This window comes from Falco peregrinus, chromosome 7 (assembly GCF_023634155.1).
Source record: "Falco peregrinus isolate bFalPer1 chromosome 7, bFalPer1.pri, whole genome shotgun sequence".
NCBI classification, from domain to species: domain Eukaryota; kingdom Metazoa; phylum Chordata; class Aves; order Falconiformes; family Falconidae; genus Falco; species Falco peregrinus.
In genome coordinates, this window is record NC_073727.1 from 69,671,880 (window position 1) to 69,816,058 (window position 144,179).

The following is a 144,179-nucleotide window of genomic DNA, read 5'->3' on the forward strand; positions in this document are numbered from 1 at the left end:
GACCTTTACTGGATTACTATATTGCAAAACCTTCACAAATATTTTAGGGTGGTTCAGGAGCATCTGGATCATTAATTATGAATTAGCTGATACATCAACATTGTGAAAACAGTCTAGGCCCAGATCCGGAGCTAACACAGACCCATACATTTCCATTGCAATCACACTCCCTGAGCAAGTTAGCATTGCAATATTTCCCTAAGTAGTAATATATACTATGCAGTGTATTTCAGAAATTACAGTGTGGGTATTACAGACAAAACTGCCATGCAAAGAATCATTATTGTTAATCCTTAATAATGTATTATATGCACAAGGGTCCAATTATACATCATAAAGAATTTTTTATTTCAAAAGTCTTTCTTAATGTGCACTATTTTCATCCCATATGTAACATTATGAAAGTTTCCAATTAAATAAAATTATGTGTAAGGAAAATCTCATTTTTATACAAAACCTAAACTTATAATAGCAAGATAATAACACAGACTGAGAAAGGCTATTATTTTTGTGGCTTGTAAATATAAAGGTATGCAAGGAAACTTTTTCCCCACAGGACTGATGACCTTTGCATGTATTATTAAGAGAAAAAGAATTCCTCAATAGAAATTCAGCAGTCAGGCTAAGGTCCTGGGGATGTATTTGAATCGTGGTAAACATTTGCTGATATAGTTATGTCTATCACATTGTTACCCAAAATAATGATGCTCCATTTTGATTTCTAAGTTAAATCATAGTGCGCTAGAAATGCATGGAACTGCTGCAGTTTACTGAATCTTGCTATGAAAGATTAGAATCATTCTGCATAAGCCTCAGGAGACTTGAGGTAGTCTGTGAAGTTTTCACTAGGCATTTTTTCATGATTTTTTCATGCTATTAACTGATAAAATAGATGTACCAGCAGACTTCTAGTTATGTTAGAACCTCCCAAATCCAGCAAGATATGAGGGAGAACAGTTGTATACTTATTTCCTTGGCACAGAAGTTTCCTGAAGGTTCAGTTTTCTCATTTAAATCAGCTTCTAGTAAAGAAGAATACTTCCATAATGAGTGTTTTATACTTTCAACACATGGTGGCTATGCTAATCCTGCCAATACCACTGACAGTGAGAATAGTGAGTATCATTCATCAAATCTCAGATGCTGGAAAGAGTAGATTTTTTTCTCACATTCAGCAGAACTTAATATTTTTTTTCTAGAAAAGCTTTTTGCCATTAATACAGAGTTTACATATACTACAGCTGTTTTAAGCCACTGAAACTATTAATTATACATATATTCATTACTGTGTGGTGATCAGCATGGCTTTACTGGGTCAGCACACCAAACTGCAATATGTATTAGTTTGTTTTTAAGAGAGATTGGAATGGAGATTTTATAGTTAGAGATACTAATTATAATATAATTTATCAGTGTTTACATCAACTGTTGACATTTTAGTCAAGATTTATTAATTGGGCTCAGCAGCAGAGCATCATATTCAGCTTACTGTTGACTCCTACAATTTATTAAAAAATGATCTAGCTTTACCTTATGTATCAGAACCAGTTTGCAGAGAGCTTTTCTGCTGCAAAGGTATCTGTATTAAATTAGTAAAGCAGATTAAAAGAGAAGGAAACATTTAAAATACCATTAAAACCGAGCAGTAAATCTTTCACTTTAAAAAAGAGAGGAGGAGGATATCTCATTTCTCATCAAAGGTAGGCAACTAATTAGTCTCACTCCAATTAATGCTTAGGTTATACAGAAGATGAATGATTCTGTCTAGATTTTTATCCTTTGAATGCAAGGCAAAAAGGAAATGGAAAGTTTTCATTTTTCATGTTTGTGTTGGTACCTTAAAGTGTGAATGTATGGGTTACGGACAGGCAGTGGTGTATTATTTTGGCTGCAGAGCTAAGTGCATGCTATTTAGTCACTTTTATTTCCACTTTTTACAGCTGATAAAGAACAGATCCTGGCCATGCTGAAAGCATGTTGACCATCTATACAGTCTACAGATGGCTTTTGGAAGTGTATCCAAACTGGTGAGTTCAGTGCAGAGAACATAATGATAAAAGTGACACATAAAACTTAGGCTCAAGGTAAGATGCAGAGTCTGAGCCCAAGATGAGCTTCCAAAAAAACTACTAGTCAATCTCAGTTTCCTACAACCAGTCCCATAAGACTGTTCACTCCCCTAGCTCCTGCTTGTTCCACTTCTTTTAAGTCTGCTGTTTGAATCCCCACTCCAATGCACAAGCAGACCCTGGCATAGGCTCAAACTAGGGAAGACTTTGGAACTCCAACCTGCTTCCTCAAATAGAAATTGCTTCCATGTGCTCTGCAGAAACTGCTTGCCTCCAGGCTAGCATAATACAAGTTTGCCTGGAGTTGTATGAAAGCAGACCCAGTGGGAAGCAGGTTGAACAAAATTGTTTGCTGAAGACAGCATGTGGTATGATGGAGGAGGAGGGCAACAGGTCAAGCTCAGGAGCCCAGAAACATGGGCCTTTGAGCAATTTCTTGGATTGCTCATGCCTATAGCTGGGCTTACCAATGGCTGGAAGGATGCCAGAAACACAGTTGTGCAGAAAAGTTGTAGCTTGTGCTGTTTTTACACAGACCAATTATTAGTCTCCCCAGTTTGGGAAAAAATTTACTCCCCTTTTAATCCCTCCAGCCCCTCATTTGAGAAATGGTGATTTAGAAAAAAAAGATTGCCAAGTTGAGTGTTAATTTACCTTAGAAAAAGTGAAATATTATTTCCTTGAACAGGGGCATATTTTAAGCTCTGTGATCTTTATTGTGGGTTAGAAATTCTCTGGGGGGCAGAGAAGCTTTTTCCAGAAATAAGGGGCAGATCTCTGACAAGAGGGATGCACAGCCAAGTTCTCTAAGTAAACGTATGCTGATCTTAGCATGCTGCCCTCTCACATTTTCTGTTGCTTTCTATGAGCTCTCTACCTTTGTCTTTTGCTGTGTTAATCTAGCATCCTTCATGTCACTTTTCTCTCCCTTAAATAAAAAAGGAGAGATGGGGCTGTTTTCCAAGGAACTGGGTAGAAGTCAAATTCTTATACACAGATGCCATAGAAGGCGAAGAGATGCAAGCAAATGTAAGTTTCTTAGTGTCACCAAACAGGTCCACTGCAGACTGCTACAAGCACTGGGCCACCTGCCTCAGTGGTTTGCTCAATTTCTGCTGTTCAGAAGTGTTTCCTGGCACAGGTCACAGCAGCACATATTGCAGCCCTTCACTGACTGCTACAGTGCTGGCCTACGAGCAGACGGAGAGGATTGCTGAAATGTGGACTTACCACAGCTGGACTTCTTTCCTGTTCTGCCTGTTTCCCTCTTCCATATGTACATGGTGTGCAGAGGTAGTATAGAGGTAGGCTGTTTCTTAAACATAGCTGCTTTTTGAGCCAGCAAAACTGCTGTTAGGTAGTATTGCTGACTAGTCACCCCCTGTTCAGTGTCATCTTTTCAAAATCTAACCTGTCTCTAAGTCTCCTTTGTAGCATGAATTAGGCCTATGATGCTTAACTGTGCACAGCAAAGGAGGCAAAAGTAATTCACTCATCCTGAAAAATAAAAACCAGCATAACTTGAACAGGATGCAATTGAACAACATTACTTCTGTAAGCATTTTCTGGCCCTAGCTTGTAAATTAAATAAATTTCTGATAAAGAAATACATGGAAATCCTACAACATTAGTTGTTCATATACCTTGCTAGAGAATTATTTTTCTGTAACAAAGCATATTTTCTGCTCTGTTGAACTACATCCATCTTAACAGGATCTGCCTCTTTTGGATTTATACATTTACTTGAGTAGGTGATCTGCCTGCCTGAAAGTGGGAGTTTCTTGAATTATGAAAACAGGAATATCTCTCATCCACAAACCACTCTCCACAGTTTTTATGACACTATTCAAATGTTAATAGAAGAGTTACTGATTTTAAAACATAATGATCAGTAACTATTCAGATATTTGCTTCCTCTGTAGTTTATGAACTGACAATAAATATTACAGTTCTTTGGTGATTCACTTGAATCTGTGAAGATATTTCAGTGAGCTGGACATGAAACCACTGTCCTTTCCTTTTTTTCTAGTATTTCCAAAGTACCTCTGCTTTTGCAAACTGCATCTTGAATGGCACCAACTGTGAGCAGTTTGTTTCTCTTTGATGAGGCACTTGCTTTCTTGGACTGAAAGTGAGCTTCAGGAGCCAGATCCTCAGCTGGTGTGAATATATGAATAGTGCTGAAGTAAATACATTTCCATTTAAGCTGCCTGCTGATGTTCCCTTTCATTACCTTAGAGTGATGTGTGTCATCCCACTCATATAAACCTAGCAAGGCTGATGTTATTCAAGATGCTATTTGCAAGGCAGAAAAGCTTTGCTCACTGTAAGGGTAAAGGGGCAGTGGTTCTCTATCCAATTCATTCTCTCCACCACTGAAAAGCTGTTTACAGGCTATTGGCTTAAGCAAATCACCACAACATATTTACTTCCAAAGCAGAAGGCAATAAGCAGTTGCTCAAGGGTACATCAGTAAATTAAAGACAATGGAGTTATGGTCATTTACTCTGGTGGAAGGTCTGCCCTAGTTTTTAAAAGTATATTTTTATTATCTGACCAAGGCTTCATTTTTCATACATTGTTTTCTATTACAAATAACTTATTTTCCTAGTGCCCATCAAATAAGTTCAGGCATCATCATGTACCATATGTAACACTATGCAATAATTCCATAATGTTGAATCTAGAGACTGGGGAGTAGAAACAGCATGGCATAATGAGTTGGAAGGAGGGGGGTGGGGGGAAGAAAGAGAGGTCATTGAATAACATGTAGCAGAAAGATACTGAAAGAAGCTTCAAGGGATCTCTTTAAGAAAAACAAAAACAGTAGAAGACAATCAGAAACAGTGAAAGATGAGGAAAGGATGGATAGAAGAAAGGTGTTTACATTTGTTTGGCACTAACTGTAGGAAAGAAAACACTGTTTTTTTTTTTAGGGTCAGTGATGTCAACAATTCTAATTGAGCAAATCAACATATTTTAAGAAAAAATTTGTAGATCTTCTGTATGTATTCCATTTAATTACTAGTGGCTGTGGTGGGTTGACCTTGGCTGGATGCCAGGTGCTCACCAAGCTGCTCTATCACTCCCCTACTCAGCAGAATGGGTCAGGGGAGGGGAGCAAAGAAAATAAGATGAAAAAGCCTTGTGGGTCAAAATAAAGGCAGTTTAAAGAAGCAATAGCAAGATCACATATGCAGAAGCAAAGGAGAGCAAAAGGTGTTATTCTCTACTTCCCATCAGCACTTGATGTTTGGCCACTTCCCGGGAAGCAGGGCTTCAGTACGCATAGTGGTTGCTTCAGAAGACAAACATAGTAAATAACAAATGCTCCCACTTCCTCGTCCTTTCTCTTAGCTTTTATATCTGAGAAGACATCCTATGGTATGGACTGTCTTGTTGGTCAGTTGGGATCAGCTGTCCTGGCTATGTCCCCTCCCAAGATCTTGCCCACCCCCAGCCCACCGGTGAGGGGGATGAGATGCCGGAGAGACAGCCCTGGTGCTGTGCGAGCGCTGCTGGGCAGCAGCCAGAACACTGGTGTGTTATCACCCCCTTTCCAGCTACCGATGCAAAGCACAGCACTGTGAGGGCTGCTGTGGGGCTCAGCCAGACTCAACACAGTGATGTTTTTGATTAATAACTAGTCATATTACAAACATTATTTTGTTGTGATGTGATATTTCATAAACTCTTTGCATTGCTTTTAAAGCTGCCAAATGGCTTGCACATTTAAAAATGCTAATTTCTTTACTTTGACTATAGTGGGTACTTCAGGGGACTATCACCTCAAGTGTAGAGGTCTGAGCTTCAGGCTTCAGATTGAGTTGATCATCACTTCTTCTTTGGAGAAAGACTGGAAGAAGGTGATTTGCATCCTCGACAGTAGTGTAGAAGTCAGTGTCTAAGGCTAGATGAGAGGAACGCCATGTGAAGGTCCCCCACTACCTTTGAGAGTTTTGGATCTCTTGAATAATATCTCCTATAGGTCTTTTGAGTACAGATTTGTTACATATACATTAGGCACGCATATGTATCAAAAATCATTGAAGAAACCTGTACTTAACGTTTGGACTGAGCACTGGCACAGGTTGCCCGGAGAGGTTGTGGAGTCTTCTACCTTGCAAATATGCAAAAGTCATCTGGACATGGCCCTGGGCAACTGGCTCTGGGTGATTCTGCTTAGACATTAGGTGACCTCCTAAGGCCCCTTCCAACCTCAAACATTCTGTGTACATTAATTAGAAATTCAGTGATCAGGAATTAACAAATGTGTGACACTATTCTACTGGACAAAACAACACCATTTCAGTATCTTCTTGTTGCTAAGGATGTAGGAATGTTTGAAACACTGAAGTGACAACAGTCATGACATGCATTGCTATCACAGCTATAAAAATAAGTACATAAAACTATGTATATTTTCTTGAATGTCCTGGCTGTAGGACAAATTAAAAGAATATCCTATATTATAAAAAAGCCTTCGGTTACAGCTAGTGATAGTATATAAATGTGGTAAAAATAAAACTGGCTTTTCCCCTTTTTTTCTTTTCAGTCTTTGAATCATGTAGGTAATAACACATTTAAAAGGTTTAATGGAATTTACTGTAAGTTACACACAGACTTTTTTACTCCTAAAGGATAATTATAATTATTTGAATTCTTCTTCTCATTAAAGATGTCTAAAATGAAGTTAAAGAAAGCATGTGAACACTCTTCCAAGGCTCAGTTCAGATATGAATACAATATTACCGCTTTGGAAATACTTGTTTAGTGCGACAGAACACCTGCTTTTTTAAAAAAGCTAACTCCTCTGTTCTTTCCTGGATTATACATTTTTGTTGGTTGTATCGATATGGTTAAGGGAATAATTGCTGGACTTTATTTTTTTAAACTGATTTGGTAGGTATTCTGCATCTCTGTTGATTGCTCAGAAGAGAATACCCCCTGGAGCTAATTAGAACAGGTAAAATAAAGCTACAGGCAGCCTGGTTCCATCTCAATTGTTATCACAGGGGTTGGATTGAACTACAAAGCCACAGTAAAATCTACCACATAAATTTACTGCATAAATCTACCACTACCAAATCTTAGGTGTTGGTAAACCAGAGTTTAATTATAACAATATCAAATGCAAATTTTTAATTTGTAGAGGTATAAGAAATATGGTCATATGTTGGCAATAAAACTTATCAATCTCTACCTCCTGTGAATCTCTTTACAGAAGAAAATCTTTGCATGCTAAACTATAAAAAGGAAGGATAGTTTTGTATTGTAATACATTTAGATTGTAATATAGAAGAACCAAATGCATGGAGCAGACACTATGTGAAAATTTGACACAGCATAGTTAACCTTACCCTGTGGAATTGACTATTTGGAGTCAGCAAAGAGACAGGAAAAGATGGATAAGCAGAAGACAATGAGAGAATCCTGGTTAGCTCTACACACAAATAGGTTCTGTGTGGTCTAGGTTCGTGTAGCCATTGTGACAAAGGAAAACTTGAAAGAATTTTTGAGAGAAGATAATAGAGGAATGAGTATGACTTCTGCATCATTTTCTATACTGACTCTAATCAGTCATGTCAAGCTAAACTCCCAGTCCTGTGCTTTCCTCTCTCTTAGGGCTGTGATCTCTCATCACAGCTAAATTCTGCCTGTGTTCCTCAGTATTTAGAATCATAGAATCATTTAGGTTGGAAAAGACTTTTGAGATCATCCAGTCCAACTGTTAACCCAGGACTATCAAGTCCACCACTAAACCATGTCCCTAAGCACCACACTAATGCATTTTTTAAACTCTTCCAGGGATGGTGATTACACCACCTCACCAGGAAACCTCTTCCAATGCTTGACCACCCTTTCAGTGGAGACAATTTTCCTAGTATCAAATCTAAACCTTCTCTGGTGCAACTTGAAGCCATTTCCTCTTGTCCTGTCAATAGTAATCTGGGAGAAAATACCTACCCCCCCACCCCCACCCCCTACTCCCCCCGCAACATACATCCTCCTTCCAGGTAGTTGTAAAGAACAGTAAGATCCCCCAAGTCTCCTTTTCTCTGGGATAAACAACCCCCAGTTCCATCAGCTACTCCTCATAAGACTTGTTCTCTACAACCTTTACCCGCTTTGTTGCCCTTCTCTGGACATGCTCCAGAACTTCAACATCCACCTTGCAGTGAGGGCCCCAAAACTGAACACAGGATGTGAGCTGCAGCCTCACCAGTGCCTAGTACAGGGGAACGATCTCTTTCCTTGTCCTGCTGGCCACGCTGTTTCTGGTACAAGCCAGGACGCTGTTGACATTATTGGACACCTGGGCACACTGCTGGCTCATGTTCAGCCAGCCATCGGCGAGCACCCTCAGGTCCTTTCCCACCAGGCAGCTTTCCAGCCACTCTTCCCCAAACCAGTAGCATTGTGTTGGGGTTGTTGTGACCCCAGTGTAGGACCTGGATGCTCTTCTCCTTGTTGAACCTCATGCAATTGGCCTTGGCCCATCAGTCCAGCCTGTCCAGGTCCCTCTGCACAGCCTTCCTACCCTCAAGCAGATCAACACTCCCACCCAGCTTGGTGTCACCTGCAAACTCAGTGAGGATGCACTTGATCCTCTTGTCCAGATCACTGATAAAGATACTAAACAGAACTGGCCCCAGTAAAGAGCCCTGTTGAACACCAGCTGTGACCGGTCACTGGCTGGATGTAACTCCATTTACTACCACCCGTTGGGCTCAGCCATGCAGCCAACTTTTAACCCAAGGTAGAGCACACCCATACAAGCCATGAGCAGCCAGTTTCTCCAGGAGAATGCTGTGGGAAGTGGCGTCAAAGGCTTTACTGAAGCCTGGGTAGGTAACATCCACAGCCTTTCCCTCATCCACTAGGTGAGTTGTCTTGTCGTAGAATGAGATCAGGTTAGTCAAGCAGGACCTGCCTTTCATGAATCCATTCTCTCTGGGCCTGATCCCCCAGCTGTCCTGCATGTGCCTTATGATGGCACTCAGGATGATCTCCTCCGTAACCTTTCCTGGCACCAAGGTCAGACTGACAGGTCTGCAGTTTCCTGGATGCTCCTTTCTGCCCTTGTAGAAGGGTGTCACGTTGGCTAACCTCCAGTCTTCTGGGACCTCCCCAGATCATCAGGATGGTTGATAAATAATGGAGAGTGGCTTGGTGAGCTCGTCCGTCAGCTTCCTCAGTACCCCCAGCTGGATCCCATCTGGCCCCATAGACGTGCACATCTAAGTGGAGGCACAGGTCGGTAACTGTCTTTGCGTGGACTGTGTGGACTTCATCGGCTCCTCATGCCATTGTACCAAAATCACGTGATTGCCAGGCATATCCACAGAGCACTGACTTTCCTGGGGTTTTAATTTCAGAAATATTTTTGCTCCTATGTATCCCTGTATCTATATACACTAATGTATACATTCTTGCCCCATGGCTTCTGAATCAGGCATATTTGTTTAAAATTTCCAAGCCCCAAGTTTTTGACATATAACTCTGCTGTGATTAAGTCTCCCTATGGAGGACTGTTGTGCCTCTGGTGGTCCAAGTGGATTCCATAATTTTCCCTTTCCTTGGTCTCATTGTCATACTCTGTAGTCTCTGGTTGATCTTCACAGCACTTCAGTTTGGCGATGCAGCTACCTGACTGCCTGATGCCAAAGCTCACCTTGCCTGCTGTGTGGATATTTGTCATCAAACAAATCTTTTGGCAGTCAATCTGTAGTACAGCCACAAAATGGGACTGCCAAAGGGTTTATAGGACAACTACTCTTTAATTTTGATGATGGCACAAATGATGTGTAGGTCCAGACACAGGAAATAAACTGCCTGTACAAATTGCTTATTATACCCAACACCTAGAAATAATCTCTGGCATATGGTCAGAGCCTCTCAGAGTGTCTTTTCCTAAATGTGCCTTCTCTTTCAGTCATGAACTCACAGAATGCCGCTCCTCCTTTTTCTGGTTGTCCACTTGCATTTGTTCATTCGTGGCTGATCAAGTAATAGAAACAAATTCTCTCTGCCATGACAACATGCTCTTACAGTTCCTTTCCCAATTCTGTGGTTTTAAAGTCTGCACTCATATTTAGTTTCTATGGTATGCCGGACTAAGTAGACATAAAACAAACTGCTTGGAAGCAGTCTGGCAGCATAACACAGAGCTAAATGAAGGCTAATTTACTCAAATGAGAAATACAGTATGCTAGTACACAGGTGTAATATGTGTTATGGATCATATCTGGGCTTAATTTCACCACAGATCATCTGCTTTTAATCTTTTGATCAAGTTTAGACAAGAACAGTAGAATTTACTTTACTTATCTTGTATATGCTAGTTTTACACAGGTAGGCATATTAAAAAATGTACGTACAGTCTGCTCAGCCTAAACAGATATGATGGCATGAGGCACAGAACATGTGCATGCTATTTGCCACGACAGGGAGTAACTATCAAGACAAAAAATTTCCTTATATTACACCCCGCCTCCCCTCCATCAAATTAAACAGGTAAACCAAGTCATTATATCTCATAGAACCAATACAGAACTGCATAGTATTTTCACAATGCTTTTAAATATATGACGATATTTCACAGTTCATTTTGTCTGCTCTTAGCAACATCCTAGGTACAGTGTTAGTTTTGTGGTAGAATGTACTGTTTTTATAGGAACCTTTTGGATAAAGAACATATGTCTGATTTTTAGCTTTCCTAAGAAAGTTGGGCAGGTCTGATTGTCAAATATTTATTCTCATTTAAGCTTGTAGCACTTGTAGTTTATAGTCATTATTTCAGTTATATATTAACACTCTTAATGCACTTTCCTGCTTTTGTGTTTTTGTCTTGTTACAAAGCCCTGTGAAATACTTTCTTTGACATTAATTACAGAAAAAGCTGAGTAAATTTGGATGTTTATTATAAAATATTCAGAAGACAATGGGAACTTGGCCTTAAGTGCTGTAATTTTTACTCTATATCTTAAGATGACCAGATGTTCTCATTCCTAATGGAGTGTTCATTATTTGTTATTGCCACTTTCTTGAGTTGACTAGTTGTTTTATTGAATGTGTTTCTGAATCAGCAGCTGTCAATAAGCCTTGAAAGAGGTGTTTCTGTGCAAGGAGTCTTAATATTTTTGAAGACAATAAGTCTTGGGACCTTTGAGACCTCCCTGGTTTTGAAGTAATATTTCTGTCCCTTAGGAACACTGTGTAAAATTAGGGACTAGATTATTATACTTCTTCCAGAAGCCAACAAAACACAAGCGAAGAACTATAACAACTGTGACTTCCCTATAAATGTACTGCAAAACAAAGGAGGCTAACTTTTCCATTCACATAGACAGTACTTTAATAAATTAATCTCTTCAGAAAGTTCTTGAGCATTACTGAGCCTTCAACATGCACTAATTCTTGCACTCAAACTAAAGGTCAGCTTTAAGCCCAGACCCACAGGCAGTCTCCAGTAAGAACTTCCGAACTCACTCCACGCCTGCAGTTCAAAGAGATAATGGGAAGGTCATGGCTGAAGGCAAGGCTTTGCCTCCAAGTCATCCAGCCCCACTCCTTAAACCCTAAGCGCTACAGTAGTAAGTGACAAGCAGAAAATTTCTTGTTCCTGATTTCCTGCCCTTTCTTTATAGCCTATGATTATCTACTTAGCTGAAAGTAGAAAACTGATCCTTAGAAAACTGTATTTGGAAAGAAAAGGAGCCAATGTTTATAGATAAAATATACACATAAATTAAGGTATATAACTTGGAGAAGCTGTCCCTCCCTTCAATGGGACAAGCTTGGAAATGGGAAAAACAAAAGTGAGAAAATTCATGGGTTGAGGTAACGACAGGGAGATCATTTTCCGACTACTGTTGTGGGAAAGACGAGCTCAGCTTGACAATTAATAGAAATATTTAATTACTAAATCAGATATTAGGAAATAACAACAAAACCAAGAAAGAATCATCTAAATAGCTAGGGAAAAACACACACATCCACCTTCCCCAGGCTCAACAGACACCTCTCCTCTGCCTTGTTACTGCAGCGGGTACACTCTGCCCCTCCATGATGGAATGGGGTGGTGCAGGGGGAGTTGTGGTCTGGAGTTTTGGTTTCCATCCTTCTCACCAATTTCCTCTGTTCCTGCATGAGTCCTCCATGGCTGCAGTCCCTTTGGGAATACCTGTGCTGGTTCCTGGAGCACCTCCTCCCCTCCTTCTCCTCTTGTGCCCAGCTTGCAGGGTTGTTTCTCTGACTTTTTTGCCTCATTCCTCCATGCCTGTGCAGCAGTTTTTACCCTTTCTTACACAGGCTCTCCCTGAGGCCCCACCAAGGGGGTCTCACAAGGCCATGGACCAGCCGTGCCCTACAGGGGTGGCTGGAGCCGGCGGGAACCGGTGGGAACCAGCTGTGCCCGGCCTGGGGCAGCCCCGGCCACTCCTCACAACCATGGTTGGTAACCATGTATGGGTGCCTGCGCCCCATACATGCTTATCCTAAAGCTTAGTGTGAGGGTATCCTCTTTGCATTTCAGTCGAGGGTGTTGAGATGCTGGGTGCAGCATGAATTAACCTCTAATCCAGCTTTGAAAATAGAAATGCCTAGAAGTTAAATACGTTGGTGTTTGCCAGTCATTTTAAAATCACTGTAATGCAACTGCAGGTGAAGGTACGTCAGGATGCACTGAGGTCAGAGCCAAACTTCAAAGTGAAGGCATCAAAAGGCATCAGTATATTCCAAGCTTGAAATCACTGCCTTAAGAGAGTATGAAACTGGTACGAGGTAAATTTTAGACGTGGAGAAATTCAAATATGATGGGCAACCCTGATTAAATAGAAAGCTTGAAAACTTGTCTCCTACTCATTTTGTTCTTTCTTGTCAGATCTCTTCCTCCAGCCTTCTTACCAGTCTAACTTTCTTGAAAAAATCCCTAACAGTATCCTGTGGACTTCTAAGAAAATATTTTTCCCATTACCTCAGGCTTGGATGTTGCACCCTGCTGCCGGCAGTATTCAGTCAGCCTGCATGAATGGCTCAGCTTCTGCAAAAAATAAAGCAGATGATAGTAATTTAGGCAAGTTATATATTATTATTCTCATTGTCTAAAAAAAGAAGCTGAAAGACTCAATGAAATATTGAAGTCTGATAGACTGAAGACTACTAAAACAGTACAACATGTTTATGGAACCACAGAAGCACAGAATGGCTGAGGATGGAAGGGACTTCTGGAGATCATCTACACCAAGTCCCCTGTTCAGGCAAGGCCAGAGCAGGTTATCCAGGGCCATCCCTATCCGGGTTTTGAACACAAGCAAGAAACAAGACTCTATAACCTCCTTGGGCAACCTGTTCTGGTGTTTTACTACCCTCACAGAAAAAAGGGTGTTTTGTTGTGCTTAGATGTAATCTCAGGTGTTTCAGTTTGTGCCCATTGCCTCTCCTTCTGCCAGTGGACACTATTGAGAAGAGTCTTCTTCCTCTCCGATCAGGTATTTAAACACAATGATAAGGTCCCCCCTGAGCTTTCTCTGGATGGTCCCAGCTCTCAGCTTCTCCTTTTATGTCAGAGGCTCCTTATATATCAGATATCCTCCAATCACTTAATTGTCTTCATGACTCTGTGCTAGACTTGGTCCAGCATGTCCATACCTTTCTTGTGCTGGGCAGTCCAGCACTGGACAATGCAGATGCGGCTTCACCAGTGATGAGTTGAGAGGAAGGATCATCTCAATTGTGTGCTAGCAGCACACTTTTGATGGAGCCTAGGATGTTCTTGGCCTTCTTTACTGCAAGGGTGCATTGCTGGCTTATGGTCTGCTTGCTGCCAAGACCCCAAAGTCCATCTCTGCAGAGCTGCTTTCCAGCCAGTTGGCCCTGATACGTACTGGTGCATGGGGTTGTTTATCCCCAAGTGCAGGGCTTTTCACCGCCCTTTGTTGAACTTAGTGCTCTGGCCATTTCTTAAACCTGTCTAGGTCCTTCTGAATGACAGCACAACTGTAGGGCGTATCAGCTGGTCCTTCCAGTTTTGTATCATCTGCTAACTTACTGAAGGTATGTTCTATCCCAGAATTCAGGTTAGATGTGAAGCAGTATTGGATCCCTGGTGTACACCACTAGTTACCGGCCTCCAGCAGGACTTTGTGCCACTGATCACAACTCATTCAGCCCAGCTGTTCAGCCAGTTTTCAATACACCTCACTGTTCACTTATCTAACCCATACTGTCAGCTTGTCTGTGACGATATTATGGGAGACTATGTCGAAAGCCTTGCTAAAATCAAGGTAAACAACATCCACTCCTCTCCCCTTCTCCACCAAGCTAATCACCTTGTTTTAGAAGGCTATTAACCTATGCAAACATGATTTCCACTTTTGTCAACTTGGGGACAAGCTGATGCTTGGATCTTTGTCAACTATGCCCAATCACCTTGTGGATGCAACTTTTGGCCCCATGGACTTATGTTTCTCCAGTTTGTTTGTCCAGGTGGATGTTGGCTTTCCTAACACCAACCCTGCATAATCAGACAGCATCTCTATATCCCATGAAGACCTCCTGCTGCCTTTGCTTGATTTCCTGTTTTTTGGGATGGACTATTCTTGAGTTTGAAGAAGGTGATCCTTGAATACCAGCTATTTAGATTTAGATACATCTTAGGAGTAAATTTTTTTAAAACTGTATCTTCAGCTGGTGGCAGATAATAAAATAATTAGTAGTGATAAAAAAAAAGTAGGGAAGTTTAAAATATTTGAAATGTTTTGTATTAAAATGAGTTAAAAAGAAGCATCTCATAATCAGTAGAATAGATATTAAAAGTTTATAAAAGCAACAATGGGGATAGATATTGTATGTAAGATTATTAAAATAACAATTTAAGGAGATTTCTTTAGCTAATTAATTAAAACATTAATTTAAAAAATAATGGAACTTTGAAAAAAATGGAAGGCTGTGACTGTGATTTTTAGAGTTAAAGAAATTAAAATGGACCAGTTTTTGGACACAATTCCTCAGAAAAAATATTGGGATTTAGAACTTAGTGAAGAATTTTAATGTCTAAAAATATAACCCCATAGTAAGAACTGGTTTTGGATGGATTAGGTTTATTTATATGGAAACCTGTGTGATATAATATGGTATCCAATGTCATGCTAATTAAAAAAAATGACTTAGAGAAATAACAGGAACTCTATCAGCTGAATTAAAGGCTTATTACTGCAAATCTATAAATTTACTCTTTATTTGTTGCAAGTAACATAAGTCCCTCCTTGGACTAACATTTCAGTATTTATTTTTCTTTATGATGTTGAAGCAATTTACCAGGCAAATCCAGCCATGATGTGACTACTGACTGAAGAATAAGCAATGAGGACTGCATATTCTCATACAGGGATATTAGTTACCAAGGTAAGTGGTCAGCTGCCAACAAAATGCACTTTAATGCTGAAAAGTAAGTTAATTTAGGTAAGAAATGCAAACAGTCTGAAGGAGAATGTATGTCTTGGAAAACAGGGCTCCTAGATACCAGGAATAACCGGATCCTCATGTCCTCCACAGTGTAATGCTGGGGGCTAGAAGAGCTAATATGATCCTTGTATAGGTAAAGAGTAGAAATAAGGTCATGAGCTTGCCTCTGGCTGCACCACTGTTAGGTTGAAATAATAATCCACTTCATCTGCTTCTGTAATTTAAGGGAGATGTATGAAGACAGCTTGAAGGAAGACACTCAAAATGATCTATGAATTGCAAAACCATGTGAGGTTTAAGGTGCTCAACCTATTGAGCTTATTGAAAAGCAGGCTGAAAGATTGTTTCACGCATAAGTGAATCTGATGGGTGGAAACTTTCTAACATTCCTAAAAAAAGTCAAAACAGGATTCAATGACTCAAAGAAAATGTTTGATAAAATCAGCCTTAAGATAGGACAAATTTTACCTGCAGTGCAGGTAATTGAACACTGGGGAGATGATGGAATCACCATGGTTCAGAGAAATATAAACAAATGTGGATAGTTTTAAAAAAAAAAGGCAAAGAGCTTTAATTTACCCTCTGAGAACATATTGCCCAAAGAAGTGCAGCTCAGAATTAGGACAAAATGGATTAGAAAATACCATTTCTAATATTTTTTCCAGGGTTTGGGGGAAGGTTCTTCTCTAGGCACAATCAAGCAGGTATTTTTTTTTATATGTTTTATTTTATCTTCCTCTCTCACCTCTGAGGTGACCAAGACAGTATAAGGCAGTGCCCTGAGGTGGACTGCATCACCTATCTGGGGAATAAAATAATCGTTTGTGTTTTGAAAAACACAGCCTGAGCAACTGTCAGTGCCAGAGTTGGAAAGAAATATTCTTGCCATTTAGATTCACAGGGCTGCAGAGTTCCTCCTTTTTTTCTCCTTGGCAACCTGAAGCAGAAAGCACCTGCAGGATTATTGAGGTGTATATTGTCTATTTAGTTCTCTGCTATTTTGCGGCCCAGAAGTGCTGCTGTACCCTGAGCTGCTCCGCTTCTCTGCTTGTGCTATGTGACAGTCCCAGCTTCTGCAGAGTGAAATGCTTTAACATAAGGGAGTTGAGGAGGGGTGTTTTTTGTACTAATAAAAGGGTTGCTGGGTGAAAATAAATGGTCTGTGATATCCAGGAAATCAGCCTAGATGATCTGAAGATCCCTGAAGCCTCAAATTCTATGAAGCGATAGAAGGTTAATCAAAGTAGTACATAAAAGCGCAATGAGGCCCATTCCTTTAAAAGGGTTATGAACCACAGGATCCAAATATAAATTCTGAATAGTTCTTGTTCCCCCTCTCCCATTAGAAGGAAATGTTTATGTAGGCAAAACTTCCATTAAAGTTGTCATCATCCACTTGCATATGTATTCACAGGACTAAAACACTAGTGGCTGGTTTATTGGGTTAAACCATTAACCCATGGCTGCTGAATGGTTCTTCAAATGACATTGAAATAGAGAAGTCTGCATGAGAAGAGGAAATCAGTGATATTAATACTAAATTCTCCCACATCAGTAGATACAAGTGTTTAAAAGTTGTGCTGTTTGGGTATTTGTCAATGAGCAGAGACATCACTGTAAGGCAACAACATCAATAAGTTTAGAAATTGAGGTTTCTAAACATTAAATTTGTTTGCCTTGGGCTTGGAAAAAAGATAAGAAGCTGCTTCATGTGGATAAACAAATGCATGTGATACAATGGGGCAATGAGATCACTAACTTTGCAATATGTGGATTATTACTTTTTCACTTCATTTAAATAAGAATTATAATACTTAACAGAATGTCTGTTTACACAGGTCTAGGGCATGCTCAAGGTTACACTGTTGAAAATGAAACTCAGACTGTATGAAGTGGTCTGTTTGTTGCTTTGCAAGTGGTGACAGATAATCACTACCATATTTTCAGATGAGTGACCTGTAAAATAGCTGTAAATCTCTCTGTTTCATGAGCACTACAGGTGATCTATGTGTATAGGCAATGTAAAAAACTTAGCTGAGAAGTCCCTCCTCTTAAAAGCCTACTGCTGCCTCGTCACATATTGCTCTTGCACCTGAATCTCCTTATGTTGCTTCTCTCTTATTACTGCAGTCTTGTGCACATTCTTTGAGGATATGGGTGTCTTGAAGACTTATTTACAAGGGTGCTGACTTTTTGTCTGTATGCTGAAATTTGTATTTCCTTTACAACAGAATTCAAAATTGAAAAGTTCCTAGTGCTTATAAGTGGCTGATCTATTTGTTTGTGTTTTTGACTGTGTTTGGAGTAGATTTTTGAGAACTAAAGCTTACAGTCCCCAGGTGAAATTATGTAAGTTACATGCAAGCATTCAGTGTCTTTTTTGTTGAGAAGTGTGGTTCAACAATAGAAAAGAAAACAAGAACAAAAGTCAAATGCTGAATAAAAAAACATTACTTTCTTCTTTTATTTATGTTGCTTTAGGCAGTCACTAATGCTTTTTCAGCTCAGTTTAATCCAAGTAACTATTTCACTTGAATGGTTTGCACATTAGAAAAACTACACAGAAAAACAGAATAAGTAAGTGGAGGAAATTATTTTGTTTCCTATCCTTCTCTGTGCTTATAGATGACCTGTTTTGGGAAAGGAGTTTTAAAGCATGTGAATTTATTTGTGAGGCTGGTAATTGGACTTAAGAAAAAAAGAATCACTTATTTTCATTTGTTTCCTTTCTTTCTCCAGCCAAAAGTTATGGTATCAAACTGTGATGAAAAAATGTATAAAAGAAAGTGTAAAAGAACTGGAATTTGATGCTACATGATATCCCAGAGACATCCAGGTTGACTGAGCAGCCTATCCTACCTATAAACCCAGTGAAGATGTAGAAACAAGTGTTTTTTTTTTCTGAGCGAGTCTATAGTAACATGGTTCATGCTGAATTTTCAGTGTGTCCCAACTCACACCAGTAGTATCTGGTACCTCATGAAATATATCTGTAGTTACCACTTTCTTTTGAGGTTCTTCCAAACCAATCTCATTCCCTTCTCAGCTTGTGTGTTCCTTCCCAGTTCCCCATGACAGCGTTTGAACCATGAGGATAATGGCCTTTTCTGGATAAACTACATTACAGTCTTTCCATGGAATTGCACTTTCTGCACTGCCGTGCAAAGGTGGTAACAAGATTTGTTGGATAGTAAGGACATACAAAAGTATGACTTTGTAAGGCAGGGAATTTCTGTTGGATGGATGATGTGGCTTCTTTTCTCTGCTCACAGGGTTATTCCAGTATTTATTCAAAGACTAGGTAACATCAAACACAGCTTCAGAAATGAGAGACAGAACAAGGAACTTGGACCTATTGGAGGTTCAGGCCCACATTACTGACATTGTAGTTGAACTTAGCTCTTTCTGGAGACAGACTTAGGTGCAATCTTCTATGCCATATATCTCGCTGGGAATTGACCATGGGTACTTACAGTTATATACTTTCTGAGATAATAAATTCTTCTCTCAGATCATGTAGAAAATATGCCCATCTAACCAAAGCTGAATCCTGCTGAAAGGTGTAAAAGTTGTAGACTGTGACACACTGTGATCCTTTTGCTATGTTGACTAGTAAACGTGATAATGCCAAGGAACTTTTCTCCATGCTGGAACTTCATATGGGTTGCCAAATCAGCTCCTGGCATGCTTTTCAGCTATTGCTTTCTCAAATGATTCCTTAGCATGGTTCAGGGTTAACATGGGCCATGGACCACTCTCACTAGACAACTTGCAGTCAGCTGTCTTATACTGGAGGATGATATAGTAAAGTGGATGAAAGCTGTTCTGTCTAGACAGGTGTCTCTCAAAAGTTGTTGCTTGACATATCTTGTGTACTAGTAAAGTCATGGTCTGAAGTGTTCTCTGTGGGTCAGTCACTGTTGTCTCCAAAGCCCATGCATAGCCAGGAAAGTTTATGGGCTCTAATATTCCTCTTCTAAGATTTATTCTGATTCAGTGAAAGAGAAGACAAATAGGTGATTACTGGGTATTTGGAAGCTCCAAACAGTGCAGAACACAACAGTAGACTGCCCTAAGGAAGGTAAATCTGACCGCTGGTCTTTATACTGCCTTCCTCTAGGACAGACTCAAAGCACTTCTTTGCCTCTCTGTTGGTATTTTGGTTACTTAATTCAACTGAATGAAATGAAGTTCCTGTTTTATCCTATAAACATAACCACAGAGAATTTTTAATGGATTATTCCTTATTTTATTTTCCTTTGTTATAGATACACATCTGGTACCAAGAAAACTTGGGAATATCTGGATTTAAAAATAATTTGTCTTAGTTTACACATAGATGTGGGATTTCTACAGAGAGCTGTTGATCCTTTATTGTTTCAAGACTTTTCCTGTTAAATATCAAGGGTTTATTGTAAACCAAATGTATTAAATTTATTCTAAAATGTTTAAATAATGGCAACAGAGTATTTATTTTGCTCACTGTACTTAAAAATTGCTGAATTGTTTTCACCCATGTCACACAAAAATGCCTCAGGCAGAAAGCAGAAGCAGAAAATGCCATTATGAAAGTTTGAAATCTGGTAAATTTGAGTGTAAGTATAAACAAATAATTTTCAAACATGAAATCATGCAGCCATAGCTACTGAAATTGCTACATAATGCTGTTTCAGTAATAGGTAAATTTATCAAAGAGATTTTCTTTTGCTAGCTTTTAAACTAATCTTAGCCCAGATGAGTCCTAAACAATAGGGGCTCATATCTGTTTCATGCCACTTGAAAACAGAATAGGAAGGAGGTGCATTCATTAATAGCAGGATGACTAGGAGCCATCACTGTGATGTAGCTGAGAAAAAAATAAATTTGATCATGGGCATTATTGGGTGATGCTTTTTTGTAGGAGAGATAAATAAGTATTATTAGTATAAGGCACTTTAATAAAAATGATTCAAGGATTCTGGGATGGTAAAAGGGATGAAAAAATATTTTATGAGAGAAAGGTAAAAGAGAAAAAGTGTTTGTGTTTAGACAATATTGATATAGGAACAAAGAGGTGTAAAGGAGCTATAAATATGTTTAGGCTGGAATTAGAAGGAGTCTTGTCACCACAGGCCTGTGGCTCTGGGGAGCTCTAATAGAATAGTGAAAGGAATATGAGTTAGCTGCATCTTGGGCAGTTTATCAGTTTATCACAGTTATAATTATATATGGTAAATGAGGAACAGATTTGATGCAGGAGATGTCTTCCAGTCCTATACACTATTACTCTGGTGCAACTTCAGTGTTCAGGGGAAATATTCCTTGCAGACCGTCAGTTTGTGTAAGCTATGACACAAAACCAATCTGTAACAAGAATTTTCTTTTGTTTCCTTCATGTATTTTCTTAAAGGAACCCCTTTCATCATAGCTGACAAGCTGACTTCTAAATGCAATAGCACAAGCATCAACTGCTTGGAAGTGTTAAATACCTTGGATTTTTCCCTCCAGCCCCCAAAGAGGCTGCAGTGATCTAGCTTAGCCAGTATCACCAGGGTTCATCATCCGTGAAGAAGGATGACAAGACCCATGAGGAGTAGAAATTTCCCAAACAACTGTTCTTACACATGCTGTTTACTAAGTGCAGGCTTTCTAACAAAAGAAAGGCCATTGGAGTTGCAGTGAACATCAAAATAGAAATCACAACTCATAAACAGTTTGTGTGTGTGTGTATATATATGTATAGCTACAGAAAACTGGGAAACGACAAATAGTCAGAACTGAGGCATGTCCTCAGAGTTTTTTTCCTTTACCCTAAATGTACAGTCAGAGGAATGTGAGTGAGCAGTTTGATCTTCCCAAGGGTAAGGCTGAGAAGTTGCAGGACAGAGGGTGCTGAGAACGAATACAGAAGTATTGAGAAAGAGGAAGGTTGCAAGAAGGGCAGGGATAATCAGCTGCATAAGAATTTTTAAGTCTTAGTGCTTTCCTTCCTGTGCCTCCAGTTACTGCAGCCTCCACGTGCATCACCTGGTGTGGTAATTGTGAGTGCTGAAGACAAAGAACCTGTTTTGCAGCACAACTTGCAGGGATGTCAGGTGCCTTCTCAATGAGAGGTGATTCTCCCCAACTATCCTAAATGCTGGTAAACCAGGAACACTTCCATTAGAATCTACAGTACAATCCCACCACTTAGAATAGCAGGCTGTGTCTATACTAGCAAATTAGTGTTCAAGAAGGCACTTAAGCTGATTTGCTTTTACTGCTAAATTGTTGCAATGCTCCATGGCATAGTTTTTGGTCTGGCCCAGCTAGTACTGTCCTGGTCAATTTGGCATGCCATAGAGTTGGCACAGGCCAGAGACTACCCTCAATAGGTGACCTGCATGTGACCTTTTTGTTTTAAGTCTAAGGGATCACCTCACTCTACTCAGTGCTTGTCAGGCCACATCTGGAACACTGTGTCAAGTTCTGGTCCCCACAGTTCAAGAAAGATTGGGACAGATGGGCAAGGGTCCAAAGGAGCGCCATGAAGATGATCAAAGGCCTAGAGAAACTCCCAATGAAGAGAGACTGAAGGAGTTAGATCTCTTCTCACTTAAGAAAAGAAAGCTCAGGTGGGGACCTCATCAGAGTATTCCAGTATTTAAAGGATGCCTACAAAGAAGACAGAGACTCTCTCTTCACGGGGAACTGCATGGAGAATGCAAAGGGGCAATGGGTATAAATTGCAGTGGGAAAGGTTCTATCCCAATATAAGAAAGAAATTTTTTACAATGAGAACAATCAGTCACTGGAACAACCTCCCCAGTGATGTGGTAGAGATCCCATCACTGTAGGTTTTCAAGATGTGATTGGACAGGTTGCTAGACAACATCACCTAGGCTTCCTTTCCACAAAAGGTTGAAACAGATCATCTTTCAATTTCATTTCCAACCTGTGCTGTTCTAAGATTCTAGGATTTAATAGCAAAGAAGTTGCCCAGCAACATTTACTTTACAAGCACAGCTGTAATCCCAGGGGTCCTGACCAGGCTGGTGAAATTGCCATGAGAATGGCTGCCTGCACAGAAAAGACAAAACAGCAAGCTCACGATGTTTCAAGGGTGCCAGGCTTCTGGGCAGACCCTGGCATCCTTGTTGGCCTGGCGCTGGGTGCATGCTGCTCATTGTGGAAGAGAGAGACAAGCACAGCACAGTACCAGCGCTGAGCCCACGCTGCTTTTCTGCCTGTATGTACTACAGCTGGCTCCTGACAGCCTCTGTGCTGGCAGTTTGGGAATTGAGTGCTCACCTGGCTGACTTCCATCCCCATTTGCTGAAGAGCCAGGAAGTACCTTGGACATAGCTGGGAGAGTGAGAAAGTGTCATTCTCTCCTCCCCAAAGCTGTGACCATCCTATCATAAGACAAGGCAAAATGAGGCCCTGGGACAGAAGTGAGACTGCTTTTTAGGTTGCTAGCATTTGTGTGCAGTCTTTCCTCTCTCCATAACACCAGCATTGCTGGTCAGGGCTTGGGAAAGTCTGGGGGAAAAAAAAAGAAAGAAAAAGTCTGATTTGGATTTGTGTGCTCTGAATGCATAGTGCAGATGACAGAACAAGGTAGAGCACCTGGCAACTCCTCTGTTGTGGGGAGGGAAAAGAAATGTGCCTAAGAGGCATCAGATGTTGTCATGTATGGTAGATACTGCAAGTTAAAATGGACTCTAGGATGCATATGGTACTGGCTAGCAGCATGTTTTTTTCCACCTGTGGTATCGGAGAGTTTTATTACTAGAACTTCAAGCAAGCTTTTTGGACATCAGCCTGTAGTGTCAGTCTGCCTGGAGCCCTTCCCATTCCTAACTATTGAGGGTGAGGTGGGTGGCAAAAGCAGAGACTTCCTGCAGTGAAAAGAAATTAATGAGAGTCCTGTGGATCTTAATGAGATTTTACTTTTTCTCAGCAGTGCGCCTTTCTTTCTGACAAGACCTCAGGTCAGGTGCTTTTTGTTGTAGCCTGATGGTTCAGGTAAATGAGAGGGCTAGGCATGTTACATGTGAAGGTAAGCAAACACTGGTGTGTGACCTACAAACAGAATCTGTATTTTTTCTGTTGTGTCTAATGGATATGGGCCTGTTCCTCCTTGAGAAGGTGCTGGGAGGCCAGTTTAAGGTTGGGGATTGCTGAATTTGATTCTTCTGCAGCATAAACACTGTTGGGCTCATCTTGAGAGCAGGCAAGTATCACGATGGTCAGGGAATTGTAGTCCTGGAACATAGCTGAGACTGTTCTTATGTGTAAGTCCAGTTGCAGCCTGCAAGACTGATAAACGCTTTTGCAAAGCTGCAGAATATGCCAGCAGGAATCTGCATCTCCTCCTCACTGCTTTGTAGCTATCTCTCAGCTAAGATCAAATCCTGGAATATAAAGCATGCAGTTTTTAAAAAAAAACAACTGCTTTTTTCATTCCTCCAACAAATTAATGAATAAATGCATCCAAAACTGATTATAAGCAAAACAAAGAATTTTATCTGATCTGAAAGAAAAACTGTTTCATGTTATTTTCAGGATCTTGTAAAATTAATAAATGTAGGTGAATTTTGTTCTTAAAGTCTTTTTTTCAAACAAAGAAAATTAGAAACAAGTACTTTTTAGCAAAATAAAAGGTTTCATTTGTTGTTTTTCTTGAAATCTTATGTATTCTTTAAAAATTCTGCTTCATAAATTTGGCATACATTTGTAACTGTTAGCAACCAACTTCTGACTTTTGTTCTAACCTCTAATAAAGATCTACCAAAATAATACAAATCTCTGCAGATGTCAAGAATGTAAACAACCTGGTGTTGTATGAGAATATCTTGTTTCTGAAATCTTTTTCCTCACTTCATCAGTTCATTAAATACATGAGAGTACTCAGTTCTAGTCCCAAATTGTAAGAACAGGTAATATTTGCTGTTTCAGTGTTTGCTACACTAAAGACTAGCTGTTCAATTTCTGTGTGATGTTTACAGTTAGGTACACACATTTAGAATCAGAAATAGCAATAATAGCTCAAGGCACAACTGTAAAGTAATGGCAGATACATATTTATTTTAATTACTGAAAAATTACTGTAATGACAGGAAATTAACATATGTGTTTACACCATACAGAAATTAAAATTGATCACAAGGTGCTAAATGTTGACGTTTGTCATTCTCTGAAAATAGATTTTTTTTCTTCTTTTTTTTTTCCTGTGTGTGTGCAAAGAGCATAATTTATAGACTGAACTGTTATAGTCAATATGATGTAGTAGCATATGACTGTTTCATCAATAATTTCTATATTACTTATTCAATAAAGAGAGAAGAGAAAGAAATTAATCATCTACAGATTTGGTAGACTGGAATGTTACTAATTCAATGGCATTTCAATTCTAAACTTGCTATCGAAGAGAGAGAAGTGGAAATTTCCTCCAAGCCTCACTGCAAGACTGTTTTGGCGATGGTTCTGAAATACACTGCAGTAGAACAGAAACTAACTAAAGGTCATTAAATGAGATTTGTGAATCAGTTTGATTTTTTTTTTTAATTTTGGAAAGCAGATCTCATATCCACCTACTTACTTCAACTAAAAAAAAGCAAAATAAAACCAACATCTGAACAATGCAACCAAGTCTACTAAAAATGTTAAAACCAAAAATTGCTTGCTTTGTAATTTAGTTAATGTTGTGGCACTTTATTGTGAACTTGGGAGAGATTTTTATTAGTTCATATAACCTGAGACAATAGTGATTACTGATTATCATGTAATTAGAACATAAAAGTTGAATGTTAATTAGGTTACACTTCTTTAAAAATCTTTAATGATCTGTAAGACCATTTTCAAATTTTAATATTCTTTTACAACTAGATGATTCCCTTATACCTTGACCATCTCTATGAACTTGATAGAAAATAGATTAAAATATGTGAGAAAATATAATTTCTGTAATTGCATCCATTTTCCCCTTAGAAGGTTTCTATTGGGAAATGATGAAAACTGTTTTTAAGTACCAAGCACTTTGCATATTAAAACTGTCATGAGCTATTGTAACTGTCAGATTACTGTATAATATGTGCACAGTATGTACTTTTCCTAGAACTTAACAAAGTTTAGAAGGACAAAAAACATTTCTATACTGTAGCTGTTGTTCTCCTATTTTATCATAAAATATTGCTTCTTCTTTATTTTTACTCAGGCATCAGACAGGATGCTTCAGAAGAGATTGTGAACATTGGTGCAACAGTAGGTGTTGAGCATACTGTTGCTGCTGCTGAATTTGCTTGTATCAACTATATCTCTTCCCCCCCCTGCCCCCTCCAACAAGAAGGTGGCGTGCTACAAGGTGATAAAAAGGAGGTCTTCAAAACATTTCTTCATCCTGTGGTCCTTGTGGTCCTTCATATGCTGGATGCTCCTGGATAGGGCCCAGAACCTCAGAAAAGTGTGTAACACCTCTCAAACCCCCTCCATAATTTCATTATATGCTCTTTTAGGTATACTAATTGCCCATGTTGAGCCAGAACATCAAAACCAACATCCCTACATGTATGGGGATGGAGTTGTCTGTTCCGGCAGTAAACCACCTCCACCCAACACTGCAGAAGAGACACAGCAGACATCTTTCCCATCACCAAGGAGCAGAGATCTGTGGATCACTGAATCAGAGAACAGTTTGGCTTGGAAGGCCACAATTCTGGACACAACTTATATGTCTTAGATTAATATTAAAAGATAAGGTAATACTTGAAATCTAATGAAGCTAGAGCAAATTATTTTTTTTTTTGCCTAAATGTTGGCAATATTTATTTTGTTTAAAGTAAAATGAGAAGAGATGTAAAAATGGTTTATGTTTATAACTCATATTTATCGACAAATTATTCTACAGTAAATAACTGGCATACTGTTATTCAAGGTCTGATACCTAAATTGCTGGAAACTATATTCTTGTTCAATTTTTAAATTTAAGCCCTTAGATTGTTGGTTTTTTTTTCCCCCAGATCTAGCTATTCAGCGGAATTTATGTGTTTATAATAAATTTTGAATTACGTATCAGTTTATAGTTGTTGAGAGCTTGCTTTCTAGGTCCGATTATTTTTTCATCTGAATTAATTTTTGGTTAAGATTCGTCCTCCTGAATTTCAGTTCCATTTTTGTCATTGTAGCCAGGAATCATCTCCCATTGTGTGACTTTAATATATTTGTTTATATTGTGGTATCAAGGACTTTTTTCATATTACCATAAAATCTCTAGATTTTTTGACACGCATTTTAGGATGTTACAATTTGAAGAAGTACTTCTAGGGAGTTTGTTTATATCATGTAATTTTAAAGGTTTTGTAAAAGTGCCTTTCAATGTTTCTCTCCTTTGAGGTACTTCATGGGATATAAAGCAATAAGAAAGTTTCTGGCTGGCCTTATAACAGGCAGAATAAACATATAATAATAAAAAAAAATGAAAAAAAATTTCCAAAAATTTAAAAATCTCTATCTTAAAAAATGAAGACACCCCTCCCCCCCAATAAATCCAAACCTTTTAATAAGAAATTTATTTAAGATTAAGTATAGCAACTTGTGTTACTACTAATGACAGGAACTGAAAGGTAATCAGATACAGCAAACAGAAAAAACCCAAAACTTGCAGTGTTGCAGCCTTTTTTCTTCAAGAATTTAAAAAAATTTGGCCTTGATTCTTCAGTTACACAACTCTTGAGATCTCGGTAGATATTAATAGTTTTCACTGCCAGTCAAGAATTTTTGATGTTAAATACAAATGATAAAGAACAGCAATTATAAGTGACTGCAAATTGTACTGACTTGTTATGTTTAACTAGTATTGCTGTTCAGATAAAATTATATGCTGTTATCTGCAAGATTTTATAATGCAGTCTAAGAGCTTGCTGCTGTGTTGAAATGCTCCACAAAGCATAATGTGGATATATTTGTTTTAACTGAAGATTGGTAAATGTACTGGTCAGTGACCTGATTTAAAAGCCATTAGACCATAATTAAAAATAGATCCAAATCAAATAGCATATCCAAGTTTTGAGTAATAGTATAGGCTCATTAAACTGAACTTAATAGACCAAACTGTTATTTACAAGAATTACATCTTTTTTCCCCCCAGCTAATGATAGCCAAAGTACTTAAGATTGAAGAAAAGCAAAGTTAAAAACTTCACACAGAGCAGCATACTCTTTGGGAGGAACACCTGGGTTGTTTTTAACACTTTGTACTGACTACATATTGATGTTCCTCTGGTGTTTTTCTATATTTTACATCAACTTATTCCTGCACAGTCAGTGGTTCTCGGGCATCTAACACCTATGGATTTAGAAGGTAAGTGTTTAAATACCTTCAACATCCTGGCTTTGACCTCAGCTCTGGTTTGAGGAAAGCTCTGTCTATGTAAGCATGTTGTTTGGTGCAGAGGACAGACACAATGGAATGACTGGTTCTGAGGACCTGATATCCACACTGCTCTTCAAGGGTCTTCTTCTGGAGCTGTTTGAGAGCGCTCCTGTGGACTGCATGCCTAGTAGCAACTGAAAAATATTATGTGCACTCATAAAGTTTGGTTTTGTCCAGAAGTAGTTGAATTCACATGCTCCAGGATTTCTCAGAACATGAAATGAAATGTAGTAAGTGGGGGAAATGGAGAAATTTGTTTTGAAAGCTTGTTCAGTCTACTAGATAAAAATGTACTATATCATATAAACAGTTATTATTGTAATGGTGATACCCTCTTGGGGATATGATGAGGTGAGTTTTCCAGGGAACACAGGGCTTGTTCTCTCTCAGTCAATTCTGGTTTTGTTTAGTCCTTATTACACTTGAAGCTGACTGAAAAGTGAACAGTCATTCTTCAGAAAAATACTTCTGATTTTTTTTTCCTGTTGATCACATTTTTACTGAAAATATAAAACAAACCATCACAAACTGAAAAACCTCAAAAGACTAGCTGCTATTTTCCTTACTTGCTTCTTGATTCTTACTGTTGTGAGGTATCATAACCCCAAAATTTAGATATAAACACATTTGATTTTCATTTTCTGCATCCCATGGGCTAATACTTAAACCCATTTATTATTCTGCCCCTTGCAGTGGTCAGTGCACACAAAGGGGGTTAGGCTAGACAGCTCTGATGGTTTGGGGTTTTTGTCTTTGAAGTGTATTAAGCTACAAATCATCCTAATTGTTCGTTCCTTTATGGGGAGAATATGAACCATAACATTAACCTCAAGAGACAACAATTTTGTGTTTGCCTTGATATACCCATTGTCAACTCCAGGTTTTAATTTTTTGCAGACTTTCAGGCAGGTGGTGCCACAGGTTGGACCATCTGCCTTCTGCACTGTGTTCACTTGTTGCCAAATAACCTGGGGGAAATGGAGCTTCACTTGACCATGGGACTTCTGGAACTTGCTTGGCTCAAGCAACCTAAGCAATGGACCTGGGGCTGAGAAAGGAGTCCAAGGAGGCTGGGTAGAAGTTTGCTGCATGTAAATTTGTGGAGGGTTACCTTCTTTTGTTTATTTCTCACCAAGTTAGTTCTTCTGTATCATAAGTACTACTAAGGTGGCTCGATCTCATTGTACTGTAAGTTAAGTTCCCAGTGATGGAAAATTTTTGTCTTAATAATATTAAACTGAATTTAGTTTAATGGAGATAAAAATGAAAGGTCTGTGTTTCTTTTGGCATCAAATTGCTTAAAAGTAGAAGGATAAGTTTAGCCACTTACACAGGCTTGTTTAGCATTTATTTTAGGCAGCTTTTCTGGCATTTTTTTACTGTAGACAACAGTTCAATTTTCTTTTAAGAATGTTATTCGCTTGGGAATCAGGACAGCTTTTGGGTTTACCTGGGATTTTTTGAAATATTTTTATTTCTATTTGTATTTGTATTTAATTTCTATTTCTGAATTATATGGGTTTCTCTTCAATACATAAGTCTTTTTTTATCACTTTCTGAATGTCTGTACTGGTCTTGGCAAAATGGCTTTTCCTGTGGCAACTTAAGACCCCAGGTTCTTCCATGGAAGTGTAAATTCCTCAAGTACTGCAGGAATCAGTTCTGAATATCTGTTTACCATATGAGCAAATTTACTGATGCCAAAATCAAATTATGCCTTTGATAGCATGTTTAAATTTTCATGATAAGTCTGCTAATAAATAACATTCATAGTTCAAAAAGTAAGCACTGGATTTTAAAAAACCCTTTCTGTTCTAGGTTTTGGGACTTTTTTACCCTTTTTGATCAAACCTGAGCCTTTGATTTATGAGATATATATTAAAATAACAAATGGGCTAGCCAGGTTCCCACTGGAACACACAGACTGACAGCATAATTTTACTAAAGGATATAAATCTTCAGTAGCAGATAATATGCTGACAGTATTTTATGAAGTTGATGTCAACCATTTTGTAACTTTCTGTCAAACTTCTGTCTTCCACTAGAAGTATATTGTGAAAGAAGTATTGGTGTTTCTTCTTGGCAAAAACAGTTGAGTCAGTGAAGATATCTTCCCATCATAAAAATGGCAGTGCAACCGAAACATAATTGTGTTTCTTAGCAGTCCCTACTTATTAGTTTATGTGTTCTCTTTATTTGCTTCTTTAAAATCATTCCACAGGATAATACCTTTTCCCTTGTTATTGCTGAAATCGAACAGAAATATCTCCTTAAAATATTGATGAAAAGCTGATCAGATTCTTGGAGCACTACATTTTGTGCTTTCATGTAATTCATGCACATGGGCACTGACAACTGCTTAATCCTCTTTCCTTTAAAATAACATATTAAAGTCTAGGAAATAAAGACCAATATGGTTTTATCCAAGTCTTACTATTCTATGCTCTATGGTGTCTCAGGTTTGCATGAGATAGCTCCCCAAACAAATGGTCTAATTCAGAAGCATGGACATTTGACCTGTTCCCTAGAGGGCAGAAGATAATGAAAGTTTGCTCCCACTCATTCTGCACAAGTGTCATTAAAAATATTTTTGGTTCAAAGCTGTTCTCTGATCATCCATAACCAGCAAATGTTGAAGGAAGAAAGGAGAATGGTCACACACAGACCTTCTGTCATGTCCAAGTCAGGTTGTGCAGAGCCCCTAGCACAGGAAAGTGAAATGGTGGGAATGGGGAAGTAGGAGGAAAGGCAAAGGCAGTATAAGGAGGCTTCTGGGAGGAAATGGTGCTTATGAAAGAAAGGAAAATGTGGAACTCCTGATGAAGATTGTGTCTGGGTACAAGAAAGGCAATAGAAAGGAGTGAGGACTTGCAAACTGTACTGCTAATATAACAGGTCAGAGATCATCCTTTGGTCTTGAGACCAAGGGATAAGGCCCAGCTTGCATTCCTGTGCCAAAAATCTCTTCCAGACCGATTCACTCCAGACTGTTTCCTAGTCTCTAGAACATTTAACAGCCCAAGCACTTTACAAACTTACATAACTCCATTGTAAAACTGCTTTTGACACTATCATATCTAAAAGAAGGATGTTCCAGAATCTTGCAGTTTAATTTTGTCAAGTTTCAGCCTGCATTCGTTCATGGTTATATCAGACCAATTTACTTTAATCTTTAAATGTCAAATTTGTTTTTCTTCCTTTGTTCCTGGCTTCTCCTAACATATTCAGAGACAGCATTCATATTCTAGTCTTTATTTACTGAATTAAACCAGTTTAAAGTTCTTAAAAGTGTGTTAGAGTGAATCCTTTAAAGAACCTAAAAGAACCACCTTTCTTTTAGTATTTAAGCAATGTATAGCTCAATTAAGTCCTGCTTCATGCCTAGTGATCACTTGGCACAGTTACAGCACTAATAAGTAATAGTTGCAGCAAGTATATTTTTCTCCTAGTAGCATGTTTTGAATCCGCACCTTTTTCTTATTCAAGCAGTGTCATGAGAGCTGTGAAGCAACTGCACTGTGTTGTGTGTGACTGATGTATAAAATTCCTCCGAAAGGAGATGCAAAGCCACAGACATGTTCAAAGACCCAAAGTCTTGAATCACAGCCCAATGAAGGCTTCTAATTTCTTTCTATCAGTGTCAAGGAGATATGCATCAACTCTGAAAGGAAACACATCAAATGAAGAGAGATGGAAAAAAGAGCATATGAATACAGAATGTAAATGGGAATAAAATATATGTGCTTAGATCATGTATGAAAAGATCACTGTGAATCCCATTCATGGTGTCTGCATTGGAAAATGGATGGCCTAAATCCTTAGTGCTGAAGTGCTGTTAACTGGCTGATGTCAAATGCTTTCTTAACTTCTACATTTCCCCCTTTCCAAGGGGAGGTATATTCTAGTGGATTATCTTTATGTCCCAGAATACTTTTGAATTCTTTGTGAATCTTCCCAGTCTCTGGATGCTCGGAGAACAACCTGAATGCACTGAGATAGCTCTGACTGGTATCTACTGATATGCTTATCCTTAAGAATCAGAAGAGATAGCTGCAACTGAAAATGGCAGCTGAAATAAGTAATACAGCCAGGAAAAACAGGACAATTCACACTGTCTGGGATTCTGGACACACAGGATATAGAGGCATGTCCAACTGCAGCTAAGTGTTAAGGTGGAATAACTTCCCCCCCCCGCCGATACAGACACTAGCAAATATAAAAGAACATAGCACAATTTGTCCCCTAGCTGGGATAAGCAGTTTAATAAATTCTACTCCATTGTAATATGTTAAAAAAATCTAGTCCATAAGCCTATGATTGCCTAAGGAGCCCATGTTTTTACTCTCTGAATACAGCCCGCATAGTGATCTGCTCAGCTGCAACACTTCTAAAATTTTTTTAGCTGAAGAATACACAAAAGATAAATCAGCAAAATCATCCTCCTATCTATATATCACAGTTGTAATGTTCCCTCTCTGTCTTAATTGCCCAAGCATCATTAGCTGTATGTCCATTCTAAAGACAATTTATATCCCATGATATTAATACATTTTTATTGTTATCTTCTAGCAAAGTTCCAGTTAGGCTCATAGTATCACACATTTATCTGTATACAGATAGCTGGACAGACTTTAATAATCCTCTATTAACGAGCTTATGTCCATTTTTATTAGTTTCCATAAATCCAAATTTAATCTCTTATTTAGCTCATTTCTACCTTGAGTGCACACTTTGGTTTTATCTTTATTTCTGTCAACCTCTCTTTATACCTTTCTTCCTTTGCTTTATTCCACTGTTTGCCTTTTTGTGCTCTGTTCTACTTTGAAAAATGTTTTTCATTTTCTAAAACCAGTCCACTAACAAAGAGTTATCCTCTGTTCACTTTCTTTCAGTGTATGACCAACTCAATTCCAAGTAACACCTTGTGGCTTATAGAAAACATGTTTCTTTCCACCATTGCATCAAGATTAATAAATCAAATTTTGCTCTCTTTTGGTGGGACTATTTGCATTGTAGGTCGCATTCTTCCACTATCACAATTACCTTTGTCCTACTTCCAACTAAGTTTCTGTTAATGTCTGGGAGTCGTGACACCTTATCAACTTGTCAGCCAGAACTTACAGCTTTAGAGGGTGGGTCACCTTGACCTAACCTTGTGACACTAAATCAAAGTGTGGTATTTTGGGAGCTTCGACCACAATTTCTCCCCTTTAGATTTAGTTTAGCCTAGGACCAGTCCATTTTCTTTACATTTAGGTGGAGCTTGAGTGACTGTAGTCATACATACTTTTGTTACTGATTGGTATCACATACCCAGTGAGATGTAGTAGTACCTTGGAGGCATGTAACTTTGAGATGGAGGTGTGCATTAGTATTACAGTGAGATTATTTCATCTGAGGAAAGTAATTTCGCCACAATAGTCGGCTCAGCAGTGGACATCATCTCATATATTCTTTACATGACAACTGCTATGCAGCTTATCAGACCATCAGGTCTCCCTTTCTACAGCGCATAAAACAGAGCCTGGCCAGGGTGTCTTCACTGTGCTCCACCCTCCGTTACTCCTAACAGCATCTGCTGAGATGGCAAGATGTGTTGCTTAGGGAGGTCTGGTAAAGTAGATTCCATGCATGTCAACCATCCTGAAAGTGAGAGCTGTATTTTACCCCAAAAAGCTTTCTGTAATGCTACACTTCTATTAGGTCCCAGTTTTCTCTAATCCCACACCAAAGTAATTTTCCCACACAGGGGTGTGTGTGTGTGTGAAAGTATCAAAGGTACTGAAGAGTATCAAAAGTTACTACAGAGGACTGAGGGCAATGGTTGGAGGTATGGAAGACAGGTAGTGTTCTCCAAAATCCTGCTGGTGAGGGCAAAGGGTGTGAGGAGGAGGAGGACACTGACTCTCCATGTTAACAGTTGGTCACAGAGCTGGTGCTGGCAGCAGGATTTTGGTTTGTGTGTCTGCTTGGGAGAGATGTGTTCCACCTCATTAAGCATGGCAAAGGTGTCTTTGCTAGCAGGATAGCTGAGCTGCTAAGGAGGGGTTTAAGCTAGGAGTTCTGGAGGAGGTAGTTACCAGCAACTGTGGCAGGGGGAGTGAAGGACAAGTTTGATGAGCAAAGGGCCTAGGGTGATCTGAAGGAAAGGGAAGGCAAAATCAACAATGCAGGGCTGAAGTGGGTACACCACAAGCATTTGCATGTAAGCAAAGAAATGCCTACAAGGCATGACTATGGAACACCAATTCCTGACCCCTTTTGGGAAATCGGCATGCTGGGATGCCTCTGTGAAGTGGCTGTATGCAAATGCACACAGTTTCACAGATAAACATGAGGAATTAGTGAACTGCGTGCAGTTGCAGGGCTACAAACTTGTGATCGTGGAGGCCTGTTGGGATGACTTACATGACTGGAGTGCTACAATGGAGGGATACAAGATCCTTAGGAAGCACAGGCCAGGAAGATGAAAACGGGGAGTTGCCCTTTATGTGAGAGAACAGTTGGAGTGTGTGGAGCTCTGCCTGCTGCCTGGGTATGGATGATGAGCCAACTAAGAGCCTAGGAGTAAGGATTAAAGAGAAGATCAGCACAGGTGACCTATGGGCAACCCAGGAGGTTCCTGAAAAGCATCAATGACAATTTCCTGACCCAAGTGATAGAGGAGCCAGTGAGGAGAGGTGCTTTGCCAGACTTCATACTCATAAACAAGGAAGGGTTCATTGGGGATGTAACACTAAAGGCAGTCTTGACTTTGGGGACCATGAGGGTACAGTTCAGGATCCTGAAAGGAGGAAGCCACCCAAAAAGCAAGAAACACAACCCTGGCCTTCAGAAAAATGGACTTTGTCCACTTCAGGCATATGTTTGGTAGAGTCCCATGGGATATGGCCCTGGAGGGAAGAAGCCCAAGAAAGCTAGTTTATATTCAATGATCACCCCCTCCAAGCTCAAGAGCTGTCCTTCCCAGCGGGCAGGAAGTCGAGCAATAGTGTCAGAAGACCTGCATGGATGAACAATGAGATCCCAGCAAAGCTCAAACATAAAAAGAAACTGTACAGGGGGTGAAAGCAGGGACAGGAAACCTGGAAGGAATGTAAAGACACTGTCTGAGCACACAGAGACACAGGAAAGCCAAAGCCCATCTGGAGTTGCATCTTGTGAAGGATGTCAAAGACAATAAGAAAGGTTTCTATAAGTACATAAAAGGCAAAAGGAAGACTAGGGAAAAGTGCAGACCCAGTGATGAATGGGAGAGGTGTCCTAGTGATACAGAACATGGAAAAGATTGAGATATTAAACATAATTTTAGCCTCAGTCTTTACTGGTAATACTGGCTTTCAGATACTGAAGAACCTGGAAACCAGAGGGAAAGTCTGGAGCAAAGAAGATGTACCCTTGGTGGAAAAGGATCAGTTTAGAGCTTACTTAAGCAATCTGGGCATACATATGTCCATGGCCCTGGTGGAGTTCACCCATGACTGCTGAGGGAGTTGATTGATGTCATTGTGAGGCTACTGTTGATTATCTGTGAATGAAAATGTCAATTGGGAGGGTTGCCTGAGAGCTGAAGGAAAACAAATGCCACTCGTGTCTTTAAAAAGGACAAAAAGGAGGACTTGGGGAATTACAGGAGTCAGCTACACCCTGATTCCTGGGAAGCTAATGGAACAGCTAATCCTGGAAACCATTTCCAGGCACATGAAGGACAGGAAGGTGGTCAGGAGTCATCAGCATGAGTTCAAAAAAGGCAAAGCAATGTTGACCAAACTGATAACCTTCTCTTATGAAATGATGACTTGGTATTTGAGGGGTGAGCAGTGAATATTGTCTACCTAGACCTCAGTTAGGTTTTGAACTCTGTCTTCTGTAAAATCCTCATGCACAAACTGATGAAGTATGAGCTGGATAAGCAGACAATGAGGTGAAATGAAAATTGGCTGAATGGCTGGACACAGTCTAGTTCAAGGTCAGTAACTAGTGGTACCCCAGTGGTCAATACTGGGTCCAATCCTCTTTAACATCTGCATTAATGACCTGGACAAATTAGGAGGAGTAGCTGATAAACTAGATGGTTGTGCTGACTTTCACTTGGACAAGGTGGAAAATTGGACAGACAGGAACCTCATGAAATTAAACGAAATGCCAAGTCTTATACCTGGGGATGAATAACACCGTGCAACAGTACATGCTGGGGACTAACCAGCTGTAAAGCAGCTCTGCAGAGATGGCCCTGGGGGTTCTGGTGGACACTAAGTTGATCATGAACCAAAATTATGCCCTTGCAGCACAGGCAGCTAATGGTATCCTGGGCTGCATCAAGCAAAGCGCAGCCAGCAGGTCAAGGGAGGTGACCCTTCCCCTCTGCTCAGCACTGGTAAGGCCACAGCTGAAGTGCTGTGTCCAGTTTTGGACTCCCTAGTAAAAGAGTGATGTGGACCTACTGATGAGAGTTCAGCATAGGGCCATTCAGATGATGAAGGAACTGGAGCATCTCTCGTATGAGGAAAGGCTGAGAGAGCTGGGACATTTAGCCTGGAAATAAGAAAGCTCAGTGGGACCTTAGCAGTGTATACAAATACCTGCAAGGAGGATGCAAAGAGGACAGAGCCAGGCTCTTTTCAGTCGTGCCCAGTGACAAGACGAGAGGCAATGGGCATAAAATGAAATGAAGGAGGTTCCATCTGAACACAATGAAAAATATTTTTACTGTGTGGGTGACTGAACACTGGCACAGGTTGCCCAGAGAGAGGCTGTGGAGTCTACTTAGAAGTATTAAAAACTTGATGGTACACAGCCCTGAGGAATCTGACCCTGTTTTGAGCACGGACTTTGGACTACATAGTCTCCAGATTTTCCTTCCAATGTCAACCAGTCTGAGAATTTGTGATAATCCTGGACCAGTGACGAAGCTCATGCCCTCTCCCTGTTCATTTACTATCACAGAAATAAGCACAGGTTTTCACAGGCATTTGAAAGCGATTATTTACCTCAGGTGATGTCTTCTGTATTGCTAGTAGGTAAAGTGATACATTATAATTTAATGAAAGTCAGGGAAGAAAAAAAATCTAAGGCTAGATTGTTCTTAGCATATTTTGAAAATTGCAATCACATTTTTAATATATATCCTGTAGCTTTAGATGACTTGCAGTTTTCCTTTTGACTTTGCTTTTTGGATTTTGATTTCTTGTGAGTGTGTACTTCTCTAACAGTCTCCCTCCCTAGTGACTGGAGATTATAACTAATTAAGTCTCCAGGCCCAAAATCTAACTTTAGTTACTCAAGCTGTATTACAATTCATGAAGACATGTTCCTCAGCCAGATTGTCACTGTCAACCAAGTTCCGTATGCTAGAAACCAGAGCTGGATGTTCTTCTGATTAGCCTTTTTAACTAATTTAGTAGAGCTGATGTTTTATAGATCAACAACTTAGTAATAAACACAGCAAAGCTTTACTGCTTTTAGCAATACCTTGTTCCACATACCATGGAAATAAAGCACTCCAAAATGTATTTTATCTGCCCGCTAAATAAGAGTAGTAGGAATGGTTTTTAATCAGAACCTACAATATTAAAGATGATCTTTGTTTCATCAAGTCGAACAACAGACTTCATCATTCATTAATCTCCCTGTATTACCCGTGTAGGCAGCAGTATTTAAAAATAGGGACAAAAAAAGCAAAGAATGTAAAACTGGTCCTTGTAAAGTTAACAATTCCCATAACTCAGCTCTGTGCTAAGCTCCACTGCTAGAAAGATAAATTGTGTCTGAAGTGATTGCATATTACCAAAACAGTCTGAAATGCTGAGTTAGAGCCAATTTCTGTCATTGTCAAAATAGGCTTGATTCTCAGTTTTCCCAAGCTTTGCCAAAATCATAAAATCATGCTAGCAGTCTCTCTTGTAAATGGCAGGAAAGTTAAAGAGAAGCCTATAAGCTACAAGAATATCACCTCCAGTCATGGACTGTGTACAAACACCAGACTGGGCTCTGTCCTGTCCTGCTGGGCAGTCACATCAGCAATTATACAGTCTGCAGTCCAGGGGTCCTCAAACTACGGCCCGTGGGATGGATACGGCCCTCCAGGGTCCTCAATCCGGCCCCCGGTATTTACAGACACCCCCCCGCCGGGGGTTGGGGGGGAAACCAAGCAGCCGCAGATGCCTGCCTGCCACTTCATCCGCACGCCGGCCCCTGGTTAAAAAGTTTGAGGACCCCTGGCACCTTTCTCACTCTATCAAGCAGCACAAGACTATGGCAGAGTAACACAGATCAAATCAAATAAGAATTCATCTGGTTCTTTACGGGTGTAATATAGTTTGTTAAAATTATTCCTTTGGTTCTGAGCTAGAGTTTACACTGGTGGGGTTTTTTGTTGTTTTTTTTTTCCCCACCTGCAGAATAATCCCACAGCTAGTTTCAAAGCCCAATCTGCTAACTGCCCATGCCATTTTCTTTCAGATGCAACAATCCTTTAAATGTATATAAAAATTAATCCCTTGCCCATATAAATAATTTTCAGGATTGGGGATTTAATACTTTTAATAATAAACTTTCTACAATAACTTTAGCTCCTCCTCCAACGGCAAAACATTAACATCATTTTAGCTCATCATTATTTTAGGAAGACTTTCATAAATGCGTCCTAAACTGTTTGCAATTGAAATGTATATGTGCTGTGATTAATAGTTTTGCATGGTAATTTGGTCGTATTTTACTGCTTGATGAAAATGATGATTTAATTATGATAAGTTGATGAGGCATGCATTTAAAAACCTCTCCAGAGCTGGGTTTTTTCCCCTAAATTCTTGATTAGGACCAAGGTCACTGTTAAAATGCAAGGTTATGTGGTAGTAATTTATAATTTAGTTATTCTGGTTTGAATATTCAGATTTCCCCTAATTTTGGTCTGCTTCAAATATTCAAATTTTATATGTATCGTGATTTTGTAGTGCTCAGTCTTACAGCGTATGGAATCTGTCATTAGAAGCCTCAAAGCTTTTTGAAAATAATTTACATCAGAGCAATGGAAATTGCTCTATTCTCTACCATTTTGAAAACAAGCTGCCCCTGTGGCACTGACCGACTCTTTTTCCCTTACAGAGGTAAAGGTTCTATTAAGTCAATATGAGGTCAGGGTGAAACATAAGGAAAAAGGTATTATTTATTGGTGTAACAGCTTTGTGTTTCCTTAGGGGAAAACTGGCTGCAGAGCTGGTGATAATTGCTGCTGGGGGATATTCTAAATAGCTGTGTTGAAGTCAAAGAATAATGGAAGACTTGCCACTTGCTATTTTAAAAAGAGAGTAGGAGAAAATTATCAGTGCTTTTCAGAGGTGGGTTGAATAAAGCAAGTTAGAGTGCCATGGCATGATCCTTCTTGGGAATAGCTAATAAATTGATCAAGGAATTTAAATAGATGAGAGGAAAACTAAACATGGCAAAATAACTCAGGGGGATTCAGTTACACATCTTCACAGAAAGAACAATGACATAGAAAAGCTTACAGTAACAACGTGCTGAGAGAAAGCAAGTAGACAGCCAATTCCTTTGTATGTTGAGCTTTTTAATAAGCTTGAAGAATTAATTTGAAAAAACCCCAACCTTTTGAAGAATGTCTTATTTCACAGGTGTTTTCTTGTTGTTTTTGTTTGTTTGTTTGGTTGGTTTTGGGTTTTCTCTCTCTCTCTCTCTCTCTTTTTTTTTTTTTTTTTTTTTTTTTTTAAGGGAGCCATACAAGTTCTCTGGAAATTTTGAAAATATAAAAAAAAACAAAACATGTGTAGTTCATGTAGAAGATGAATAATTTTCTTTAGGAGGATCATTGTACCAGAGGGATAAAACTTCCAGATGTGATCCAACAGTACTGTTCTAAAATTTCAAAAATACCCATAGTCTTATTACACTGCCTTCCCACTGGCTTGTCACTGTCACTGAGAACCATTTTTTACTGTTCCAAAAATGCCTTGTGTTTTTCTGTCACAGAATACCCTCTATCACAATCTCTGCTGAGCTTTGAGATTACATTTGAGTTTAGCATCTTTCTCTTCTTTATTTTCTATTCTGCCCTCACACCTGTTCCTGATCAGGCTTTCCATCACTTCATTCAGCCACTACCATTTTCTCATGTCTTTGAATTTGCATATTCCACACTTCTTCCCACTCAGTGGAGTATTTTCTGAGGTACTTGTGAAGTCAGTCTCCACTACAAACCTGCTTCTTCTGCTCAGTTCTACCATCTGTCTAGCTAAATAACTATTTCCTAACTACTTTAAATCTCCATAGTCCACCTGTTTTTTCCCACCATTGGCTCAGATGTCAAACCCTCCTCTCTTCCTCCCTCTCTCCCTATTTCCTTCTCCCTCATATGGGACCCTGCCAATTTCTTGCAAGATGACACTGTTGAAATGCAGCATGACTTTTCTTCTCACCTTCCTTTCTGTCCTAGTTTTCTTCCTGAAATTCAGTTCTCCTTTCTTGCTGCTGATATGCATATTTTCTACCAGGTCTCCCCCAGCTTTGCCCTTGTTCTTGTGACCACTCTTCATCTCTGAAACTCTTCTACACTACTCTTAGCCTTGCCTGTATTTTCCACATAACTTCTCACTTCTTTCTGGATCTTTCACTTCAGAAGTGTTCTGAAGGGCAGTCTGCTCTTTGAAAAACATCCCACTTTTAATCTTAAATGTTGTCCTTATTTATTGCCCTATCTTGTTCCCCCCTTTTACTTCAAGCTCATTAAACATAGCATTTACTGCTGCATCTGGATTTCCCCACCTATTTATACTCCATTTCTCCCTTGCATTGAAGGGTACTACTTTTGTCAAAATCTTTAGTGACATTTTAGTAAAACCTCAGACTTCTGTAATATTTCTTCATCATCTTTGACCTCTACACTGCCTTTTATTTTGTTTGAAATCTTTTTCTGTCTTTGCTTGTGACTGATCTCACCTGTGTCTCTCTTTCTGCCTGTCTAATCATTCCTTTGACATATCTTTTAGAAGCCCTTCCATATCTTTGCTTCCTGTTGGTGCCCCAAAGGTCATGTCCTCCATTCTCTTCCTTTATTTAAACTTCTTCTCTAAATAACCTTATTTATGTATCTACCAACTTTGCTCATCTGTCATCCTTGTGCTGGCCTTTAGATCTAGGTTTCTACATCAGTAGATTTTTCCTTCTCTGCAAACTAAAGCTAAATAGAACTACAGCCTCAGTCAAAAGGCTGGAAGTATTTTAAGATGTTTCTTATTTATAGATACATTGATTCTGGGGGAAAAAAATCCAACAACACACAAAGAATTTTCTACAGAGTAAATGAATTGAGTAAAACTGGTAACAGATTGAGCTTTTATTATGTTAGAGTTTCTTGTTTTGCTTAGGTCTTCAAAGAATTATATTCTAGTAAGAAGCTTAATTTACCCATAGCAGCAGACTGTAAACTGTCAAAAGCAAGTAGAGAAAGTTTACCACAGTAGTTGCCAGTTGTGATACTCCTGATGAATGATTTTCAAAACCCCTTTAAATTGTGGTATAAAAATAGGGGGAAGTGAGTTCTTCTGGGCTCTCATTTGGAGGTGATCGCAGCCTTGAGTGAGTGGGCCTAGAGTCAGTCGTGTGCCACAGTTGTGCTACTGCATTCAGATGGCTGTTCAGACTTCACAGATATTCTGCTAGCTTCTTCAAGAGTGTAATTATATAAAATAAACAGGGCACTTGACTGATAGCCAGTTTTACTGCTTGAACATTCTGTTTTTATTAAGAACAGCAGACTGTTAATATGTGGAGCACTAGGGAGAGCCTGGAAAGAAAAAGGAAGGAGAAAGAAAACACAGGCAACAAAGATAAAAACTCAAATAATCCCTGTAATAGAGGAAAGAAACAGAATCCCTGAAACAAGTAAAAGATACTCAGAAAAAAATGTAATAAAAAGAAACCGAAAAATTAAAAACCTAGAAGAGAAAACTGTTATGGCACATGGATGGAGTGACATCTTGCTCCAGTTAGAAGACTCAGCCTGGACCCACCTCTCTCTCCCAAAGCTTCCACTGAAATCAGAGTAGCAATGCATGTCCCTGTGATTTACTGAGCTGAGAACCATGGACCATGGAATTACAATCAGGAACTCACAAGCCAGGAAATGAAAACAACACAGTTTTGTCATAAACTTTACATAGTGACGAAAGGAGATTATTATGTCATTTTTAGGTTACACAGAAGGAATTCTCATTAGAGATGGACAAGTTTTGTCTCTCTTCATAGGCCATAAACTCTTAATTTCTTAGTATTCACAGCCATTCTAATAATCAGAGCTGAGGTCTCTTTTGCTCATGTTAAGTGTGATAACTATCTCAGCATCCAAAAATAAGCAGGATGCTTTGAAGAAGTCTCTGAAACATATGGAACTTCTACAAAAAATTGACAGAGAGAAGAAAGGAGATGGGAAGAAAATACATACAGCAGCAGAGTGGCATGGCAGCTTAGCTTATGCATGTAAATGTATTTGCCGATTCATGAATTTTCTTCCTCTTTTTTATTGCTGCTGATAAAAATAAAAAAGATGAAGGTATGAGATAGTAATGAATAAATGGTTGCTTTCATGGCAAGTCCTTGCCACACACAGTTTAAATATGTATTAGTTTTTCTTTGAAGATTTGAAACAATATTTATTTTTAGAAAATGGCAGACTAAATAAATCTTTTATTGTCCAGTCTCTTTCTCCTTAAACCACAAGTCACTAACTGCACTTTTGGTGAGACAAGGTCAGGACTGCTGAGAGAGATTACCAAGTCCTTGGTAAGTACTGTGTTTTGCATATTCTTTTAACAGTTTACTAAGTGAGGTTGCAACTAAAATGTTTAATTCAAGCCCCACAAAGTTCAACCAGAATGCAGTGAAAGACATCCAGCAATTTCCAGCTCAAGAATTAAAACCATTATGACTGGCCTGCAAATTTTTTCAAACATATGATCATGAACTGCACTTAATAATGCAGTTTCAGTAATAATACTAGTAAGGTAAGAGGAGAAAAACCCTAAGGGTCAGATACAGCCTAGAATATGGTCTAAAACATACAGAATTTCAGAACAGCAAACATAGCACCTAATAGATGTTCCATAAAATGATTTGGTTTAGCAAATACCAGCTGTTCAGAATAAAATGCTAATATTAGTTTAACTACTTTAACATCAGGTCCTCACTAATGATGTCCTCAGCTTGTATTAAAATCACAGAAAACTGAGACTATCCGAAATAAGGTATAATACAGAGCTATTTTCTTCTTAATATGTTTTATCAAACAAGAGAGGAAAGAAATAGCACTGATGTAAACTGTTAACTACAGATGTACATCTGTTCGTCTCTTCATTTATGTATTTAAATTTTACTGCAGTATTTTTTTGGCAACTTTTCTTTTTTTTTTTTTTTTTTTTTTAACCAGGCAGTTATATTGTGGCCCCAAAACTTTATTAGACAACAAGTTTTAGGCTGTCTTCTGAAAGAATAAACTGTAACTTAGGGTGGTCATCAAATAGTACTGTTAACTTCTGCTTATAAGAAGCATTTAGATATTTATGATCAACTTCAGTGGAACCATGCCTAAAATATAAGTATGTCTTAATGTAATCCAATTTAAGTTTTTATTGAAACTCTGCTTTTGAGAATTGTTCCTTTGTAGTAATATTAGAACACGTGACATGTAATGGGGTAACACTTTCTGTTTATCTGTAACAGAAGCTGATGAGGGTAGCAGCAACAAAGCAGATTTGTTACTCCTTTAACATTTGTGTGAATACAATACTTGCACATGAAAGTATTTCTGAACATTTAGATGCATGTCTCAAACACATGAATACTGAAACCAGATGCCAGATGGTATATTGTTCCTTCCCTTATAATTTTTTTTTCTCACTGATATCTTAGAGCTACCTGGGGAAGCTGTTTGAAGAAGTTCAAGTGAATGATCAAATTTCTGCCAGAAAAAGACTAAAGAGTGAGAGGGAAGCTGTTAGCTGTTTTGGCTTCCTTTGTGCATTCATGAATATTTTGTTGAGCACAGATCTTGAAAATCTATATGGGTACTGTCTTTTTCTCTTTGTATTTTGTGTAACCTAAGTGAAGATTCAGTTCAATATAATTAATCAAAACATGTACTTTCTAGTTTTACAAAATCTTAAAATAATCAGCATATTAACCGTGACACATTTTTTCCTGTATTACAATGTAATAAGGGGATAGTAGAATCCTCTCCATTCTGTCTCTTTTGTATTCTAGTGCTTATACTTGGGCACTTTACAAGTAATGATCCCCAAAGCAATCAGTGTTCCGATTCCTGTTTTTATTCCTATTGCTTGTAGTCTGTCGAGCTTGGTCCCCCATCCCAGTGCACAGAGAGAAGAAATCACTGATCAGGCAAACAGAGCAGAGAGCAAGGCTATGCATCTGCCTAGTCCTAGGGTTGCAGTCTGCATCCTGGACAAACCTTCTGGAGACACAACAGGAATCTGTGGTGCACAAGTTTAAAATAAAATCCTGACACAGAAAACAATCCATACTTAAGTGAAGCAAAGATCAAGTAATAGATTCCCTTTTAAGTTCTCTGTTTTGATCTGTATTACCTACTGATTCTGATCTTTTCTTGCTTAACAAACTGGTCTTTTAGTATTTGTTTAAATTTCTAATGAAATGCCCTTATAGGTGTAAATAATTTTTGTTCATTGTTTACTCACCCAAAAATTGTATGAGGAAGTTGGCTTTGACCAAATTTCAGCCGTGTTAAATCGCTTCTAACCAAACCTGTTCAGATACACATTCATTCCTAAGCATGCCTGAAGCCTTTGGCAGACAATGAGTGCCCGCTGGTATTGGCAGTCTGAGACCCTCCCCATTCCTGTAAGAACTTGGTGTCTGCTCACATTGAACAAGTCTCAAAAATACCCACTTTGTGCCAGGATGCAATCATTCACCCTGCAAAGTGTTGTGTGACTCTAATATTTTCCTTTATGAGTGATATGTAATTCAGGTAATGGAAAGGAATATTTACAATTGCAATGAAGAGGCAAATAAAATAGGCAAAAATAGGAGTACCAACTGAAAGAATGGAAAAAATAATAAATAGGGACAGATTCCCAATTACTCATAGGCTTCTTTGCTGCTTGTCAAAAGGCCACTCAGTGTATTCCAGGTGAGTCAGGAATAAATTTCCACTGAATTTCAAGGAAAAGCCTGATACTTTTTCCTGCCCAAGAAATAATCTGTCTCATAGTTATGTTTTTTAGTTTTTGAGCTTTACGTGCTTTATATATTAAGAATTTTTTTAGGGATTAGCATCTGGTTTTGGTTGTTTTGTTTTTTGGTTGTTTTTTTTTTTTTTTTAGATTTCCATATTGTGACTATCATTCTTACTGTTATTTATGAAATTTCGTTGCTGCCACAACAGAATCTTTTCATGCTCTGACAAAGAATCATTCTGCAGATGGAGTTGCAGACAGGCTAATTATAATTCCAGTAGCAAAGCTGTGGATCTAGACAGTTTGCTGTGTGTGCTACATGGCTTTAGAGCCTAAATATCTGCCTAAATATAGAGTGGGATCTATTCATTAAAAATCAGCCATTTATCTTACCATGTATTTTATATTAAATACCATGACAACCACAGGGGTTTTTTTTATGTTCTGTTGATAGATTTTATTAAAAAGTGACTCACTGCCATTAATGAATCCTTAATTCTTCTGCTGCATGAATTGTGGAGATTTAAAGTGTTTACTTTGCTTTTATCATTTATTATATATTGTGATCCACATTTGATGCTTGCTCACTCATCTAAATGGAACTGAACTTGACAAATTTGATCTATGATTTAATGCTTATGCTACTTAGCTGACTAACTTTCATAATGTAAAATACTCTGGGATTCTAGAAAGACCTGAACAGATAGAAAAGGAGTCAGAACTCACTCAATATCACCAGACATATTCACTCCTGCCTAAGCAGGTGTCCTTGCTGGCACCGCAGGCACAAGTCCCTGCTGGCTTGTAGACCTTTTTGATAGTCTGTTGTGGAGGGGAGAACAAGATGTCTACAAGTCCAAGGTAGCTTTGCATTTTGCTTTTGTATCGGGAGAAGCAAAAGCTGTGGTCTGGTCTTTCTTTTTGTTGTTTGGCTGTGGCAGACTAGGTCTGGGGAGAACAGATTGCTCCCAAAGCTGTATCGGGTGGGCTTGGGAGAATAGCATTAAGTGGTGCAGAGTCAGGAAATCTGGGAAAGCTGGAAGAGGAGAGGGAGAACTTAAACTGCTGAAGTGATAAATTATGTAGACCACTCAGAATTTGTAATCAGAGTGGTGCAAGGGGTACTGAAATAGGCATATTTTGGGAACAGGGGAAGGGAGCTTTGTTGCTGAGCAAAGTGTAGGAGGGGTGGCAGGAAATGGGGAACCTAGGTGGGAAGGATGGTAAGGGCCAAAATTTACCTTTCAATACATGTGTGAATGTGAGTATGAGTCATTGTTACACACACCTTGCAGATTAGCGCAGACAGTTCAAATACTACAGATCCATGACTACTATAGTATGATCTTTTTAAAAAGATCTTGTTTGTATTAACAGTTTCATGATTTTTACTTATCAGATTGGAAATTTTTGATCTTTTTTAAATTGGTAAGACTTCTCACTAATTATGGAGACTGAGCAACTTCAAGATATTTTTCTTCTTTGGATGAAAAAGTCACCATCATTTTCATTGATCATATTATATGCTTGAAATGGAAAAATTGCATTACATTGATCAGAAATTAAAAAGCACAGTTAAAATAAAACAAAATTTCACTAGTAGTGTTAAATTATGCAAATCAACTTTATGAAACAATTACCAGACCATAAGTGTGACGTGTGACTACAAAAGTAATCTTGCTCTTCTTTTTTGTTTTTCTTTTCACATTTGAACAATGGTCACTGGGACAATAAATGAAACTCAGTGAATTATGAATATGGAGTTTGTATGGTCAAAGACAAGAAACATTCAGTTCAAGACCTTCTTCCAGAAGAAATAAGACCTAGTTAGAAAATTTTAAGTTTTTTTAGTGCTTTGTTACATGATCATAGTTCCCTGGAGTTTTTCAAGGAAACATATAAAACAAATATCTTAGTAGATAAGGATTAAAACGAAACCTATAGCATAACTATAAATACACTATCACAGTAAACTTGAAGACTTTTTTTAACAGAGCTCACAGGAAAAGAACAAACTGAATTCACAGCATCTCAAAAAACCCATAGCTCAGAGAGATGAATAGACAGTGATAAGCCTCAAAGAAGGTATTTTCTCTTACACTTCAAAGCCTGAAGTCTAAGATGGCTTCACTCTCAAATCACTGCCTGCTCTTGCTGTCATGTCTGAATAGACTGACTTGAAGTATGCTGCGAAAAATGTTCCCCTTCACTACCATTTTCATTCCAATGACTGAGCAACACTGTTAGTAGAGAAGCTACTTATATGGGAACTCACTTCAAAAATCACTTCAACAGAAAAAAAGAATTATTCCATCTATTCAGTGGCCTAATATTTAAAGAAAAGGGCTATACTATTACATATCACAGCCCTTTTGAAAAGATACATGTAGATGATTGATTTTGGCACACCACCATTTCCAGCAGTCATTTATCAATATTAATTCTGAGCTGAATTCAGCTTTGTAAAAGCCTCTTAACAAGTATGCAGCAGCTGACTGTATAGGAGGTACAACTCTGCTGACAGGTGTAGACCAAGCAGACTGCTAGCCCACGTTACTAAAGACTGGGAAGCTGGTTCATGCTGGTGCCTGACTGAACAGAGGCTCTTTTTCATTCCTTCCCCCAGGCTTGTGTCAACCTTTAACAGGAGACAGGGATAGTGTGCAGCTGTTGCACACCATTTTGGTAAAAGTTCTGTCTCTATTCAATCCAGGACTGCTTCCACAGAGCAGAAGATAATTCTTTCTTACAAGGCACTGCCAATTTTGCTTTCAGTGCCAAAGTCTCTTTATCTAGCCCTGTGTTCTTGTTTTGACTTTCACAAGTCTTTTCCCACTTAGACACTCTTACATGCTGTTGTAGTTTAACCTCAGCCAGCAACTAAGTACCATGTAGCCACTTGCTCACCCCCCCCCCCAACCCTCCCGCCCCCCAGTGAGATGGGGAGAATTGGAAAAAGGTAAAAACCAAAGGTTAAGATAAGAACAATTTAATAATTGAAATACAGTAAAAATAATAATTAGTAATAGTAACAATAATAACTGTAATGAAGAGGAGAGGGAGAGAGAGGAATAAAACCCACAGAAAAAAAAAAGATGCACAATACAATTGCTCACCACACACTGACCGATGCCCAGCCGGTCCCTGAGCAGTGATCCGTGGCTCCTGGCTAACCGTCCCCAGTTTATATACTCAGCATGATGTTCTATGGTATGGAAGATCCCTTTGGCTAGTACAGGTCAGCTGTCCTAGCTACGCTCGCTCCTGACTTCTTGTGCACCTGCCCACTGGCAGAGCATGTGAAACTGAAAAGTCCTTGACTTAGAGGTGTGTTATCAACATTATTCTCATCCTAAATCTGAAACACAGCACTGTACCAGCTACTAGGAAAAAAATTAACACTATCCCAGCCAAAACCATGACATATGCTCATAAAGTATTGGGGAATGAAGGTTCTACATAACACCCTCAAAGCATCTTCATCACAGTTAAGTAAAACCTAGCTTTTTTTGTTGTTCTTTCAACCTGAGCCATTGAAAACAAACACTGTATGAAAAATGTTTCTGAGGTCTCTTTTCTAACAGGCTGAAGTACAGTCTAATGCTCAAGGAAATTCTGAAAGCCTGAGATATTTTAGTTTGAGAAATATATAAAACTAATTGAAGAGAAGGATGCAAATAGCTTAAGCAATGCTATTTGGAGGTATGTTTTGTTTCAGTGCAAATCACTGATGGCAGTTAGTGGGACTCTAGATGATAACAAGAATCCAGCAATTTGAGAGATAAGGACTCAGATGAGGCACCATAACTACACTGAGCACCAGCATAACTATCCTTGAATTAACCTCTATCCTAATCTTGAAATGAAGGAACACTGGAGTACTTCCCCAATTAGTCTTCTAACAAGCATGTAACCATCTAAAGAGATCCTGGAGGGCATAATTCCTTATCTCATAAATCATCCAATAAGCACTAGATAATGCCAATTTGCAGGTGTGGGACAATCTTAAAACCTAAGTATATCTTATCTAATCTACCTACTTCTTACTATGGCTCCCAGCAGTGTAGTCAGCTGTACAAAATCATGATTTTGCTTAGTGGTGGATATTTGAAGAAATCTGTATTTCAGTTCTCACCTATCTCTAAATTAATTCAAATAAACCAGCAGATTTGATTGGCTTTTTTTTTTTCTTTTCTCTTTTTATTAGTAGTACAATATTACTATGTGCATAACAACAGGAAAATATGTAAGGATCCTTTCTGAGAAAAGGCTTTGTTCATTGTCTAGGTGCCAGGTTGCAAGTGATTATGCCTTAAAATGTAGTGGGGAAACAACTGATGCTAAATGTGGCTCTCTTGGCTCACCTGCAAATCAATTCTGTGTGTACCTGTCTGCAATGAGGGGCGTGCCCAAAGCCTCCCACAGCTTAAGTATCAGAGAAGAAGACATGTCAGATGAGCATGGAGGAAGTAAACTGCTTGGTAGAGTGTGAATTGGTTGCAAAGGTACATAGCATGTTCTGGGGCACAACTTGGGTGGATAAGAGATTGTATATAAGTAGCACTTATGTGTGTAATAAAGTTTGGGGTCTGTGACTTCATATGTCACAAAAACAGACTTTAATATGTGATGGTGTGGCATAATAGGTAAATACTTTTTTTAAAAAATTCTGCATTTAAAAATCTAACAAAATGTCCTGTATAAGCTTTATTTTAATGTGACATTTTTATTTATTGTCTCCCTTTACCAAAACCTATCATTTCAGATATTATAATGTTTTGTTAAGTAGTATTTCTAAAAGATTCTAAAACTGATTGATGAAAGAATGTATTCAGGTGAGTTCTTACATTACTGTTTGAATTAAGAAGTCTAAGGCCACAGTGAGAATCAGTCTTTCAAAGCTGTGGAAATGAAGAATTTTCTTTTTGTTGTACCTCTTTGACACAGATGATATGTATGGACTGTTATTCCTCTATATGTCTGTTACTTCTCTTGTCCCTTAACAGTGGGACAAAAATTATTTTAATGTAATGAGGTCATAAAACTAGCAACAACTAGAGTGGACATTGCCTGCTGAAAAAGAATTATATTACATCTTTAATGTGGGTGAGGGTATGGTTAGAGACCATGTAGACTTTTCCAGCTCAAGATTTGAGCTTGGTTAAATACAGTTCTGTACTGCATTTGAGTGCCATGGCTGCATGCAGTCAGCATCCGATCAATGTTATAGGCTCAAGCTAAGAAATGTGAGTAACTTGCAGAGCTGCACAACCTGTAATATTTTCTGCTGAGTTTGACCATGGGTTTTCCTTTTTTTTTTTTTTTTTTTTTTTTGCTGTAACCTGCAGCAAGAGTTATGCAGTTGCTAGAGCTGTTCAAAACGTTTGAATGTAATGTTAAAGAAAGTCTTTTAAACATATGTTGTGGTAACAGTAAAACTATATAGGTGGTTAAAGATGTGAACAGGAAAATACTCAAAAGCTCAAATAATTTCCAATTTGAAAACTCCCTGGACACCTAATTACCTCAGTATATACTTCAATATTTACAGTATTCTGATCTTTACTGTATATCTGCCCATCTACATATAAAATACTAGTACTATTACCCTATACAATGTACTAGACAACACTCCTACTGTACTATATGCTACTATTAATACAGTCTGCTGCTACTACTGCTACTTCTATGCATAAAGCAATACTGCCACTACTTCTTTTCTACCATGAATTTTTGGAGGCTAAATACATTATACATTATGAAGGGCACAGATACTGTAGGAATAACATAAATACATATGACAAGTATTCCTACAATATACATGATGGAGAAAGTTAAAATAGAAATTATATATTTAGGTACGTACTTTGAACATTCAGGTGTGTGTCAGAAAATGTTTAAAGAATAATGACATTTTTTGCATAATTTTTCCCTTTGGGTTCTTTCAATATTTAAGAAATCATTTCAAAAACAGAGAAAAATAATGGATATTTGTAAAAATTCAGAGGGGCAGATGATTAAAAACCCTTGTGTACTATCTGAGGCTTACTACCATTTCATTTTTGCCCTGATTCCTAGTTTTCCATAGGTATGTTCTACCTTTTGAAGTGTTGGGCTGTACATATTAAGTCTGTTATACAGATACAAGGAGTGTGTTTTGTGCTGGAGAAGTAACATGTGCAGCTGAGGAGAGGACAGTCCGACTTTGCTTTGCCTAGAGATATTTTCTTATTGTGTAATCTGTGACTCAGATGAACTCCCACCTCACTGCATCTTGTCTTTGATGAGGACTCGGATAATGAAGGACACTGTAATCACTAAGCTATAGGGAAAGGCTCCAATGTCATTTAAATATAATTTAATTTATTTTATTATGTAATAAATGTAATTTAAATCTCATTAATAAAAGCAAACACTGCTTTTCAGAGTTCTTTCTCCTAGACCTTGTCTGGCATAAGAGACCCTTGTGGACCCTTAACCTCAAGATGTACGAGGAGGTCAGGTTTCCTTGAAATTCAGGCACTGGTAAAATCATGGCTGGAATCTGTCATCCTAATCTGTCTCTGTACTGTGCAATAGAAGAAAGGATATTTTCAGCTCTGTGAGGCACTGAGGCAGCTACTCCTCCACCTCTGGATCTGTATGGGAATTGCAAGAGAAGTTATTACGCAGTTTGAAAACAGACATTTCCCAACAATCCTCAGACTCGCATTCAGCTGAGTTAATTTCTGCAACTCTGGAGAACTTTCTTAAAACTAAAGGTAGAAATACTGATGCTGAAAGATGAAGACTGTGTGTGATGGTGTGCTCCCCCAGCCCCATCTGTCGTAATTGGATGCATCTGGCCATGATGGTGATGGCAGCATCCACCCTAAGTGGATTCGGGGGAGACAGTTGACACCACAATAGCTGAGGGTGCCCTTGGTGAATTTGAACAATGCGTCCACCTAACCACAATGCTGGTCAAGGTCCTGCTCAAGCCAAGCTTGAAAGAAACTAACTTCTGTAGTAGGTATGCCAATATGACTGTAAATCAACCATCTTACTCCATAGTGGACATACCAGGGCCAGATTCAGTTCTCCAAGGCAGAGGGCTGCATGACAACATCTCCCCTTGAGTAGGAATGCCTCTTGAGGTTACTCCTCAAGGTTGAGAGAGTTGTTGCTGCAACAGGTTCTTGGTGATTAATAGCATGCTAAACTTTGAAATCTTAGCAATGTGATATAAAGGGTTGGTTGGGCACATATAATCCTTTATATATAAACTGTTGACCAAGTCTTGGACTAAGTCTGGATCTAGCCACACCTAAACTCCCCTCTGAGAAGGAATTTAGAAAGCGAGGGGGTCCTTTCTGAATCTCATGAGTCAACAGGAGGGTCTCCCTGACACTTTGTCTGACCCTGTCCTCTATGCAGTAAATAATCGTGAGTACCTTGCCATCAAATCTTGTTAAACTATTGCATTTATTGTCAAACTTTGTTAAATCACTCTTTTATAAGAGGGGAAATATCAATATGCTTATGAGAGAAGTGTGACACTTCATCTATGACATCATGGCAGCCACCTCTCTGAGGTGGGATAGTCTCAAATGTTTCCTCAATGCCACAGTAAAATAATCCTCCTCATCCCTTTGTGGCAGCAGCTGAGGAATGGACAAGAACATAGATGCTGTGACGTAGAAAGAAGGAAGGTATTTAGAGAAGCAGAGCAGAAGGAAAACATGGAGATTAGGAAAGGAGAAAGATAATCTTTGGGTCTCATGTATTGTCCAGACATGGAGTACTTCTCCAGAAATCCTGGTTTTCAGCAGCAGAATGAACATTCCAATGTATGCCCAAAAATTAACTTCTTAATATCTTCTTCTGTAGAGAAGCAGTCTGTTCAAGTTTAAATAAGTGCAGCTATGATACCTGGAAGGGTAATTTCTATTTTAGTAAACACAAGAAACATTTTACGTACAACATCATGTGGAAAGTTGCTAGGATAATTAATGATCAAATGGTCAGAAATAAGTATATATTGGACATTATCCTTAAATAGCCATGTAATTAGTACAGAAAGTTTTATTTCAAATATTTCCTGAGCAACTACACCAAAAATTTCTCCTCTAATAATCAAAGAAATTTTTGCATTTTTGAATTTATAATGAAGTCAATGTATGACAAAATAAATAATAACTTGCCCATAATACAAATCTTTTCAGGGAGTTGTAGTATCACATACCTTAAATGAAAATGAAGCATGCCACTTTGAATAAAGTGTGTGAAAAATCTGTTTAACTATGTATAGATTTTCAATGCACTGGCCTAATGATATAGCAAGTTATTTCCCTCAATGAAGGTTGTTTTTGCAATCTCATCTTCATCAGTTGAGGTAGAAAATAAGTATTTGAAGTGATGTGGTTATGTATTTGTGACTTGGTTTAAGCAGGTGATTTTAGAATAAGTTTTGCTTTTTTTTTAGCACAGCTATTTGCATTGAAATTTAAGTCAGTAAACACATATTTTTTCTTGCACTAGTAACAGAAGTGTCTCCTGCATATGCTGTCTGGCATTCCAACAGATGGTTAGAACCTAGTTTCTATTAAAAACAATATATTGTTAATCTCAGAATGTGTCTCTAACACACATATTCAGGTTTGACAGACCTTCAGCAACCTGCTTCTGTGTAGTAAAATAGGGCTTTTGCCTTTTGCATTGCAACTCAATTGTCAGTATTGCTACTGTCTTGTGCTCCTATTTAATTTTTGCAGTGCATAACTAAAGAGTAAATCAGGGAAAATACTTAACGATAGACCGCTGATGTATTTACTTCCTCAAAAAGAAAACAAACTAAATTATATAGAGGTGCCTTTGTTCTTAGCAATTCACAATTGCTTCAGGTCACGGGTTAATTTTTCTCAAAGCAAAGAATTTGAAGAGGACATAGGTTTTAAATATCTGTTTCTAGCTTTTAGCTACATTTTAATCACAGTGTCCTGCCTTTTGACCTGTTATTGCTTCACTGTGAAGATATTCCCCAGACATGTAACACTTGCCAGCTGCCCAATGGTGTCCTGCAATGCTCCCAGGCTGATGGCATTGTAGGGCTCACAGCTGGAGTGGGCTGGGATGTAGCTCAGGTAATGGTAGAGCAGTCAGCTGAGAAGCAACATAGCTTCTAAAACTTCTTGTGCTGATGAGTAAAGAGTATGTCATTTTGGCATTTGTACCCCTTTAGTAATTTCCAAGTTATTAGCATGTTTCTTATTCATTAGCATAATTTGAGAAGTACATGAATTCTGCTTAATTCAATCACAGAGAAATTGCTAAATGATTTGATATTGTACACAATTCCATTTTTAATGGAGTTTAGAGATTCATTAAGAACATTCTGCTTTCAAGTATTGGCTGGGAATGCGGTGCGAAGTTTAAGGACCCATTGTACCAGAGCATAGGGAGCACACATAACAGAAAATAATCTCTACTCTGAAGAATTCATAATTTGAGATTAAATCAGTGAAAGAAACAGTGTAGGAAGCATGGGGTAACAGCTAGAATCGTGTCCAACATTGTTGTAAATCAAAGAGGAATTCATGCCTGGAGGAAAAGCTAGACAAATAGTGTCAAGCTATGTTTCTGTCTTGTAAATGTGTACGCACACAACTTAAGTAAGAATGTCTTGAATCCAAGATTTGGACTGTATATATTCTCATCTTGACTTTTCTAATGAAATTGTTTTCTCTTTTGCTTGTGTTTTGGCCCCAAAGGACCACTTTGAAAAGAGCAGGCAATAGTCTGCTTCCTTTACAGTTTTGGATTCTAACAGAAGTGTCAGCTGAAGGTGAGAATTTATTACACTCTCATAGTATAAGCCACAACAATAAGCATTTTGTAGCAAACCATCAATCAGTTAGTAAGAAGGCAGTGGAGTTATTTTAGATTTTCTGAGTTCATTGTCATATATCCTCACACACATTGCATGCCTTCATAAAACTTAATTATGCAGATTAATAAACATTAATAAAAGTTAATATACATGTCCACCTAGGATTTCAGCCCTGTCTCTGGAACCATGACAGTGTGCACCTTCAGGGTCTGTACCTGCTAGGCAAAGGCAATGGTATTAAGAGTTCTACAAATTCCCCCAAAATGGATTGGTTTCTGGAGTGTGGGGCCATTGCTGACATATACATTTGACAGCAACAGGTAGAAAACATTCCTGACTCTACCACTGATGTTCATCCAAGCAACCAACGGCTACTTAAACATGACTGTTGGTGTCTACAGGAGGGATAAGCACTTCCAAAAAGAGATTTGTCCCATTTTAAGATTGCTAATTAATCTATGGAATGAATTACCCTTGAAAAAGGTTGAGAATGAGAGACATGACTCAATTAAAACCATGTGCATTACCTAGATAATAAACACAGTAAGATTTGACACTATAAGTGGAAAAAGGAGTAATATAGATTGCTTGTGTTTAGAAAGTGAATCTTTAAATAAACATTGATCTTAAACATGTCAGTATCCTAACATTTTCTCTTCCAAAATCTTTGGTTTTTTCCATTTATGTTAATCAATTGTAGTTAGCTTTAATGGTGAAAAAGTGTTCAACAACAAAGTACAAATGAAGTGCACTTATTTTATACTCAGTGAGGCCTAGTGCATCAGCACCCTATGCACTAATACACCTGAACATGAAGTACTTACACATCTGATGTCAGATATCAGTGGGACAACTTCTGTCACTAAATGATGATGGATTTGGCTTTAATTTCTTTGAAATATGTTTACTTCATTTATCACCACTTGCTCAGGCCTTTATAAAATTATCTATGGAAAACAAAAATAAAGGAGTACTTAGAATGTTTCCTAAATCGTAAATCCCTTGTCTCATTAAAGCTCATTTCATAGTTTTTCTCACCTGTCCACTGTCTATGACTGTGCAAAGATTTCCCAAAAGCCACCAGAACTTTGACAATAATGTTTGACAAGCCAAAATGAAAAAATTGTTTAAAGTGCATGATGCAGCAAGAGAGACGCTGATTCATCTCCATTATTGTAAACTGTATTATTAGCAGCTGTATTAGGAAGGCCATCTCCATCTTGCTGTACCACCGAGATAGTTTCCATTCCTGACCAAACTGAGATACTAGTATCTTTTATTTTAATCTGAAGTGAATCCTGCCTTTGACCAATCAGCTTCACTGCATGTTAATAAAAATAATTTAATTTTCCATCTAACTTTTTAGTTTTAATTAAATCCTCCTCCACCTGGGTTATCTTGCTTTTTTGTTTGATTTAAAGAAATATGTTAATTTTGTGTCTTCTGAAAATAGAGATAATATTTCTTATTTTAATAATTCATCTTTCTAGTTTTTCTTTATTTACACTGTTTGAATAAACATCTCCAACTTGGAGAGGATGACAAATGTTGCTAAAAAGGGGGAGTTAAATTGCATCCCCATCCACCAAGTAATAGCGCTAATAATCTTTGTGGCTATCCACATGATTTAAAGGTCCAAAAAGCCAACAGAAGCACTTATTTACATCTAGAAGGTGCTAAATGAAGATTTACCCTTAGCATTTATCATGAAAGAAACCACATGAGAGGAACTGATTGAAACAATTGACATAAACATTCAGCTTCTTGACGAATATACAGCTAGTGAATGTTCTGGAGGATTGCACAGACCACTCTATAACACAACTACACTATGAAATGCATTGGTGAGGCAAGATACCATACAAACACAACGGTCAGGGATAATGCCAGAAGCTGAGCAAGCAAAGCTGAACTTTGCCTGTGTTGCCTCAGTGCTATCTTCCTTGTAGGCGAAGTACAGGCTGAAGCTGTTTCATTGAGATCTGACCATACACTGTGTCTTTTTGAGCTCTTGTTTGGAAGAATACACATGCTGGATCACCTGTAAAATGGAGGCAGCATGCATACAAATACCAGGAAAGCAAAGAGAAGGCAGCACAGGGTCAAGCTTTTTCTCTGCCTCTTCTTCTAAATGTTGAGGTCATCTGCCCCTCAGATGCATCCAAGGTTTCAGAACATTTTTGAAATCTTTGACCTGTGTTTCATCATGGTGTTCAGGTAAGCAAATCTCTTCATTTAGGAAGGTGCATCATGAAAGAAGAAACTATTTAATTTTGTCTTACAAAAAAAAAAAAAAAGGCTTCCTCATAGGCTGTCCAGATGAATTTTCTCTTAGGTTATGACTAAACAACCAAAGTGAAGAAAACTTTCATAACTACAAAAATTTGAATGAACCTCAGTGATCTGCCTACCTCAGAAACTCTCTGAAATAGAACAAACTTACTTTTTGTTCAGGAAGAATTCTGTAACCTTTACATTTATGAATAGTGAATACAAGATATTTCGTGGTACTATCATTTCACTCCTATAGGATTCTATCTAAATTCATTTCCACAAACCAGCTAATTTTAATATCTGGTTGATCCTCTGGGTTGAAACAAATCCAAGAATATTTGTTTTGTCATTAATATATCAGGTATTAGGTCCTACAAATTGCTACCAATACTTTTGGGTATTTTAGTATACTAATCTTCTGTGTAAAATATTCATATGTTTGAAACTGGTTTAATTTTAAATGTTGTTAATATTCTTTCTTAATTAAAATATTCAGTTTACAATCAACCTCAGTTAGAAAAGTCAGTTAAAGCTTGAGGTATAAGATGAACTTTATAACTCAAGCAGAAATAAAAATTACACTTTATCCATGAGTAAGTTATTTTTAATACAAAATTTCAAGAATAAAGTTTGCATGCTCCTTGAAAAATTTATCTCTGTATCAAGGAGTCTATGATATTGTGATTTGATGTTGCAAAGACAGCAAAGCCTGTAGAACCACTTTTCTGGTAAGAAATTGAGCAAAATTAGAATTCTAATGCTATCTTGTTTGAATCCTTCTATTTTCCATAGGATGGCATCAACTAAATTCTATATTCAAGCAAGAAGATGTAATTTAAAGCAAAAAAAAAAAACAAAGACAAGAAAGGAAAAAATGAAAAATTATTTTTACAGGGGAACAAAAGAACCTTATCTTACCACATTGTGATTATGTGGTGTGCGGTGTCTATAATATTCCTGAAAACTTTTGATACTATATGCACATGAAATACAACAAAACGGAAGACACAAAAAGTAGCAATGGCCTTGCTGACAATATTGCATAACACAGCAGCAGCGTAGCAGCTGTCATACTAGGATAAGTTTGCCCCTCATCCTGTGGTTTGTTTAGAAGGTTTGCTTTCTGACAAAGTGGACTTCAGAACTGTCCAGTCATATCATAGGATTAGATGTTGCTCCAAATCAAGTGGAGCTCACCTGTTTGTGTACTCAGTGGTCTTACCTTAAGTCCCACAGCTTGTACTTTAAGCCTTAGTAGAACAATCCTGCTTCATCTTTGGCTTCTCTGGGATATTTCCTGGGCACAGGTCTTGTTATTCCTTTGAGATACAGCACCTGGTACACAAATCTCTTTGGAACAGGTACCTGGTATGAGGAAGTGTGGGGACAGGTCTAGATTGTTGGGTGTGCTATTTTTGTAAATTGGATTCACATTTCTGAAAAGCATTAAGACCAAAGGTGTGATTTGCTCTGATGTGATGGTCCATTATCAACTTGCTGCCTAGGTTAGTGAAATGTGATCTGGGTATCACAGCAAAAACAAAGGGACAAGTGCTGTACCCCAACAACAGATGTAACAAGCAGTCAGTCTGTAACAGACACTGAAGGTACAAATGCACACTCGGATCTGCTGCAGCCTTGTTGCATGGGCACACGCAGGATAGCACCGAGCTCACTTCTCCCCAGGCCAGACAAAGAACTGGTGTGAGCTCAGTCAGCACCCAAACACTCTGAACAGGCCATTCATATGAGCGCTGTGCTGGGAATGGGTCCTCACCTCTCCCAACCAGCCAGGAGGAGCCAGGATAGATGGCTGGGTGCAACTGCTTTTCCCTTCATTAGGCAACCTTCTTGCCATGGTGTGTACTGAGAAGAAAAAGCTGCTTCTTTTATATCAACAGGTGGATTTCTTAAAATTTTAATGGAGAAGACTGTGTAAACAGTGACTAGTCAGAGTGCATGCAAACCAAGTCAGCTCAGACCTTAGCTCTGAAAGTTTCATAATGTGACAATAATGTCTTTATAATACTTGGCATATTACTAAACCAAAGGGAAGGATAGTAGAAAACCACTAGTAAAAAAAGTGAGTCATAGAAAGTAAAACAAATGGGATCAAAGTACTGTGAGAAACAACACAAACCATCACAATTGCCAGACAAAAGTTATCTTGCTTCAATAAACCTAGCCCATTCTTTTGTAAAAAAAAACAAAACCAAAAAAACACAACAAAAAAACCCCCACAACAAAAAAGTCTTTGCATTACAGACAAATATCAAATGAAAAATGAATGTTTTATGAAATAAACATGTGCAAAATGCAAATATATAAACTATGTGATCTTACTTGAATCATGTATAGAATATTTGCTCATATACCCTTATTATTGAAAAGTAATCTGAAAACAGATGGAATAAATATGAATACTGTAAATGTAGATGCATACCAAGTAATCTATGCCTATGTATAAAACGAACAAACAAAATTCCTTAACTTTGTGACATGATTTACAACTGCTGAAGCAGAAAGTCAGTCCCTGGGAAAATGAAGAGATCTAAGGTTGTTTTGCATTTCTATAGCATTCATATCTCAGTGTGATTTTCAAAAGTATAAAAATATTTAAATATTCATCTCTATTTAGAGAAATTCTGAAAACAGGATGACATAAAATGAAAAATTGTTTCCCTTTGAGAGGAAATTAGATCAATTTCAATAGTTACTTAACTGTTCATAAGAACAACTATCCTTCATGATATGGGTGTGAAATGCTAGAAGAAAAACCAAGTTAGGCAATCTTTGGATAAGTGAGACTATCTGCAGTTGGGCTGAATAGCTGATTGCAACTCAGAAAAAAAGGCTGAAGATTAAATATACTTGACTTTGACCTTAGCATTCAAATGGACTTATTTCACAGAGCTTGTAAATAGCTTTTCACTGAGTCTTCAAATCCTTTAGAGCGAGCAGAAGCAAATTTTGCATATATACAAAAGTACGCTTTTTCTTGCATATGAGAATCAAGGAAGCCTTCCTACTTTTTCCTAGGAGCAAGTAATATCAAAGCTATGGTCCAAACAGCCTACTTTGTAAGCATCTATGAATGAAAATAGTGGGACAGATGACCACCCAGCATCTCTTCTTTAAAGAAAGTAATTCTCTAGTTTGATGAAATTTAAAGCATCTTGTTAGCAAGTGAACTGGACATGTTTATCCAACTAACATGTTGACCTTTAAGAGTCTATTACTTTTGCTCAACTTGCAAATGTAGCTGGAAGTGATTCATGAACTATTCTATTTCAGGGACATCCATGAAGGAAATAGCTCGTATTAATATGTCTCCATTAAGCAGCCTATTCTAGTAACCTGAATTGCGAATGCTATATATGCTTTATGTGCACCTTTTACTGTTGAATTTTATGAACCAAAATGTATATAAGCAGTAATGAAAAGTACATGCCATCTAGTGAGATGAATGTAAAGGTTATCCTGTTTTCTTTTTTTTTTCTATATATGCTGTTTGTTACTCCCTGCTTAGTAGCTCAATTTACTTATCTGCATAGAATAGTCCAATAATTGCAATATATTTCTAACGGTGCCTAAATTAAGCCTGTGGATTTTTCAGTGCTTTTCTCCTTGAACACAATACATAAGGACAGAGTTTTCAATAATCCTATTACTCAGTACAGAAATAGGATAGGGCTAGTGGAGTGTCGGATGCTTTCAACTTCCAATTAGTGACTGTGGCTCCTGCATATATATTTGTGAAGTAATTTAGCTGCAGTTGCATCTATCAAACAAGAAGCAGAAACATTACACACCTTCCGGGAAACCAGATTTTAAAGTTATTATCACCTATAAACGATATTATTTACTGAAATCTGCTTCTCCCATTACATATTGTGAATATAGAATACTTTGTGCTTCTTTAAGATAAATTCTTCTCCAAAGTGACTAGGAAACCAACAGAATACCTCAGATGATAGCTTAAACTGTTACTCATTTCTCTATTTGAATTTACATGGCTGCATATCAACACAAGCTAGATTGTGCTAATATTTTATTCTGCCAATGGAATTTCTTTTTGAAATTGGAGTTTAATTTATGCCTAGAACTTGGCAAGTATCAAGCACTTTAAAACTCTCTCATCCTTTCTCTCAGATACTCACAGACCTAATTTCTTAGCAAGGAGACATAAAGCACGAGATCTTGATTATAGGTAAGAGTGTGGATGAGTTAGGGATGAGAAAACTGTATCTGTAAGAACAGAATCCTCCTATTATGGAATACTTTATGTGTTTGGAAGTGATCCTGCTAACTTGGGTGACAACACCATAACTTGGATAAAACCTGCTGGGTTGTTTTTTTAATCCATTCATTAAGGTAAAAAATGCAATGGTTATTTCTATTAGGACAAAATGTGGAGGGGAGAAAAAAAGTGGCACACATAGTGAACATCTTGCTGAAGCACTGTTTAGCATTTGTGCTTATATAAGGATTTTGCCAAAGCAACATTCAAAGTATACTTCATAGAGCTCATAACCAACAACTGGTCTGTTCACAAGAGAAGAGGTTAAGCTGGGTACAAAGTGCGCAGTTTGGACAGAGGGGAATAATGGAGAGAAGGCTGGTAAACATGGGGGGACCCTGTGTCTGTGCGATAGATATGGGGCAGGGCCATCCATGTCAGAACGTACCAACTGTTCAGAATGGTATGAGAAACAGGAAAAATCTCTTCAGTGAGTGTTCTAAGTAGTGTGACTTGTTTCCACCTCTGTACAAAAATGGGAGTCAGAACCAAATAAGCTTTGTATGGACCTACAGGATGTCGCTCTTTGCCAATGCCCTGTTGTGGGCATGCATATGACAACTTCTTTTCAGATTAAGTGTAATGGGACTATGTGTTAAAATACAGCCTGGCTGAGCTTTGCCATTGTGGTGGCTGGCCTTGGTCAGCAGCCAGACTCCCGCCCACGTACTCGCACCCCCTCAGTGGAATGGTGGGGGGAAACTGGGGATACATGAATGGGAACGGTCCTGGCTTGAGAGGAAGACAAGGAGATCTTTTACCTTCTACCATCACTGGCAAAGCAGATTCTACTTGGGGAAAACCAACTTTTTTTTTTTCATTCTGGTAGTTAGGGTGGCACTTTTACAGGCTGACGATCAACTGATAATCAGTCTATGAGACACTATTTTGAGTAATGAAGAATTTCTGCTTTTTGTTTTGTTTCCAACAAAATGGAAAACCAACAACCAACAAAAAAGTATTTCTTATCAATAAAAATAAATATTTAATTAGTGATTGATTAGAGGGAAACAGAAAGGCTAACATTAAACCAACATATTTCCTTCCTCCTTTGCCAGGCTCAGCTTCACTCCTGACTCCTCTACCTACTGCCGAGTGGTTCTGACACTCTCCTGTTGCAGTGTGAATACCTGCTCAGCCACGGAGCACACCCTCCTCCTCCTCCTCTGACCCTGGTGTTTGCAGGGCTGTTTCTCACACTTTTTTCCTCACTCCTTTCTCACACATGCATCTCCCGAGGCTCCACCACCTCACAAGGCTGCAGGGCCTGGCCGTGCCCTACAGGGGTGGTTGGAGCCGGCGGGAACCGGTGGGAACCGGCTGTGCCCGGCCCGGGGCAGCCCCAGCCGCTCCTCACAGGGCCCTGCAGCCCCCAGTGGGGCAGACACCCAATACAGTGCTGAATCAACTCTGTGAAACAAGTTTAGTTTGGGACTTTCCTAACTGTCATGCAATCAGAGGTACTTCATGGACATTTGCATGTTTATGTCTTAAAAAATCAAACTAGAACGATGAGTTGAAATCTGTAACAAATATTACAGAAGTCCCAGCAGGTAGGTGTGTCTGAAAAATTATTTTTCTTGCACACACACATAAAGTAGAGCACATGCTGTTACTGCTCTGTGTTTCAACCTGAAAACAGGTCTCATCTCAGTGCTGAGGGTTGCCTAAGGTGACGCAAGTTAAGGCCCTGGTGTAGCCGTTAGGGATTTCCTTCGGCCCTAGGTGCTGTGACACTGTTAAATCCTGTTAATTCTCTACTGAAATACTCTGTGACATTCTCACATGGTATATACATGCAGAGCCCTGTGATGTAGCTTTTCATATCATATATAGGTGAACACAGATGATGTGGTATTTTTATTTTGGGTGGAGTTTAGTACCTTGACTGCAGTTCCTTGAGACAGCAGTCTCTGGTGACAGCTAGAGACTAGAGAGAGGACAGCAATGGCTGTTGGCAGACACTTTGAAATGGAATCGTGCCCTCGACATCTGGTTGCAAAGACTTATTGGCTCTTGGAGCTCTTCTCCTTAAGAAGAGGAGGGAGAACTTAAAAGCTGGTATCATCTGGAAGCATACTATCTTAATCAGCTCTGTGTCATTGGAATAGATTTGAGTACCTGTTGGTGGCTTAGTTCTTACCTTCAAATCCTTGCACACTCAGCAAGGATTACTACAGCTGGCCCATAAAAATAATAAAACAATGCAAAATAATTATCCCAGCTTTATCATTGCAATTGTCCATCTCTTCCCTTGAACTGTACAGGATGCTTCTGTTCTGCACCATCGGGGCTGGTGAGGTGGGGTGAGATGAGGGAGATGGTACAGAGTTCTTTCTGGATCTCAGTAAGAAAAGACCAGCAACAAAAGTCTTAATAAGGTAACTGCTTTAATAAAACAAGATAAGAAAAGGAATGTAGTCAGCAAGTCTTAACTGCCTTCGGATGCTGGGCACCTCACATTCATGAAGCCTCAGATGGAGGCCAGATAGATTTTTCCATGGCATGCTGTGCAGAACAGATCCTATCTGTGGAGGGAACCTTTCCTTTTTGGTCATTAAAGATAACAGAACATCTTTTTACAAGAAAACACATTCCTAAAGGATGTTCACATGAGAACTTTTTGATAAAGCCAAGACCACACAAGTAGTGTAAGTGCCAGTGCCAAGTGTGACCTGCCCACAGGCTTTTTTTGTTACAATGAACTGGCTGAAGTTAATCTGCGGCCACCACAGTTCAGGCCTGATGGCCACACTGTGTAGCACAGCAGAGGCCCAGACCTACTTAGGTTAACTGCTGCGTGGATCTCTAATTCCTAAATAATGCAATGGTCTCCTGGTCAAGATCAATGCAACTTCTACACAGAACACCAGGTTTCATTCCAGTATCTGCCGGCTTTTACATAAATCCAGTCCTTAGTCTAACCAAAGTGCTTGGGCACTGAACATATCAAGCTCAAGAATTAACTATTAATCCCCCTTAGTATTCCTGGCTAGATGATTCTGTGGCCTTAAATTCTGTGCAAGAAGACAGCCTTTGACTAACTACTTGCCACATGCATACTCCAGTAAATACTAGAGGCAAACTGCTGAAAGCCTTATCTTGAAGTCCAGTAGTGCATTTTTGAATGTTCATAAACAATAATGTTTCAAGACATATTTTATTTCCAAAATAATAATGCCAAATATTTGTATCCCTAACTCAGTCAAAAGGGAATTACCTACATATTTACCAGTAAGATCAATTATAAAAGATCTCTTTTGCTTCCTCTGACTGACTGTTGTGTAATGTTGCTGTAATGCTTTAAAGCAATGATTATGTTTCACTCAGTTCTAGTTGCCCTTCAGTGATGGCTAAATGAAACTTCTATAGCTGTTCTGAATGGGGACACAGACATTGTATGTCTTTCTAAAATATAGTGTTATTTTGTGGTCATTTATTTGGAGTTATTACAGAATTACCTGCTCCTGATGAAGGTACCATCATCTATTTGCACAGCTAGAACTGTAGTGGTCAACAGTCTGAGAGGGATGGAGGCTTGTGCATCACACAGCCCGAAGACCAACACAAATTCAGCCCTAAAAAATAAGCCATCACAGACAGCTCTCTGGAAGAAATCCTTGTTTGCTTTATCTGAAGTCTCAATAAGGCACATTAAATGTCTTTCCTACCTCAGCTTGGCTAACTAAGTTTTACCTTCCTGCTGATTATTTTGTTCTGCTGAGTAGTTCCATAGTTTTGACTTCCACTTCTGACGGAATGTGACGTGGAGTCCCAGCTTATGTCTCCTCATAGGGGATTGGAGTAGGTTGCTGGATATTCATTGTAGGAGCAGAACATGTCCATGGACACTTTCATGGAATAGATGGTAACTGTAATCTTGTTTCCAGGCTTCTGCTGTGATAATTGTTCATCTGATCACAGTGTTTGTAAACTTACATTAGTCTCTGAATTAGTTCCACAAAATTTGGGAAATACTGAGCTGGAACCTCTGCCTAGTGAGATAACAGGAAGGGAGGAGGTAATAGCCCTGTATTATTCCTTTCTTTGTTTCTGACACAGGAAACACTGGAGTCTCTTAGCAAAGCAGCTCAGTGTCAGACATGGATATACAAAAGTTTTATTCATCTGTTCAAAATCCCTGACAACCGCTTCAGTTCTCACTGCTTCTCTGCTACTCACAAACTACTTTTAGAGTCAAACTGAACTGCAATATATAGAAATTATTTTATCAAATAGGGCACTTGCATCCTCTGTCATTTAATGTCTGATGAGTTTAAGCAAGATTCTATTGCTTAATTGCTGAGTCTAAGTTTAGATTCAGGCGAGAATGCAAAAGACCCCTTTCTGTGGACACAGAGATGTTTTCCATGGAGGATAATCATCCAGTAAATGGATGCTGGCCACTCTTCCATCATTTTATCTTCTTCAGAACATAGCTCTGAAAGCTTAAAATCTTGTATCAACCAGGTAGACAAATCTGTTATCTTCAAAACAAGTTGATTAACATAACAGTTTTGGTTGGTGTTTGACTGTGATAAACACCAAAGTATCTGCTAGCCTTATTAAAATTTGGAACACAGACACCGAAGAAATTCTTCATTACTCAAAATAGTGTCTCATAGACTGATTATCAGTTGATCGTCAGCCTGTAAAAGTGCCACCCTAACTACCAGAATGAAACAAAATCTTTCTAATAGGATTGACCTTCATATGCTATTGGAAAATGACACTAGCTTCAGGATGCAGAAATCCTTGAGGGAGAAGTCTCAAGGGAACAGCTATTCTGCAGCTAACCAATAATGAGGGTTTTCCTCAGTGAATCACTGGCAAATTAGCTGCTTTAAAAAGATTGTATTTAACATCAACAGCAGGGGAATATATTTGAGGATGTTTTTTTCAAGCAATAGATCACTCACTAGGACTTGCACAGCCATATCAATGTTCATTTTCATATGTTCAAATGTTTTGGGGGCCATGGAGGACATTTGTGAGTGTTTTGTATTAAAAAAATAATAATTTTGAAGAACTAACTTTTTCAAACTTAGCTGGAACCACATACCTACATGAAGCATGTCAAAGAATGGAATCATCCATTAGAACTGTCAACCCTTTGAATCTGATGCAGCTGGAGCTGCAATAATACAATGGATTACTGGTTTAACATTGACATCTTTTACCGTGTGCCCTAGTCCACTGGGGGACTAGGCGTGTAGTTATGCAGGCAGTAGGCATATGTGCATGTAGTAACTGAACAGGGAGCAAGAAGCCTAGAAAGAGGACACATGGTTGCCTGATAAAGTTCTCAGGGGATATTCTAAAGTACAAACTATGGGTCATTTATTTAAACTCTTTAATAAACAGCAGTAGTAAACCCAAATAAAGGAGGTTTGAAGTATAAATGAGTAGCCCAGACTCTCTTTATATTGAGTACTAGAATTAATTAGCTGGATTCATTGCTGTCACAGCACTTTGTTATTTTTTAATCAGTGTCCTTAGAGCAGTGCCACCTATAGGGGGTCTTTCAGTCTCCATGATGCGAGTGTGCTAATTCTCTTGTGTGGAAGGAACTGAAGCATCCAGATACACAGCAACACTCCAAAACTGCCTGTGGTCTGCAGAGAGGAAGTTTGCAATTAGATGGGGAGCACATACACATGGTAAATAATTGAAAATGCACAGCATTTGAACTTTAGTCTGTTGAACTTCTGAGCAAGCTGGTGAATTAATTAATAAATTTTCAATAGAGTAGAAGTAGAATAAGTGTGATGTAGGGAAATTGTTCTGTGCTGTGTCTTTCATATCTAGTTCATTGAAGTCTGAGTCAGGTCACTAAGGTCCATAAGTCATCGTTATTCAGTTATGTAAATCAAGCTTGTGGTCTAATTCCCATTCCTGGTGGGCAGGGATGCAGAAGCTTATACTAACTGTTGCTGATGAAATAGTTCAGTGTCTCCTCAAAAATTAATGTGAGTTAAAAATTAAGGCAAAAATAGGGTTTTGCTGGAGACTTTCTGGTTGGAAGATATAAAAAGCATGTCAAGATGTTATGTGAGGGGGATTCTGACAGATTTATCCTGTATATCCAGAATTATCTGATAGGAACAAAAAAGTCATTTGTAAAACCATCAAAATGGAGTTGGAGTGTCTCGTAATGATTAGAAGTTAAACAGGTGGTTCCCAGACATCTAAAACCTGGTAACAGTGACCAGCTGTCACTTCGAAAAATAAACCTACCTCAAAAAAGTAAATGCAGTTCTTCCTTTAAGTTTTTCTCTTTGTTATGAGTCTGACAGCATATGTTACATAGTGCTAACGTATTTAACCAAAGCTAAATATAAGACTGAAGAAAAAAGTTGAAAATAATCTGCAAATACATAGTAAGAAATGCCAGCAGCCTCTGGAAAAAGTCTGACTGTTCAGTATCACAGAAATGGCAGCCAAAATCTTTACACAGAGGATATAATTGGCAAAACCTTGTTATCCAAAAGCATTTATGGTCAATACAACTCAGGTAGGGAAGCTGGTATCTGGTAGTCTATTGGCCTGAGCTGAAAAATATAGCATTGGACCTCTGGGCTGGAGAGGCAAGGGGTAGTGATACTGAATATCCTTAAAGATAATTAAATGATCAAAAAGAGGGGGTAAGAGATAGTGAAGTAGTGATCTGCTAAAGAATATCTACTAATAAATGTAGTGATCAGAAAGATATTGGAGTCTGAGTAACTAGCGCACACAGGATTACTGTCACCCCCTAGTATTTGGTAACAGAAATTAAGAGGATTAGCATTAGGAGAGACACTTGTAAAATCAGAATGAAAGGTAGGTGGTCTGGAAAAGCCCCAGGTCATCCTGACAGTGATTGGTAGGTAACGTGTTATCCTAAAAACTGAAAGGAGGGTGTAGCATAAGCCAAATAAAGCCAGAATATGAGTAAAATGGAAGGGGAAAAACCAACCAAAAAACCACAGGCTGTGAGTATTGCCAAGCTAAATAATATGGGCAAGTGGAGAAATTGCAGTGTCATGTCATGTAAATCACAGAGCAAGATCTATGGAGCACTCAGGAGAGGTATTGTCTCAGTTTGCATTCATAAGCAGGAGGTGCAAAGTACCCATTGACACTGGAACTTGCACAGACCTGTAACTAGATATTTTCTGCAAAGACATCATTGGTTATTTGTTTCACTTTTCAATCTGTCTGTGCAGGGAACTTAGCTGCATAATAGATGTAACCATACGGTTTACTAAGCAGGCATTTCTTCATCTAGATTTATAAATGAATGAACCGATATTTCTGGGGGAAACTGGTGACTATAAGTTCAACTAGTACCTCATTAGGGTTAATGACCCACATGTTTAGGGAAACACTAATCCTTTAATGGGCTGGAATTGTTAAGACAGGGTTGTGCAGGACAGAGGCTGTTTAGGTACAGTATAGCAATGTTTATAACTCTAGAACAAATAGCCATAGTGCAGCAGAGCACCATCAATCACTGCAGCATGTCACAGAGGAAGGCAGGTGCTACAAGGGGTTGCTGAATGGCAGGATCTCAGTTATGTCACCACAAGTTATAGATGGTTACACACAAAGTACTACACTGCATTATGAGACAATGTTGTGTCCTTCCCTGGGGGAGTAAAAAGCAGGATAAAGTGAATGACAGTGAAGGATCCTCTTGTGACAGAGGGAGCTGTTGCTTTTCAGCTCAAATTTAGGTTAACTTCAATCCTCCAAAAATTTTACCCCCAATACAGGGGAAATCTTCCAGTGGTCTTACTCTTCAAGAACAAGAATATTCACTGTTGGGATATTACTGTTATCTCTGGACTCTTTTATGAGATGCATTGCAATAATATAATCTTTTAAATGTGAACTTCTTCCATCAGAAATATTCTGGCCAAGGGCTTTAATTAGGCCCATGTGCATTTGTGAAGGCAAAATCTTTGAAAGGGGAACAGGCTGAAAGATATCCTAGCCTCTGATACTAATGTAGGAGAAGGCAAAAAAATATTTTGAAGATTGTTATAAAAGTTATTTCTTTTTTAAGCAGCACAGTAAGGATTGAAATGGAAAGAGATTTTCCATGAAAGGGTTAGAGCAGGAAAGATATTTCTATCAAAGAAAAGGTTACTGAGAACATATTTCTAAGCAACCCCAGGAAATTTTAAAGAGAGAAGTTAAATCCCAACAAAATTGGTAACCAATTTAGCCCTTGCTGAGAGTTTTGACCAGAGGATAGACAAAAACTTATTTTTTCAGTCAGACTCCACTTAGCTCTATGTGAGCGAGAAACCAGAATTCTCTGTGTGGTGCTTTAGTCACAGCCTCTTGTGGAAAAAAAATTACCAAAGTTATAGCATAATATTAAAGAAATTTTAGGGTAAAACTGCAGCTGCTACTGTCAGGATGGAGTGCAGCTGGTGTGCACAGTATCTGCTGCCCAGTAGTTCCCCAGGCAGCAGAACCTGCAGCCTCAACACATGCTGAGGGGAACTGAACTGAGGGTGTGGGGGGGTCTGGGGTGAAGGCACCGCGGCCAGGCCCTGTCGTACTCCCTGCAGGGAGGGGAACTTGCTGGTACCATGTACTGATAAAACCATGTAGCAGCTGTCCAGCAGGGAAGGTAGGGGAAGGTGTCGGCTGTTGAACCAGCAACTGGTTCCTTGGATGAACTTTGCTCATTATAATCTCTTTGTAATACCAAAGCACACCTCCATCTCAAAGCTACCCACCTCCAAGGTAAGACCACCCCTCACTGAAAGTGCGCTTTACGTTTTTATTGACTGTACCTTTAAAGGTAAAGTGAGAGAATTTTACACCTATCAGTAACAAATGATGTTATGACTGGAGTCACTCAAGCTCCACCTAAAAGTAAAGAAATAATACAAAAATAAGTTAGGAAGAAGTTAGGGAAGTCTCCACTGTAACTGTTGGGATTGACCGATGGGCCAGACCTGTCTTCTCCCCCACGGGGAGGCCTCTTGGGTAAGAGCTATACTATATTCTATGTGTGCTTAATGATTTACCCCAGCTGGCTTTTATCAGTGATTAGACTTTGTATACCATTCTATGCTTGTTCTTGCAGTCAGTGTACTATCAATGGCAAACTCGAACCTTAATCTGTTACAAATCTGTATAATAAAATTTCTCAGCTGAGATCTGTTTTGTGTGTTTCCGGGAACTCGAATAATTGATTTGGTCGTTGCGTCTGTCACCGGGAATCCCTGAACAGGACGGGTGGATCACCCTCCAATGCAGTGTGCTGCCCCATGGAGTCTCTGTAGCGAGCTCTGACAGGCTGGCTGGGTACAAGGGTCTTGTCTTTCCTGGCATGTTGACAGACTAGTTGAACATAAAGGGTTTGGGGAAAACCCTCCCCCTTAATGTGACACTCCTGATCAAAAGCCTTTGGCAATTAGAGATGCTTCCCAGACTTAACCATGGCTGTAAGAAGAGGGAGAAAAAGAAGAGCACACTGTGGAGGTGAGGGCCATGACAATACTTGTTTTGGGTGCTTTTAAGGGTCATCACCGAATGTCCTTCAACACCCATTAAGCCCAATCTTGTTCTGACATCTTCTACAATCACTTATTGAGACTATCAGGAAACATTACTGTTAGGAAAGTGTCTACTCCAGAAGTAAGAATGGTGTGAACTAGCTCAATTATGGCCAAGAAAAGCTCCAATTTTGTTTCTGCATTTTATACAGAAATTTCATTGTTGTACCACGCTGTGGTGGAGGCACCATCTTTCAGTTTTTTACAAGGATTGTATCAGCCTGGTGTGTTCCCAGTAATAGCAGCTGCACTGTGACCAAAAGAAATAAGGGAGGTATGAGGTGCTTCTACTCTTTTAATTGAGCAGCATGAAGACTGGCTTTCCCTACTTACATTTCCCTCAGGGCAAGGAAGTGGCTATTGCCAAGACTTGCCTGCTACATTAGGAAGGGGGTAGAGGAGCAAAGGTCACTCCTCTTTTGATAGCTGAGCATCTGTCTGCAGTGTGCAAAAGCAATGTTGTGTGTCCAGAATTAGGTTCTGTGTAGATCCAAGATATAGCTGTGCGTATATCCAGATATAGAAATGAGGGAAATTCTCAGGTTTTCTTGTGTAAACATAATAAGAACATATTACAGTCTTAAACCATTCTTTTTCTGTTTCCTATTGTCTAAGCCTTTTATTTGATGGAAGTCTATTTTTTAACATTTTCTCCTTGGAAGTGATAGGCCCCACTACCACCCTATGGTTATCCTTTAAGAATCCTTTAACTTCAATAAATGTCACCCCTCTAGACAGGCAGTGGGAGTGATTATTTTTTTAAAAAAAACTTTTTCTGGGGGGAAGTGTGGAAGGAATAATGTAGCATCTGTAAAATATATTGTTCTGGGAAAAATTGGAGCAGCAAGGAACATTAACAGAGTCATGTCCTGGTTTCAGCTGGGATAGAGTTAATTTTCTTCTTAGTAGCTGGTACTGTGCTGTGTTTTGAATTTAGTATGAGAATAATGTTGATAATAAATTGATGTTTTTAATTGTTGCCAAGTAACATTTATATTAAGTCAAGGACTTTTCAGTTTCTTAGGCCCTGCTAGAAAGAGGGCTGGAGGCTGGAGGGGCACGGGAAATGTGTGTGTGTGTGTGTGTGTGTGTACACAGCCAGGAGAGCTGACTTGAACTAGCCAGAGGGGTATTCCATACCACAGAATGTCATGCTCACTATATAAACTGGAGGGGGGGGGGGGGGCGGCGGGGGCAGGAGGGGAAGCGGTGGACTTGGCTGGGGCCTGGCAATTGGTACTTGGGGACTGGCTGGGCATTGGTCAGCAGGTGGTGAATAATTGTGTTGTGTGCATTGCTTCCCCACCCTCCCCCCTTTTACGTTTTATTCCTCTGCCTCTCTCTTCTTTTCATTGCAATTCTTGTTGTAATTATTATAGTATTTTATTTTATTTAAATTATTAAATTATTCTTATCTCAACCCTCAAGTTTTACCTGTTTTCCCCAATTTTCCTCCCCATCCTGCGGGACAAAGGTGGGGACTGAATGAGTGGCTGCGTGGTACTTATTTGCCAGCTGGGTTTAAACCACGACAAGAGAATAAATGTACTTTTTCATTATTGTCAGGTAGCAACAGTATGCAGATCCTCAGATATGAACAATACTTTGAACTTTTGGTCTGAATGTTTGGATTCAGTTTCATTAAGGAGGCAATGATCTTTTTAGCAAAACGTATGCCAAAGTTAAGGAAAGTTTTGGAATGGATTTAAACCTTCAGCTGTTTACACATTCTAGTAAGGGCACTTTCATCTATGAATGCTGTGTTTTTCTAAAGATATTTTTGCTGAGTGACAATATAATCTCACCATGCTCCAAAGACCTATAGGTTTTATGTGATGCGCTTGCCACTCACTAGTTGGAAAATATCACATTGTACCCTTGCAAATCTGGCACCTTAATAGTCCACCTGGAAAAGACAGCCATACAGTGTACTGTATATACCAAATACATGTCCAGCTTTCCCCTCATGACAATCCAGAGCATGTAATAAAAGGTGAAGATAGGAATCTTGTCTGGATTTTATCCTATAATGGAGTAAAGATACAGCCATAATAAGTTCTTGAATTTGAGAAATCAGAAGTATTTCTAGATCTAGTCATGTAGATGTTGCCATGTGGTTTTAATCTCATTCCAGCTGGTTTTTACCTCTTAAATGGCATCTGAGTACTTGGTGTCTACAGATTACTTCAGAAATCCTTCCACATAATGGCAAACTTCATGTAAGATACTGAATTTAATTCAGCCACTGCTGGCCTTTATTTTTCAGAACTGTGATCAGAAGAAAGAAACCTTCAACAGGTGCAAAGATTTTTAGTTTTGATGACCCAAAGTAGTCTTCTCATTAGCGAAAGTGTGGATATATGGCAGACCATAGCTGAATAGGAGAGAAAAATGAAATGGCCATTGTATGATCGGGAAGATTAGATAACCATTATTCAAAACCGAGAAGAAATGCAGTATACAAGGAAGGAAGCTTCAACACCTGGAAATGGAAGAGTAAAACAAGAGGTGTTACAATCCCTGGACAAACTGCAATTTGGCTTTAAAATGTGGTTTGGGATTGTGTTATTCTTTCTGTGTGGCTGAAAGAGGAAAAATAGCTACCTGCTGTAGATGGAAGTAGTTGGCAGAGACCCTGAACAACACAGTTTCCAAATTAAAAGGAAATTCATCTAAGCATTTGATGTATTAGAAAGTGTAGTTATTTCAAAGCATTCTTGTTGATCCACCATATTGAAAGAAACTCTCTCTGTACCAGAGAAATCAGAAACTTTAATTTCAGTGGAAAGATACTGACTAGCATTTTTCATAGAATCATAGAATGGTTTGGGTTGGAAGGGACCTTAAAGATCATCTAGTTCCAACAAGTTTTACTCAGCTCAGTCCAAAGGCCAATACTTAAGCTTTACATAATAGCAACAGACCTATGCCATACAGGAGGGGGACTCTGGACTGTACTGTACATTGTCTTCTTGTACTGGTGGACCATGCTGCATTCGTACAGCAAGTATGAATAAATGTTCCTTGATATTTTTAAACAGCCTTTGCTAATACATTTTATTTTGGCTGGAATAGGTAGGGGGTGCTTGTACAAGAGAGTTACATGGCAGAACTGAGGAAATTGGTAACATGCAGAAGAGGAGTGGGGCAGTTGTCTGAGAAAAGGTATAATGGGGACACCACTTTTTCTAAGAGCTCAGTTGAAGAAAGGACTCCCTCCTCTGAGAGAAGATAGTTAGGCAGAATCTGGTTAGAGAATGAATGTTTTTGACAGCAGCTATAGTTTGCAGGTGATGAGTTTGCTTACAAGTTTCTGTGTATTGGAGGCTGAAAATCCCAGGGAAGATGTGTAAACAGCAAGAAAAGTGATGAAGTAAATGGCTTGCAAGCGAAGAGAAGACCTCAAGTCTTACAGTGTGGGAAGCACTGGGAAGTCATGCTAGATGACTTAAGAAACACACAGAGAAAAGACTGTTAATTCTTTCTTTAGACTTCAGGCAAACATCACATTTATCTTCTATTCCTCTTTCAGACAGGCACAAATAGGCTTGCTTCCAAATGTTGACTGCTATGATAGACTTGTGGACATTGCAAGTTGTGTAGTGTGCAAGAAAGTGCACTAGACATCATCATACACATCAAATACTTAGGTTTTGAGCAAGTTTATGGAATTTGATGTTACATGTGCTCTTCTCATTAACAAAAGGAATGAGGCTGTTCTCTGTTTATTTCTTCTTTTTTTTCTTTCTTTCTTTGCTTTCATTAGGCGTGGAAAATCTTCACTGAGAAATCCTGGTTTGCTTTATTTGAAGAGTTGAAAGATTTTCTTTCTGTTTATGGTGGGGTGAAAGACAGTATGATGGGCAGAGATTAAAAAAAAAAAGCTTCAACCCTTAGATTTCATTTTCTTGAAGAAGATTTGAACAGCTGGCATATTTGAATGGAAAATATTATATTTCTTATGGAAATAAATTTTACCCCAGGCAGACACTGTACTAATCATCATTCTTATTAGCATGACAGAAGGAATATTTTAATTTGGAGTTTAAATACAACAGATTAATTTAGTAAAATTTTAAATATTAGGGATTGAAGGAGTTTACACTTCCATTTTTATTTTAACAGAAAATGGCCTATTTACACATTATATTTCTCTGGAGCTGTATTTCAAGCAGAATATTGAGGTGCAGTATTTTTGACATTTGGCCTTTGATAAATACAGCAAAACCAGCAGTCTCTGATTATTAGTCCACTGCCAGGCTAGGTTTCATTTGAATAAAGTGAAATAAAACACAAAAACCAAAACCAAACCTAAGGGAGACACGATATTGGCTGCAGACAGGACAAATCCCTGCAGCACAAGTCATACTTGGCCCTGATCCTCTCTGTTTAGAACAAGATAATTCTGATCAGAAGCACTGTGGTAATACAAATAAAACCTAAAGGCAATAAGTCATAAAAACTAATAAGTTTATAATAATGAAGATAAAGACAGACATACCAGGTCAATCCAAAGTGCATCTAGCCCAGTATTCTTTCTCCCATAGCAGCCAAAAATGAGTGCCCAGAAAAGGATCTAAGGACAGCAAAATGGTACTACTCCAATTTTCACTCTAATCTCTAATTTTCAACCTGTAATAATTCTCAGTGCAGGGCTTGCATCCAGTTTTTTATTGTCCAAGAAAGACATTTACAAAGTGGTGTCCAGCAGAGTACCACTAAAATAGATAGTGAGATCGAGCATACAACATGAGATGTTGAAGAGGTTGGTTTTGTTCTGTGGTCAAAAGAGGCCACTGAAGAGTGACCTAAATGTTGTATCTAATGGGGAGTTAGGAAAAGGCACCAGAGTTTTCTCAGAAATGCATAGCCAACAAGCAATAAGCAGCAGTCAGAAGTGAGAGAAATTTCAAGTAGATGCAGGGAAAATATATTTAGTATAAAAGTTTTTAAGCACTGGAACAGTTTGCTCAGAGTTGTGGGATCTTCATGCCTGGGCCTGAGTAACATTTATCAACTTTGAAGTTAGTTCCATTTTTAGCAGAAAGTTGGACTAGGTGACCTTCAGTGGTCATTTCCAACCTAAATTGTTCAATGGTTCCATGGATTTATGACTGCTTGGGTTGGATGTAGTTTCCATGTGGAACCACAGTAGATTTCTCTACTGAATTTGTGCCATTTCCTTTTGAATCTGTGTAAACCTTCAGCATCCACAAAAAGTTTTGGCAAGAAGTTCCACTTACTTGAAGGATTGCCTCTTTGGCTGTTTTTTCACCTTCCTAATGGGTTCATTTGGTTTCCTGTGTTCTTACTCTGAAAGGGAGAGGAAACACTCTTTCCATGCCACTTCTGATTGTATGGACTTGTATTCATCTTTTTTTTCAGACTTGAAGAAAGAGTAGTTGCAATATTCTAAATAATGCTTATCCTAATACAGTTATTAGATGTTTGTTTCTTTAGGTAAAAAGCTTTGTGGTGGTGCTAACAGATAGTGTTCTTTAAGCCATAGTACTTATTTTAGACCAAAAATACTTTTGTTTGTAGTTCTTTGCTGGATTCTTCTTAAGAATAGTAACAGGGTTGCATTGCACCTTTGTATTGGCTGCCTTTTATGTTCATCCTGGAATTAAAAGTCCTGCTCTCTTCTTTTTCACACTTTAATGCTGAAGTGTGAAAAATACGGAACTTCGTGCCAGCTCTTCATTACCCTCTGTTGACACGTGGTTGTTATTTAGTACCTTAATCTGCCAGTAGCTGCAAGGACAGTACCAAACTAAATAAAGGTGGTAGAATATAGATATGAGGAACAGTTTTACTCTTTCTGAATCTGAAAGAGATGCTGATGAATAAGAAGGGAGCTTGATTCCTGTAATACTGTGATGTGTACTACATAGCCAGATAAAATATTTTGCTGTCTTTGCAAGAGGGCCTGATTTGGTACAACTGATTATAGCAACCAGGTACGCAGTCTCTCTGTCCTGCCTATCAACAAATTCATGGGACAAGGCTACTTGAGCTTTATGGGTTTTCTGCAGTAACACTGAACTAACTTTTTGATTAATTTCAGAAAGAAATTTTATTTGTCTGTTTATCTCTCAGTCTGACACACAATTTTCAGTCATTAGTAATTTAAACTGACTGTGTCTTATTTCATCAGTTTATTTTATTCATTTACATGTATTTTTTTTTCCCAAATGTGTCTTTATTGCTCTTTTTTCTCTGAGTTTCTAGAGTTTACTCTAACAAGGTTAGTGCAATATGCCTGCAAGGAAAACAGCATTGCTATTACATTGTCCTAGTATACAGTTAATACCTCACTGAATTTGCAGGACTCATTTTTTTTCTTATTTCTAGCTTCTGTGAAAACAGTTCACTGATTTCTACAATGACACAGAAGCCCAGATTCCTCCCTCCTAACTAAAGGCATTTAGCTGAAATAATACATACATTCAAAAACTTAGTCACCCTAAGTAGAAAGTGGTAATTCTCTCTTCTCTCCAGAAGATATTGTAGCCCTTCTAAGACCTGCATTTAATTCCAGAAGTGACATGGAATGAATCTGGACTGGATTTTACACAAAAATATCAGTGTTACAATGAAGACAGCCATTCTTGAAGTATGAAGTAAATCAAGGATTTTGGCACGTTATTTTCCTGAACTTCTATAGGCATGGTGGACAGACTTTATCCACCTAGTAAATATACTTGTCTACATCTAAGCCTGCCACCTTAGACTCCCTTTATAATTAATGGGGAGAAATAGTGACTTTTTAGAATGTGATGCCTCATAAAGATGGGTTTTTCATGGTGCATAATCAGCTAGATTGATGCTATTTCTTTTATTTTTGCTGTTTTTTTCTGAATCAGCAGAGACTTGCCAGAGGTGAAGATCTAACACTAGTCAAAATGGACTGTTGTCCTGAGTGTTTGGAAGAGGTCTCTGTCTAAAAAAACCCCACATGTTGTTTACTTATTCAGGATCATGGATTTGTCCAGATTTAGGGATCAGTTCCCATCAGGTCAGAATGACTTGCTTCTCACAAGTTTTCTTCTTACACAGCATGGAGAAAATCTAGGTATTGTCTGATGTATCCTGCAGAGGAGTCAGTTTGTGGGCCTTAGAACCAGAGACTGGAACACTGATCTCTTCCAGACTGGGATATTGATCTCTTTCAGTCTCTACACATGACACACAAATTAGCTTTTATGCTGTTTTAAACATCTGAGTAATTAAAATATTTGGTTATAAAATCTCAGTATAAGATCTCCTGTGATACAACAGTATATGAATCTCTATTTTGATATACTGACGAAAGACAATTCTTGAAGAACTTTTACAAGTGAAAATTAGAAATATTTTAGAAACTTGTAAAGAGATATGGGGAAAACTGCTGGAATTTAAGTTGCATTGATGTATATATGCTCTAATTCCAGTTCCAAATTATGAGACATGATTTAGACACGAGACAACTTTTCCCTCCATCTCAATATTTAGCACAATCATTTGCATTTTACTAAGATGGCCATCCCTTTCCAAGAACAGTTTCTAAAAGGAAGATTTTTATGATGGGATTTCCCATTTTCCTTGGAGCAGGAAATATTCTAGAATAAAATATACAGCAGGTCATTAGCACACAAGTGAAAACAATGATCATTCTCAAGCATTTTTTTTTACTTATTCCTTTATTAAAATCATGTTATAAAATGTAAATATATCAAGGTTTATTTTTTCCCCTACAGTCTCAAATTTTACAGGGCAATAATCTGCAACATATACATAAACTATTTAAAATAAAGTACACAGCATCTCCTTATAATAAAATGGTACTTACTTGCCGATAAATATAACAGAAACATCTTGGTCATGCTGCAAAAATACCTTCTGTCTTTGCATGGTTGACCATAAAAATGAAGCATGATAAAATTAGAGCAGAGATTCAATTAAAAACAGTTGTTTGCATATGAAACATTTTCAGCTTCATTGAGTTGCTTTTTGATTTTGTACTGGTATCTTTATTAAAAGGGCAGTCACAATACTAAAATTCAAAATAAAACCCACCCCTGTTTATCCATTGCTCAATAGGGGAACTTATTTGGGATTCCATATTTTGAGGCAAAATGCAGAACATAGTTGTGTTTAAGAAGGTCATGGTTTTCATGGTCAATGGGCAGGAGAATCACCTGCATGGCTCCTCTTCATGTTAATCATAGTAGCTAGTGTAAAATCCCATTGCATTAGCGGCTCAAAAGTCTTATTAATGCTCCCATCATCATTAACTTAATTTTTGCCACCTGCACTTTTCATAGCCACTGACTGCGTTCTCAGCGCAGCCTTGCTATTTGTTTTCACCTTGCTTGGATCATATTAAGTGGTTGAGTTATCCGTGGGGGGCTTAGGAAAGCATCTAGAATGCATGTTGATGAAATGATCTGAGAAAACAAACCCATTGAAACTTCCATTTAAAACCAGCACTCTGTACATGCTTACTACTTAATGTTAAGACAGACCAGGGATGTTATTTGTTGGCTTGATGGCTTTCATGCTAGTGTAGCTCTCCTGGTTTCAGCAGTGTGGACTCTTTTGCACATCAGTACGACTGAGAGCACAAACACATTAATAGCTTTTTACAATTTTATTTTTAACTTGTGCCTGGCCATGTTGCAGGTGCCGTAAAATGTTAATTTCCAGCTTCTCTGAAAAGTAACTACTAATTTCAAGTCATTATCTACTGGTGCAGGAAAACTGAAAAGGAGAGTAGAAAAGACGCATGATACAAGTCTATTTTTATGTTGTAAACAACATTATTACTCTTCCCTTTTCCGTTCAGATTCAGTAAATGTTGATTGATTATCTAGTATTAGCTGAAGTAGACGTGAACAAAATAAGCAATAGGAATCCACAATAATAATCAATGGAAATTATTTATTTCCTGGAGATCAAATCAAATAACAAGGAGGATCAAATTAGCTAGTGATCACATTAAGTGAAAATCATTTTACTAGTATGCTGCTTCCTCTAAGCTGATGTCAATAGTCACATAAACACACAGTGGCAAAAAATCTTTTTCCTTTATTCCCAATGAATCTGAAGCACTTGCCCCTAGCGTTGCATGCCTCTGCAGATAGTAACATACACAACTACCAAACTAGAACCACCAAACATGGATGCCTACTGACCTATTCCTACAAAAAGACCCTTACCAAACTAGAACCACCAAACATGGATGCCTACTGACCTATTCCTACAAAAAGACCCTTACAAATATGTTATGAATAGAAACACCTCAACCTGCTGTTTTCTACTTTGTACTCATGAATCCACTCTTTTCCAGGCCCTGAGAAAACAATGAGCATTGCAGAATGTCTCTGAATGTATCTGAAATGTAACAAATCTGAGGTCTCTTCAGGAGTGCCCAAATCTGAAATGCAAGAACAAAAGCATTATGAAGACTGTAATTATACCACTGTAACAGACTGATTTTATATTCCCTCAGAGCAAACTCTAGATATCCATTTGGATCCCTGTAGAGGTATCCAGACAAATCTTGGCTGTCTATAAGTCTGAATCCTGATTCTAATTCAGAATAAGCTTGTGCTTAGTGCTAGCTTTGGAAAATATTCAGTTATACAAAAAGAAGAGCCAGGCTGCAAAAGCTTGTTGTATTTGATATTAAAAAGGTTTAATTAATGAAATAAACCCTAAAATCTTGACATTGCTTTCAGTCTGATACTACTTCCTCTTGCATATTTAATCTTATCATGATAAGTTTTGAGTAAATTTTGAATTACTTTTCATTTGTTCTTGACATCTAACACCTGATTGGTTTAGGATTATGCACAAAAGTGAGATAAACCTCACAGTTCTTTGCCAAGGTAAATTCCTACAGAGAAGAACACAGATACCAACAAGCAATCAGGTACAACTCCACACACCAAACAATAATCTTCCTCTAAGGAGGTTTTATCCTCATAAAACATTCACATAAACAAACCTGTAGTCATCTTTCCAGTCCTTAAGAAATACCAGATTTGGGTGTGAATGTAGCAATAGTGGGATGAATGCAGAAAAAGCAATTTGAGTCAGGCCATTTATTTGGGAAGAGGCATAGGCAGAGAACTGGTGGATCTAGAGAGAACCAGCATGGGAAAACAGAGAGAAAGGGGGAAAAAAATGGGCCGGTCACATCAGAGCAGGTAGCTGGTAAGTTCACTAGATATTTTTCTGTGTGAATGTTCTCTCTGCTCCGTATATGTGTGTGCTTGTGTATGAGAAGCTTGCAAACTTCAAGGCAGACAAACTGGCAAGTAGTTCAAACAGTCTGGGAGATACTGGTCTATAGGACAGCTACTGGAGAGATCTATGTGTGTCTGTAAGACAGTAGCAAAGGTTAAGCTAAACTAACCAGGAGGTATGACATGAGATCCAAGCGCTGGCTACTGGGAAGTCTAGGCCAGCTACAGAGGGCTCTGTGTATGTCTGTGTGTGGAGGGTGTGAGATCGGTTAGGAAACTTTGAGTCTGGTTACGTGGCAAGTAAGAACAAGATGGGGCCATTTGATCCTTTTCCATTTAGTTCTGATCCTGACCAGGCTAATTCAAAGTTATGGGAGTGCTGTCTGCAGTGTCAGCTCTAAAGGCACTGTTTTCATGTTGATCCGTTGGTTGTTGGCTGCTTTTGTACTGAGTGTGCATATTGTGTTCAGGGTGTGTGTGCGCAGTCTCCCTGCAGGCTGGACCTGGACACCAGGAACCACAGTACCTTCACACCTAGCAGACCTGGAAATAGGAATCACTCTGTGTCTTGAAGTCTGTTTCAGACTAAATTTGTTTCAGTGGATTGAGAAGAGGAATCATATTGGTGCACTAGGTTTGGCTATTATTTAGTATCCTACATAATCTAATTATGAAGAAAATTCAGTTGAAAAAAGCATGGAGAGTGTCAATAAAAAAGTCACTCATTCTCCTGTAGATATTCCATCATTTAAAAATAAAAAAATAAAGATACTCCCTAGGTCATATGTAGTACTCATCATGTATAAGGAGGGTGATGAAAGCTTTAGAAACAGCCTTAAAGCATTTTGGTGTGGTAGGAAAATTTGTTTCCTATTTTTCAGATAAATATCTGGGATTTAATTGTCAGACAGAAAATGTGTTGTGGAAAAAGAACTGACCTAGGTTTTTAAGAAAGTCATTCAGAAAAACTGATTCAAAAGAATTTATCTCCTGAACTGCATCTAACCTTTTAGGTATAAAGCTATCTGTTTTCCCTCTGCCATTCTTTGTTGCTGTTGACAAAGAGAAGTCGAATACCATTATGGTAAATATGCTGTTGCAACATTTCCATTCTCTTTAAACATTCAGAGTCAAACATACCACTGTGTACATCATCAAAAGCTGATTTACACAGCTGAGTTTCTAGCTCCTAAGGAGAAAGCAGTAGGAAGAATGTTCTAATTAGCATTCAAAAGTTGATCAAAATAGCAAATACGTTACTGGAACAGCTGATTTAAATAACTTGTAATTGAAGACACCCATTTCCAGAGCTTGAGGGGTTGTAATAAAAGCCAGAACAAATGAAAGGAAAAGGAAACAAAACAAGCCTTACCCAGGCAACTAACTATTCAGGTTTAGAATATCAGTAAATTGTTCCCCCTTCTAAACTGTCATCTATTGTTATCTTCCTGGGAAAGTCACTTTTCAGAAAGGATTTTTTACAGCAGTCATCTGCATAGAGTGAAGGTGATAAGGTAAGAGCTTACTTTTTGCTCTTGCACTGGCCTGATATGCAAGGTTTCCTCTCTCATCTCTCCCCTCTATTTGATGCTGCGACCATTTGCTGAGTATTTAACAGTCCTTAATCACAGGTCCTGGGGCCATGCTTTTCCAAGCAAGACTCATTGCATGGAGAGCGAGAAGGCCTTGGAGCGCATAAAATTGATAGAGTCTTCTTTTGCTTTTACCGTTTAATTCCTTCAACAGACTGTGAGTGTGGTGAAATAGTCTCCTCACTTTCCTGAGCAAGCAAGTCCTATGAAGACTCACCTGGGTAGCTTAGAGAGATATATTTCAAATGCTAGCTACTTCAACTGTTAAAGTAGATTTTCTATACACACACACAGAGTAACAGGAAATTGGAATTTTTCATTATTCTGTGGGGTGACAGAACAAAAATTAACCTGAACCTTCACTCCAGACTTGAAGATGGTGTAGGATGAACATTACAAAAGGATTATCATGAATATTGGTTCAAATGAATTTGTTATACTATGTGTGCCTCTATTAAATGATGGCTTTCAAGTGAACATTCAGGGCAGGATGCTTTTCTAGCATGAATCGACAAAGAGAGGAAATCTGAGATTTATTCACAAAGATCAGAGGGACAATAATCTCACATATACATCAGTGAGCAGAAAGTAGGAAATATGAGAGATTATTTGTGACAGCAAAGGGCAGGGTCCAGTTTCCCCTTGTAATACACTTGGTACAGAGGAAATTGAGATAGGCAAAGATGTAACGTGTATGCTAGGAGTTCTTGTGTGTATATATGAGCTGCAAGTAAACTGATGCAATTCCACTGAAGTAATTTGCATGGGTTTACACTGAGGTCTTTAATTTCTACTCCACAGCTGGTTGCTAAATACTGTGGTAGCAAATTTGTTTTAGGATGATAACTTAAACAGTATTTACAGGACCCCAAAACAATATTTTATATACATTTTAAATACTGCCTTTCTTCTAACTCTCCCAGATATAGACTCCAGGTCTCTTCTCTAACTATACTTTTAAGAGCAGTTACCCTAAAAAAATAATGTGTATTTTTAATGCAAATAATACCATAATATGTAAGTGCATAATACAAAAGGAGACTTCATTAATCATATAATGTATTTGCTATGAAATATTAGACACCATTTAAATTAAGATTTTATAGGTGTGAAAAATTAGACAGTCTCTCTTAGCTTTCTTTTTTCTTTTCACTTCAGAATATCTCTATTGCTTCAGAAGGATGCAGAAAGTATTTGTAAAACCAGCCTTAAAGGAATAGCCTTAAACCAGACGCTTAAGGAAAGTTTCAGAGAGCAACTTCTTATGAAATGTCTTACTGAGTTTGTAGGCCAAGTAGCTTCAGAAATATGTGCTTCAAATAGGCATCCAGATGTTACAGTGCTGAAAAGAGATTATTTATTCCCTTTGCTGATGACCATTCATGGTGCTTAGATATCTCTGAAACATTGACCATACAATATACGTTTTGCTGTGACCTCTTTCATATCCCACCATTCCACTGAGGACTTTACAAAGGAAAACTGTGGAACCATACCTAGGCATTGCTTGGAAAACTGAGTTGGCCCAGAGCTGTGCGAGGAACTCTTCTTGCAATCTAACCCAATACCTAATAGAGTCCCATGTCTGGGAATGTTCCCTAGCGCTCTCTAATCTACTAGCAAAGATACAACTAAGGGAGCTTGTAACATCTGCTGCCTGCCTTGTGACCTGTAAAATCCCCCCAACAGTTTCAGATATGCAAAACAACAGAGGTGTGATAGACTCAACTATATATCAGCAAGTGAAAAATGTGAAGGATGGGACAACAGACAAGTCAGGCTCCTGTGACCTGAGATGTTATGTGAAAGGTATAGTTTTTAAATCCTAATCAGTCTGAGATCCTTGTGGTGACCTGAGCAGAACCAATGCTCTGTTGCTGCTAAACTCTATACATTCAAAGAAATCGATACCTGCTTTACCTGGAAGAGTTTATAACGTAGACAGGAAGAGCTGAATAAAAGGGAGTGGAAAGAAATTACTTTCTCCATTTTACAGGTGGAGAACTTAAGTCACAAATAAGTTCAGATTTAGACTCAGTCTAAACAAAAATCAGAATTTTAACCACAAAATCCTACATTCTGCTCCAGGAACTTAATCAAACAATCACATTTTTCTTGAAAAAGAAGAGGAAAATCTTACTACATTCACTGAATAAATTCATTGCTATAAAATGAATTATAGCTATAACACAGTAACAAAACCACAAATCTTTTAACAGGACATGTAACACCCACACACACCCCCTCCTACCTCTTCTGATGCAAATCATAGAAACCCTGGTGTGTTGCTCATTATGTTAGAATTTATGGAAAACTGTCTTCCTGATCAAGTTTACCAAGAGCATTCAAGAGTATTTCACAAGTAGAACTCAGATCAGGCTGCACTTTTGGTAATATGAAAAACATATTTCTCAGGAACCTGCATGCATCCTCAAAGAAATGGCCAGCATATTAACACACTTGGCTAGCAGCCCATCATGTTTTTGACAAAAAGCAAATTCTTTGTTATTCATGTTACAGGAAAGCTGATAGCACTTTGCAAACCTGCCTCCCAAGGATGCGAGCTCATGAAGGACAGAGAATGTTTTTATCTGTCTTGATTTAATCCAGGTATTTTCTCAGGGTCTTGTTACAATAATGTAGTATGGCATGTAAATAAATATAACCAATATTAGATGTGGATTTTCAACACCACTTAGAAGTGAGGACTGTATCAGATTTGCTTTCTCTGTTCAGCTAGAGGTCAGTGACCGTGACAATATTTAAATTCCACTGCACTGTTTTCTCTAGAGGTTTGTAATTAGACCTTTGAAAGAAGCGGTGCCTTTTTATTACTAGTAGTACAGAAATAGATTTAGAAGCAGAAAAATATGCAGTAGAATATCATTGCATCTTCGTATGAATTAACATAAAAAAGGTTTTGATTCATATCTATGTAGGCTTTGTCAATCAACAATATTCATGTACTTATGAGGAGAGAACAGGGCAGAATATTTCAGGGAGCAATGAAAGTATTACTGCTTATTTAAGGAGTGTAGTTTCTGAATAGCTGTATTTTCCTCTGAGCTTGTTTATGAGTAACTGTTTTTATAAGATTTTGCATTTTTTATTTTGAGGTAAATATTAAAGAAGGGAACATGACAATATTATTAATTTTTAAAGGAAACCAAGCATTGAAAACATTTATGCCAAGAACAGCTTTAAAAAAGAACAGATGATAATTTATTTTAATTATATTTGGGAATTTTCTTTCAATACATTAATCTATACACCGGTGTTATTTCCATTTGCTGTTTCTCCACAATCCATCTCTCAGCCGTTTTCAAAGGTCTCTGGTAAAAATGAAATACCCCTCTTCAGCCAAAGTCCAAAAAAATGTTATTCTTTTTTTTAAATATGTCTTCCTCTAAAAATGCCTCAAAGAAATGGGGCAGCTAATCAAAACAAATCTGGGGGTGTTAATGGATTATAATTATAGCTGTTTACTGAATCAAAAAGAAGTTAAATCAGAGAAGTATATGCTGCGGCACATCAGCGTTCTGCAGCTGAGTGTGAGATTGAGGAATGTAAATTCAAGAACATCTCTCCTTTACCTTGTATTTATAGATTGTCTCTTAGATTACAAGATGAGTCAGGGACTACATGGGGATAAAAACCACTGATTTTAGCGGTGTGAAAAGTATTATCAACGATAAGACCGAGAAAGCACACCTGTGGGTGTGTACATACATTTGCAAATGGAGAAACCGCCCTCCCTGATGAAAAGACTATGCGACCACGAGGTGTCACTCTCGTTCCACGTTGCCCATTGGCCGTATTTCAAAGAGCCAGTCAATAGGGAGTTTCTGCAAAATTTAAGTTTTTATACACCTAACGTTTTATGGCTGGTAGTTTTATTATGTGCACTACTGTCCACTAGGGATCATACTGCAATACATATTTTCTTTCAGCCCACAGGTTATTGTTGTTCTGAATTTTGTGGTCAAAAGTCACCACCTTACTTGGCATTACTTCTTTCATGAGTTCCTTAAAACAAAAAATGCAATAATAAACAGTAGTCATGCCTTGCCTGAGGCATTAGTGTTATGATTTGTGCATGAAATGGTAAGTACCTGTGGGTTTAACACTTTGTGTTTAAAAAATAACAGTTACCATGATTTAATTCAAAATAGTGTTTGGGTAATTTGATGAAAAAAAAATACCAGTATTTCAAGATGTTTCGAAAATCTAAGTGTTATTTTCTAAGTAGATAGTTGCAGATTTTTTAGAGATTTTAGCATCTTATACCATAATATTTAAACCTTTATTAAGTTATTTTAAAACAAGGTTTTGCCCCTTCATTTTCTTTTATTTTAGGATTTTCTGCTCTTCCACTCAGCCTATTGTAAACCAGTCTCTAGGTATATGGATTTCCATTAATTTCCATTGCCTTTGCTTGCTTTACATCTAAGGTTCAGTAACACCACCTGTTTAAGCCAGGACAGAATAACAAAATGAATTACCAATGGCTGCAGTGGAATTAAACAAGTATGACAGGATCTAAAATGGCATTGCAAATGTAACAAACATATTCCGGATTATATTGATAAAAGCTACATACTGTTTAGAGTGGTTTCTCTCCCTATATATCCAAGCACATCTGACAAAAGGACTTAAGATGCATCTTAGATCTTAGGCCTTTAAAAGTTTCTGGGTTTTGGGTTTTTTTTTTTGTTTAAGATGCATCTTATATCTTAGGCCTTTAAAAGTTTCTGGGTTTTTGTGTGTTGTTGTGTGTGGGTTTTTTTTTGGTTTTTTTTTTTTTATAAATGTATTTCTGACAGATCAATGATACTTTTCTAACCCAAATCACATCAGTATTTTACCTGGGTGAAACAATCCACTTACATAGGTTCTGTTTAGACTGTCATGATATCCTTTGAGGTTTAAATTACCTACTTGACATTCTTCAATGATTGCATAAACATATACTGGATAACATCCAGCAAACTGAAGAACATGCAGTTTAGCTCAATAGTTCCCTGATCATTTTTTGTAGCTTTGGATGTGTGAATGATAAATTACTACAAGTATTCACACTGCAATATGTTTCTGTATATACTCCGTGCTCTTCACTACTCCAGAAAAGGATAGTTATTAGCCCTGGAATATCAAGGGGTAGATTAGGCAGGAAACAGAGAAAGGTAAGAGTAAACAAAGCTCAAAACCTGCTCCTTCAAAGTTATTACTGTCATTTAGAGCTCCTGTCTGTTTTTCAAAACTGTAGTGATATAAAGCTAGCTGGAAAACAAAATGCTGTATAATATCAGAAGGTATTGGGCACCCTGGATTGCAATTCTATTGGTTTATTGGAAATAATTGCCACAGAGAAAGAAATTAAGTTTTGCTTGTTATTGTTAGGAAAACAAACAATGTAATTAGAGTCAGCAAGAAAAGAAGGTAGTTCTACCCTACCATGGATCTTTGTTATCAGGGTTAAAGCACCTCATTAGGACAGTGAAAGGAGATTTAAACTGTGGTGTCTTAGCTTTGTCTATTGTCTGTCATGTTTATGTTATTATTAGTTTATTTTTATTGCAATCTTCGCAAGTCCACGGGAAAAGAAACCCATTCATATTCTAGGTGAACTCTGACATGCATTTTGAAACACTGTTTTTAAGGTGTTAAAAGCAGGGGTGCAGAATAGACCTTTGGTCTGTCCTTATGAACAGCTATCTGGTCGTGAGATTTCTTCATGAACAGAACAGCTCTGTTAAGAGAACCATTCACAGGGTTCCGTTTTGTGAGCACTTTTAAATACATGGCTTACCTCAGACATAAAAGACACATTTTTTGTAATTTTCTATCCTTTCTTAATGACAGAGGCACCATTTCAAGACAAACAACCCCAAAACTAAAATGTAGGTCCTATTTAATTATGTCACACATTTATGCAAACTTGACACAGATCATACATCTATGATGGTATCTTCTTTGTACCCCTTCTTACTTGGATCACGTTATATTGTCATTTGCCTTCAGGTAAGTATGGGTGCATTTCTTCTTGATGCAGATGTTTCTATAGCTGCAAGTCCAGGCCCATCATACATTCTAAAACAAGATACACCAACCTTCCTGTTCACCCCACCAAGTTTAGAGCAGGTTTTGTTCACTCACCATGATGCAAAGTACTTCCAGGTATGTAATGCATGACAAAGTGAACGCCACGTTTTTGTCCATTTCTTTTGCCACTTATTTGTAGTATTTCAAGTTGGAGTGTGAGGTGCCCCATGGAGTAACCTGCTTACTTCTTGTACCTGTGAGGTATCCTGATTCTATACACCTCCCTGTTCTCGTAATGTGGGTGAAGAACTGCAATGGAGACCTCTAAATAAAGTGCTAAAACCTGTGCAATCCCAAGCATGATATGCTCAATTTATAAAACTGGATTACCAGAAGATCTTACAGAATTAGCCAAAGGAAGCAGGAATCCAGGTATTAGAGCTGTTGGAGAAAGTTACCTCATCTACTGAACTGTCTGAATTATTCTGGGATTTTTATGTAATGGCTACAGTAAGCTTGTGGGTTTGTGATGGTATGCTTAAAGGTGTGCTGTCAGCTCACATCTCCTGTTTTAAAGATACATATATTCAGAAGCCTTTTCCCACGGGTACTTATATGTATAAACCACATTCACCTCTGTGATACTTGAAATTTTCTTGGCACTAAATAATTAAAGAAATTTTTGTGCTACATTTAGTCTGGCCAAGCAGAGCATACTGTGGGCAGCTGTTTGGCTGAAATGTTTGCTTCATACTGTCCAAGACAGTTATGTATAAGTTGCAGACAAGTGGAAGGTTCTGAACTTTCTATTTGCTGTGATACATTTAATTTTGACTCCAAAAGGAATTAAGTTAAAATTAAATTTTAATATGATACAGATCCACTGTCTGTCTTAAATAGGTTGGACAGACTTGAGTGTAATCCTGTATGTATAAGCTGTGTAACATTAGCAAAACTTAATTATTGGTATTTTTTGTGAACCTTTTTTGGTGAACCAGATTGTTATGAATATTTTAGAAGAGATTTCTTGGAGGCAGGTGTAGAAAAGGCAACAGAAGGTTACAGAAGTGTTGATGATGTACCATGGATGGAGACAGAAGGCAATTGTCTGTCAGGAAGAGACTCAAGCTTGTCTTATAATGTCTTTACACTACTCTTAAAAGTTGAAACATTGCTTGAAACCAGAACACTCTGGATACATATCCTTATATTAACTACATTTTGCAGTAGATAATGAGGCAATACTTTATATACTCCAAACTTTAGTCATTTGTAGGGAAATTTATAAACCAAGGAGCAAAAGAAAGGAACCATCTGATGAATTTCAGATGTTTGTGTTCTTTTAGTAACATAAAGTAATAGTTTTTAGTAATCACTAGAAAACATTTTCATATTGGAAGATGCAAAAATAGGAACACTTTATTTCTGACTTTTAGAGATAAAACTGATCAATGTATGCTCTCCTAATTTTTTTCCCCTCCCTCTTGCAGCTTTTGTTTGACTTCAAGCCCCATCTCTTCAAATTCTTCTGTCAACTCCTTGTCTTTACTGTGTCTAGAATTTAATTGCTGTAGTTTGTTTCTCATTCAGAGTGAGTTAATAGTTGAGCAAGGCCAACTACTGGCAATCCCTGCCAGAGTCTTTCTGCTTCGGTCTCCATTTGCCTTTGCTGTACGGCTTTGCATAGTGGTTCGGCAACTGTTCTGTCATTGCAAACATGTTCAATTCCCTGGATCTGCAGCAAAGTAGAAAGAGCTGTGGGAAAATATAGACTGCCTATATGATGTCAGCTTAAATGAAAATGTATTTTATATGTCATAGTACTTGCATGAAGCCAGAGGTAGAAAAGGAATATATGATCTGGTTCACTTCTGTTTTGAATGCAGAGAAGTAGTAGATCATTGGGGTAAAACAAAGGTAAAACGTACAGAGCATACGATGTCTATTGATACTGAAGCGATCTGCATTAGTCCTCTAGTCTTTAATTAGCAAACACTGTACTGGCACATGAAATAATCAGTTAAAAACATTTACCTGTTGAGCTACTTGCAGTGACTTTTCAACTGCAAGCAGAAAATATAGCACAGTCTCAAAAGAAGTCCTTACCTTTGGTCTCTGTTGAAATTAGAGTGATGAACTGCAGTGTTCTGAACCGCAGATTAAGTAAGGTAATAAAGCCGATATTACCAAAGTAACTGCTGCTCATCCCTGTCAAGACTAGTCGTGTAGTGTTGTCACTGTTGTAACAGACATATAGAACACCTTCCATAATCAGAACTGAATTTGTACGACTAGGTCTTTATCCCAGAGGTGGCTTTAGTCTAGTTTTGGGTCTGAGCTAGCTGTCCTATGAGGACAAGCTGAGAGACCTGGGACTGTTCAGCCTAGAGAAGAGACGGCTCAGTGGATCCTGACATATATATATAAAAACTTGAAGGAAGGATGGTAAGAAAATGAATCCAGGCTGTTTTCAGTGGTGCCCAGTGACAGGACGTGAGGACGTGGATGCAAACTGAAACACAGGAGGGTCCATCTGAACATCGGGAAACACTTTTTCACTGTAAGGGTAACTGAGCAGTGGCACAGGTTACCCAGAGAGGCTGTGGACTCTCCCTCTTTGGAGATATTCCGAAGTCATCTGGACATGGTCTTGGGCAACTGTGTCTAGGTGGCCCTGCTTGAGCAATAGGACCAGATGACCTCCAGAGGTCTCTTCCAACCTCAACCATTCCATGATTCTGTCGTTTACCTATTAGATTATATCTCATCAGTACTTTCTCTAAGTGATGGAACAATGGGGAGTTTAAGATGAAGGCTTAAAAAAATCACCTCACTGATTATGATACAATTTTAGTGATGTTCATATTGACATGGAAGAATGATCAATTCCAATTTGAGTTTTGATGAGTGACCAGTTTGGCTAAGTGGCCAACTTTCTTCTTGTTTGCAAGCTCTGTCTTGCTATTTATGCAAAATGTAAGTGTCGGCTAGTTACAAAGTGATTAGCCCTGTCCTGTCTCTAATCTGCTCCTATACTTTCTAAAAAACAGTCTCTGTGGGTAGTGAAAATATTGTTGTCAGGGCCAGCAGTTGCACTAGAAGTGATGTGGTCCTGGAAACAACTCTGTTTTATAAACAGTTTGTTTTATACTTGGGGGAGGCATATGGTCGAGGCATGGCCAGAATGCTGGCCATGCTCTGTCTAGCCTATGTATAGAAGGACCATGAAGGGCTACCCACTACCTTCTGTGTGCATGACGTTATACACAAATAAGTACTTGCTAGTGAAATACTACCAGACATTTTATGGCCTATGTGTCACACTAAAGAAAATGCATATCTAGAAAGTATAGTTACCTACACTTTAGAAGAAATCTTAAGTTTCTGCATTATTATGTTTATAATTAATGGTGGAGATGAAAAGAGACAGAAATACTGCTTTCTTTCACCCTACTGATGGAAACTACCAGACTGGATCATTCCTAGATACTTAAGTTACTTAAGATGAATTGTAGCATAACTTGCACCAGTGGCTATGCAGTAGTTAACAATTCTAAGAAAGAACAAAATCTATTAGGAAGAAAGATCCTCCGGCATAACTGACAAGTTTCTCCTGTAGCAGCTCCATGTACTAGACCTCGTGTTTCCTGCCTGTTTTAGTGACATAAATCAATCATATTTGTTTGATTCAGGGAATATTAGAAGAAAAAATAGTTTATTCCTGTATAATTTATTTTATACAGCTTTTTCATCTCCTTGGAAATATTCTTTGCTATTGTATTAGAACTGAAGGCTAATAATGAAAAATTTAGAGTTTCACCAGCAAGTCAACAATGCAGAAAATTCTGTGTTACTGTACTCTATGATGGTATCATCTCTCCATTGCTTTTTTTAGATCAGTAAAAGATACTTTGGAATCTTAGCCAATTAACAGCTTTACATAATTCAGTATACTTAATCTAACAGCTACTGTATCGTGAGCTAAATGCTCACAAAAAATTTACAGTTTAATCTTTCCCTCTTTAAAGAAACACTGGTATAGAGAGGGTACATAATTTTGAGCACCTTTATTATCTATATTCTGCAATAATATGTTAGCAAAATTTCTAACAAAAATATCCATGAGATGGATTTTTACAGGCTTTATAACATATTTGAGGATCACTTTTCTTATCAGCCAGGACAAAAATAATCTTTTCTTCTACAAAATTTCAGTCATATTTGGAGAAACTTGAAAAATAAAAGCTATTCAGATGTGATTTTATGTTAGCGTATTCTCTTGTACAGCGTCTCTTAAAGCCACATTTAGCAGGCATAAAAACCTGGCAAGAAAATTAAGAATGAAAGTATATTTGAAATACCAAAAGGCTTTGTGGTAAAGTGGGAAACACAGTGACCTTGTCAGTTGAACTGACTACTCCACACAGATCCTGAACAGGTACAATTACACAGGCCCTAAGTGTGGAGCTCCGGACACTGAATAGGTTCAGCATTTAACATTACTAATTTACAGGTTGCTTAATTCTTTATATAGAATCACAGAATGTCTGAGGTTGGAAGGGGCCTCTGGAGATCATCTAGTCCAATGCCCCAGATTAAAACAGTGTCAGCCAGAGCAGGGTGCTCAGGGCTGTGTCTCATCAGATTTTCAATATCTCCAAGAATGGATATTCCAAAACCTCTCTGGGCAACCTGTTCCTGTGTTCAATCACTCTCACATTAAAAAAAGTGTTTTCTTATGTTCACATGGCACCTCCTGTGTTTCTGTTTATGCCCACTGCCCACCTGCCTCACCCCCATCATCAGGTATTTGAATCTATAAGATCCCTCTGATCCTTCTATTCTCCAGGCTGAACAGTCTTAGCTCTTTCAGCCTCTGTATGTCAGAACCTTTATTATCCTAGTGGTCCTTTGCTGGACTTGTTCCACCATGTCCATGTTTCTTTTATGCTGGGGAACCTGAGATAGGCACAGCACTCCAAGATATAAAGTACGAGTCACAGAATTCATTAATAACATGTACAGTTACATTGTAACTGTACAAGGCAGCTTTCGTTGCTGTTTGGAAAAAACATAGTAAACGGAGTGCCAAAGAACTCCTGAACTCTTGTTGGTCCAAAGTATCCTGAAGATTTTTTGTTTGGTTCATTTGATAAATTTTTTTCCCAAAAAAATTTGGAGGAAACAAACATATGAACCAATAGGAACTATTTAGCATGGAATTTCCCAGCACATCATGAGTCACATATATGGCAAAAAAAAAAGTACCAGGAGACTACTACTGGCAACCAGTTTCTTGGCAAAGTGTCAGCTAGGAACAATTTATAATCCTCCATGAAACACTGAGGCTATGTGTACATGACCAACAGAGCCAACAAATAAGTATGGATGGGCAGAGCGAAATAATTGGTGGGCTTGACACCACATTTTGAGGGTTTTCTACTTCGAAGTAGTTCTAGGCTGGCCCTCATTAATGGAATGATGATTTGCTTCAGGAGAGCATTCTTCTTGTTACTGAGGTGCTTTCTAGTTTAGTTTCATCCTAAAAGAATCCATTTCATGTGTCCCAAGACAGCTTGCGATGTGCACCAAAGTAAGTGGAGATGACTGGGATAGTCACTTCAGAGATATATCCTGATCCAGTCTAAAACACTTAATATGAACATTCTCCAAGACTCCGACTTAAATCAATTGTAAAGGCCCAAAGAAAAGAAGTCTAGGTAACTCAATAACTTCTTCTCTTTGAAATTTAGCTTGTAAGGCAGTCTGAGAGGAAATTAATTTCTGATGCATCATCTGCTCTTTGTTGGACCAATATTAATGGTAAGATAGCTTAGTGGGAAATGCAGAATTTCTATTTTGCTGACATTCGTTCTTTTTGGAACAGTGTCGAATTATTGGTGTTTCAGACAGGAAGTTTATTTGAAATGAACAAACAACCACATCAACTGCTATTAGCAGTTAACTGACTAGAAAGTCACATAAACGAAGTGCATATTCAGTGACTTTTCTAAATCAGTAATGTAACTTCTGTTCTCTAAGTATTTTTTTTAAAATCTGTGTCCTTACTGAAAAGGCACTCAAGTAATGGGTGACTCTCTACTAACTTCAGTACAGTTTGCACCAAACCTTGTTCTGTAGATGCGTTATACAGGAGCAGAAATATAGCAAGTATCAAGAGGAATTTATAGACCCAAGGAGTAGGTGAGGTTGCAGAACTCCATACGAATCAGCATGATAAAGTAGACTTTTTGTGTTTTTTTAAATTTGTGAATAGTTTGGTATGCTAGGACAGAGTTACATACTGAGAGCAGTAATAAAGCCAGGACTGTACGTAGCAGAACTCGTATTTATTTGCCACCTCCTCTTCATTCCATGAGACTCATTCCTAAAAAAAGACACTAGCTTTATTATTTAGTTTTTTAGTTAGAAGATTTTTAGTAAGCTATACTTCTATACTCCATGTACAGCAACAGTGTCAATATAAAAGAATTAGTCTTTTTCAATGATAAAGTGCCATATAAATCTGCCATTTATAATTCCATGTAATCAGATAACTCTGTGGATTATGATATGAGTCAGGATACAAATATTTTTAAATGGAAATATCCAGGTATTTGGTATTTTAAGCCTAACATAAATTCTTAGTCAATTTTTGACATTGAATGTTATTTCAAATTTGATAACCTTTAATACTTCACATTAATAGTTATTTTATTGTATCTATAATTGGCATTGTATTTAGCAGATTCCTTACAGAGCACAATCTGGAAAGGATGAGCTCACTGTTAGAGGTGAAAGTGAATGGACATGGGAAAAGCAGGTCATTGCTCAGGTTGTTATGGTATTACTTAAAGTCATATAATTACATAACATTTCAATATCTCATAAAAATATACAACACAAAGAACAAAATGGAGAGAAAATCACAAAGGTAACAAAGACCATGCTTGTGATCAGCCAACATGACCTCTACAGCAATGTGAGGTTTGGAAGTCATTTGTCCTTCCCACAATATTATTCTTAAGGTCTGACCAGAATGGGAAAACTGTGAATGTAGACAATACTGCAGATAAAATCTTTTCTACCTATGGAAACTGTTGAAATAGTTCTCATCTTCCAAGGAAACTGAGTTTGTTCAGGAACATGATTTCATAGATATATGTGCATTAACACACCTACTATCTGGAGTCGTGTTGCATTTTGTTAAAGTATCAACACATGCACTCAAACATCAAAGTCTGAAATTCTTTTTCTTATCACTTCATGAAGCCAATTAAGCTTCTACGCTTATCTACCATCCGAAAGAGGTTTCTCAGAATTTCTTTTTCTACGAAGTGTCATGACTTCTGGCATCAATATCAGGTACTAATTTTGACTTTACCACAGAATTTTTTCTTCTTTTCTTCCTTTTAAATCAGTTCTATTGTTTCTCCCAGAAGCTGAATACCATGGACACAGCCATCTAGTAAAAGCAATGAATGGCCACAGCATTCTGAGGCTGAGTGGCATTGTTGTAGAGCGCCTCATGGTTTCTAGTAGCCGGGTGGGAGCTGTTGAATCTATAGCTCCCTGAGCTTCTTAGAAACAATGACATAACTTTTTTTTTTCTGCATTCCTTTGAGGCTTTTACTTCCTATCCCACTCCTCTGACACTTCTTGTACAGAATTTTCAGTTAACTAACTGACCCTTTGACTCATCTCAGTCACTGCATCTGGAAAACTTTGCCAATATTACCAACTTGTTGCATAATGATACTGTGAGAATTAAATGAATATAAAAATTAAAAATATAATCTTATTACCTTCTATTTTAATTTCCACTAGAATAGCAGTTTAATTCTGAATATACCAGTTTTAATACCAAAACTTTAGAAAACACATGCCAGTTCTTTCACAGCACTAACATTTTCTACAATACCTAGATCTGAAATGTGCTTACCCATGAAGGCAGTTATTTTATATGTTTACTCTTTTATTACCAGAGCTTAATTGGAAGTTTGCTCATCAGGCTATGGAGAGTTTAATTAAACTCAATGAAGAAAACAGAGAGAGAGCAAAAAAGCAAGCTCTTAAATGTGCTATTTTTGTTCTGATTTTACAATGAAATTTTTCTCTCTGATTATCCTATCTCATATTAATAAACAAAACAATAAAAACCCACCTCTGGATTCTGCTAATTTAAATATTGGCAGCTTTCAGGCTTATTTTGTATTCTCAGCCTGGCTTGAGTTCTTTAACGTCTCCAAGATAGCCTGGAGGGGCTTTTTTCATTGGAGTTCATATCTTAGGCACATGAAAAATATCATTTATTTGTTTCTGCTGTTTTGTGATCAGGGAGGAGTACTGCTTGCTCACTGCTTCATTTCTGTCTCCCTCAGCAAATATAATGGGAATATGCTCATGGGTCAACACGAACACAAGGGAACGTGCCCACCTTTTTAAGGAGAAGAGATGAGTAGAGACATTCTAGGATGCTACACTTATAACTGGAATGCTGTCTTACAAATGGAATCTGGAAATGAAAGAAATAAGCTAAGTGTGCAAGACATAGGCACTTAGCTGGTGGCACTCTGCCCTCTGTAAGCCCTCTCCTCTTGAATATTTCTCCACTCAATGAGTTAATCTTCCACTCAGAGAGGGTACATGCAGGGCTTGAATGCTGAAATTTTGCTCAGTCACCATGCTGAGAGAACTGTTTAACCTTTGTTAATAAAGTTTCTGTAGCAGCGCTTTCCCACCAACAGCCACACACTTCCTCCAGCTTTTTACCAGAGGTGCACTTTATCGCTTTTTCAGCATCCATAGACACCACCCTTGCAAAAATATTAGGACCAGGGTTAGGAATACAAAGTATCTTTTCAATCTATGGATTGAATGTATAGTAAAGGATTTTTTCCAAGTAAAGGATTTCTCCTCTTGCTCTTCTGGAATACAGAAATGTTTCTTTGTCAGTTGCATGCTTAAATCTAGCCTAAAACCCAAAGTGACTGTATGATACCCATACTAAGAAGAAATACTGGAAAAGATTCTGATCTCATTTCAGGCCAGTAATACAGCTGGATTTAAATTGCCATGAGACTAGAACTTGAGTCATCATTTACAAAATAAGGGGACACTATCCTCAATTTTCTGTTAGCAGACTACAGATAATTCTCAGACAGCTACAGCCTGCAGAGTATATGTCCCCTCCTCCCCTTGCCTTACAGTGGCATGTAAAACCTGGGGAGAAATTAGGGATTAATTTCAAAGCCTGAGCTGCAGGGAGAATGGCACACACCACAGGATAGATAAAAAACAAGATAACTACATCACACTGAATCTTTAAAACTGGCTGTCTAGAAGGTAAAGAAAAAACCCTCCTGAGAAGTGAAGAAATCAAAAGGAGGAAAACCTGACAAACTGGAATAGAAATGGCTTCAGAACACAGGGATCAGGTATTCAACTGAAGAGAAAAAAGAACCAAGGAGATGATTGTCCAGAAAACAGTATATTTACATTATTTGAGCGTTCATTCTCTTAACATCCAACTGTGTTGAAGCAGTAGAAAATATGGTGAACAGCTAAGACTCCGGAGGTGGAATTTTGCTTTATTCACACTGGTGTAAATTGATTTCAGTGAAAAAAAATCGAGGTTTATGATGATGTATTAAGAGAACTGTAAGTCATATTTTCAAAAAAATAGATCTCTTACCTAATATTTTCAAAGAGGTAATTTTTATACAAGCAGAAAGGACAAAAATGCTGCTGTCACATCCAGTATTAGATGCAGGAAAGACTTCCAAAGTGTGAGAAGTTTTGTAGGGAAAAAATGACAAACCAGAAAGATGCCAGAATCTGCAATAACCCTGCAGTGAGAATCATAAAGGAGAAGAATAATTAATGTTTAAAAAAGACAACAATATTTTATGTATTCACTTTAACATGGATCTGGATCTGGATCTGGAAGAAGGAGAAGGAGAAGGAGAAAAAAGAACATATCGCTATTAAACAGCTGTAAGAATAGTCACATAATTGCCTTATTTAAAGTCATCATGTACATGGTATAAAGATGCATTTCTGTGCACAAAAAAGGAGCTGATCAGCAAAAGGGAACACAAGTTTCCAAAGCTAGACAAAGAAAGCAAGAAGGTTACCTCTTGATCCATGATAAATGTTTCTGCTTTCATCTCTTCTAATGGATTTCTTGTTGGGAGCACAGGATGAGGGTAAGGAATGTGAAAGAGATTCAGGATTCATGCAGTCAGCATGTTGCAGTCAGGAAACAAAACACGAAAGCAAAAGTAATTGCCCAGAAGGCAACTGAGATCCAATTTAACTAACACCTAGAGAGCATCAGGGGCCAGAAGTGGTAGCAAGCAGAGTATGCAAACAGTGCCTTAGCAGTTACAGCAGCTGGCATGCAAGGTTTTCAGTGCAATGAGCATGGTGACACAAATCAGGACCTGGTCCTCAGCACTGGCTGGAACAGCTGTCTCTGTCATGTCAGAGACCTTGACCCAGAAATGAGGGAGGGCAAAGCTGTCCATTTTTTAGGCTTTAAGAAGTGCTGTGAAGTTCCTCTCTAACGCTTGCAGGGGGATACCTTGGGAAGGTATGCTTTAGCTGAGTTGCTGGACCACTAGGTGAAGGGATTGGAGAAGAATGTAAGCAAGTCATACAGCATCAGGGGTGTCAACTGAAAGATAAAGAAGTTCTCATGGACTATGCTTTTATCCTCCTGGTAATGTCCTTGAGGAGCAAGAACTGCTGGGAAGGGACAGGAGTCAGATAAAGCAGAACAAGAGCGTATCTGCCAACAGCCTTGCTAATTTAGCAAAGTAGGACTTTAAACTAGGTTTTTTTGGAGGCGGGGGGGGGGGGGGGGGGGCGGGGATTGCAGATCACAGCAAAAAGAGAACGGGAGGGACAGGGGGCTGCAGCTTGGACAGGAGTCATATACCTTTGAAGCAGTGAAGGCTAACTGCACACTGGGCCATATTAGCAAAGTGCAGCCAATTGGGCAAAAGAAATTATTATCCCTATTTATTTGGCTCTTCTGAGACTGCATGTGAAGAACTGCGGCCAGTTCTTCCAGCACAAGGAAGTCCTCCAGCGGAAGAATACCAAGATGATTAAAGAGCATGTATGAGAGGAGACTGAGGAAGTTGACTTTGTTCAACTTCAAGAAAGTTAAGGGATAACCTAATACTGTCTTCAACTACCTAACAGGTGGTTAAGGAAAGGACAGAGACAGATTCTTAAAAGAATCATAAAATGGTTTAGGTCAAAAAAGGACCTTCAGGATCATCTAGTTTCAACCCCTCTGCTATCGGCAAGGATACCTTCCACTAGACCAGCTTGCTCAAAGCTCCATCCAACCTGGTCTTGAACACTTCCAGGGGTGGGACATCCTCCACTTCTCTGGGCAGCCTGTTCCAGTGCCTCACCACCTCCACAGTGAAGAATTTCTTCCTAATATCCAATCTAATTCTACCCTCTTTTGGTTTAAAACCATTCCCCCTTGTCCTATCACCCCATGCCCTTGTAAAAAGTCCCTCTCCAGCTTTCTTGTAGGCCCTCTTTAGGTACTGGAAGGCTGTTATAGGGCCATCCCAGAGCCTTTTCTTCCCCAGGTTAAACAACCCCAACTCTCTCAGTCTGTCTTCACACGAGAGGTGCTCCAGACCTTTTTGCTGCCTGATGCTCAAACTTGAAATAAAATACTCTGAAAAATGAATGATTTCATTCAGTCCTAATTAAAAATACTGTGGAGGGGAAAGTGGAACAGGAAAAATGTAGGATCTGAAGTAGTATTCTGATCCTTTTATGCTTTCATACTTCAACACAGATAAAAGTGTCCTCAAAATAGCTTTAATTGATTATGAATTTTGTGGTAATATTTTGAAATAATTTCCTTCTAAGCTGCAGCAATGAAGGAACTGATTTCATAGTTGCCATGACCACACCTCATATTAAGTAGAGATGGTCATGATATATTTTTAGATGTGCTTCTAACATCACATCACTGTGATTGTTCCTTTTATTATTTTCCATATTACTTTCCTCATCCAGGGTTTATTCTAAGTTCTTCTAAGTTCTTGTTGGATATTTTATATCTCTGATAGGCTATTTTCCTCCTTCAATTATTTTTAGATTTTCTTGTACATCCCTACTGACCTTTTTTATTCTTTCAATATTTATTACTACATGACGTGGATAACCTTTGGATATACGTTAATTTAGCTTTAAACACTTTCTATTCCCTTCCCTGACTTTTCATCACCTTATTATTCCTTGAAACTTGCCCTGAGAATTTCAGCATTTTTGGGGTGTGAATTCAGTTATATACTCCATGCAAATTATTCAGATTCATTGTGGTATACTTAACCTAATTCTACTCATTTCACTAATGCTTAGAAACATACATATTCAAATAATGTGGGGTTTTTAAAAATTTTTCAAACATAGACAATGGTTGCTCCTTCACTGTTTACAGTTAACAGTTAACCTGAGTGGGCACAGGTGTGTGCTGTGCTACCACGCATGTACAGTGTGTCTTTCCGGCCTGTGCTGTGCTGCACATCTCCCCTGGCAGTAGGCTGAATGCATCCAGCTAATTGTAAGAAGAGTATGCGGGCAGCTCTCACTCAGCTCATACAGCACCTGTGTGTCCTTTATCTAGAAGTGCAGCAAGAAGTTCTCATGTGAACTACTTTTTTATCTGGTGGTAAAATAACTAATAGAATTGCTTTTGTATAAGGAAGTCCTACAAGAGTTCAAATGACCAACATGAGGTAACATTTCCATGGACAAGACCTTAACAGCATGCTGTGCCCTGGTTGGAGCCCATTTGATACCACGCAACTTGGAGTTCCCAGCATCTGAAGGGATGTAAAATTATCGATACTATTGTATTTTTCTTTATAGTGCTAGCTCCAGTAAAGTGTATTTTAAAGAGTTACTTTGCAAAATTTGAGTGTCTTTCTTACTCAGGTCAGAATTGCAAAATTTGAGTGTCTTTCTTACTCAGGTCAGAATGAGCCAACACACCCTTGAGGCAAACACACCAGAAGCCTATGGCTAATTTATTTTGCTTTTGTTTGTCTCTGTGTATTACAACCACAGTCTCATATAGACAGCTGTAACAAGCAGTTGTACAATGTGGAATGAGGTATTTGACTTTAACATAATGACATAAAGGCTTGGCATAACTGCAGAGGCCTTTAGAAGCAGAGACACAAAATGCAGAATAGGTAAGTACAGGCATGGGGTGATAGATGGGACACAAACTTGGCACTGGAGACTTTGTGGGTTTAAACAACTTACCCATGGTCAGCAAAAGAAATGTGATTTGGAGTGGGTGAAAACATGTTTTTAAGGGTAACAGAGAGAATAAAGAAGGAATAGCTAACATATAGAAAAGACACTGTATAGAGTGAGTTTGGATATAGCATGGAGATGCAAACCAATGAAGAAGGAGAAAGGTGTAAAGTACCTTATCAAACAGACAAAACTGTCCCTAAGTTCTTCCTAGACTTAGGAAAAAGGAGCCATTGACATTGTACTCCTGGAGAAGTACTCCACATTGTGGGCAAATCCCATAAAACTGAGGCCTTCCATCTTGGGACCCTGAAGAGCAGGAAAACGGGGAGCAACTGAAAAATTTGTGTAGAACAATTCTAATCAAAGTTATTCCTTCTTTTTCTGTAACAATTAGACCTGGGATAATAACGATTAGACTCTTAAGTTTTCAATTATACAAACAATTCATTCTTGGCTTTACTTATACATGAGGTACGCTTCCTCTTTTACTGTAAATAAAGTTTTGAATGTAACAGATGTATGCATTTTGCCTGCCTTGATTTTCAGTACAGCTTATTTTCCAAAACTGCCTATACATCAGTAAATGTGCACACCTTTTCATTGTAGACACATCTTTTAAACTGCACCCTGCATTTTTAAGCTGTGTGTAATATAAGTTAACAAGCAACATTTCAGACTTTTTTTTGTTATTGTTGTTCATTATGTGAAGTGTGTACCTAAGTGTTTCTGCTGCCACTGAGCTACATCACCTTTCCTCTCTAGGGATGCAAATGGTATCAAAACATACTTCCAAAACTGTATCAGTCTGTCTGTCACAAAAACCTGCAACAGTCTAGTACAAAACTGCAGCAGCCTAGTACAGAGAGTACTGTTACACAGCACCAGTGTTGAGTTACATTTCTAAAAAGAGAGTGAATAATATGTGAAACAACAAAAATCTACTCAAATGTATTTCCAGTTCAGATGTACACAAAACATTAAGAAAAAAAATCCTCAAATGTTACAGGTCACATCCTGGACTGGTGTAGCAAAACGTTACATACATTTCTAATGGTGAAAAACTGCCTGTCAGTGTAACTGGCCACTGGATATGAAGAAAAGCTCATAGACCACCAGTGTTCTTTTCCTGCTCCCCTTTCTATGGCCAAAAAGTGAAGTATTTTGAGAATGTCCTCAATGACTCCCCTGGCAGTTCTTGGCCACCAGGACACAGAGGAACCCATAGCGGCTCTGACTGATGAAAGGAGATACAGCAACATAGATCAACAAATGATTGATGGGCTTAAGTTCATGTTTTGTTTTCCCTGGCCCCTGTGGCTGAGAAATACTTGGCATACAGCTTTGGCTCAAGTCCTATTTGATTGAAAAAAGGTCCATAAACTTTTTTTTATTTTTATTTTTTTTATTTTTGTATACTGAAAGGTTTGGTCCTCTGTGTCAGATTTGTGCTATCATTTAATTTCTTACTGATTCTCTGAAAACAACTTATCTCTTTTTTCTTCCTCACCTTTTGGGTACATATAAAGTGCAAACATGGCATATGCGTGTTTTAATGTATGTTTGTACATACAAGTATATACTTATATGTAGTAAAAATAGGGACTAGAACACATATTCAAAAGTTAAATTATAATAAAAGTATACCTATGTAGAATGCATATGTGTGTGTATTTATACATAAAAAAATACGTGCAAGTGTCCATAAGAAGGACATGGACCTGTTGGATCAAGTCCTAGGAAGGGCCACAAAGGTGATCAGAGGGCTGGAATGCCTCTCCCATGAAGACAGGCTGAGAGAGTTGGGGCTGTTCAGCCTGGAGAAGAGAAGGCTCCAGGGAGACCTGATAGCAGCCTGCCAGTGCCTAAAGGGGGCTGGTGAGGCACTGGTGAGGCTATACTTTGAATACTGTATTAAATTTTGGGCCCCTCATTATAAGAAAGATGTTGAGGTGCTGGACTGTGTCCAGGGAAGGGCAACAAAACTGGTGAAGGGACTGGGGAACAAGTCTAATGAGGGGCAGCTGAGGGAACTGGGGTTTATTCTGGATGAGACTCAGAGGGGATCTTATTGCTGTTTACAGCTACCTGAAAGGAGGCTGTAGGCAGGCAGGGGTAGGCCTCTTCTCCCAGATAACAAGAGACAGGACAGGAGGAAGTGGCCTCAGGTTGTGCCAGGGGAGGTTTAGGTTGGGTATTAGGAAGGTTTTCTTCCCTGAAAGAGCAGTCAAGCCTTGGAACAGGCTGCCCAGGGAAGTGGTAGAATCATCTTCCCTGGAGATCTTAAAAAATGCATCAGTGTGATGCTTAGGGACATGGTTTAGTGATGGACTCGGCAGTCCTAGATTAACAGTTGGACTTGATGATCTCAAAGTTCTTTTCCAAACTAAATGATTCTATGATGTATTAAAATCCAATCTTACATAAGGAATAACATTTCTTAACCTAATATGTATATGCAAATTTAGGAAAACATCTTATGTTTGTGGCATGTTCTCAGGAACAGCCAACACTTAAAACATAAATTCTCAGCCAGTTATTCTGTTTCCAAATATCTCCCAGCCTCCCACAATCTCATGTGTTCCTTTTTATATGCTACCCATATGTCTACTAACTCATTCAACTTCAATTAAGTCAATTAGAAATCCCCACAGCGCCCTAATTAGTGAAATAACCAAATCTATCAATAATTATTTTGAATATCTCATAATATCACAGCTAGAGAAACACTCAAGTGAAAACTAATTAATTGCTATCAACAAAATAAAGAGATCCTTACATCTCAAATACCATCACATGCACCTAATTATCTAATAAATTTCAAATGGGTAAATTGTATGTTGGGAAAAAACAGTCTCAAGAAATTAAGTTTTCTCTTATAGTTAGATAGATAACAATTATGACAAAACAGGTAGTAATATAGAAAAAAACAACAGACAAAATAATAATAGCTGCAGTGCATGCAATTGTGCAGGCATTGTGTGATGTCTTTGCAGGAAAGATTTGGCCGTGTGAGTCAGAAGTTCTCTGTCACTGGCAGTGTGAGAGAGGGTTTGACCACTAGGAAGACTTGTCATATGATTTTTATCACAGATCGTGTGAAAGCAACTGTTTGTATCAGCTGAGGGCACTGAAAGGGCTGAAATATGTCTTGGTCTTATGTGAAGGAAAGTGTTATATTGATTATGATGCAAACAAAGGATAGTGAATTAAATTGCATGTTTTTGTAGGATTGTGATTACTGAGAGATAGAATGTATCACTATTAGAAACATTCACCATAGGAATAGCAAGGTTAACAGATATTCAGGTTTCTTTGTGAGAGTCAGAGGGATTTCACTCAAGTTAATACAGGTTTGAACACTATTAAACCAGAATGTTCCTGAAATTATAATTTTTGTGTCCACATCTCTTAAATGTCCTTACTAGTCTTCCCGGTTCTATTCCCATTACCTTCTGAGGGTGTAAAAATCTTTTGCCCAAATATAAATCATGGATAAATTTTCTCTGGCCCCAGTGATTTGACCAGGGAGGAAAGTCAGAGCAGGGAGAGATAATTTCTTTCAGAAGCAGAATGAACAAATCTTCATTTGAAGAAGAGTTTCTGTCTCAAAGCCCTGAAAATTCCAGTGCCTTCTAGTTCCAATGTATCCTTCCTTGTCTACTGCCACACCTGCCTGACGAAAAATCACATTTTCCATCAAACCTATTTCCACCAAAAGACAACAGGCTACAGCCAGATTGTTATAATGCAGATGTTGTATGGGGAGATTCTGAAATATTGGTCGAAGAAAACTGTAGTCCAATAATGTTATTTTCTAGCTTAATTCAAACTTACTTCTCTTTCTCCACCCTTGTATCCTATTTTTCTAATTTAATTTTTCTAATTACTATTCTTTTTAAATCTCAATTAATCTTACAACCTTTTCCCAGCTGAACACCTAGCAGATGAAATACTCCATTGAACACCAACTTAGTTACTTATCTGGGAATGAATTCTGTCATTGTGTTGTGCAGAAGAACCATACTACGTGACATTTGTATGCAAATTTAATAAAAAATTGACCATAATTCACTCAGAAGCAGAGTACTTGGACAGTGATAATTGCCTAATTAACAAGACTGGTAGAGGAAGATAACAATAAAGATGTACAGTATTATATATGTAAATAGACTGATTGGTCCTAGGCTCAGACATATTTCAGATTTCTTTTAGTAGTTTCCTGTTTGTCAGCAGTATTTATCTGAGGTCGTGTTAACATTGGAATTAAATATATCTGAGAACAAAGCTTAGTCTGAATACGGTACTCATTAGAACTTTTCACCCTTAATTTGAAGGGTTATGCAATAATTTGATTTTATATTTGACAACCCATAATAATAATTGAGTTTTCTGATTATTTAAAAATAAGAATATATAGTACAGCTGATTTTGTTTCTACTTGCAATGATTTTGCACTGGAGTGATACAACAGATAAACATTGTATAGAATGTCATTTGCTTTTTACAGTTTATAACACTGTCCTCATCCATCTTCAGATGAATGAAATAATACTGTGTCATAGACTTGGTTTTATCAGAAACAATGAAACAAAATTATGATTATGAGATGTACATCTAATTGATAAAACCCAATTTTCAATTTTCACAGTTGAAGCAAATCCCAGAAAAAAAGTAGCAATTTTCCTTTCAAACCTTCTTCGAGCACTGACAGGCTGAGACAAAACTTGGGATGAAATATGAAACAGAGACAACAGCTCACTAAAAGGAAACCAGATGAAACAAGAAACATATTTGATGAGGTAAGCATTGGTTCATTGTGATTTTTTTTACATGGGGAAACCATTAAACAGTCATACATGGGTTTGGTCCCTAAAAAACAGAGAATATTTTTTATCCATGGATTTCAGATGTTTTCTGAGCATAACACCTATCTCCATTTAATCATATAGTTTCAATTTTATTTTTGCAGGAATGCAACTATACTCGGGAGGAAAAGATAAAAGAAAATGAACCAAAAAAAAGATATTTTTTTTCTGCCTGAACAATGGTAAGATACTGCCAGTCTTTTCCCCATAGGAAGATTTTTTTCATATCTGCCAGTTTGAAAAGTCATTCTTGTGCACTGCTATAGACTGTAGTTTCTCTGCATTGAATCGTTTATGTTCCATACAGCATGACATAGTCATATCAAAACCGATCAAGGGTATCAGAGAATCTAAAATCTCCTGCCATTCTCAACTGCTGCTCTATATCCATCATCTGCAAATCTGAAGAAAACAGTGGTGACAGTACCCCAAAGGAGGAAACTTACTCTGTTATCTTCTGTGAAAAATGAAAGTTTTCTAGTGGTATGCCACCCGTACATATTATAAATGATTGTGTGAGGCAATTGTTATTCTTTACACGGGATCTCATCTGAAGAACTTTTGAACAAGGAAAAAAATGCATTTTTTTTACACAGTCCTATGTAGATGTTCTTACACTAAAGGGAAAGGGTTCTCTTATCATATCTATGACAGTATATATTATGTACTATGTAGCTGCCTTGATGTACATTGTAGTCAGGTCCAATCCTAACAGTTCTGGTATTATCCACTTAAAAATCAGTCCCAATTTGTTTTCCATTCAGTGCTCCCTATCTAAAAAAAAGAAGAGAAAAAGAAAATAAAAATAAAAGTGAAAAGAAAAAGAAAGAGGAAAATAGGAAAAGTCAATTGATAATTCATAAAATCTCTGGTGAAGAAAATTGCATTAAAGGCATTAGAATATACACACAATAAACTATCTGTAAGTAGCAGAATGTCTGTAAGTCTGTGATGAAGATTAATTTACACTGATTTACTGCTTGTAAATCTGAGCTATTCTTATTGACTTGATCACCAAAAGGAATCAGGAATTCTAAATACAGCTGTTTCAAGTTAACTATGAAATTATGGATAATAGAGAAAACAGTGGAAATACTGATTTTGGTCTTTAAAAGCAGATAATTTGATAAAAAAAGGAAAGCCTATTAAAGAAACTAGGAGGCGTGGTAAAGAGTTGTGAAGTCACTGTGAAAAAAAGATATTGGTTTCTCCACTTTAGCAGCATAAAAACATGTTTATGAATGTAATCAATAAAGGGTTATATAAAACCTGGAGTAAAGAAGAAAAATTTGCAAGTATCAAACATGGTAAGAAAACCAAGAGCGAAAAAGAGTATGAGAAATTTTAAAGAACCGAGACCCCTCCCAAAATGGTGATGTCAACGGATGTAGGATGGACAATGATATGAAAAAACTGAACTGCTCATACAGATTATGTAAGAACAGTATGAAAATAATGAGGATAAATGGTTCTCAAATAATTAAAATAATTTGTTTGCTCCTAACAGTTTGAATTCTAGTTGTTTCTAAAAGTTCAAATGCAGAGTGAATTTTTATAGTAAATGGAGAGAGATCAAAAAGATGTAGCAAGTAGGCATTAACCATACACATTGTCAAGGCTAACATTACAAAAAAAACTTAAAAAAAAAATAGCTTTTAGTCAAATCAAAGTCATGACTAAACTGTGTGGCTGAGTTAAAGGCAATACTATTTTAAGTAGTGGGTCAGATAAGAAACTACAGCCAAGTAATCAGAACACAGAATCAGAAGTTTGAAAATTTCAATATTTCACCCAGTCCACCCCTCTTTTCAAGGCCAAATTAATTATACCTTGTGTCACTCCCGATAGATGTTTTGCTAACCTGTTCGTAAACACATCCAGTACTGGAAATGCCAGACAATCCATCCCAGTGCTTCATAATACTTCTTCCTATAATATTTTCCTTCAGATCTAACCTAAATCTTTCTTGCTGCAATATGCACCCATTAGTTTTTGTCCTATTCATCATGGTCATGAAGAACAGATTATTCTTTCCTCTCTGCAGGAATCTTATTTGTTTGTTTTTACATGCTTGAAATCTATTGCCTTATTTTCCATCCTCTTCCATTCTTGATGCTAAACAACAGAAATTCATTTTGTTTTCTCTCATAGATCACATTTTCAAGACCTTTTGATTATTCTCATTGTTCACCGAAGGAAATCTACATCTTTTCCTGGAATACTTTTTCCTTTTGCCTTACCAGTAATAGTGTTGCCTTGCATCATGTGTTTTGTAGGCCAGATTTCTAGGCTATACAGCCTAAAATGGTATTGAGGAAATTGTCAACTTTTTGTGGGTTTTTTTGCATGATGTGTCTAGTTCACAGCTAGCTTGTCATCCACTAGACATAGAAATAATTTTCTGCAGAAGTTCTGGCCAGTTGTTACTCTTTGTGTGTTGGCTTAACTGACTATTTCTGACTAGGATTATTTCATGTTACCTGACTGAATGGCGCCATGGTGTTACACATACAATCTTTCTCATTTGTTAGAACAACACTGAATTCAGTGCATGTTTGCTAAGTCGTGTGCAGTCCATTACTGGTATCATCAAAAAATTAAATAAGGTATGTCTCTATTATACTGAATATATGACTAGTCCCAAAACCACACAGTAGAACTTACATAGTACAGTTCTCCAAAGAGTTTGTATCCACCTTCTCATGTTTTCATTTAGTTATCCATAAGAATGTCATCTGAAAGAGTGTCAGAAAAATTTATTGTATTCAAGAGACAGCTTGTCTACTTTTCCTTTTACCCATGAGGCCTGTAAGCCTGTCATGGGAGGACATCTGACTGGGCTGACGTATTTGGTTCAGAACGAATCCCTGTTGGCCATTACCTTCTTAACTCTGTCCTAAGTATTTCCAAACACTTTGATTACTTTGCTCTCCAGCTGGTATATAAAGACTCAGATTATTTAAGTCTTCCAAAAAACTGAGAGAAAGATCTAGGTTACTTTAACACTACTGCTACCTATGTAAAAATGTCCCTGTCAGGACAGACAACCTCATCTGTGCAGCATTTTGGTTTTAGAACCTAACCCAAACATTAGGCTTGTTTTGTATTGCTCAGCTTTAAGGAGATGATTTGTTTTTTTCTCATGGTTAAAACTGAGCATCATTAAATCCTACTTTTATTAATTTTTTTTACTTCCTTTAATCTCTTTCATGCATAAGGCAAAAACATACAAAGTTATTTCATAATAAAAGTAGTTGCATCATAGTTAGGTATTATATGGCAGCAAGCCTATTTTATTCTTTACCCAAATTAAGAAAATGCTTAGAATTGTGCCACAGCTGTGTTACACTTCAGGGTTACTTAATCAACTGCAGCCGTTTTCCAGCAGCAGACACTTGCATTCAGTCCTGACATCCGCTCTCAAAGGGGCTCAGGAAAAATTAAAATGCGAAGCACCCCAACATGATACAGACAAGGAAAGTTTAAAATACAGTTTAGAGTCTACCTGTTACAGACCCTGGTGTGGTCTTTCTCATGGATCTCAGAGCTGTGACAGTAATGGTTGGGCTTTTGTGGTGGAAGGGCTTGTCATAACTCTGTGTCCAAGCAAGGTCTTCAGCACTGGATCTATATATTGATTGCCTTGAAAGAACTGAGGTGGGTATAATTTGCCTCATACTCATCCATAGAAGTCCGTCCTTTTTGTATAAAATTTATAATCCCATTCATTTATAAATCACACATTTTTGGCTCTACTTGATTTTGTTCTGATATTAGTCTTGAAATATTTATAAGTACATACAATACTGAAGAGATAGCTGCAAGGATTTGGTTTTTTTTAATTTTAACTTACTGAAATCCTGTGTAAAAGGTCACCATTCCTTTAAGAAGTCAGTATTTGCATTTGTTTATTTCAATAATACACCCACACAAATCCATCAGTCACAGGCCAGACAGAATATACTCTTGAAAATTTTCAGTGCAGCTAGAAAGCTGCTGTTTAAAAAAAGCAATGTTTATATGCTTAAAGTTGTTCGGAGTAAGAGGTCAGTTACAACACAGAGTTTTACGGGAGGTTGTCAAGTAGTCTGCAATAAAAAAATATTTTCTAATTTTAAGCCTTTAGTTAGCAATCTAAAGATTAACATGACCCAGAATATGAATTTTGTTCCAGCAGTCTACAAGATGCTAATGTCACTGAAGCATTATGTGAAAGGATTTCTTGACCTTCACTTCTAAATTCTTTCCCTGTGATTCACACTGTACCTAATTCCATAAGCCATCAACAGAAGAAAATGTTAATAACTGTTAAGTCTGTCACCACCGCTTCATTGTGTTTTTCTTGATTTTCCTATTTTTTTTTCCTATCCATTGCCTAACCATATTGAGAGAAAAACTCAAGTAGCCTAGGTCCCAAGACAGCTCTTTTTCAAACTGGTATAACTCCCCAAAATTAGTTATATATTGTAGTTTGTGTAGCAAGGTTTTGGGTGGGTGGGTGGGTGGGTGGGTGTGTTTTACAGGGGTGGCTTCTGTGAGAAGCTGCTAGATGCTTCCCCAGCGTCCAATGGAATCAATGCCAGCTGGTTCCAAGATGAACCTGCTGCTGGCCAAGGCTAAGCCCATCAGTGATGGTGGTGGTGCCTCTCAGATAACATATTTAAGAAAGGAAAAAAAAAATATGCAACAAATTGCCTCTGAAGAGGTGACTGAGACTATGTGAAAGTAACAACTCTGCAGACACCAAGGTCAGTGCAGAAGGAGGGGCAGGAGGTGTTCCAGGCACCATAGCAGAGATTGCCTTGCAGCCTGTGGTGAAGTCCATGGTGAGGCAGGCTGTGTCCTGCAGCCATGGAGGTCAACAGCGGAGCAGATATCCACCTGCAGCCCGTGGAGGGCCTCACATTGAAGCAGGTGGATGCATGAAGGAGGCTGTGACCCATGGGAAGCCCACACTGCAGCAGGCTTCTGGCAGGACCTGTGGACCCATGGAGACAGAGGAGCCCCGGCTATAGCAGGTTTGCTGGCATGACTTGTGACCCCCCAGGGGACCCATGCTGGAGCAGGCTGTGCCCGAAGGGCTGCACCCTGTGGAAGGGACCCACACTGAGTAGTTTGTGAAGAATTGTCTCCCGTGGGAGGGACCTCATGCTGGGGCAGAGGCAGAGTGTGAGGAGGAAGGAGCAGCAGAGACAACATGTGATGAACTGACCATAGCCCCCATTCCTTGTTCTCCCGCGCCACTCAGGGACAGGAGGTTGAGAATGAGCCCAGGAAGAAGAGATGGGTGAGGGTAAGGTGTTTTTAACTTTTGAGTTTAGTTCTCATTATCCTAATCTGATTTGAATGGTAATAAATTAAAATAATTTTCCCAAGTTGAGTCTGTTTTGCCTATGATGGCAATTGCTGAGTGATGTCTCCCTATCCTTATCTCAACACACAAGCCTTTTATTATATTTTCTGTCCTCTGTCTGGTTAAGAAGGGGGAGTGATAGAGCAGCTTTGGTGGGCACCTGGCATCCAGCCAGGGTCAACTCACTACATTTATGTAACTCTGGAGTTTACTTCAACATGGAAACGATGTTCTGCTTTGCCAGCATGGTCTGAGGTTAAGTATGTTAGACATTATGAAGCACTTCACTACTGTGATAATGGAGAAAGTGATATATCATATGAATGTGATGGATAAACAATATATAGAAAAACTTGAAAAAATATTTGTGCCTTCTAAGTAGTTGGGAGTAAAGCAGAAAAATAAGTACAGCTCTTGAAGATGAATCACTCAGTCTTACAATCAGTTTAGCATACTCTGGGGGAGGAGAGGGGTGAACCATATTTGCAGGCAATTTCTAGAAAATACCCATTACAGCAATGTAGCGCAAACCATGATTTGGGGCCAGGCTTTTAAGGCCATGTGACTATAGTGTCAACTTGCAGCTCTATCCAGATGGCTTGCACAGTTGAAGTCATTCATGTTCACTCTGCTATTCAGTGCACCGACATGCCTTCTTCAATTTAAACTAGCATATTTATGGGCCTAGTTTAATCCAGATAGAAATGAAGAATGAAAGAACAGTCACATCAAACCTATCCCCAGGTACTGGCTACTGGTGCCTTTCTTCCTTTCAGCTTCAATCTACTGTCCCTCAAGCTGTTCCTTCGTTTCTGGGTAGGTTAATCAACACTCGGACTATCTGCACCGTCAGGGTCAGCTCTAACATTTCCTGTCCAGGCCAGCAAAAAACACATCAGGCTATTTTTTTCCAAATTACTGTGCAAACCAGTACAAATACACAGGGCATATAGCATCATATTGTCATTTTAAGGTCATGTATTTATTGCAGGGCAGGCCCATATTTTTAAACTGTAGAGAACTGAAATTAGAAAAGCTTACTAATAGTCGCCTCTGTAATGTAAACTGGAGGTAACTGGAGCCAATTTAGAGCCCTGTCATGAGTGTTTTTCTCCATATGTAATGCATTAATGTAAATAATTAACAAGAGATTCCAAAGTGCTTTGAAAATTCCACGGACTTACAGAAGGACAACTTATGCATTGCTTAAAGGAAGGAGTTATATTAAGGGCAAGGCAAGGATCTCTTGCTACCCCAAAATCAACTACCCAGATCCATACATACAATCCACACCTCTTTCCACATATCATTCTTTTAAACGAGGTAAGTCAGCTGCTGCTGTGCCCCTTTCCCCCCTAGCCCTCACCCAGCTGCTTCTACAAGTTCCCACCCGTTTCCCTGCAGCAGCTCTAGTGGCCATCCCAACACAGACCCTTTTTCACTCGGTTAGTGAGCTGAAATAGCAGGATTCAGCAGGCACAGGCGACAGTGCAGTAAATAGCCATTAGATTGGCTGTGTGGGACGCCAACAGCTCCAAATAATTTTGCGATTAACCAGGCTCCTCCATTCCAGCTGGGTTCCCTTTGCAACAAATAGCTGTTAAAAAAAGACAGCAGGTGGACTCAATAGTAATGATTTTGGTTTTCCCTCAGGAAGGAGCCATCATGGCCTAGTCTGGGTTAGGGAAGAGCTTTGCTTCAGCAGCACTGTATGGAAAAAAATGCTGCTGTTTCACACTGAAAGTTAGAAACAGGGAATGTAGGAGGAAATGATCTAATGTGCTAAACCATGCTAAGGTATCCTCTGTGTCACTGCCATTTTCATGAGCTCCCTCTCACATACAAATTGTCCCATTAAATATTCAAGCCACCATCATGCCATTCACCATTTGTTACATTATGATTCATGCTTGAGACCAGTTATAACTGCGATTCTCTAATTATTAAAATGACAAAATACAATGTTTTCTAATATACAGAGTAACTTTATCTCTTATTATATAAAGCAGCAAGTAAAAAATCTATTTTACTATAGCTAAGAACAGTATAAGATACTCAATAGCAATCCAGAAGACACAAATCAGTATCAGTCACAAATTTGTAATTGATGACTAGAGCCTGAAGCTTTGCTAATCAGGCATTACAAGTTAAATAACCTTTCTCCTTTGCTTGTAATTTAAGCTGTTCACTTTCTTTACAGTTAATTAGATAACACGTGAAAATAATTTTTTTGTTAAGGATAATAACATTACAATGCTTAGTATGTACTAATGAAGAGATCCTGACATGCATGATGAAGAAATACTTTACAACAAAGGCAACATAGTTTTATGGCATAGAATCTACAAGCACAATGGTGGTGTAAAAACTGCAAAAGGAATTGAAGTTTTAGTCGGCATCTGTCTGTTTTGCCCTCTCCCCCTGAGGTAAATTGTTAATGAGAGGATTGTAACTTCAGGGTCTGCAGTTGTACCAGAGTATGTGAGCCATACAAATGGCAGGGGCAAAGACACGTCTATCATTTTGACTTGTCACAAGGCATCCAGTAGCAATCAGGCTGGGGCACATAGAAAAGGTTGTGACATCTGGGTTTGCTCAGTCTTAAGGAAAAAAGGGATCTTACTATTGCTTAATGGGCAATTACTATTCCTAATGAGGGATGGGATATAATGGAGACAGAGTATTGCATAGTGACAGGATGAGAGGCAGCAAACAAAGCTTAGGTAATTAGAGACTAGGAAAGGCTTTTTCATCATGTGGTTGGCCAAACCCTGTCACAGAGAGGTGGTAGATACTCCATCCTTGCAGATATTTAAAATAGGACTGGACGTGGCCTTGAGCTGAGCAACATGGTCTCACTTAGCTGTGCTTTGAGCATGTGTTTGGGCTTACAGACCTCCAGAGGTCCCTTCTAACATACCTGTTTCTTCCATTCAAGGAAAAGATAACCCTGTGTGCGAAGCTGAAGGTAGTGTGATTTTACCCTTTGTGATACCTGAATTCTCATGGTGCCTATCTCTGTACAAGCAAAAGGTAAGGTAATTCTCAGGCTTAAGCACTTGCTGTGTGTTACAGGAAAAGGCACAGGTACCAGCAGCCTATGAGAAAGTCCAGGAGTCCCAAGGCAAAGTACAGCCTTTAGCAGCTGTTGAGTTGCCCTAGAACAGCAGTTCTGCCCTTCTACTAAGCTGATGCTTTTCTCTGAAAGTTGTAGTGCAAAGACACCTGCTCAACTAATCTTGCAGAGAAGAGATGAGTTTTCTAGCTCCTTTAATCTATAGCACTACCTCTCACTCCAGGCAAATATGTTGTTTATCCTGCTCTCTTTCCCCTTCTAATTTAGGACTTTAAATAATGCCACACTTGTAGAGATTATTATTTTCTTTTAAAGCCTTGACAGATAATGAACTATGACTAGTAGTGGGCAAAAAAAAAAATACATGCATACAACTGGATTCAGTTTTTTTTCCTACTAATGGTAGTAGAAAAAAAGACTCTACAATAAGGAAGAACTTAATTAATTGGCTAACATATCATCTGATGAGAAGTGTAAATTTTAAGCATGAAGTTAGGAAGAGAGGACTGAAATTGTAGGAATTCTCATATTGATATTGTTTATTTGTATGAATGTGTATACATATTATTTACAGAAATAAAAAGCATTTCCCGTCTAGAAACTGCACTCTGGAAAGGTAGATATAGAAGAAAATACAACTGCATAGTGACAGACAGCATCAGAGTGGGCAAAGAAGGGAAGACATGAAAACTAAAAAAGACTGCTACAGACAACAATGATAAACTCTAATTCCCAAATTAATATAGTTTCTTTTTTTCTTCTACAAAGAAATAACAAGCTATGTAAGAATTTTTGGTAAGGCTAAGTTACTGGCTAAGATTAATGAAATGATAATCAGATTTTAAATTAGAAACTCTCAAGAGGAGAGGAGAATCTTGTTTGCAATGAATTTAGATGGTGAGGGGAGGAGGCGTGTGAATCTTCTACTGTTTGTGCCCTTTCCTCCCAGGGCTCAGGAACCTCAATTTTTTCTTTTGCTTTAATGGCAGTGGGAGATATTAAGTGCTTTGCGGGACTGAATTCTTTCAGTACAATATGTATCAAAACAGAGTAGTTTTGATATAAACAAATTGATTCTCAATCACCTAAATAATCAGAAAGTCCTAATATACTTAAAGAAACCTGAAAATATGTTAATGTTAATTGATAATACCTTGGGTTATACACGGTGCTGATGTACAGTAATTAATTTAGACTCTGGATAGGCAGTGTTTTTTTTGCCAGAATAACTTAGCAATTTCTTTGAATCACTGACTTCTGAGAGCAATGCTTCGTTTTAGTTAATTATGTACCCTGAGGGTTAAGTTTATCAGACGACTCCTCTCCACCCAGTGGTAGTTATTTCCCATTTAGCAACGTCTCTTCTAATGCTAAGAATTCAAAACAGAATTAATTGCTTTGGGACATCACTGATACAAACACTTTAAAATGAGGATGATTTTTTCTTTTTTGCTTTTTATAAATATATGTATATACATACACATGTGTTTTTTACTATGAGTTTAAGAGTTCAAAATCTGGCCTCATAACTTTTATGCATTTTAGTTTGAAGTGATTTTCTAAGTATGATGAGCTGGAAAACATTTCCTATAACCTTTGAGGGGGACAAGATGGTACCAGAAATGCCTATCAACACAGTTCTATGCATCCATTTATATCGCCATGCATATATATCGTCACAGAAAGGGAACCACTGAGTCAATTAACAGTCATACGGACTGCTCCGCCTACCCTGCTTCCTCCAGCTCAGGTAAGAGTAACTCCTGGTCCTTGTAATGGTCGTGTAGCAACACAGCTCCCTGTGTCTGTCTTGAGGCCTTGAATTCTGTCTCAAAACTAATTCTTTCTACCAGGTTCTGTGGTTCATGCTGTCTTTCCTCTGGGCATATCTGTTATCAAGGAGAAGAAAGATGCCACACTAACAAGAAACTAATGTCATGTTTTTCTATGTGCTCCTTGTTCTATATGTGCTATAGCTAGCCAAGACTTCATAAGCGGAGAAGAATTCAGAGTTAGCTGTCTCCTCTTTGCAAAGCTTTACCCAGTCTGGAGGTTGAACCAGCTTTCACAGCAACACTGTTACACAGGCAATGATGACAGTGGCATTCACACAACCAGTACCTAGGGATGATACTTAGAAAGATCAAAAGCTTGAAATTGAAATGCTACAGTGATACTGCTCAAAGGTTTTGCAGAAGGTAAGTTCCTTCATTCTCCCAAACGTGGCACTACTGCAGGAGCTATTGGAAAAACTGACTAAAATGAGGTACCTAGAACAGTCTCTCTAAGAAAGCATGCTATAGTATGGGGAGAGGAGAATGTGTCTTATTTGCAGTGAGATGACTATCAACACCTCATTGTATGCTCTTAAATTGTGCCAGAGTGATGTCTGAGAAGAAACACACAAGTAACAGTGTTTGAAAATGTGTTAAGGAATATTATGTGCATATAATCAGCAACCTTGGAGCTATAAGGAGTTTAAGAACTGTGAATGTTTTACCTCCATTACTGCTTTTCTCTCCACTGGTAATCCATCACAAAGATGAATCTTGTTTCAGATCATGATAGAAGAAATTTAAAAAAAAAATAAAAAGAAGGCTTTCATAAGTAAGAAAAAGTTTGATCGTGCACTTCAGACAGGAGCTGAACATGAATAATTAAATACAGGTACTTTGTCATCAGCATTTACTTATGAAACCTGGGGACATTTTGAATAACTCCATGTTTTTAGAAAGATTGAATAGAATTAATTTTTTAAGTTATATCCTTTCTTTAAAATTTGATAAGACAGTAGAGAATCCTACAGCAGGATAAAATTCACCATTGAATACTCTGAGTTTTATCCTGATGAAAACCAGCAGTCCACATCTGTGCCACAGTACTGATTTACATTAACTAAAGCAATAACTGCATAAGTGTATTCCAGTGCTTTCAAAAAATGACAGTTCATATAAATCAGGCAAGTTTTGACTCTCTAAGACACTATATCTAAGCCACTACAAGGCTATTTGGAGGATCTTAGTTGCATCTGTATTCAGGGAAATGCAACTAACATTTATAAATAAACATTTATAAAACCTAGCAAACATTTTTAAAAGGATATATTAAGCTAAGTCACTTGAGGGTTGACAGTGAAAATGTTTTTCCTGTGGTTGACTATGCTGCAGGGCCACATAGAGATGAACAATGCATCTGTATAAACTTAATCCCATGGAATTTAGAAGTGTTATGATTGAAATATTTATACTATGCAGGTGCTTTTGCTGTGTTTTTCTACTTTTGAGAACTATATTGATCATATCACACAGTGACCTGTAGATAAACAGGGTTTGTAGTGGGAAAGTACTGTTCAAAGTAGCTAGTACTTGTGGGAGCCAAAAACCAGTTTCCAGAGAAAATAGCCTTCCGCAATATTATACAATAGCAGGATTGAAGGAGTTTCCTGGATGAAGCATAGCAATTAGCATGTGTGTAGCTAAGCAACCAGATGTTAACATTTTTTCTGACTTTAAAATCTTGTTTGTAAACAAGCCAACCCAGGAAAGACTGAAAAAGACACAGTGTTATTTGGGGATATTCACAGACTAACAGAAGTGATAGAGGCCAGCCTTGTGGGCAAAGAATGGCTGACTTCAAAGCTATACCGAGTTGTTCAGAATCTCTTCTAACCCGCTCCTGAAATTTCAAAAAAATGGTGATTCCATAATTTCTGTGGGTAAACCATTCCTGTGAGAGTGTGTTGAACCACTCTCACTTTGCCAAATTTATTCCGTATGTCCAGTTAGTTTCCCTTTTAGCAAAAAGTAATCATTTCAACTAGTCCTCTTGCTGTGCAGCTCGGAGAAGAATTTCTCCCATCTCCTCTGTAGCGCCTGTTTAGGTGCTGCTAGATTCACCCCCTTCCCTTTCCTTCTCAAGGCTAGAAAAACCCAGCTTCCCATCCTATGTATTTTTTTTCTTATTTATTTTTCCTTTATTTCTTCATGTTCTAGTAAAGATGAGCTTAAAAAATACAAGGCCCTTAGATTTATGAAGGTTAGTAAAATTAAACATCACAAAAGTTGATTGCCACATTTAAAGGTGCACAACAAAAGCACAGATATTTAAAACATTATATAGAGATTAATCCTTTTATTTTGAATTCTGGGTACATGTTACACAGTTGTATTTTTCTATGGCTTGTGGAATCAGGATTTTTTAGAAATGGGATGACATCTGCCCATTCATTCTGTCAAATGTATGCAGGAGAAATTCCTTTTCATTTTTGTTGTACACTTTTCTTTCTTCTGTTAGTTCCCTTCAAAAAATTCCATAAACTATAAGGTCAGGTGATCACTGCAGTATTTTGTTCCTTTTTTTCCTGTAGGCAACTATAACAACTCCTCCCTGGCTGACATTGCTATCCTAATGTGGAAAGCTATTGTGAATTTAGCTTTTGCTATCCTTGCCACCTTGGCAATGCTGGTAGAAACCCCCACGCTAGTGTGCAAGCCATACCAACAGTTATGAAACAGCAGCTCTGTAGTATGGAGAATTTCTGTTGAAGGCATTATGTTCTCTTGCTGGAAAACCTACATTTATTTTGATTGACTCTCATTTCAGGACAAAACGCTTACACATTCCAGCTTTGATCCTGAGACATCAAATATTTGTAGATTTATCACCTCCAACTTCGTTGTAAGTTAACCATATTTAAAAAACAACCTCAACATTTCAGCCTTTCCTTATGTTCACTCCTTTCATACTCCTGGTAATTCTGTTGCTCTGCCCCAGTTTTCTCTGGTTTGCAAAACAGAAAGGTGAATATTTGCATGGGTAGGCAATGGCATTACACTGTGTCTACCACCTGGTTGCTGAGGCTGTAATTATCACTGTTTCAGTGGGGCACACATGCTTGGGTTGTGCTCTGAACACAGCAAAAGCTGCTCTCTAGGCTTGCTAGACAGTTGCTGGGCTTCATGCAGTTCACACAAACAAGTTGCCCCTAGGAACTGTGTTGCAGAAGTTTCAGACTCTCTTACGGACTTTACACTGAATGTCTTTCTGGTTGTAGTCTTATATGTCCAAAGGAGTACCAAGTAAAAATGATAGATTAATTTATTTGTAACTATGCATTTCCCAGTGTTCACTCTTATTTTTGTGAAGTGAAGCTCATTTTATGCTATGCTTGCACTTTTAAAGTTTGAGTTCTATTGAATTATGGTACTTCTTTTTCCAAAATGATTTTGTTAATGGTGTTTTCACATGACAAGGAATCTAGTGACTGTTCATCTTTTGATTTCTTTTCTTTATTTCTGAAGAGTGCCCCCTGTTTTATCATTATGAAGGATGTTCTCTATTTGAACTGGTGAACACAGATAATAATCATATCTTGAAAACAGAATAATATACAACTGCTGTGTGATTATTGTGAAACTAATTAAATTATTACAATAATTAACAAGGAAAACTGTAAAGCACATATCATCTACTATAGAGATCACTGTCTACTGCAGAAACCAGTATCCAATGAAGCACCATGCAGATTTATCCACACAAAACCCATTACAGTCAAAGTAACTATCTCTAAAGTAACTTGTTAAATATGAATGCAGCATACAATTTATTAGTATATGTATACTGTCCCCATAGACACAGCACTCACAATATCTTCCCAGATTGAGTTTAATTTTTATAAGCTGGAAACCACTTCTTAGCTGTAGTAGGAATATCAATGAAGAAGCACTGAAAAACAGAAACAGTTTAAGAAAAGATTACCTTCTCCTTGAGAAATTCAATTCATCTGAGTCATCTTTTGCAGGAGTGGGCTTTTGGTGCTTATAACCCTCTTGGATCATGAATCATGCCTGTAACTGACAGCTTAATTCTCACAGGTGAGAAAGTTCCTTCAAGACTCCGCGTTCCTTGATGACTCTGTTCCTGTTCAGTAGTACTGCAAACGGAAATCTTTACTGCTTTCAGTCCCTCTGCCATCCAGCAAAAACCATTGATGGGGATTGGAAACTGTACTTGCTGCCTTTTATAGACCGCTGTTCCTCAAAATGAGGCTGACCCAGGAAATCAATGCTTTAGGAGTACTTCATACAAGTTCCCAAGTTCTTTCAAAAAGTAATTTTTTTATTTGTCAGGTAATCCTGTTACTGCTTTTTATTTATATAATCATAGTATTTATGAGCATGAGTGACGGAGCAGCACCCAGCTGCGTGATGCTGTGTAAACACAGAATAAAAGGCAGTTTCTCCATTGAATACCCAAACCAGTTATGTTGAACTGGCACTGCAGCCTGTGTAACATGTGTGAGATAAAAAAAAATTCTCTTCATGGAGCACTTCTGCTTTTAAGACAGGTACTGTGACTGTTTTCAGCATGTTCATGCTATTTTTATTTCACTGAAATATAGTTGCAATAATATATGTAAGAAAGCTGGTGTAAAGAATGATCCTCTGAGCCTTAGTGCTCTTGCTTTGGGTATAACACGTATGTTCCTTTTTCTGCTTTCTCACATGCCCCTTAGGAATATAGACTGGAAGAACTAAATGCTACTTTAGAACCCAAAGGGAAAAATAAGAATTTAGGTACTTAAATCCAGATAAGCAAACCAGAAAGTGTGTGTGATTAGTTGCAAAATACAGTGCCTGAATTTTGCAAGTATGACTCAAAATTTAGGTGTTTTTATCTAGGGCAAAAGGTACCAAATTCTCTTTCCGGATGTAAGGGAGAAAAGGACCTCAGGTGCACTTAAGTCCTTGAAGCATACCAGTTTAACAGGCATTCCCAAATTCCACAGACAGTGCAGAATCTGGCAGGAATAGCTGTCTCATTTGAAATCATAGCTAGTGGTGAATATCTCCTGTGCAACCGTTTTAAATGATTATTTTAAATTTCCTACTGTTGTCCTTAGTCAATGTGCTATTACACAGAAGGGCTTGCATGTTGCCTATACTCTTGTAAGTTTTACAGTCAAGAGAAAAGAGTTAAGTGATGAGAGAAAGATACCAAGCAAGAACTATGTAGTGAGCAAGTTTTCAGCAAGGGAGGTAAAGATACAGGTCCTACTGCTTAGGGTATTTCTATTGTTTTTATGAACATGAGCAAACTATGTTAATTTGCATCACTGAATATCAGTAAAAATCTGTGAAAGCCTTGGTAGTAATATTTAACTGTTTGTTACAGGAATTTGCCCTAAATAACATTACTTATTGTCTAAGTGTTGCTGGGAATCCAATGGGATGTAAAGTCACATTTATTTGGGACAGGCTGTGGTGAATGAAGCTCAGCTAGTTCATGGAAAATAGTCACTCCTGAAAGCCTTTAAAACTTCTAAGAAGGACAGTAAAAAGTTGGAAATATGAACTACAAAGTAAGGTATTCATTCTAACGTTTGAAATTCCTTCTTTGCTTTTGCTTTAGGAGAGAATAAAGTAAATCTCGGTGTTTTGCAACCTTTTTGTATCATAGTAAAGATGGTCAAAGATTTCCTTTATCTTAGGAAAAAGAAAAACTAGAGGAACTGGAGTAGTATTCCATAAACTTTAATTTGTCACAGGAATACTGTTGTGCTTCCTGAAAGACCAAGCAAAAGGATGTGTTTTTGTGTGTGTGTGTGTTTTATTGTTTTTTGTTTTGGTTTTACTCTTTGACTTTTTTCAATAACATGTAGAGAAGGTTGCAAGTGGAGAAAAAATTAGGAGAAAATTCCTAGTCTTGGAAAAGTAACAAAGACCCATTTGGAACAGAAAGAGAATCGTTACAGGTGAGTGGTGGTCTTTTCACTTTTTTGTCATGTTATTTCACTGCTTTGCCCTGTCCTTTTGCTTCTTTGCCATGTTCTTTCTTCTGCTTTGCAGGTTGGGAGAAAAATGAACACAACAGCAAGGCTGTGCCCTGCTTGCATTTGCTTCAGCAGCGTGCCAGTTTGTTTTGAACTAAGTACTGTTACAAGTCTGTTGTTTTGTTCTTTGACTGCCTCAGCACTGTTCAAGTTGGGTATTTCCCCCTAGTTTGCTCAGATTTCCCCTTTGTTTGGATCATCTTTAATGACTTTCTTAAATGCTTGGCATCCTCTAGGAGCCACTATCATCTAGGCTTTGGCTTTTGTCTTGTGTTTAAATATATTTTTAGAAGTTTATTTTTACATTCTTTTGTTTTTCATTTGTCCCCTTATTAAGGCTATTTAAATTCAAAGTTCTTCAGTACATTTCAGATTTTCTTTGTTATGGGATGTATGTCATAGCCCCTGCTGTATTTCCCCTGAAAGCTTTTTGACCTTTGAAGCTGCAGTTCAGAATAAGATTATCAGGCACTCCTGCTTTGGGATGCAGAAGTTATATTCCATCCCTACTTACGACATCTGGGTAGTCTGCTGCTCTGTGTCCACTAAATCAGGTGGTGCTGTTGCTGAATGTTAATAGTCTAATTTAATTATTTGACATTGTTGGTGCTGGGCATTTTGTGCTGGATACAGCCAAAATGATGAACTTTGTGATGGTAATCAGGGTATGTGGTCTGTCTGAGTGACTGAAAAGTAGGTCAAAGCATCTTCAGAGCTGCCCCAATTTGTAGCAATTGAGAAATACTTTCTGAGTGAACATATCTAAATCCACTTAACACTGTTCATCCTCTCATCTACCCCTCACTGTCTCCGTAGCTATTTCTGCTAAGGAGCAGAGAGGGTGTTGGAAACTCAGCATTACAGCTACATCAGGACTGCCTTCTTATGGGATATGGAGGCAACATGGAAGAAAGAGTTTAAGGATGGTATTGACAGTCGCTGTTTGCTTTGAGCTACTAACTGTTCCAAAGGACAGTATTTGGCATGGATGCAGATATAAGGGGAAAAAGGAATTGAATGGTGATACATTTTGAGATGTTTCTGTATTTTTTTCTCTAAGTTGCTGCTTTTATAGACATAGAGTATATGCACAAATAATCCAGTTCAGATAGGTAGTTCTGTTCAGCTGACACGGCTGCCCAAATATGCAAGGACCGAAACAGATATTTTATTTCTGCCTCTGCCAAAATTTTTCTGTGGGACTAGGAAAAACTCAACTAATATCTGTCTGTTTTGTCTTTCTGGAAGTAGTACTGTAGAACAATATTAGAGAATCAAATGCAGAACAGAAATTATTCTATTGTCATTTCTTATTTATTAGCTGCAAACATGGATACCCTGCTGTGAATATCAGTCCACTAGTGACAGCCTTTTAATCTGCTTGTTTGTATATGGAGTGCTAAGAGCCTCTGGCCAGGCTTTTAAAAGTGATTTTGACACTTGAACAAGCAAATAGCCACCGAAGTGCACCAGGTAGGCAACAGTAACATATTCAGAGCTGGCACTAATCTCCCTGTATGCCTAAACTCCCTAAGGCGTCTATGTTTCTACAGCTGGCATTTTCAAAGAAGCCTAACTGTTGCTGCCAACAAATGAGCTGATGAGAGCCCTAGCACAAGTGGAAACCCTGGGGGCCGTGGGAATGAGATTTGTAATGTAGGCAGGAGAATTTGTATCTTGCCATTAATGCCTGATTTCCTAAGTGTCCTCTGAGGTTGCTGGAGACGTGTTACTTGTCATGAGTGGAACAGACAAATAAGGTAGACTGGCAAGAAACTTCCTACTGTCTTGGCATATAAAATGCATGCCTGAAATCTTACATCTCACAAAACATGTGCTGCATATACATGAGGAGGAGCAGATTACGCCATGGGTCATGTGCCAGGGCTAAGCTGCTACTGTGGAAACATTACCGATACATCTTTCTGTGTCCTGCCAGCTCCTCTCTTCTGCTTGGACAGCTTGAGCACATGTGAGCCTGCCACAGCACTGATGCTGTGATTTAGGCACTGAGGAAGAGCTGGATACTATGATAAGAGAGTGCCAGCCTGAAGTGAGGACTGTGCTTAGCGTACGGGCTTTGCTCGGCTTCTGGTGGTCAAAGAGGTCCATGATTTTTAGAATAAGTACCAGAAATCTTATGTTGTCTTTTCTCTTCCACAAATACATTATTTGAACTGTGGGAAGCAGTCCTATGCTCAAAGCAGTGTTGGGAGGTATGTCATCTTGCTACTTTTTTGGTTGGTTGCTGTTATAGCAGTATTTAGCTGTTGCCCCATGGAAATAACTATTTTGGGGCAGTGTGAGAGCATCTGAGCTGTAGCACCACAGCAACTGGAAGCAGCATCCACGTTGAGGATGCACTGGCTCCTACCAAGTACTGGGAATTACTGCCTTGCATATATCAATATGCCTATTTGCTGTCCTGACTGTTGTCCAGCTTCCCTTCCTTTTTGGTTTTGGGGAAGCTGCTTGTAATCTTCAAGGATTATTTTTATGCTATTCATTAGGCTTTAGCAGCCAACCAGACATAACAAGTGCTGTTGATAACTTTGTTTTCTCTATGTGAAGATCATTTTTCTATCTATTTCTGAATTTTATTAGTCTTGCTAGTCTTCAAAGCTGTCACTGAACTGCATTTTAGCTGATGGCGATGTAGCAGCAGTGGAATGGATATTGTTGGTACTGGAGCCTTCTAACAAAAGTATAAAATGTACAGTGTGTCTGCAAAAATAATTGTTAATGTTATTTAAATGTTTTTTTCAGTCCATGAATGAAATAATATGTCTCATCATACAAATATAAATATTTTAGTATTTTTTAAAAAATAGATATTGACCCAAGAGCAACAATTCTTACAGACATACATTTTTCTATTCTTAAATTATTGACTTAAAGGAGATGTAAGGAAAAAAAAAAAGGGCTTAAGTGAATATGTTTACCATTACTCATCTGATTGAAAAACAAGAAAAAATTTCTTATGTTTGTGTTTAAAACAATCAAACTAACAACTCTTGAATCAAAACTAGGAACTGGAATTCCTGGTTGCAGCCTGTGGCACATTTTCGTAAGTGATTTATGAATCTCTGAATTTTACCTGTAAAAATACTTTTTAGTTTGAAATATTCTTGGTCCTACCCTTCTTTTTTCCCTCATTTCCTCTGAATTATTTTATATCCAATTTAGACTCTTCTTCAGCAGGGGATTTTGCATATAAAATTTGCACTGCTTTAAAACCTTCTTTTCTCCAATGCATATTTCATGATTTTCTTATTCTCAAATCCCCAAGCCTTCTTCACATGAAGTCCTGATCACAAACTACAAAACCCTGTGATACACCTATCAAACATAAGATACTGACTTTCCAAAAGGACTGCCCATGTTTTTAATAAATGATCTGGTAAGCAAAAAGAAAATTTTAAACAATTTTCAAGACAGAAAAGTATATGTAATAAGGCACTAATTCTCATAAAGTTACCAAGTATGGTCTTATGATAATTACACTTGGGGAAAATTAAGACTTTCATAGTTTCTTGATAAGGTCACTTCTATTCCTAAACAGTCATCTGGAGTCTGTTTAATGAATTCAGCAACTTAATCTCACAAGGAGAGTGAATACTGATCATTTTTAACGGTGGAAGCTCTAATGTTAGGGTGCTGCCCTTGGGTTTGAAAAAGCTGAGTTTGGTGCTGGTTCCATCCCAATCTTCCTTCCAACTGAACATGGACAAGTTACTCCAATGAATATACACCTATTCTTAGTGGATTTACATGTCTAAGCTCTGCTAAAACTAGTCTTGAGTATCTCTGCATCCACAGATAATAAGTAGCTGGGAATTACTGCATTTATCTTCCTCAAAAAGTGTTAGAGAACTAATGAATTAAAATTCTGACACCAATAATGATCAGATTCTTGAAACTGAAACTTTTTTTTTTGTTCTTATCTCATTAGAATAAATGGGAGGCTTGTAGTTGATTTTAAAATAGACCGGCATCTAATTCTGGAAATTTAATAATACTAGGTAGTAAATGAATGCATATCTCATTTAAGAATAAATGATGAGTTCAGAGGTCTAAGCCTTAGGTCCTGCTAGCTAGACATTGTCTACTGATTTCAGAGTTTGAATCCCTTTACTCAGAAACATTACAGAGTTAAACAGGTTGGTTGACTTGTCAGCTTGATTTAGGTCAAAGCCAAACCAAAAGAGCTTTATCCCTCTCCTTCACACACTGTCCTACCTTGCAGTTTCATGACCTTTCATATGGCAGAATCTGTAATTAGAAAAGGGAGTAAAAAGGCTGGTGTGAGTCAAAGCTTAAGACACTCCTAATTTGAACAATGACACTGTTCCATATTCATTGTGTCACAACAACTTCCATATCAAATTTACACAGTTTGCACACAGAAGGTAGGTGACCCCAAAAGCAGGTCCTGCAAAGTTCATCAAGGATGTGGAATTCAATCTGGTTTTATTGGTTTGTGTTGTTTTCGTTTTTTGGTTGTTTTTTTTTTTTTTTTTTTTTTTTTTTGGTTTTGGTTTTGGTTTTTTTTTGGCTATTAGCAAGAATTTATAATATAGCAAAATATAAGTGATAAATGTTGCCTGCCTTCACACCAATTTGTTGTCCTGAGTGATATTGCTCAGATATCACTGCAGGAAGAACTTGGACATAGTGGATATGAATTTTGGTGTGTGTTTAGCCCAGATATGGGATCAGGACCTTTAACTGGTTAATCTTCTGGTCTACTGGCTTTTCAGTCTGAATTGTGCTAAGTAACAAATCAGATGTCAGAAAAAGCTGGGGAATAAATAGCTGAGCAATAATTTGTGTTCCCTGGCAGCCAGTAACATACTTATGAAGTTGCATAGGCTTAAGCCATGAGTTTCTCTCTCTACACTAGAAGTCCAGGCATTATACAGAGAATGAGGATGCAGCTGACACTGCCAGCAGATAAATTAATCTGTTGAGCTTCACCCTGGATGGGAAGAACCTCTGAGTCAGGTATAGCCATTACCACCATGAGCTGCTATTTGTCACTTTGTCACTGATGAGACTTCCTGAGCGCTCATCTCCTCTGCTACTGCACAAAATCAAACAGACTTGCTGCAGGTTAATCGGACCAGGCTGACTGTACCACTGCTGGATAGAAGCACTCACAGAAGTGAATGGCTGAGAAGCACACACAGTAAATGGTAGGTCCTTACACTATCTCACATGTATATTGTCTAAGCGACTCCAACTGCAAAATCAGATTAAACAGTTGCTAAAAGTGATCTAAGCTCACTTGCTTGGCTTTGAACCAAAATGAACAAGTAGGGATCGCAGAATCAACTGCACTCAGTTTTCTACCTGCCCTTTACTTTGTTTCCTCTCTTGAATCCAAGCTACGTGCATCTTCTTCCTGAGTATCAGGTTGAGATGCACCCTTTTGGAAATCCTTAATATTGCAGGGAAAGACGAGTACGATCCTGTTTTCTTTCTATTTATACAGAAGTCCTGATCCTCAACACAAGAGGGCATGAGAAGGCCTATGCCTCAGAGCACAGTGTATAGATAAAGCAGAAATCTTAGTCAAGTTGCCAAAACAGAAAATCCTGCCTGCCCAGCAAGCTTTGTGCTTTCCAGGCAGAGCTGTCTCCTCTCTTTGTAGCCCTGCCTGCCCCTCCTGATTCAGCAGCCTGCACAAAAGCCTTTTTGCCTTTTATATTTCAGCAAGCTATTTCCCAGTAGGGTATCTGCAGCAGCAGGGCTCAGTCTTCTGTGTAATTTCCATTTTTGTGTTGATGTACCTTGAATGAGTAGGATTTCTTTCTTTTATGTTGGTGTAAATTGGGAAGAGAATCAGGTCAAATGATTTAATATCTGTAGTACTATAAATTGGGGTCAGCAGTGGATTGGTAAGAGCACTTATGTTCATAATGAATTTGTGAAACTGCTATGAGAAGGCATGTTCAAAGATACCAACATTGCTTGTCAGCTATTTTGTTTGAGTTAGGAATTCCTTTATGTTGTCAAGGGAAGGACTAGCGCTCTCCTGAAGCCCAAGACCATTCCTTGAAGGCTGTTCTTCAATGTGGTTCTACTTTTGGTTGTTTTAAAAGTCTTTAGGTAAAGACCTCGCTCCACACTGTTCTTACCATCTTCACAGGGTGTTCAGAAGCTTTTTCATGCAGGAAAAAAAGCTTTCTTCTCATTCCTTGTATTATGTATGAAGGCACAGTAATTTCCTACTCTTTTGGACTGAGGAGGTGTCAGTTCTTTTTGGCACTCAGTAAGGAAGACACCAACACTCAAAGCTTGTTAACTAATGTATTAAGCAAAAGATGGAAAATACAGAAAAGGTGATAGCAATCTTACATCCTTCCTGATGCTGGAAATCTCAGCTGTTGAAGCATTGGACAAGCACTTCCTCATGGATCATGGCACACCACGCAGAGTTCTCATCTGTGGCCAAGTTCACCAGCTCTAAGTTCATGAGTATTTTTATAGGGTCTTGCTCACAATACAGCTTCATCAGTCACTGATAGCAGTAAAGTTTGGAGTGTGGACCTAGCCTTGAAAAGTTCCTTGGACAATATGCTTATAGCTTCCAAGCAAGTACAAATAATATTTCAGGTCGATGAGACAATGTACTATATTTATGTTTAAATATACACTGAATACACATACATTGATTAACTATGCATTTTTTTATGCCTACATTGAGTAATTATACTGTTTTATAGACCATTTACATGGTATCCGTGATACAGGGGCATACACCTGAGAAATCACGGATACTCTGACATAGATGGTTGATAAGAGGTCAAAGGCTATTCACAGTGTACCTGTATACATGAGAAGGAAGCAAGCATGTGGATCACTAATTCCTTGTACAATATCTTCTGGCTGCATCTCTACACCTACGGTATTTTTAGCAATGGCAATATAAAAATGCAAATGCAAAATAGAGTTTTCAAAAAAACCCAACTAAAATCATGGAGATGGAATGGCTTGCACAAGAGTACCAACAAAGGGCGTTACTTTATTCAGCTAGTATAAAACTCACTGAAACTATAAGAAAGGTTCGTGTGTTCTTCAGTGACAAAGACTGAGGAATATATAGTCGCCCGAGTTGATCATCCTTGTAGATTTCTGGAAGCATTAGCTTTAAGCATGTATATTCAGGAAGAAGGAAAAGGGAAATAAGTGTTGTTTGCTGAGCAATGAATTAATCTTTGATCAAGACATGACTTAAGAAAGAATATCAAGCTGTGTGGTCAAGAAGGAGGAAAGACAGTTACTGTCAAAATAAATAATGAAACTTCATGGTGTGAGGACAAGTAGAGGTCAGATGCAGACATTCAGAGGGGAGGCAGACTGACAGAAAGCCTCTTTCTAAGTATTAACAATAAAAAAGAAAAAGCGATAGTTCAGACACATTGTTGGTTAATCACTAAAGTCATTCTGAAGATGACTGGGAAGTACAAGAACATTTTTCAACAATCTCTACTGTGTATGCATTCAAATACCCTGTTTTAGAAGATATACTGTGTTGAAACTGACTGATACTAGAATATATGACCACTGAGTCCCATGTCTAGTAAACGTAAAAAGCAGAAACTCACACATTCAAAGAATACAGAATTAGATGATCCTGACTTCCTCAATGTAGTTTGCTAAATATTACTGTGAAGCTACCTTTGAGGACTGACTGTAGAGCATGGGTGTCGTTCCTAGCTGTGATAAATACCCAGATTCAAGAAAGGAGATTAAGAACCTTTGTGTGAAATGAGAAGGTGCTATCTTGGGACTGGGTGGAGAAGTCCATGTGTATTTTCTGCTCTACTGGTTATTTGGGCAATGAGTACTACAAAGCTAATTTATCTCTGAGGGTATCTGATATTTTCAGAAATGGGTATTGTAAAAATGGTCAGTTACATCCTCATATTGTTAGAATAAACTTACTTAAACCAAGTTTGTGCTTCAGTCAGTTGTTTTTCATCCAGATGCTACTTTCAGCTAGTCATTGAGATAAGGAGATGCTGCTTTGTGCTTCTTATAAAATAAATACCGAGTTATCACTGTCCTTCTTGCACTTAAGCTTGTGCTGCTTCAACATACATTTAAGCACTAATAGACTGATGTTAAATAGGATAAGAATAAATTTTGCAGGGGTCCATACTTGAGAAGGGTGATGAGGGAACTGTTGCTGTAACTGTACTGTGAGCTAAGTTAAAGAAAAAGCTGTGATATTATTCTTTCCTCACTTTCATGCAGCTTTAGAAGTGGGGCCAAACTATCTGTCAAGCAGTATTCTGGAACACAAGGGAAGGTCCCACAGAATGAGAACCACTGTGTTACACCACCAGTTCCTGCAATGCAAGGACTGATCTGACCTACACCCTCGTAAACCTTTAGGGACTTATAATTGATGCAATTACCGTCCGTGTACAGATTTCATACTGTATGAAATCCCACATAAAGTTCTTAGATTCTTGCATGAAATCTAGGGGAATCATCAGACATTAACAGAGCTACGGAGCTTTTAAAACATTTACAGTAATTATTTAGTCCACAGATTTTGAAAGTATACGTGAAGTAGAACATACATAGAACATACATAGTTTTTTTTTTTTTTTGAATAAGATACATGTCTGCATTTCAATGAAGTATGAAATGTTTACCTCTGCATTTATGTAAGCTAAATAGGGTTATTTCTAGCTCAGGTATAGTATGTGTATTCATTTTTGAAAGCAATCTGTACTATAGGGCACTAGACTTTATTTATACTGAATATTTATCTATGAAAGAAAACCTGAATATTAACTTAAAAGTATGACAAATGAGTAAAGCTATTAGAATAATAATGATTATTTGTTGTCTTTGTACCTTAATACAGGACCAGATCATTAATCCGCAGCAGATGCACATATGTAAATGGGTTTCTTGCGGCACCTCCCGGGTACGTAGCAGTAGATGGCACTGCGGGAACAGGGATGGCGCTCCTCGGGGGACGACGGGTGTGAACTACCTCATATCCCACCACACAGACTACAGAACAGGTTTTGTCTCCCACTGGTTTCACCGGTTTAATCCTGTCATACTGAGTCAGATTTTCCAGGCATACTTACTCCTGCCAGTGAAGGATATACTGAAAAATGCTGACACCAAGTACTTAATGTAGTTTATGTTACAGAAATAGTAATCTCCTATATTAAATTACTTGCAGAAGATACCTTTTCCTAGCAGGCTTCCTGTCATAATATTTACCTACATATCATCAGCTCTCATGTTTGCTACTTGGATGAGCTGTCTGACTGACCTGGCGATCACTAGGGCTGCACATAGTATGCATGGTGCAATTCGAGCCAGCCCTTCATCTGCCAGACTACCAGTGAAACTAGCCCATTTTCTGAAGGAGGGTCTTCTCCTTCTGTCTAGGTATCACACTCCTTTCCACAGCCCAGGAGATCACCTGAAGAGTGAAATGAGCCTTTCCTGAGCACCAGTCTTTGAAAGTCATTCTGGTCGCCAAAAGGCAGGCAGACTTCTTTCCACATCACATATCACCACCAGTAACAAAGTTTCTGAGGGCTAAATTATGCCCTTAGTGGTACTTGTATGGTTGTTTTGCCTGCAAGGCTTTTGAACAGGTGTAGCTATTGGGATTTACCGAGCAATTCTGCCAATGATGCTCAAGATGGAACAGTATCCAGCTGTCTCAAATAGTTATGTTACTTCTGCAGGGCTAAGAGAAATAAAAAAAAAAAATAATGGTAAGTGTTTATTTTTGTCACTAAAGTAAGTAGATATGAGTCTAAAAACCCATGAGATTTGATCTGTTCAGGAAAATGGTGCCAACATGACCATAATCCTTTTCTGCAGGAAAATTATTCTCTCTCTCTCTTTTTTTTTTTTTTTTTTTTTTGGGGGGGTGGGGGTGGGGCTAGCTGGACTTTACAATATACTGTGTGCATCCTCTGATGGTCTCTGACACACTTTGACCATCACATGTTCGTGCAGAAGGTTTTCAGATTTGAAGATCAAAAATATATTGTATCTACTACCCACTTGAAGGGTAGCCCAGAAAGCTGGGAAGCCTGATGGGGAATTAATTATAAGAAATAACATATCAGAGGAGTCAGAAGTTGAGGATCAGAGGTTTTCTGCAGTAAGTATATATACTGGAAGACAAAGATTTTCCTTTACCACACAACAGACAGGCTACAAAGTACTGTTTCCAAGGCTGTATTGAAAGAAGGGGGTTTGTGGGCTGAAATCTGTCACTTTGAAAAGTAAACTAGCCACTGTATCTGTACTGGATTAGTAGTCTAAATGGCAGAATGAAGCCTCATTGGGTCGTACAGCAATTCTACTGATGGACAGCAGGACTAATGTGCCTTCATAGGCACAGGTCAAAGATCTGTCTAAGCCCAAATGGTTCACTGGTTTAATTGATTCAGGCATACCAGTTTTTCTGGCCAGCAAAACACAAGTGTGCAATAAGAACAGCATTATAATTGTCTGCATTTGGCCTCACAGAATAAGCAATCAGGCACTCATTTATGGCTGGGTAAAATGATGACAGATTTCAGGAAGAATTCAGAGGGATTTTCAATTGACAAGGCTGCATCTGCAGAAGGATGCTGTAACGACCACCATGCAGATTCCATATCCCTTGTGGTATCACAGTCATAGCTGCAGTTCTGCAGTCACAGCTTTTTCCCACCTACTGTGGCCAAGTCACAGTATCATTTGTTGATCCCTGATTTTAGGATCAGATTTATACCAGGCTCCATCTGATAATAGATCCCAAAAGAGCAATTACACTCTGAGAAAGATTAGAAAGCAGCCAGCACCAGCCACTGTGTCAGTGCTGTGGTATGTCTCATTGGCAACAGAGATGGTGGATTTTGTCCTATTCTGCCACTAAAGATCTTTCCCAACTGAAAGATGAACGGGGAGCTGGGTCATATAAAGGAATTTACATTTTTTTTTGCCTTGGATCAGGAAAGTAAGCCAAATAAATATGCATAATATGTTTTGGATCAAATGTAATTTTATTTTGCTTGATAAGACCACATAATTTAATCTCTCATTGACAGAAAGTGAATTACATAAACATTTGAATGTTTGTGTCTCCTTAGTTGTTTTAGAAACTCCTTATCCTACTACACTAGATAGTGTTTTATTAACTACTCGAAAATTAATAAGGAGAGTTTTCCTGTTATTCATTGAATGGAATTGGAATACACTGAAATTTCTGAATAAAACATACACAGAAAAATTACAAAATAGGAGATACAATGTTTCAAAAGCATTAGCAATAACTCTTAGTTCTTACTCTGTATACCTAAGATATCCTCATAAAATGCTACTTTTTTAATGATTTTTCTCCAGTCCTTTAAGACAGGTTCTCTTCTTTTCTTTGCAATTAGGCTTACAATTTCCTCAGGTACAATGTCTTTACTGTACAAAGCATTTAAAATCAGGTGGAATGCAGTTCCTATAGCCTGGTGCAGGCTGCATGTTAAGAATGCAGCATTGCTCCTGGTGGTCGCTGAGCAGTGATGTACTGGCTGACATCAGCACAACCTGGGGAGGCCCTTTGCTTCTTCTGACTTCGACAACTTCCTCTCTTTTTAAGGCTGTTGCTTCTTTCTAGCAAGAAGTTGCCCATTCGGTTTTGGATCCCTAATACATTCACTGTTTTGCATCAAATGTCTGGTGTACCAGTAGTGTATTTCCCATTGTGTTTTCAAGCTATTATGTTGATCGTTAATGCTGCAAAACATCTGGTCTCATTTCTCCAACTTAAGGACCCAACTCCCCAAAACACTCAGGTGTACCTTATTTCAAAAGGTATCAACAGCTTTAGAACCAATATTTCCACCTCTTGTATTGATTTAATTCTCCTTAACTTATTGTTTCTGAAAAGTTATTCACAACTGAACTAAAGAATCATCAAGCTGAAGCTAAAGCAAATATTTGTTGTAAAGGAAGAAAATCCACAGTATTTCGAATTTTCTTGCTAGATAATTTTTGGACTCGCTCATTGAGGATCCTTGTCTACTTGGAACATGATTTCACAGTATTAAGTCAAATTCAAAGTTTGTATAGCTCACTATCCACAGTGATCAGCCAGTCCTCATACATCTCTAACATTTCTGTTTTTTTTCCAACTGCAGCTATAAATCTGCTATACATATTTGGCTATAACATTTGAATTTTTACAGTAGTGGTTGGGTATATTTCTAAGTTATCTTGATCTGATAATTTATTTTGAATCTTGCTGAGCCTTTGTGCAGTTTTCCCCCCTCCTCCTTCAAGGATATTAAATGGAAAAACTGTTCTACTATCATCATGTTGCTGATCCTCTTGGCTTCTTTAAGCCCCTGTGAAGAAGCTAACAGTACAGCATGGGCTTGACCACCCTAAGCACCTTTGTGGCATCTACAAAAATTATTTCTTACTACTCATCCCCTTTCCAGATCATTAAGCAACCTAACACCTACTCTTGAGCCTTGAGGCCCTCACTATTAACCTTTTGCTAGGATTGAAAACTGGCCATTTAATCCCACCATCTACTTTCTGTCTCCAAGCTAGGTTTTGATCCACATTACAAATCTGGGCTATGACACATCCCAGTGAAGTCAACGGAGGTACTATAAAGCTTAAAGCTAGGCATGCGCTTAAGTTTCCTGTTGAACCCCAGCAGACAGAAAAAGTCCTAACTTCTAAAAAATAAGAATGGTCTCAGGTTATGGTAAGAAATATTTCTGAAGTGCAGTTTCCAAAGCAGGCTGAAAAACTTTTTGGGGTATCTTCAGTTTTTGCATGATACAGCTGTTTGCATGTAACTGCAGCAATAAACTGCCTGCTGCTGCTACACATTAATACTCTGATAGTGAGAAAATAATTGCTTTCATTAAAAAGAAGTCTACTAAAGATTCACTTATATAAAACTGACGCTCACTATTTTTATTATTTGATGAAAGAAAAAGAAGAAAATGTGATCAATTTTTGTTAGTTTATATGGCAATTGCAGTATTTCAATAGCAAAAGGCTCGTGTATAACTTCAAACTCAACAGCTACCCTACCCCATCATTCTTCTCCTAAACTACCCTGCCTCTGCCCTTGCCCCTCATCTCTCCCATAATAATTCCAGAGACATCTTTCAGGCTCTGCAGAAAGTAGTGGTTTTCCTTTGTGCAGTTCACTTCTTACACTGGCAAAACATTTGTGAGTTGTCTATATTATATGGGATTTGGAAACAAGTTTTGCTGGGATATTTTTATTAGAGAACTAATTATTTCAGAAAAGTAAATACATCTGTGATTGCCTAACATTTCTGAACTGTACAGTCAGTCTTGTACCAAGGCAGGCTCTTCATTCCAGTACATTATCAGGACTGATTGTTAAGTTGAATAGCCTTACCATGCTGGCTCCGAATCTCTGTTTCAGTCCAATTACAGTGAATTGGGGGATGCAAGAATCTCTTCTGTGTGTGAATTTTCAGTACCAGTACAAAAACAGAGGCATTGTTTCTGTTGCCTGTTCCATTGCTTCATGCAAAATTTGTATTGTTTCATTTACTAATATTATTTTCATTGTTTCCTGGAGAAGTTTCTGCTTTCTGTTTCCTTTATGTTTTCCCATTACTTCCCATATCTAAGTACCTCCATTTCCTACAGTAGGACAACCTGTAAAACTCAACAACAATGTCTTTTTGTAGGAAAAAACTTAAGTGTTGCTATATTTCATATGTGTCTTTTGACTGAATTGTGTGTTCTGAGAACCCAGAAGAACAGGCTTTCTTCACTCATACCGCTTATCTCTTGGAAACTAGTTAAGTATAACAGCTTCAGTAAATTTGAAAGATCTGGTAGCTGGAAGGATAACCTCAGCTCTCCTATAACTGTCAGCTCAGTTAGTCTGATATTTGGTAAACCAGAAAAGTCCCTTCTTTTACACCTTATATTTATCACCATACTTATTAATAAGATCATATCTTTTGAGACTGTATTTAAGATGGTACATTTTTGTCTAGAGAAGAGGTACCAGTAAAGAACTTTGCGTAAGTCCAATAAATGACAGTGATTTTAACCTTCTTGTTCACAGCAGACATTAAACCCTCAGAAGTGCTAGGACAGCTCATGAGAAAGATCTTATAGGTGTAGCTTCCAAGCCACTGAGCAAGTATTATGTGATGTTCTCCTGAATAAATCTTAGCTGTATGGATTTTTCTTCATTCCAAGAATATAAACCATTTCAAGTCCCAGAGGCTTCACACTTGGGGGCTGAAGCCAAGGAACTGTTGATCTTTGTGAAAACTATACGCAGAAACACTTGGCCAATACAGAGGCATTCCTAGAAACAAATGTATGCGACTTACGGAAGGCAGAGGCCACTAGGACAAGCAGTCATGGATCTGATTTGACTCGGTTGCATTTTCATAACTCAAGAGGAATGTTTATCTAACTGTGCTTGGAGGAAAGCATAAGGTAAGAATGGAAATGTCTGTGGGCTGATTGTTTTAAAAGCCCTTTGACTGCTGTTTTGTTCCAATTGCTGAACAAACAAGCAAGCAAACCCTCAAACAACTTTATTTTAGTAGCTGCTGATCAGCACTGCAGCACTGGGATTTGAGAAACTGAATAGCAGAGGCACTCACAGGGCTAAGGATTTACATGGATAGATGATAAAAAAAAAGCAAAAAAAAAAATCCCTGCTTCTTTTTTGAGACATGGACAGTGTTCTAGATACAGCCTCTCATTCCAAGGGAGGGGACTGTTAAAGCCGAAGGACTGCTAAAGCCAGAGAGGTACTGTGTCACCCCCTGCATGCCCAATTTCTTATAATTTTTCCCTCTCTTGAAGACTGCTGGGCACAGGATACTAGGTGAAACACCGTAGTATGACTAGATGTGGCAGCGCTTCATGCTCAGTCTGAGGGAGGAATATTTAAGTTATATCCAAAGACAGTTAAAGACACCTAGCATTTCAGAAATGTAGTCAGAGATACTGAGAAGACAAAGGTACAGATAGCTCAGTAACAGTGGTAAAAAGGCAAAATACTGTTTTGAACTTTTCTGTTGATGCATGCTGGTGCATACGTTTCTGCTCCGCCACATGATGCCTTGGCTGTTTGAGTTACAAAGCTGAAAATGCCTCATCAACCATAGTCGTTGCCTTAATAAACTTGTATTTCCATATTTCACACACTTTTTTCCCCCTGTGTGCTCTGCATTACATTTTAGTAAAGCCTTATCTCTCTGCCCCATTGTTCCTCAAAATAGAAATGGAAGAAAGATAGTATAATCTATCAGTGTTCAAGAAAAAGTCACTCTATTGGAGAGTGGAAATGAAAACCTGCCCATTTTCCTCCCCACCAGCGAGCCAGTTCTTCAAATATGTATCTAGAGCAGAATATCTAGTCATACCATGAAGCTAACCACAGGGAGATTAAAAAAATCTAGCTTTATCATATCTCCAGCCATTGCACTCAGAACCTGCATCCTACTCATAATTTATAAACTATTTTTGACTTTTATTCTTTTCATCTAGAGACAGTGTACTTTAAAGCCCGTAGTGGAGAAAAAGTATATTACTGGAATTACTAAAAATGGAAACGTAAGTAAATAAGGATTGAACTCAAGTTTTTCTCAATGTCAGTATCTCCTTTTAGACTACTCAAATAAATGCAAAGAAAGCTCTTTCCTATGTTCGCAGTAAGAGTGAGGCATCCATTTTAACTTAGCTGGACTCAGCTATAATATAAACCCACTTCCTCTATGTTCAAAACTTTTTATTCACAGAAAATCTGTACCAATTTGAGAAGATGATGATATGTGCTTGTTCAGAAGGAGCAGAACTGACTGTGATGATGAATGAAGAATAAGGAAATACAGAACAACTTTTTAGGACAGGAGAAAGGACTGTAGCATAACCAAAAAGGGCAGCATTTCTAAGGCATGAGACTATTTTTGCAAATTTGAACATGGTCAGTTCACTGGAATGAAAAAAATTTTGGAAGTTTAAATCTGAAAAAATGCAATTTTGATGGTATTCTTTTGCACAGTTTACTATCACGCTGTGGTACTCAGTGGTATTGCTTAACTACTGTTGTTTTCTAGCTGTTATGAATTCTATTGCACAAACCTTCACTATGTTAAACAAACACAAATTTGTGGTAAATTAAAAAAGAAAAAAAAGCTAAACCCTTTATATGTGCAAATTAAAGATGAGATTCAAAAGATCATTTTTATTGGGTCTGCATGTCAAGGTTTTGGTAGCAGGGGGGTTACAGGGGTGGCTTCTGTGAGAAGCTGCTGGAAGCTTCCCCTAGGTCTGATAAAGCCAATGCCAACCAGCTTCAAGACGGACCCACTGCTGGTCAAGGCCAAGCCCATCAGCAATTGCATAGTGCCTCTGGGATAGCATATTTAAGAAGAGGAAAAAAACTATGCAAAGAAAACTGCAGCTGGAGAGAGGAACGAGAATATGTGAGAGAAACAGCCCTGCAGACACCAAGGTCAGTGAAGAAGGAGGAGGAGGTGCTCCAGGCACCAGAGCAGAGCTTCCCCTGCAGCCCATGGTGAAGCCCATGATGAGGCAGGCTGTTCCACTGCAGTCCATGGAGGTCCATGGTGGAGCAGATATCCACCTGCAGCCCCTAGAGGATCCTAGACTGGAGCAAGTGGATGCACCTGAAGGATACTGTGATGCTGTGGGAAGCCCAATTGGAGCAGGCTCCTGGCAGGACCTGTGGCCCCATGGAGAGAGGAGCCCACACTGGAGCAGATTTGCTAGCAGAAATTGTGACACTGTGGGGGAACCACGCTGGAGCAGTTGGTTCCTGAAGGTCTGCACTCCATGAAAAGGACCCATGCTGGAGAAGTTTGTGAAGATCTGCTGCCCAGGGGAAGGAGAAGAGTCCACATTGAAGAAGTTCATGGAGAGCTGTCTCTCGTGGGAGGGACTGCACGCTGGAGCAGGGGAAGAGTATGAGGAAGAAGGAGCGGCAGAGACAATGTGTGATGAACTGACTGCAACCCCCATTTCTCATCCCTCTGCGCCACTGGGGGTGGAGAGCAGGTAGAGAATTTGGGAACGAAGGTAAGCCTGGGAAGAGGGGAGGGGTGGGGTGAAGGGGTTTTTAAGATTTGTTTTTTATTATTATCTTACTCTAATTTTATTGGTAATAAATAATGTTAATTTCCCCAAGTCAAGTCTATTTTGCCCATGACAGTAGTTGGTGAGGGATCTCTCCCTGTCTTAGCCCATGAGTCTTCCAGTATATTTTCTCTCCCCTGTCCATCTCAGGAGGGAGACTGATACAGCAGCAATGATGGGTACCTGGCGTCTAGCCCAGGTCAACCCACCACAATATATTTTTGTAGGCCAATGACTTTTATCCATTTAAAGTAGTAACACTGTAATACAAAGCATGTATGCAGTCCCTAGAGCTGGGACCATACCCTACCTGTTTATCAGTTGCCCCAGAATTCTTGCTACGTAATTATCTTCTTAAGTACTTTCAGTACAACTGAAACATGGGCATCTACAGTATTTCTTGTGTCTCTGTGTTGAGCTAGATCCACAAGAGGTTTCAGTGCCCTTATACATATTAGTTAAGTGCTTACTCTACTCTTCAGAGGTGTGCAGATTGAGTTTCTTCCTTGGGCTCCACATTCCTCACTGAAAGTCCTTGGGGAGGACTGGTCTGAGAGGTATGCTCTGAGTGCACCCATGGCCTCTCTAGAATCTGCCTCTTCCCAAAAGATATAGATGACAACTTACGCTTTCTGAATGGAGGTGGTAGAGCTCTGACATCCGTAGTTTGGTATTTCAGCTTTACCGTGACTAATGCCAGCTCTTCATTTTCTTATCCTCAAAGTGGTGGTTTTAGGCACAAAAATAGCTGATAATTTCTTCAGGTTTCTGTATTCCACTATTACTCCAGTGAATTTTAGTTTTTGCTGCAAAGCTGCAGTTTCAGTAGGAGAGGATGATACTTTCCTTGTCACATGCACAGAAGCATCTGCAGTCTAATATTTAGGACACTCACATAGGAGGTAGAAGATGTGAGGTTAAATCCACTCATGCTGAGCAGAAAAATGACCTTGGGTCTTTTGTTTGCAGAGCAAGTGCTCTGATCAGGGAACTATAACACCAAAGGTCAGCAGGAGAACCACAGTTTCTTCATTTTGAAGAAGGTGGAAGCTGCACCCGCATTTTTTTTTGTACAGCCTCTGTGTGCTATAGAAGCACTGTGTATGTATAGCAAGGTTAGGGGCTTCATGGGATATTGGCATGGAATCAGTCTACCTCCCATATCATGACAGGATTAACTGAGTCCCACAGCCTGGGGTGTTACTGATGCAGAAGTTGGGGTGCTTTCAGGAGCTTTCAAGTCAAACTGGGACATGTCTGTGGCCCTGAAGTGCTTCCAGGACACAGGTCAGCAGCTGAGCACTTTCTTGTCTTGAATTTTTAACGATTTTTCTCTTTACAATCCATAAATCCATTTTTTCTAACCTGTTGAGTTCATGCCCCTCACTGTTTATGTTTTTCTTCACCAGGCTTCTGAAATCGAGGATGGACAGAAACCGGGGCCAAGTCCTGGCCATGCATAATGAAACTAGAGTTCTTTATTTCTCTCTTTTTTTTTTTTTTTTTTCTCCTTTTCTTTTGCCCAGCTTTTCACTTTTGGCTATCTAGGTAGTACTGATATGAACAGACATTTAAGGTCATTTAAAACAGGGTTCTAGAAACAAGGACAAAGATAGCAGTAATCTCTGCTTTTTTGTTCAGTTAGCTGAACTGTTTTTTCCACTTTGTTTTGTAGAGTGCAAGTTTTCAGTGAAGCATTTCTTAGTATGATTATGATCTTTTCATCTGCAGAGTAACCTCTGCAATCAAAAATCAATATTCATGCAATGGACAAATCAGACTGTTCCTGCCCACGAGTATCTGCAACATTATGTTTTAAGCAGCTGTTGATTTGCTTTGATTTGGAAATATGGCTTGTCTGCAGAATTGTGTATGTATTTATGCACATGGTAGTTAAAGCTGTAGTGAAAAATGTCAGAGCTTTAAAACTGTAATCTAAAAATGGGGATGGGAGAGATTTTTGGTTTCCAAATGAAAAATGACATTTCCACTTTTAGTCTCAGAAAAGAGTACATCTACCTTGTATCACAGTGGAGACATTTTAATAGAGACTGTTTTAAGGGCTTTTATGAAACTAACTGTGTCTTAAGGTAGTTGAATCCCTGGTAAACATTGCACCTGGTTTTACAGACAAATGGCTGTTAAGGACAGTACTACCACCATCATCAATAAAAATAACTAAGCAAATAGATACCTAATTCATATTTCTGTAACACTACAGAATGAATAAACACACAAATATTGTTTCCCATAAAGTTTATACTGTCATTTGGGATAGCCAGAATAGATCTTCCATTAATGCATGTAATGATAATCTCAAATTTGTGTAGCATTCAGCACAAAACCATCACCAGGATTTGCCCTCTTTTTGCATCTTAAATCAGAAACAAATTCAGTAAAGTGGATAAATGGATGCATTCATGATTCACACCTGAAAAAGCAAGCCTGATGCAGACTTGGATCAACATCATATTAGCATTAGGAGTGTACATAAATAGCTGCACATATAGAAACAATCTGCAATACAGAAGAAGAAAAGCAGGACTTTATTAATCTTTAAAAATCCAGCAGCTATTTATGCGTGTTTGCAACTTTATTTATTAGATGATCTATACATGCACATATTTATTAGATGATCTATACATGCACATACATACATATGTATGTACAGCGGGCAGTGTAAGGCAGGGGGCAACAAGCAAACTTCAGACGTGTTTTGACTCTTTTCAGACTCTCAGAGTTTTCATACAGTGATCTTTGAATTCCCAAATAGTTGTGGGTTTTTTTGCATATCCTTTTCACCTCTGCATATGCATGCAAACAAATGCACACGAATCCCATGATAATTATTTAAAAATTACAAAGGTTTGCATAACAACAATACCTTGAAACTGGTTCTGTGAGCATCAGGCAAGCTGCTCATTCTGATGTTACTCAGAGTTACTGAGTTCATATGTTGGATTTCTATTTCCCAGTACTGCTACTAGACCCACTTTAGGTGCCAGTGTCTGGCTGCCACCAGTGCTGGAAAAACTGAGTAACACTTGGTGTAATGAGCAATTATTTTTTCCCCTATGGTTGTTGGGTTCCTCTGCAAATAACTGGTGAGAGACAATCTTCCAGTTATAGTCTCCAGTTACCAGCACAGCTGGCACCAGCAGGACCAGGGGAAGGCAAAGACAGATGGTGGTTTAAAGGACAAGCCAGTGTCCTGCCAAACGATATCAGAGTATCACCGATTGTAGTAAAGTATGTCTAGCATCTAAGGGAATGAAATGAAAAATGACAGATACACTTAAACGTAAGAAAGACTGAAATCTCAGTCATGAAGCAAGCAGGCAGAGCAGTATATTGCTGTAGAAATCTGTGTCAGATCTCCTGCTATAAATTACAAGAATAACAATACAGCTGGAAGCTGAATCCAGACTGAGGTGCTGCTGAGCGCTGGACAAAATGTTCAGAAAAAAAAATCAGCATCGCTAACAGGAATGGTTAACATTGTGTAACTTTGGTGTGTTTTTAAATCAGCCATGCTGGGGCTTTGGAAGAAACAAAGAATCTGGACATTAT